The sequence below is a fragment of the Sceloporus occidentalis genome, unplaced genomic scaffold, assembly GCF_023333645.1.
Source record: "Sceloporus occidentalis isolate IW3139 unplaced genomic scaffold, rSceOcc1.0.p SCAF_5, whole genome shotgun sequence".
NCBI classification, from domain to species: Eukaryota; Metazoa; Chordata; class Lepidosauria; order Squamata; family Phrynosomatidae; genus Sceloporus; species Sceloporus occidentalis.
The window spans coordinates 75,012,659-75,153,302 of NW_028316985.1; the positions used below are offsets into that span (position 1 = coordinate 75,012,659).

Genomic DNA, 140,644 nt, shown 5'->3' on the forward strand with positions numbered 1-140,644 from the left:
CTTTGTAACAAACCTGTTGATATGTGATAACCTGAACATTCTTAGCATTCAATGTTTACATAGCTCCTGAAGCTACAGCAAATACAGTACATAGGATATTGCCTGAGAAGCTGAAACTAGTCAAGCCACATTCTTCCAAGACTTTAGGTTGTATAAGGTATCTTCATTTTGAGCATATCTCCAGGCCAAAGCTATTATCTCAAAGTCCCTCGACCATTAAGCCCAAACAGAGCTTTGCAAGCCATTTCCAGTTTCCATGCTTCACTGCTCTTCAACTTAGCCTTTTCATGTCCAGGCTTTTAGCCATTTTCTTAAACTAAGGCTTGCTGGAATTCACTGCCACACCTCTGTTATGTTTCTTCTTTCATTCATATGGAGTAAAGATCAGAACCCCAACATCTGCTTTTACCACACAGCCAACGCTGTTGGGATACCTAGCCCGTCTTCCCCTCTCACTTGAAATAGCAAATCTTTGTTTTGTATAACATGCTGTAATTAGAAGTCCTTTCTGTTTCAACAGCAAATTCCTTATTTTGCATCAGGATCCATTATTTGAAAAGCAGAAATCTGAAGTCCCTTAGCTTTGTTGGAATCACAGGCAAAATTCTATCACATGTAAAACATCAGAGGGCATCAAATTAGGATCAGGTATTTTTCCAGAGTACAAATAAAACATTTACAGCAGGCCCTTGGTATCTACTGGCATTTGATTCCAGGACCCCCCTGTGGATACCAAAAACTGTGGATGTTCACGTCCCATTAAATATAGTGGATAAAAAGATGGTGACCCTTATATAAAATGGCAAAATCAAGGTTTGCTTTTTGGACATCCCCCCAACACACATATATAGAATATTTTCAAGTGGTGGATGCTTGAATCCAAGGATATGGAGTGCTGACTGTACAAGCATCAGCTGACACCACTCTTGATTTCTGAAACATTTTCTGTTCATTAGATCACCAAGGAAGTTTTCTGTGGGATGAACAATCTAATTTTTGGTGGGATGGTGGACAAGGGCCTTTTCTGCTGTTGCTCCCAGATTCTGGAACTCCATTTCTAGAGACTAGGATGGCTCCTCCTTTGTTGGCTTTTTCTTCTGCAGGTGAAGGCCTTTTTATTCCAGCAGACTATTGGGATTTGACTGTTTACAAGAAAAAGGTTTTTTAGCGTGCCGTCCTGCTTTTCTTTGTTTTACATTATTTTAAATGGTTTAATTTTTTTAGTTTAATAGTGTTTTGATTACACGTTTGCATTTTTAATCATCTATGCCTTTATTTGTAACATTCCCTTTTGAGTCCTGGTTCGAGGAAAAGTTGATGGAGGAATTGATGGATTTTACAGATATTGTATCAATTTGCTGTTACAACTCCTCTTAAGAATCAAGTCTGAAAAGCAGAGTATATTTTTAAATAGATAATATATGGTAATAACAGTGCCGATCTTCATACAGTCAATCTGGCATCATACACACAAGAGGAAAGTGTTAGACTTGGGAAAATCTGGACTGAAGAACTAAAATATTAAGATGGAGGAGAATCCTAACCATCCAATGAGCATGCTAGGACGTAAAGCACAGAATGGAACGGGGAAAGGGAAAATGATTTTAAGATGAATATAAGAGAGAAATAGCTGGTCTGAAAATCTGTAAAATTTATCTGCAACGTATCATTTTGTTGAAGATCCTAACTGGTAAAAATATCTTTCATCCTGATGGTGATATACAAATTATGTATCAATTCCTCTAAATATATGCAAAATGGCATTCATAACAATTTTCTGCACTATATTTCTACACATTACTGTCAGAAATATATATGAAAGAGTGAAAGATATATTAGCGAATCTATAGCACCCCTGTATTTTGGACTCATGACCAATTAAAAATAATTTATGGCAATAGGAAGCAAAATAAAGAGATGATTGGCTTCCATTCATATATACTTTCCTCCTTCTAAGTTTGCAAACTGAAATATTTACAGATTTACAGATTGATCATCTCATGTGCACAACCTTGAACAACTTAAGGGTAGGATCTAAAAAGTAAAATAATGTGAAATCCAAAGTGAAATACTGGACAGCAATTTTTGCATTTTGAAGTAGCTGCCATACTAATACAGTCATCTTCACACCTGTATGGCTCTGATATAGAACTAAAATACACATATGCACATGCAGTAGACATCTGTTAATTCCATCAATTTATTAATATAAAAAAGACATTTTAATGTGAACATGGTAAAAGTTATTTATTTATTTATTTTAATGAACAGAGTAATGGTTTCCACATCTGTGCAAATTTATGTAGTATTTGGAAGATCCCTTCCAGAATAAAGTGCAAGACTTAAAGCATAATTAAAAACATTCATGTGGTATTTATTGTCAAAATTAGACAATTAAAGTGAACTGTTTTACAGGCAACAGACATATCATTTCTATCATTTGCCCTGAGTGCTTTTTATTTAAATCTGTATGTAACACCGTAAAAAGCCAGAAGACCTACTAAAAATAAAACTTACTATGAATAATGAAAAGTGAAAAAAAAATCTTTATTTGCAGATATTTTTTTGCACCACTTATCATCTCCCAATCATAATCAACCAACCACACTGATTTTCTAACTAAACAATCTATATATTCATTATGAAGGCAGAAAGGACATATCTGGTCAGAGTAACACCACAAATGAACATAAGATATCTTGAAGGTACATCATACTTACTTTAACCTAGTACTAAACTGCAACTACACTAACCCTATAACTGACCCATTAAAATAGTGACATCTTGTTTTACACTTCTGAATTATGAGGCACTGAGTAATTACCATGAAGGTACATTCTGAGCTGGTTGAAAAGACAGGAGGAATCTATCCAGTGTGTGGCACCCAATCACCACCCAGAAACACACAGGAAAGTCATGTGTCTTGAAGATGGTTGGTCACCTAGCACAGCTATCTTGGTATAACAATTCACAACCTAGTTATAGAAACAGCCTACAGAAAGAAGGTTTAGATATAAAGGAAGTCCCAAATAATCTCATCCTCCACCATAAATGGGATCTTCAAAGTAGTCACAGCGGGAGAACATGGATTCTTAAACTCTACCAGTCCAGAATCCAGCCTATGTTTTGTCTTCTGGGCTGGCAAAAGGAGAAACTGAAACATAGTGGAACTTAACGTAGGCGTCACTGTGCCTAAAGGATGGGAATGGTTGCTTATACTTAGCAATCATTTCCAGGATGACAGGGCTGCAAAAGGCAACCTTAGGGCTGAAACAGACGGCTGTAAAGGGACAACTCTGTGCTGTCCCTTTGAATGCTGGATTGGGGCCATGGCAACTGCACGCTGTGGCCCCAATCCGGCATTCTTCCACCACAAAAAGCTGCAAAATGCCGCTCTTATTTAAGGTGGATAAAACGTGCCCTTTCCGTCGTGGTGGCGATTTTTCAGAATTTCTGCAGCATGGCGTGTGTAAATGCTGCACTGCAGAAACGCCATGACATCGCCCGTTGTGTACTCAGTGGGGCAGCATGACGCCAGCTTGGGGGTGGCATCAGGGCATGCGTCATGCTTATGCCACACACCCATGAAACCGGTGTTTTTTTCCGGTCTGTTTTGGCCCTTAGCAGATTTAAATTTGTCTATTTTACAATGTCTGATTAATGTCATTGGCGTGTTCTGGATTGCTGCTCTTCAAATTTCCAAAAATAAGACATTAGAGCAGAAAGTATTTGAAACAGTAGCTCTGGCAGAATGAGCTATAATGTTAGTTAAGCTAAAAATGTTGTAAGCTAATATTGGCCTTTGATCTATTAAGTCAAACTGATCTTAAAACCCTTATGCCCCAGAAACACTGGATGAAAGGAGACACAAAGGCAAGTCTCACTGTCAAAAGTGTTTTGTTCTGGAAATATAAACCTTTAAAGAGCAGCAAACACATAGATTATGTCAAAGCTGTTCTGATGGGCAAGATAACCTAGGACAAAGAAGGGCAAAATTAATTCTTGAGACACATGAAAAGAATAAAAACAATCTTTAGGGAGTAAAGAAGTATTGAGGTGAAGTGCAATGAAGTCTTTGTGAAAGGTGCTGCATCTGCTCTCTAATAGTGCTGACAACTTGGAAATTGGCTGTGCAGTAGTGACTGCCACTAAAAAGGAAAAGTATTTAACAATAGTAGGTGAAGTGAATTTTTCCCAAGTGTTTTAAATAGTGGTTTGGGAAGAATTGGAACCAAAGTCCAAGATGGAAACAAATATACCATAGGAGAGAAATCATTTAAATACCTCAGAAGAATCCTTAAAAATGAGGGTGAGATGAGAGGCAGGCCAGGTTTCAAGAATACTGACAACAGTGCAGCCACAGGTCTCTTCAATTTTTAGGTTTCAGCCCACGATAAAGATGCAGACACTGAGATAGCAATGCTACTCAACAATTTATTGAGCTGAACTTATACTAGTTGGTGAATATTTTCATATCACCTTGTACATCCTGGTGATAGAACACACAGTCATAGGAGTTGGAAGTGTCCTCATGGGTCATTGAGTCCAACCCCCTGCTTAGCACCAAGAAAAGGGTAGAAATCTGAGCAGTCTCCGCCTGTCAAGACCTGATGCTTAGCCTCCAGATGGCTAACTGTTGCCCAATTGCATTGGCATGGAAAACTTGACCAAGGACAGAAGGGTTGGCATCATGAAGGAAAAATCAGCCATCCTCAAAGCCATCCTGCTGAACCAACTCTAGAACAATAGTCTCTTGGTCTAGTGGGAATACCATGTCTGCTCTTTCTTTTCTAATCTGAGTCCTCCAGACTGAAGAAATACACACAGCATGCACATCAACCTTGGGGAATCACACCTTTTTTGCTTCTTGGGCTAATTTTAGTCTTCTATTCTCAAAGAGAAATATTATCCTTGTATATATTGATCAGTGCTACTACACAGATTATGACATCAAAAAGGTCTAAGTGGCTCTTGAGATTTACCCAAAAGTCATGAAAGTGCACCCATAATTTACAGAAGCTGAGAAAGCTTACAGTAAGGAAGATTTTCTGAGTAATGTCTTCTTAGACTTTGGATCTGCTAGATTTCTGTACTATAGGTTGGGCCTAGGACAAAATGGGCAGAACCTTTATTTTCTGGATAGAAATAGGCTTCAGATGAAATATCTTTTAATAGTTGTAGGAAACAATCCAGGAGGCACTTGTCTGCTTATTATGCAGAACAGTAATGAAGCTGCTGGGGATACCAACAAGAGGAGTTCCCAGACCCTGCTGCCAGCTTGTGTAACCATCAGCTTGAGAGGGGGAAAAATCAGCTGGAAAAAGAAGATGTGAACTTGTTCTACCTTTAAGGACTGAACTATGGCTGCTGCTGAGGCTAATATAAATTGTCTTGATTCTGTGGCTACACACTTCTGAAAGGCATAATTCAATCACAACAATATCTGTTCCAGTCCTCGTCGCAATGACAGGTAAACACACAGAAGAAATGCGGCAAAAAATGGCAGGTGATTCATATGAGATACGTTGGGAAGGTGTACTGGGGTGATTTGACAGGTAATTCCTTTTTTGTGCCCTGGTTTATTTCACCAAGTTCTTGGATATCTTGGTGTTCCAAGAGAGATGAGATATTGTATGGTAAGATGAGTTCAGTGTTCAATTGTCCAAAAGGCTGTCTACTGCATCATCCTCACTAGCACAGTCCACATGGACTAGAATCACTGTTGAGCTCTGCCCTCCTGAGAGCTCCAGCACAGGCACAGAAACAGTGGCTTGAGGAGCTAACTGGGAAAGCTCTTTCAGAATGTCTGTAGAGTCTATTTCAGGGGCTTTGTCAGAATAGTTTGGACTATATTCTTCTTCCTCTCTAAAGGAATGCCACGTTTGTCTCCCAGTCAAATCAGGTAAGCAGAAAAAGAAAATGGGAGAAAAAAGAAGGCAAGAAATCCTTTAAAAAGCTAAGACAGTGCACAAAAGAAAAGGTAACTGACTCAAGCTAAAACAGAGGAGTAAAGACAAGGAAGAGGAGCTGGCCACACATACAGTATCAATCAGATTTCAGGTTCAAGGCACATAATTTCCCTGCCTGTCTCAGAGCAATGATGGAGGAAACACATAGCAATGGAGGAATGTGTGAATTCCTCCTCTGCAATCTAGAGAATAATTACATTTTTGAAGTTTCTGACTGAGATAGATACACACTAAGCATGCTACTTTTTCAATGTTCAAATGCTATTCAAATATGATTGTGCAATTGTGATGAGAACAAAAAGCTTTCTTGAGGTAGTGAAGTTGAAAAATAAGAAATAATCTGCTTGAGAAGATGCAGGTGTGAAAACACACAAAATCTGAATGTGGAAGACCTTGTTTAAATACTAAGGGATTCTCCACATTTTGACAAAACATTCCATTTGGGAGAAATATAGTTTAAAATTGCACAATGTTATCATATACCATATTTAGCTAGGCTTGCACATTATGGCTTATTGTAAGCACCCGAATGCTCCCGCTGCAAGAACAGCTAAACGTACCACACACATGTTCATAGTTTGTTTACTGTCCTCTGTAAACCTAGTACTATGGTTTACAGCTAATTTCTCTGGCCTGTCAGGGTCAAAACATGTCAGAGTGCCAGGTTTAGACAATAAGCAGTACTTGGCTGATCCCACACAGACAGGAACCGATTGGGCAAGAAAAATCATCAAACTGATCACCCACAGCCTGTAAAAGGACAGAAGTGGGACAGTGTGATTTCGTTACTTCAAATATTCAGCAATTAACTGGTGTCACTAACAGTGAATATCCCTTGGGAAGGAGGATTGCACTAGCTGTTCCAGATCCAGTGAAATGCATTGCATGCACAAATGCAGAAGCATGGATTCAGCCCTGAACCACAAGCAGAGGATCCACTTGCATGTTTACTTCCCAACCTAACTAGAGAAGATTTGAGGGACACATGCTTCTTTATACTCATGATTCTATCTGAAAATGATCATACATACTGCAGTGAACCTGAAACTTTTTTTTTCCTTAACTGCTTCCATTCTTTTTTGGAATGCACATTATTGCTATCTCTGCCTCAATGACAATGTCTCTAAAACATGATATAAACATAAAGGTTCAGAATAAATGAACTACATATTTAAATGAAACACAGCTTCAAATAAGCAATGGCGCATTTAAAGTCACCCCCACTGAGAGAGAATCAAAATATCCCTGCATAAGAAAAGTTTTATAAACATTAGCCAGAAGTACTATTGATTCATTTTCAGACAAAAATACATCCAACAACTGGTTTTCTATTTTTGTCTTCAAAAACACAGATTTTGTTTGGATAGTTCACAGAAAATTGTGCATAAAAATATAAAATCACTTTGTGCACGATGGTAAGAAAATTAAAATTTGGCCTCTCTCCGAGACAGCCGATTGTCATTTCTGATAAAATGGACATGGCTCTGATGAGACTGTGAATACATCCAAATAATCTGTTTGAGATCTAATAGCACTTCTGTTGTGCCTTGCTGCACTCTCCACTAGTGAGAAGTTCAAGACCTCTTCGTGGAAAATACTACCAAGGCAGTTACGATGATCATGTAACACAGAGTCCTGAAGCCCAGAGTGGAGGTTTACTGCTATATGGCACTCTTCTCTGCGTTGTTGAACTGCAGGCAGCAGCAGCACCAACAGCATCTTCTTCTTCAGTTTCTCCAGTTACCTCACTGTAACATTCTGTGTCTTCATATGGCTTTTCTAAGAGTTTCAAGACTTTCTCAACCTGCGAAAGAGGGAGAAAAACACATTCCAGCAAACACTGAATTTTATTTTTCTTAATTACTATGTATTTTTATATTATGATTTGGCCTCTGGGGCTGTCAAGTTTTATTTTAATTTGTTTATCAGATTTACTTCGTATGATTGAGCAGCACTATTTACCTCCGTGAAGTCACCGTTTTCTGCTGCCTCTATTGCATTTTGAGCAATGTAGTTTCTTAAAATATATTTTGGATTGTTTGAATTCATAATTTTCACATGTTCGGCATGCCAGCTATCAACACTGCTAACATTTTCCATTTCTTTTTCTAGCCGAGCTCTGAAAACAAAAGCAGAAGTAAAATGAGGGTGCCTAATCTGATGGAAGATGCTTTTATTTTTTAAAAGCACCTTTAAAATCAGGTTTCTGAAACACAATAATACTTTTGTTTAGACAAAGGAGCTTGAGAACAACATTAGCACCCTACTGTGATATCCAATATTAAATATTAAGATTTCATCCTTGAAAACTTATTTTTATTGCTGTGTGCCTTCATGTCATTTCTGACTTATAGCGACCCTAAGGAGACATTAGCTTATTAAGAAAAACACTTCGATATGACTATTTAAATAAAATACCTTACTTGAACTAAACCATGGTAATAAATGCTGTAGTATAAAATATAAAGTTTTATATATAATTATAGCAGTAAATATTAATAAAAGAACACCTGCATTTTACAGTACAGAGATAAAGGAATACATGGTGTACTAATATTTTTTATTTATTTATTTTAAAAAAGATTCACTAATTCTGCTGAAATAAGTGGAATGTATTAAGTCATACTCACCTGTATTTCTGCAACCAGTCTTTCCAGTGTCCTTTATTTCTACTTAGTATGTCAGATGTTGTTAACTGCTGCAGTTTAGAGAACTGTTCTATGCGTTCCAATTCTTTATTTATATTGGATTTTGTTCCAATTAAAGCAAATAGTTGTGGATTAGACTGTGCTAACATCAGCATCATTGAAAGTTGTCTAGAAAAGGAGGAAGAAATTACACTGTCAGAAATTAATGACCATAGTTAGAGATTGCAAGTTTGATAGATTTATTCAATATACTGCATACTGAAATAGTATACTTTGGCAGCATAGATGTTTCTAACCTCAAAACGTATTTTTAACAGAAGCAAGCCGACATGTAGATTTTAACTGTGACAAATGCCTGAGTCTAACTTTGCTGTTATCCTGTTACATCCAAAATGAGAGCCAACTTTCACTTTTGAATCTTAACTTCAAAGTAATCACTAAAATGGCTTAAATTTTAAAACAGGGACCATTATTATCCACCTTCTTAAGACATTTTGCCCAATCGCCTCAATTCTCCTTCCTCTTTAGTTACTGAACCAGCTGAAAATTAATATGGAGAAATATCTCATTATATTTCTATTTGTATATTCAAAATACTGCTTTTCTCCTTTACAAAGAAGTTGCTAAAATTTGACAAAATTTGAAAAGACATCCTTACCAGAAAAACCCCATTACTCTATAACCAGAATAGAAAACAAATTAAGGAGCTGTTATTGCTATGTTCACAACTTAGCTTGTGCAACACATACCTTTTTCCCACCCAGGAGAATAAACAAATTTAAAACCTGAAAACAAAGCACCCCCTACTCATGCCACAGGATCACAGTTCAATATACCTGGGATCCATTTGAGGTCTGTAAGCAACTTTAAGTTCTTCTAAAGATGCACATTGTTTTGAAATCTTATCTAAGAAGTCTTCTACTTTTAAAGGATCTGACTCTGTTGGGAAAGAACTCAGCAAGCGGAAAGTATTTGTAAAATCTGCACCTGTGAAATAGATTTAATAAAAACTTTATATTCAGTCACACAAGAGTGTGCATCAGATTTTGATTCAATTTTTAACAACATATTGGATTGTACAATCAACACTAACCTGTAACATGCATAGTTTCTAAGAAGTCAGAAACCAATTTATCATCATCATCTAACTGAAGCTGAATGAATCCTAGCTTCTTTCTCATAATCTGCAAATAATGTTTCTCAAATTCTGCATCATATTCTTCTTCCAGAATGGGTGCACTGATCTCCATTGGAAGTTCTGGGACTAGGGCTTCAGCAAGTTTGCCTAGATTCCATTTACAAATGTCTGGTTGTTTATTATAAGCATAGCGTCCTGTGTTGTCAGATCCATTGCAAATATGTTCAGGATCGTATCTACAAAGAGAAACATTCAGCACAAGGTTTGGCTTATAATAATGATACAACAATCACTAAATAGACACATAAGAAACCACAGATTGAGTATCCATTATCCAAAATGCTAGGCCCAGAAGTGATTTGGATTTCAGATTTTTTTGGATTTTGAAATATTTGCATATACATAATAAGGTATCTTGGAGATGGGCTAAACATGAAATTCATTTATGTTTCATATATACCTTATACACATAGCCTGAAGGTAATCTTATACAATATTTTTAATAATTTTGTGCATGAAATTAAGTCTGTGTACACTGAACTATCAGAAAGCAGAGGTATCTCAGACACTCACGGGGAAAAAGGGATTTTGGAGCATTCTGGATTTCTACTTTTTGGATAAGGGATTGTTTGTGAGCTGCCTTGGGTCCCTTCTGGGAGAAAGACAGCATACAAATGAAATAAATAAATAAATAAATAAATAAATAAATAAATAAATAAAAACCTGCATTTGAAAAGCGTGTATTTTAGGATTACTATATTCCACAAAGCACGGTTCTGCAATTCTATGCAATAATTTGACCTGAGATCAGTTAATCAAATATAAATTTAAGTCAAAAGGCTAGATGACACGCATAAATTCGTGATATTTGACAAGTTTGGTAAGATTAATGCTGCAACAAAAAGCTGAATTATTCCAAATTCTATTATTTTCAATATTTAAATATTACAGGAAAATATTTAGGAGTCCATCATAAAATATATTACTAATAAATAAAACATTGAAAAAAGATTGTGTGCTATTTTGCATAGTCAATACAAACATTTATATGTTTTAACCAACAAGCTACACTAACCTGTCCATACATCCAAAAGGTCCATAGTCAATTGTGAGTCCGACTATGCTCATATTATCAGTGTTGAGCACACCATGGCAAAATCCAACACACTGCCACTCAGCAACCATCCTTGCTGTCCGTCTTGTTACCTTAATTTAAAAAAGTTTTCAAGCTACTATCTATTTGTCGTCTTACACACTGCATAACTATATTTTAAAGACTAAACAGTTACAAAAATTGAGCATCTTTCATGTACATATATTCAAGTATGGTATTACCTATGGTTCCATCATTTCAATGGCTAATAAAGTCTCTCTTTTTTAGTGGTTACCCTTGTACAGGGGTGGCACTATGAACTGCTTTTTCGAACTCTGTGTTTGGTTGGTTGTTTTGGTCACTAAACATCTGACTTGTTTACAGTGGTGATCCTTTTTTAAAAGGACTGTATAACAAATTCATACATTATTAAGATCAGACAACCCAAGACTACACTAGTTTTTGACTAAGAAATACACGTGAAGTATGGTTAAAAAAAAGTCATTTACTCAATTATACTTTTATTAGGTGAATAAAACTTTTAAAACCAGACCGCTGCCTGCATTACAGGGAGCTGCAGAAGCCTTAAATCCAGTAAGAACACACCAAGAGGTCTACTACTGCTGAGCCACAAGAGCCTTCAGCTATATAATGAGCAAAAGCAGTTTAGAAAACCTGAAGCACACATCCATCCCAGAACTGCATGACACAAATCTGGAATGAAAAAATGAATCTCAGGAACATTCATCTTTAAAAATCCAAAGCAAAATGAAAATCTCTTTTTTTAAAAAAAAACAGTAAGTTGCCCTTCATATACAACAAATCAGAAAATTAATGCTATTCAGACATTCATATAGGAGTTGAGAGCCAGCATGGTGCAGTACCTCTATCAACAGGTTTGAGTGTGGGTGACCTAGGTGAAGTATTAAGGCAAGAACGTCCCTTGGGAGGAGTGTCCAACTCTTAACCATAATAACCAACAAGAGAATTTGGATAAAAAGGAAGATACAAACCTACAAAACATTTAAATTATCAGATAGTGGCTATCTTACCTCCCGGAAGAAAGCAGCATTCCTCTGAACATTATTATCTGAGTGCATTTCCAGAATCTCTGGATAAAAAGTACTGATCACATAATCAAGCATTTGTATTCGGATGTCATTTCTATTGACGCTGGGTCCTTTACGTCCTGTATATTCATCGGCAGGTTTAAAAATTTCAAATGATCCAAACCTGTTTAAAATAAAAGAATTGTTCGTTGTGTTATGGCAACCGCATGAATTTCACAGGCCTTTTTAGGCAAGGAATATTCACAATATCACACTACACTTTTATAGCGCTATTATTCCACTTTTAACTGCTACGGCTGCTTCCTGTGGAATCCTGGGATTTGCAGTTCATTAAACGTGGAATAATAGTACTGTAACAGTGTAGTATGATATTGTCCTCAGAGATGGTTTTGCCAGTTCCTGTCTCTGAAATACAGCTTACATCTCCTGATATTCATTGGGAGTCTTCCATCTACGTAATAACCAGGGCTGAATCTGCTTAGTGTTCAAGACCAGACAGGATCTGGGGCTTTTAGGGTATTTAGGGCCCTTGCTACTGAACTCAGTTCTTAGGATATCAATATTTGTTTTTTCCTTATCAAATTTCATTAAGATTTTCCCCCTTTTATTTTAATTTTGCCCCAACTAAAACAGGAAACAAATTCCCTTTTGACAGCATCTACGACAGAGACAGGGTCTAAGGGACCCACTGAGCCCTGCAAATATCTCTGCCTCCCCGAGATAAATACCAAAACAGAAAATGGCCAGAGGTTCATTTATATCTTTCTAAAAACAGGGTTTTAAACACACTTGCTAAAAATGTAGTGGGAGGGGTTACATTTCCTTTAGAGGAAAAACCCTGAAGCAATAGCAATTAGTCTTTCTTTGCTAGATTTCTTTCTTTTGCAAGGGAGGTGGGTGGGAAGCAAAAATGGCCTTTGTCGCCTTGTGATTCTCATATCTGATTTTCAGAATTAATATGCAATACTACAGCAGCTTTCTCCAAGCCGATTCCTGCAGATGCGCTGGCCTACAACTGTCATCATGTCTAGCTAGCTTGCTGTCTTTGGATGACAGGAGCTGTATCTTATCACAAGGTGGTACTATAGTAACATTTTAACAGAATAATATATCTGCAAGCCTAATCATCATGTTCACTGCATTTAAAATATGCGCTTTGTAAGTACAGTGGACTCTTGTTATACACTGGGGTTTGGTTCCAAGATCCCCCGTGGATAACAAAATCCGTGGATGATCACGTCCCATTAGATATGACATAGCAAAACGGTGTCTCATATAAAAAATGGAAAATCAAGGTTTGATATTTGAAATTTATACTTGTTTTGAACATTTTCAAACCGTGGATGCTTGAATCCGTGTATAAAAAAATCTGTGTATAAGGAGGGCCGACTGTACAGGAATACATCAGTTAACAAAGCCTGTGACAAAGAAACTTTTTATTACAATCTAGCTTAATCTCCACCTCTTTTTCTTATCTTCTGGCTACCAGAAAGTATTTTGAAGCACTGGCACTGGGAACATGGTGAAGGAGAGCTGGAAAAAGACAGACTTTCAGTGTTGAGTTGCAGCAGTATGTCTGCAGTAAACAATGCAATGAAGTTTAACCATTTCGCATGTATACAGTATTAGTTTTGAATAAAAAGTTTACTGAAACATGCTGGGATTGCTGTTCTTTTTTGTGGCGTAGGAAACTGTCCCAAGACCATGTTATTTCCACCTCTAGTACAAAGGTTTCTGTTAAAGTAAAGCCTAGGAACACATCTGCTTTGTTAACTGAATTATACCTGTATCGTATCAATCAACAATTATACAAGTAATTGAATGGTGTTTCAAGAGTCAAACTGCAAGCTAGACATCTTTGATGTTTTAGTCTTACACAGGAAAAGAAAAATTCTCTGAAATTTAAGATTTGACCCAGGAGAGCATTACAAACAGAAACCAGTTAATCTGTATAAAGTCATTACAGTTTAATGAACACATTTTCTCACTGCTTGCACTTGGAAGTTAGAAAGCTCCAAAGCTAAATATTTACAATCAGAACAAACACTCCAGGTATACGAAGCATATACTGTACTCTTTGTTGTTGTGTGCCTTCAAGCCATTTCCGACTTATGGCGACCCATCGCAGGGTTTTCTTGGCATGTTTCTTCAAAGGGGGGGTTGCCATTGCCATCCTCTGAAGCTGAGAGAATATGACTGCTCAAAGTGTACTTAGTTGGTTTCATTGGCTGACCAGGGATTTGAATCCTGTTTTCCAGTTACAGTCCAGTGCTCAAACTGCTACTGGTTGACTATCTAGAACACACTTAAGACACACAGAATATCTGATTTAAACCCAACTGGCCTGTTTACCTAATAAACGTTGGGGCTATTCTCAGGACAACTGTACACTTTTCTTTCTTTGGATTTCCATCATAAAAAACGTCCCGGACAACTTCTGAATCGGACGTTACACAGGTCCCGGCTCTGGTTGTGGGTATCCCAAGGTGAAACATGGCTTCGCTGCAAAGGAATTCTCTTATGCTCGATCGCAAAACTTTACGGCCGTCTGCCTGTCTGAAATTCATAAAAGACAAGAGATACAAGTGAGCATTGCTTAGTCACAGGTCCTTCACCCCCCCCCCCCCTCCATATGAGAAGGAAGAAATTTTCCATGCATCAAATATCAAACAACTGTTATGTATTTCAATCAAAAGTCCTGAACAGCAAGTTATTTAAGTGATGAAGTACTTCACTGTAGGAGAAATAAAACAGGGAATAAACAATATCTAGTTGTTTTATAGTAAAGTCCTACACAGATTGTCTCAAAAGTAAATTCCACTGAATTAGTGGCAAACTACTGCTATTTGATAAGTTAACTTTAAATATGCCCTTTACCAACAGATATACAACATAGTATAGTATAACCAAAAACAATAACAAATTGTAACCTTTCACATAGAACTTAGGAATTAATTTTGTGCAAAGAGAGGATAGCATGGAGTATGGGCTATTTATGTTCAGTATTAGTGCAATGTAGAACCCCATGCTTCAACTAAATGTAACTTTTCTAATTGATCCACACTGCCATAACTCAAAGTACTAATCCTCCATACGTAAGAATCCCTTGCTGGGATCCTGCCCTTTAAATTGTTCAATAATTTTAGATAAACAGCCTCTGGAGCAATTGTGAAGCATAAAATAACCCTCAGGACAGGGTTCACAGCAAGATGTTTTGGACTTTTATGAGATGTATATCCCACCTTTCTCCCCAAATGGGACATGAACTCCCAGAAGCCCCAGTCAAGCACTGCCCATATCAGGCAATTATGGGAGATGTGATCTAAAATATCATGAAGACAAACTTTCCTAAGATGGTTTGCTTAATAAGAGAAGGCTTGCATAAATCACAAAGGCTGCATCCCGTCTGACACCACTTTAGCCGCCCTGGCTCAATGCCAGGGAATCCTGGGATCGGTAGCTTTGCATGCCGTTTTGCCTTCTCTGTCAGAGAGCTCTGGTGACACCATGACAGTTAAAGTGGCGTCAAACTGTGTTAATTCCGCAGTGCAGATTCAGCCTTGGCTGACTTTAGGAGAAAAGGCAGGAGAGGAAAACCTGCAGAATAAGTCCAAATAACAGCTCATAACAGCTGAGTTGGCTTCTCAAAGCGAAAGGGGCTTATTATCGTTTTGCATTGTTATCGCCGCTCCCGAAATAAATGCCAAAACAGAAAATGGCCAGAGGTTCATTTATATCTTTCCATCATATATAGCTTTGTATTATTATTATTATTATTATTATTATTATGCATTATACATTATTACACATTATTACTACTTTGCATTATATATTATTAATCATTCTTATTTTGCATTATACATGATGATGATGTGTTGTTAATATTACCTTGCCTCATACGTCATTATCAATTATTGCTTTGCATTATACATTGTAATGCATTATTATTATTATTACTTTACATTATACGTTATTATCGTTGCTGTTTTGCATCCTGACTCCCTATCATTATTATTATTATTATTATTGTTGTTGTTGTTACTATTCTTCCCCCTGCCTTCCCTTCCAGCGCTGTTCCTCCTTCTCTCTCTCTCTCTCTCTCACCGGGAGAAGGGGGTGAGCCCGGCGCCCTTGAGCTGGAGCTCCCATCGCTCTCCGCGGGGGCCGAGCACTTCTCCCAGGTAGATGGCGGCGCCGTCGCCCAGCTGCCCGGCGAAGCTCCCGAACTGGTGCCCGCAGTAGCAGTGGGCGGCGGGGTCGGCGCCGGGGAGGAGACGGTTCCCGCTGAAGTACAGCGCCGCCGCCTCCTTCTCCTCCTCCGCCTCCGGCTCCCTCAGGCCCAGCAGGGACAGCGCAGGCAGGGACATGGCCACCAGCCTCGGGTGGGTCACCGGCGTCGGACGCACCCGAGAGAAACAGGCGCCCGGCACCGGCCGCGGCACGTTCTCCTCGCTCGGGTCCAGCGGCAGCGCCCTCAGCGCCCGGTTGTCGAAGCGGAGCGCCCCCAGCCACTTCGGGGCCTCGCCCGCCTCGCAAGGAGGAGGAGAAGGACTCCGGCTCGGGCCGGCCGCCATTTTGTCAAAGGAACGCGAAGCCACTGCGGAGACGCAGCGTCTGTTCCTAAGCAGAGCCCTCACGGCCTCCGTCGCCGCCGCCATTTGCGGCCTTATCTCTGACTTCCAACCGCTGCCGAGAAACGCCTCGCGCCCGGCCACGCCCCCTCCCTTCGGATTGGTCCACCTGATCTCGCGCCTCCTAGTTACACCCCCTCCCCTCCCTCTGGTTAGCCAATAGCAGGCCAAGGCATAGGAGTCTTAAGACCTTTAACCCATAGATTATAAACTTAGTAAATATAGAGAGGCCCGCTCCCCCCCCCCGTCTTTGCTGCTCCAGCGAGTTTCCGGGTTTATCCTTACCTAGGAAATTCATCAAAATCTCAGTTGAGTTGGCACCATGTCTTTAAGGGCGTTCTATATCACCTTTCTTGATCTATGCCAGTGGTTCCCCCACACTGTGCTCTTTTAAAGGGAAGTTTGGACTCCAGCTCCCAGAATCCCAGGCTATTGCCCAGCATGGCTGAGGCTCCTGGGAGCTGAAGTCCAAAGTCTCTTAAAGGGCACAGTTTGGGGACCACTGCTCTAAAGACTGTACTTTGTTGTTGCCCCAGAGCCCTCATGAGAGAGAAGGCGAATTCCCTCACAGCATTTCCTAGCCTTCAGCCATTCAGTGGTTCCCCCAAACTGTGCCCTTTAAAGACTTTTGGACTCCAGCTCCCAGAATCCCAGGCTATTGCCCAACGTGGCTGAGGCTCCTGGGAGCTTAAAGGGCCCAGTTTGGGGACCACTATGTAGTCGAAGGCTTTGCTATATAGTCTATATAAAGGACATGCTCGTTTTCTTCTGGGATTGTTCAGTGTTTTGTATGTCAGCAATGTGGGCCCCAGTGCCTCTTCCTTTCCTGAACCTGGCTTGCGCCTCTGAGATTCCTCTCTTATGGAATTTATCACACGGAGAAAATTGCAAGGACCCATTATTAACTCGCAATCACACAAATGGTTTTCACACGCAAAGCGCTGTTATCCCGTGCAGAATCCAAGATTAACCGGCACTTGTGTGCAAATGCGTGGATGGTTTTCGCACAACGGGACCAAATACGCCTCCATCCCGATAATGACAAAAGCACGCGCATCCTGGAAAAGCGATCAGATGCACAAATGATTTTCACACGCAACAGACCTGTGTGTGTGTTTGTGTGTCCCTGCCTTCCCTCAGCAGCTGTTCATTTTTTAAGAGCCCTGGCTATTGGGAAAGGCTGAAGCAGGAGACAGAGAGACACACACAGGTTCATTTTAACTAACAGAACTAGTTTTACATCTGTTTTTTCTCTTAATACTTTGTAAGCATCTGTAACAAGGTTATTTTTATATTGAGATTTTGATATAATATTATATCTCAGTATATATCTCAGTAGCTGTTTCTTTAAGAGCTCTGGCTTGGATGGAAGACTGAAGTGATCCCCTTTATGGGATTTTGGACTTCAGCTCCCAGAAGCCTCAGCCATGTTGGGCAATAGCCTGGGATTCTGGGAGCTGAAGTCCAAAATCCTTTCAAGGGGACAATTTGGGGATCGCTCATCAGCTGTTTGTTTTAAGAGCTCTGGCTGCAAAGGAGGGTGGGTACTTATTGTACTCATTTTACTTATTCCACAGCACTGGAAGTAAACTCTCCCCAAAGAACCATGGGAAATCTGGCAACAAACACAAAAACATGGAGGATCCCATGAATGAACCACAACAAGTAGCTTTCACACTAACACAATTGGCCCTCACCAACCAACCCCTTCAAGAAAGCGAATTCGTGAATGAAATGGAAATGAATTTCCAATACTTTCCCGAAAATGCTTATTTCCTGGTTCATGTCACTTTCCTGTTGGATTCTAAGCGGTATGTGCTCAACGTCATGTGAAAACCATAACTGTCAACCTCCAAACCGAGACAAATGTAAAAAAATGTTTCTTATTCATGCTCAAAATGGAGGACATTTTGGCATTATTCCTAGACAGAAGGCAGAAATGTACTTCCCTTTCTGGCCAAACACCTTCCCCCCCCCCCCCCCCCCAATTCCAAAACACACACAACAGCACATTTGGGCATTGAACATGGCTTTATTTAACATGGCCTCTTGCATATTTCAGAGGCTTATTGCATAACCAAACCCTTTGGGTTTCACACTTAACATGGGTTAACAGGGCTATTCATATCGAACATGTCAAGGTGGTTTAACAAGAAGTGGATTTGCCTTCGGTTTCGACTGTACTTCTTACAAGTGTCTACTTGGTCAAGGCACTTTGTTTTTTCTTCACTGTGCATGAGTTTGTAAAAATCAGAGCAACTTACATTGGTCATGCCTCAGAGAGTATCAATATCACCATCATCATCACCATCATCATTGACAAAACAAGTCAGACTTGTTAGCATTAAAAGCAAAAAAACACACACAGAAAATGCACTTTGGAAAGTCACACTCTCTCAGCTTCAGAAAGAGTGGGCACATGCTTCAGAAGCTTGCTGATATCAATATCATCATCATCACCATCATCATTGTCAAAACATAGCAGACCTGTTAGCATTAAAAGCACAAAAACTACACAAAAACACACTTTGGAAAGTCACACTCTCTCGGCTTCAGGAAGAGTGAGCACATGCTTCAGAAGCTTGCTGATATCAATATCATTATCATCATCACCATCATCATTGTCAAAACAAGGCAGACTTGTTAGCATTAAAAGCACAAAAACTACACAAAAAAACACACTTTGGAAAGTCATGCTTTCAGCTTCAGAAAGTGTGGGCACATGCTTCAGAAGCTTGCTGATATCAATATCATCATCATCATTATCATTGTCAAAACAAGGCAGACTTGTTAGCATTAAAAGCACAAAAAATACACAAAAAACAGACTTTGGAAAGTCACACTCTCTCGGCTTCAGAAAGAGTGGGTGCTGGCAGGATATGGCATCCCTAACCACGACAGATCTCTCTCTCTCTCTCTGTGTGTGTGTGTGTGTGTGTGTGTGTGTGTATCCCTGCCTTCCCTCAGTAGCTGCTTTTTAAGAGCTCTGGCTATGGAGGAAGGCTGAAACAGGAGACAGGCAGACATACACAGGAAAGAGCGAGTGAGAACTCAGCCTTTTCTCTATCTCGCTTGCTCTCTCCTTGTCTTTGCCTCAGTAGCTGTTTCTTTATTATTATTATCATTATTATTATGCAAAAAGACATTGCAAACATGTAACATACATAAAACATAAAAAAACATTCTTCTTGGCTTTACTTTGCGAACAAAGATTCAGGAAGGATTAATCCGTGCTTTCTACAAGTGCGCTGATGACGCTGGATGTATCATTAAATCATCAATCATTCTTGCATATCACATCATGCGTACTCAAGGAACTTTTTTCCTGATCAAAACCCTGGAGACTTCCCTTTTAAAAAAAGTTATAAAGAGAGATTTCAAATTCTCAGATGTATCTTAGGTCTTAAACATACCCTAAATGTAATATCATTTAACACCAATAAAAAAAGCTTTAAATAGTACCCTATTTACCAACAATTGTATAGTTTAATAGGCACCCATAAGCAGATTATCCTGAAGTAAATCTTCAGAGATCCTTCTTATATTATATGATTATATATTATAAGCACCATTGTATTTGCTCCTGAGATTGTGATGTGGTTTCCACCTTTCCCAACCACTGCCACCAAATGTGTGGACCTCTGCAAACCCCACCTTTGCCACCAATTGTGGGAGCTTCCACATATCCCACAATTATGGCATCAAGTGTGGGGACCTTCTGGATACCCTTGTGATACCAGTGTGAAACTATATTCAGCTAATCGCCCCATCAAACATCAGCACCCTTGCTGCCATCACAGATACCCAGCAGAATGGAAAAATAAGATTAGAGAACAATGAACACTGATTTGCTGTGGAAACAGACAATTACAAATGTTAAATCTATGTATAGCAAAAATGTTTTGTATATGAATGGATTCCTCCTCTGAAGAACTGAAATTTTCTACCTCTATAAGTTATGCATGTCTTGGGTAACTAAAAGCTTTATCACACTAGCAAGATCCCATGAGAAAACAGGAGTTAAATGAGAGTTAAGTTAAATTCGAATTTAAACAGAACTTGCAAATTCGGGAAGTTTATCACACTGCTAAAATGAAATAATGCAAAGTTATTTAAAATTCTGTTTGTTCTTAATTTAAAAAGCTGCTGGTTTTCTCCACTTTAATTGCAGATTAACTTCACGTTATTTCATGTTAACTGTGACATCATGTGATAAACTTCGGGCATTTACAGGTTATCTTTGCACTATATCACATTTAACTCCTATTTTCCTATGGGATCTTGCTAGTGTGATAAACTTGTTACAAGTGATGCATAATTTTAACCCCCAGTTATTTTTGTTTCCATGGCTGTTACAGAACAAACACTTTTACGAAAGGATGGGATTTACATTTATCTTGAATTCTTACCACAGTAATTTGACCATCTGAAGGTATTACAGAAACAGTACCTAAGACTAAAATTAAAGAACAGCCAAAATAAAGGCAGTTTAATAACACTGAGATGCATTTGCTTTGTCTAATCTTGCATTGTGGCATCTTTTAAGAATCTGAGTTTAGTTCTTGCTACAAATACAACCATATAAAATGATTTAAACAGGAAATAGTGACCACCTACAAGTTTCAAGGTGGCCATCCCACATATAGGCTCTATCTGCACCACACAATTACAAAGGTTTGATTTCAATGTAATTGCTCTGATTCCATCCTATTATATCCTGGGAGTTGTAGTTTGGTAAGGTTCTTAAAATACATCAGTGCCCTCCTTTGAAAAACAGCATTAGAGCTCTCTGACAGAATAACAGAAATTCCCCCCACAAATGATAACTGAAGTTTGCTCCAATTTAACAATTATTATTTTTAATCTCACTCCATAAATTTTTATAATTGTTTTCAAATAATTTGTCAGTTTTCTTAGTAATCTGAACTCCTAAATATTTAGTCTTCTTCTCCATTTTAATCCCTGCTTTGTCACGTAGCTTGTTTCCCTCATCTGTTTTCAATTTTTTTGAATGATAACCAATTTAATTTTTATTAATTTTACATTCTGTTACATTTCCAGAAGCATTCACTGTTTTTATTAAAATTTAAATATTTTCTAATGGATCTTCTATATTCATTGCTAAGTCATCTGCGAAAGCTCTGATTTTGTAATTAAATTTTTAATTTTTTTATTCCTTGTCATGAGGGCCTTCCCAACTCAGGGCACTTTTACTACAGAAACATCCGAAGACTCCTCATGATTGACACTGGCCCAACCTCCACCCTTGATACCTTTCCTAAATATTTAAGGGTTAGGGCCCCCAGTGTCCTTCTCCTATAAATCTTTACATCTGTTTGGTACCATGCTTCCTGTGCTGTTATTGTGATTAATACATTCAGTCAGATGCTTGTCTTGAAATAAATAAAACTCAACTGTATTTACAAGCGTGCAGTAAGAATATAGCTTATTTAGGTGCGTTACAGACCGCCTAAAAGCAGCGGTCTGCCGCTACTGCCATTTGCGACACGGGGGAGTCTCAGCGGCTAAACCGCGAGGCTCCCTTGTGCCGCAAAAAAGAAGCATCAAAATGGTGCTTCTTTTTGTGCCCTGGAAGTGGCACGATGAGGCGCTAGTCGCGCACTCGTGGCGTCACTTCCGCCGTGCGGCGTGCAGACGCTACGTGTCCGCTATGTCAAAATGGCAGCACCCGTGTGGGATGGGCACCGCCATTTTGTATGTACCCAGTACGTACTAGGGTTAGGGGCGTCAGGAAGTGACACTTCTTCCTAACCCTAGTACGTCCTGCGGACGTACTTTACGCCCGTCTGGAACGGACCTTTGTATAGTTTCATAGATAGTATGTTAGAATAGTGACACTAAATCATCAGTTACAAATCTTTCTCTATTCAGTTGCTTTTTACTCTTAACTCTCTAAATTTGAATTGTTCCCTTCTTCCTCTCTAATCTAAGAAATTATTAGAAAAAGGACTGGAAATTCCACTTTTAGTTTGTACTTTTAAAAATTTGTTGTTGGGAAGAATAATGAACAGAGTGGATGCGATTGTTTACTGAATGGAATTCCGTAACGCACTTCATTGACAAAATGTTCACAGTTACTTTTAATCAAATGATAGTCTATTTTGTCTCCAACCTTTTCAAGTGCACATCTAACTATTTCTTGTGCAGGTTTGGGTGTATAGGTCTTGTCACTCAAGTTATTGATTTGAAACTTGTCATTTCCTACTACATCCAAAAGAAGTTCTTTCTTCACTACAGACTTTTCTCTTCCCAAGTCCCCTGGAGGGAAAAAAAAGGCAGGGGGAGAAATTCAGAAAGTGTGATTGTTTGGCACAAATGCAATGAAAGCATTTCAGCAAGAACTGTTTCAAAAACATAACAAGCTGTTTTCTAAATCTTGACTTCCAGCTCTAGAAGAAGCCATCAATATGAGTTAGGTCCAACTTGTATTTTTAAAAAAACTTTTCAGCTGAGTGACTATGGTCCTGAACCGCCTGCATGCAGGGTTGGGTCTGCGGCTTCCAGTGCATCTTTACACCTGCCGTTTCATCCCTCACCTATCGCTACAGGGCTTTTTCAGAAGTTGGATGTATCCTTCGAGCCTGTGCAATGAATTTTTCTGGTGGAGCGCAGCGTGCACAGAACTGGCCTCACCCTTTAAACCAGAGGTTCGTCTGCTGAGGCCTTGACAAGCATGGACGGTGGCAGCGAGGTTCTCGGGTTGTAGGTTTGATTAGAGTTTCCTTCTCTTAGATGGTTGACCTTACAGGATTAGACGAGCACCATCTGCCCAGGTTTGGGATTAGAGTTTTTCTTCTCCTAGGATGGTTGCCATAAGGCTAGAGAGCCCATCCTGTCCTTTGGCGCTCTTGGTCAGACCCTTCGGTTGTGACCTGTCTGGCATGGGAAGCCCTACTGGTGGCTATTATACCACCGCCAGTGTAGCTCACAACTTCATTAGGGTACTCAAGCCTCTCCCCCACGACAAGAGGGCGTCAAAGTGGATGCTTGAATCCACAGATAAAGAATCTGTGGATGAGGAGGGCTGACTGTATTCTGGAATCTAGGTCTTGGAACCAGTAGAAACAGGTAAAAGACCCCCTGCTTTAGAAAGTTACCAAAAAGCCTTCTTGCTGCTCCCTTGTGCTAATTAATTAATCCCCCCCCATAAAAATTAATTTGGAGCAGTTTAGGTAATATCAGGAGAACAAAAAGGTAAAAAGATTTATAGACCAAGTCTTCAGTGGTCACAATTACAATAGTGGGCCCGCAGTTGGTTTTAAGTTTTGTTTTGTTTTAAAAAAAACAGGGAACTGCTGTGCATTTATCATATGCCTTTATACTGAAACATCTTTTCAAGGCATAGAATCATTCTTCACCTGCTCCAGGTGTTCTTGTCCATCATTCCCACAGCTATTAGCCCTGTGGTATATTTTGTTCTACACTTCTGTCTTCACTGTGGTATAAATAATATTGGATAGTAAAAACAATTACTGATTTAAATGTGTGCACTGCTAAAAACCAGGGGCAGAGCTAAGGAACAGGAAATATAAGGATTCATTCTCCAATATAAATATTTTCACTTCTGATGCCCTGAGTAAGGGAGAGATGAACTCTTGAGGGTCCAATTTTGGACACGAAGCGAGGAAACTGCGCAATGTGAGCTAGTATGAAATCTGTTCCATTTGAGATATTCCCCCCCTCTCATTCAATCTCTATTTTCTTTCTCTAATAGTGTACCTGTTGAAGCTAAGTGGACCACAAATCCATGGGATACGTATAGAGCCCAGTGCTGATAAACACAATATGGAATTTTAACACGCCGTGGAATTTCAATGAGGTCTCCAGCTTTTGGTACCACCTGCAAGAACAAAACAATGAAGCTGATACTACCTAAAACCTACACAAAATGAGCACGACATTTTTTTAAATGAATAGTGACTGCTGTTATTTGCTATGAACAGAGCTGTAAAAAGTTGCCTTTTTGGATTACAGCTCACAGAATACTCCTTCCAACATGACCACTTGGCCATGGAAACCCATTAGGTGACATTCTCTCAGTCTCAGAGGAAGGCAAAGGCAAACCCCTCTGAACAAATCTTACCAAGGAAACTCCCAGCATGCTTTACCTTTGACTCTGATGACTGGGTCTAGAGACCACTAGCTTCTTCCAAAAGAGCACCTATGTTAAACCCATTGGTTCAATGTGTCTAATCTAACTGGAGCTAACGACTGGATTAATCACTCAGGCTCAGGTTTCGATGGGAGTTGTAGTTCCCCATCTGTTGGATCAAAGGGTTTTCTCTGTAATACCATATTCCCATATAAACCAGAAACCTAAGACCTTCAGGGGAGGGCTTTCTTTGAGTCCCAGCACCACCACCAGATCACTTGTTGAAGACATGAAAAAGAGCCTTCTCAGTGACTGCTCCCACCTGCAAAGACCTTATTGTTTAAGTAGGCTTTTCATGGGTAACAGTGAAAGTTTTTATTTAGATCTGTTTTTCTTTTTCTTTTTTTTTAAATCTTTGGGATGGCTTTAAAATAATTTTGCATCATATAATGTGTGATTTTAAAATTGTTTTTAAATTTTAATTTAGGCTGACTCTCTTTGCAGGCCACTTTACATACCACTCTGGGAGAAAGCAGGCATAAAATGGAGTAAATAAATAAATAATAAAACCTCTCCAGCCCTTATTTCAGCTAGGCACTTGCAAGAGGTCTTCCAGTTTTTTGTATTTTTTGCTGGAGGTAGATCGTTTATAAAGTTCATACCCGTTACCTTCCCATTTCAGATTCAGTTAATTCAATATAACTTGCCTTACAAAGTTGTATTACAACAGGCAGACCTCACAGCAATATATTGATGCTGGAAAAAAATCCTTTCCCCACAGCTACCTTGAGGATTGCAGCTAAATTCAAAAGAAACAATAACAGAAGCAGAGTGAGTGAGTAGGTGGCAATGGCGCCATTGCTGCTATTATATACCTTCTATATTTTTCTACCTCTGGTATTAAAGTTTCTGTAAAGGAAATAAAGCCCAGGAACACATCTACTTTGTTAACTGAGGTATACCTGCACAGGATTTTTGGTGTTTCATTCAGTATACTTAAAGTACAAGCTATCCAAATCTTCAAGGAATGTGCTTTATTTTTGTCCCACTGGTAAAAGAAAAGGTGCTTCACACATGCTCAGAGGAGCTACTGTGGATGAGACATCAGGAGTTCTTATATCTCTGTCGGGGTTATCTCTTCCTCCACCATCGTAGTTATAGGAGAGGGCTATAATTCTATAAAACACTCTGCTATCTTTTGCACCAAAAACTCTTGGGAATTAATAGTAGTTTTTGTCAACCACAGTAGGAGATCTTAAAAATCAAGCTAAATTTCTAATATGTTTATAAATTCTGACTAGAAAAGGAGCGCTCTTCAGCTCCCCAAACTCCTCTACCTCACAACAAGTGACACCCATGAAGCAGGTGCCAAATTCATAGCTCCCTCATCGTGAAACCAAAATCCTGTATGTTTAATAAACAGTGATGAGATTTCGTCACATCCCTAGTCAAAGGCCTATATTCTGTCTCAGATGTTATTGTTAGTTAAGATGATTTGGATTTGAACATTGCCCCAAATGTTACCTTAGATACATGAAGACAGTCAGCGGTACATACCTTTTTGTTATCTATAATTTCAAACAGCAGAGTGGTGATAAAATTCTTGCTAGTGTTACTGAAGTCACAGTAATCTATCTCCTCTCCTATCATTGCATTTGCATCAATGATGATCTGTTGTACAGGTTTGCGCCTGTGGGTCTTGTCATCCATCTCCATGGTAAGGTATGGGCTATCTCCCACTAATGTGTGAAGAGGTTCATTTTTCACCAAAGCCTTTTTTGAGTCCCCTTGAGAAGAAAATAACAACAAAGAAATACAAAAAGAAAATGTCAGCCTTGGAAGCACTCAAATCTCTATGCTATTTTGAACCAAGGTTTTTCTAGTGAAAACATTTTATTCTTCTTTTCTTATAAACCAAAATCACAACAACATTTTGAATACTGATTTAAGAGCCCTAGTAACATACCAAGTGACAGTTTTGCAAAATTCAGGTACTCAAGGAGGCTCCTCAAACCCTTGTGGCATAGAAAGCTTTGAACCCTCCTCCGAAAAGGAGGTAGACCTCCTTAGGCTGCCTTTCCAAGCCTATCCACTCTCCCAGGCCCCAAACCTTATAAGGTTGGTTGCTGTTTGCAGGTGCTAAACCCTAATTTCAGGCCTCAGACGGTGCTAGGTCAAGCATCAGCTCATGCTCCATTATCCCTCCTGTATGGGGAAGAGGAAGCAAATGTATTTGCATGTGCTGTCTAAAAGAAATTTTCTCTCCTTTCCGCTTTGTGGAGTATGGGGTAGGTGAATGAAGCTACAACCCTCACCAAAGCTACAGGTGGAGAGAGGTTCCACCTACCACTTTGGCTAGGGACATTATGAAGTCATTTTTTCAATATTTAGAAATGAAATTGTCTTCTAGATACAAATAAAGTTTTTTAAAAAACAATGCTTAATAACAACAACAACAAAGAATCATTCCTGAATACCTAATTACATGGTTCTCTGGATCACCCATATTTTTGTTTCAGCCACAAAGTAAGGCACTGATGCTGTATGTCCTCTAACTCTTCATTCTGTGTATTGTGGGATGTGTATTGGATAGCGGTGTTCCTCACATCTGGCACCATCTCACTCTTAAACCCTATAGTGTTGGCTGCATGGGCCCAAAAACCCCACAACACCCCCCCCCCACCTTGCATCATCTAAGTTAGATGACATAAGCCAAATCCCTTACGGCATGGTCAGGCTCGATCCTGCCTATCCAGACAGATCCAGAGGATTTCACCTGACCCCAGGATAAAGAGCCTTTATCCCAGCATAATTAACCCCTGCTTTTGTGCAGAGTTTTTTTAGAAACTCCATCACAAAACCAGGCTGTTCAAAGGCCCTGCTGTGCTCCTTACCTTGCTGCCCATTGATCTGACTGAGAAGCCCCCCAGTCGCCACATCCAATGTGGAAACAGGGCACCAGGCCATGTGGGTATAGCAGGGCACCCCATTTCTGTATCAGAATTGGCAGCTGGCGGGCTTCTCAGATCAACGGCTTGCAAGGTAAGGACTGGTGCATCGGTCCTGGGTCCAGGAACAGTATGGAGACAGGTGTGTGAATACCCACCTTTCCCTGTGCTGACCCTGGGACAAAACCAGCTGAGCAGCGGGGTCAGAAAATGATGGGCTTGGCTCATGCTTTCTTGACCCATCTACCTTCCTCTCCTAATGGACACAAAACACTGACTTCTTTTCCTTAGTACACTCTTGTCTTCCCAGCTTTTAAGATAATATTCTAGCAGTGTTATATTTAAGCACAAACAAATTTAATTAAAGTTTACGACCAGATTTCATTTTTAAAAAGCTAAATGTAATGGTTTACATATTAATTAGACTCCTAAATATTCTTGGGGCAATGCTTTGCAGCCTTGTAAACCTAACATCACTTAGGCCCTCAGCATGTCTTAATCTAGACCTTTCTTTTAGGGTAGGATCCCTAAGGAAAAGGCTGGGGATCCAGTATGGATGTTTTGTTTACTTTTGTTTGCCTAGCTATTAGGAGGTATGATGCATTCTTTTCTGGGCATATGTACATTCTTCACGTGTAATGTCATGTACCAGACTAATCTGAATATGTGCAGTGCTGTGGTTCAGTGAGGGAGTTGGAAGATAGGAAACAACTAGGAGCCTATGCCATGTGTAGAAATGTGGCTTTCAGTATGCTCCCATATTTTCAAATGAACATGCTTTGAATATGCTTCCGTATGTTTATTGTAAGAAGAAGAAGATATACAAGGCCATAGGAGTTCTGCTGATAAATTTGGGCCAAAATGAAAACTGCTTTATTTCACATGTTGGGAAAACTTCTGTTGTTTGTGTTATGCTCTCCCAAATAAAGAAGTCTTACTTGAGATTGTCAGGTGAACTCCCGATCCATCACCTATGTTGACAACCAAATGTTTGCCATCTTGCTTGAAAACCTCAATCACATCTCCAGGTTCTCCAAACACCTGTAAGAACACAAAGAAGCAATGAAAAGGGGTTGACTTCTGAGAAAAACTTAACAGTTGACACCAGATGTCAACTAGGGCTCTGTGTGGGCATCTACAGTTCAGTTTGGAGCCTAATTCATTGTTTGGATCTGGGCTTGATTTAATCTCAGTCAGTCTGGATCCAGTCTGTTGCAACCTGAATCCTAAACCCAAATCAGTGTTTGTGATTTAGAATTCACTGTCCTCCACCAGTCACTTCTATTGGAACACTTTGTTTTCTGTCTCTCACATATCAACATCTGGATACATCTGGTGGCGCAGTGGTTAAATGCCTGCACTGCAGCCACTCACTCAAAACCACAAGGTTGCAAGTTCAAGACCAGCTAAAGGGCTCAAGCTTGACTCAGGCTTGTATCCTTCCGAGGAGGTGGCTAAAATGAGTACCCAGATTGTTGGGGGCAAATTAGCTTACAGTTTAAACCGCTTAGACAGTGCTTAGGTGGTATGAAGCGGTATATAAATTAAGCTTGTTTGTTTTGTTTACATGATAAACTTTACAGAGGGAATTAATGTAACTGAACCCAGTTTGACTCAGGTATCTCTTGGATTATTGTACTACATAGCCTTAAAATCTGCAGTTAAAAAAAAAAAAAGAACTTCTTTTTATATATGCCACAAAAACATTAAAAATAAATATCAAAGGACAACAAATATTTATAAGATAAAATATACATAACATCACATAAAATCATTTTAATCTCTGTCCATTGTCTAGGCTCTAGGGCCTGTACATACTAAGATATTTGACTGCAAAAGTGTTTCATTTGCTGACAAAAATGTGAAGTAGCCCAAGTTGTTTTTTTATGTCAGCAGATGGTCAGAGGGGGAAATGGGGAGTTAAATAGCATTCAAGAACATATTAATGCATCTGAGCCGAGTACCATCAAAGGGCTCTGAGAGAATATATAGGATGAGGAGGAGATCCAGATCCTAATTTAGTCCCCTAGGAGCCAAAGATTTTAATTTTAAAACTTGTCCATTCCATACCTTCTGAGATTCATTTTGAGATGAAGCACTTCTTGCCTCTGAGGTCTCCATAATTTCAAGGCAATTGTTCATCTCCATTCAAAGAAGGGAACTAAAAAGAAAAGCCTGGTAAAGGCATTTCTTCCTTCTGTTCTTTGTCTTTATTTTGGGAGAGGCTTGCTTCTTCCTCTCAGGTAGGGCAGGTCAGATGGCTGGATATATATGAAAGATAGGTAGGGTGATGGTGGTGGTCCCTGTCTGATGTCTCTCACTTCAACCTCAAGTGATAGGAATGCTTTAGCCACACCTGAAAACAAAGACATTGGTTTAACCCAAATGCACAGTGTTAAAAGTCTCAAATCAAGTTTCAAGTCTGGGAGCCAACTTTAATAGAAAAAAAAAGTACATTTCTGGGGGGGGGAGGTAACAAAATTTACACAACACGAATTGAGTTGAGTCAGTCATTTATTGCCGAGTTGAATCCACGTTGAGTCATTGAAGTGACTTGAATCCGATTTGAGTCTGAGTCAAGCAACTCGAGTCAACATCACTGTCCAATGTACCCAGATATCTGAACATCAAGCCCATAACCTCTCTAACTGAGCAGTGAAACAGACCACCCCAAAGCAAATTGCTGTTCCTTTTTGAACCGGCAAAAAGCCAGCTATTCCCTCCCTGCCGCAACTTTACGACGCTCCTGCGGCATGTGGCATGTAAATGGCATTTGCGTCAGAGTGCACTAAAACTAGCCCATATGTGGGTGGGCAGGTGGCATGATGCTGGCTTCCAGGCAGCTTCACAACTTAGCGTCAAAATGCTGTGCTCTGAAGTCGCCCAGAAGCCGGTGCAAAGGGGCGATCTGTTTTGCCCCTCAGTGATATGGCAACATGTTCAGAGACAATGAAAAACAAAATACAGTGGGACCTGCACATTTTCTGGAGTTGGGGCACATGACCCCTATGAAAATGGGGGGAAATGCAAATAAATAAAAGGCACTGGGGTTTTTTAAAATCTGAAAGAACACCTCTTTAGAAATCAGTAGGCCCTCTGATGCAACACTATGATCAACATCAGCCAGATGTTGACCACAGAATTGCACTGAAGGACCTACAAATGCATAGAGATGTGTTTTCTCTAGGAATCTCTAAGTCATCCATCCCAGCAGAGTCATGCTGGAGGATTCCTAGACAGAACATATCAAATCCACAAATAATCAAATCTCTATAAGTCAAAAGCTGAAAATCACATTAGAAATTCTGACAAACAAGAAAAGATCAAAAGATAAAAGAGGTAAAAATTAAAGGATCAGAGTTTAAAACTCGGGCATTTGCAGATGATCTTGTCATATCTTTAAGTGATCCAATAAATGATATCTCCAAATTACTGGTTAAACTTGAACATTTTAGAAAAATCTCAGAATTGAAAATTAACAAAGAAGACAACAATTTTAACAAAAAATACAGATCGCCAAGCAAGTTGAATATTAGAAAGACAATTTTGATTTACTATAATTAAAAAAAATACCTGGGCATTTTGATTACTAATAAAAATTCAGGTTTATTTGCAAATAACTATAAGAAAATTTGGGGGGAAATAAGGGAAGAACTTTAAAAATGGAATGATTTAAGGAATAATTACCATGATCAAAATGAGTACATTGCCTAAAATGTTATGTCTATTTCAAACCCTTCTGATTATCAGGAATGTCATGTCATTTGAAGGATGGCAGTGGGATTTGGCATCTTTTATTTGGAATAGCAAAAATCCAAACATAAAATTAAAATATTAGACGATGCAAATGAAAGAGAAGGCCTTTCATTACCAAATATCAAATTATACTATGAGGCCTCCAGTCTGATATGAGAAAAAGTATGGATGCTAGGCAACTAAAAAATGAAAAGTTATTAAAATTAGAGGTCGCTGATCTGAGATTTGGCTTCCATGCCTACATGTTCTACGATAAAGAAAAAGCAAATAAAGATTGTAATAATTATTATGTAAGAAATTCTTTATTATGACATTTGGAAAAAGAATGCAGAAAACGAATTTGTTCAAAATTGCCATTGTCGGCTTCACTACATGAAGTGTTACTTAGAAATGATCCTTGGCAAAACAAACATTGGATTACTTATGAAAACGTATTGGTTCAACAAAACAATACACTGAGATTAAAAACACTAGAATGTAATATAATCCACCCCGCACACTCAGAACAACCGGGAAGAACTTGTTGGAAATTCCACCTTCTAAATATGTTATTACTTCCCAGAGGGCCTTCTCAGTAGCGGCCCCACAAATCTGGAATAGTCTTCCCAATGAGCTCCGTCTTATCACCCCCCTGGAAACATTTAAAAAGAGGCTTAAAACCTTCTTCTTGTGTCAAGCCTTCCCCCCTGGAAAATGAAGTCATGTACTCTGATCCCATTGACTCTCTACCTCACCCTATTGATTGATTGAATGATTGTTTTTAGATTGTATATTGTATTTAGTGTTCTTGGTTTTATCTATTTTATGATGTTTTTGTAATTGGTTTTAAACTCTATGTAAACCGCTTTGATCTTTTTGGAAAAGCGGTATATAAATAAAATGTATTATTATTATTATTATTATTATTATTATTATTATTATTATTATTAAAAAAGAAGGAATACAAGGTAATTTATTCCTGTATAGACAGATAGACAGTAAGCAAGAAGGAGTAGAAGTAGTTATTTTAGAAATAGAAAAGATATATGTTACATTATATAATATGTTCAGTGCTATGGAATTCTGGGAATTGTAATTTTGCGAGACATTTAGCCTTCTCTATCAGAAGAACCAAAAGTTTAACTTGAAACCAAAAATATTTTGGTTAAACTAAGCCATGGCAGTTAAAGTGGTGCCAAGCTGGTTTATTTCTGCAATGCAGTTGCAGCCTAAGATACACCATGTGCCAGGAATGTAAAGAAAACTATTGTAAGTTTTACCTTAGATAGTAATTAACACCTGAAAAGCTATGTAACATTTATGGCAGTTGTAATAAATGTTGGAAGTGTGCCAAAGAAAAGGGAACTCTCTTTCATATGTGGTAGAAATTATAAAAGTAAGAAAATTCTGGTGAAAAATACACCATATAATAAATGAAATCCTACAAGAAAAGATACATTTTAAAGCAAAAGTATTTTTGTTAAATATGATACAAATCTTTAGCAAAAAAGCATGGGAGAATTTTATTTTACATTCTGTCTCATGCAAGAATGGTCTCTGCCTGAGTGTGAAAACCAAAAAAAATATACCACAAGTAGAAGATTGACTTCTACTGTAGACGTAATAGAAATGGATAAGTTGACAACATATCTACATAACCAACATACAAACACATCAAAGACTAGAAAAATGTCATTAATTATTTGACTCAGGAATGGGGAAAGTTAATTTTACTGGATTTAAATACATGACAAAGTTATATAAAAAGTATGCAAGAAATTAACCACAAATTAATCACAGATACCACAAAATGAATGTACCTTCAGGTGGAGGACACAGGGCATGTGATTTAATCCACAGTCAAATTGTACAGTGTAGGGGGGAATACCCACGGCCGCTGACATTCTCGGAAGAAGGTTATTTACCATTCAGCATTGTCCTTAAGCTTATCCGGGGAGGCACAAGGGTAGCCCATGTCCACCCAGACAGTCAGCTACCCCTTTTTTTGCCAGTCCTGTTATCCCCATAGATCCCATGCCATTATTTTATCTCGTGCCCAATGACCCACCACCATCCAGTTGTGGTAGTTGTGATGAAGCACCAAATTATTAGGGTTCAGTGTGCATGCACTTAGTAAACTGGCAACAAAGTGACACTGCAAGAATCACAAAGATAACACCATTACACATTACATCACATAAATAAACCTCCAAAAAAATTTCCAATACCTCTTGGGAGGGCAAAAGCTCATGCTCCAATAACATGCAAAAATTTCTTCCTGTCTCCTGGAGGCAACCAGCTGTAGTCTGGGAATATGGCAAAAGGATCAGTGTGAAACGAGGATGGGTGAGTTGGAAGCCTGGCTCAAAATGGCAGGATTGACATCTGCAGGCCTATATATATATGCCGGAAATCTCATGAGTTCAAGTCCATGTGATCTGGGGTGAGATTTTGCTTCAGATCTCACCGAAAGTCTCGTGATGGCCAACCGGCACTGCAAGACTTGGCCACGTGACATGCCCCACCCTGAGTGGCTGGAGCCTGGTGCCAGCCCCATGGAGGCCCAGCGCAACAAAGAAACCTCCAAGAGGTGTCAGGGTAGGACTAAAACGTTTTCAGGAGTAAACTGCAACCAGATGTTGAGGTCCGGTTTGCAATGCCAAATAAAACAACCTTACCCTATTTGCATGACAATTAGACAACGAACGCAAAAGCCAATCACACAGTCTGGATGAACAAACATATATTACCCCTTAGAATATTCACCTTTGCTCTGGAACTGGTTGAAACGCTGGGTGAATACAACAAGCTGCACTGTACTGCCTTCAACCGCTTCCACAGAATTTAATGCGTTAGCCACTGACGTCCGAACAAGCCCTGCCCTGCCACGTAATCAACTTTGGGTGTCTTGTCCTGATCTCAGAGCAATTTATAGTGATGGTGGTGGTAGTGGTCAGCACTACAGTAGGACACATATGCAAGCAGCTGCTCAACATCACAACAGAGTGCCCACGGTAACAGGGGAATTTTGCAGCAGATCATTTTGGTTAGATTGCAACATGTAAGGAACTGAACTGGAAAACTGGTCCCAGCTTATCTTCCCCGTATCCTCCTAATAAACTATGCTGAGGTATCTTTCCCCTCCCCTGTTTCAGTTTTAGGGTTGACAAATTTTAATCCTGTCATTTGCAAAACAACACACAATGTGAACATCTCATTGTCAATATACTAAGAACATGCTTCCATACTGCTAGTCCTTTCCAACTTAAAGATAGTTGTTTGTTGTTTGGATATGTATAATGTTTATGTTGATATGTGTTTTAATCAAGCATTGAATAAAAAATTATTTTATTAGCAAAGGTAGTGGTTTGTTGTTGTATGCCTTCAAGTCGCGTCTGACTTATGATGACACTAAGGCAAATCTATCATGGGATTTTCTCAGCAAGATCTGTTCAGAGGAGGTTTGCCATTGCCTTCCTCTGAGGCTGAAAGAGTGTGATTTGCCTAAGGTCACAGAGGTTTCACTTCTGAGCTGAGAATCAACCTTGGTCTTTAGAGTTGTAGTCCAATACTCAAACCACTACGCCATGCCGGCTCCAATAAAAAGATTGAGAACTAATAACATTTCAGTATTTTTTTTAAAAAAGAAATTCAGTGTTCTCAGTAAAAAGATTGAGAACATTGGATTTCTTTGTTTAAAAATTGAAACTTAATTATTGAAATCAAGGATAGATACATACCAACACAGAAAGGGGAAAACGGACCAAAGAAATATCCAATTGCTACTTATAACTTCAGATATTAATAAACCCGTACTAACATGCACATAGTAAATGTTCTAATAATAAGCACAATAAAAGACTTCCAACTTTCTTCTGCTGCAGTTGTTAAATGAAGCTTCTACATTTCCTCTTATCATATAAGGCTAAGCAATTGAACAAGAACACTGAATTTCAAATGGAAGTGCCCACCAGTTACTTCATTTGCAAGTAAATCATCTGAAAATTGTCACACCTGGTCAATCTGATGGCAAATTTCTCAGTTTGCAAATAGAATTTTAAAAGGGCTGAGAAAACAAAAATCCTTTAAAAAAAAGAAGCAAACTGAATGAATTATCATCACATCCTGAGGTAGCAAAATAAAGATTCATAAATTTGATTTTTTGCTGATATTTTAAGTTATTAATTTGTTTGTTTTATGGATGAGGGACGTCATGGTATGAAAGAAATGAAAAGAAATAGTTTTCTCGTACTTTTGCATGATCTATTATTATTCAAAATATATTTTGGAGAGGGGGATTATATGTGTATATGTAGACACTTGCGCACACACACACATACTGGTTGTTATTAAAATGTATCTTGGAGGTACCTTAGTTTGTACCATTTTGGGGGCAATATCAGCTAAGAGGAGTGAGAGTGAATACTTGGCCCAGACCTTTCTGCTTGTATCTCTGTGGTGCAAAGCACTCCTTAAGGTGCCTGCCAAAATTTTTCAGCTTACCTTTATATCCAAGGTTTCTCCTCCACTGTTCGCACTTCCATTTGCTCTAGATGTTGGGCTGCTTGTTTCAGCCACATCTTTCCACAATCATCAGGGAAGGAAAATTGCCCAATTGTTTGAAGACACAGAACTTAGTTTCCAGTTGTATATTGTAGGTCAGTGATGGAGAATCTTTTAGAGACTGAGTGCCCAAACTGCAACCCAAACCCCACTTATTTATCGCAAAGTGCTACGTCTCTCTGGATTTCTAGTAACAAACTCTTTGTTGGAACGATGGTGCATGTGCCTACAGAGAGGGCTCTGAGTGCTACCCCTGGCACACATGCCATAGGTTCGCCACCACTGTTGTAGGTTCTGGTCAATCTCCATTATGTAGCGTAGGTCCTGTTTGCATGGCATAGCTTCCAAGCACATTGTACAGATTCCGAATCTGCAGCATGTTTTTCTGAGATGCATTCTGGTGAAGAAAAGATTGTTGCTCCATTAGCCATTGACCAAATCATCCCTTTAAAGAAGCCAAACAAATAAGAATGTTCCTGAACCCAAGCCCACATCCATTGCCTTCTCCACTGCCCAGCCACCATCCTTAGAGCACATGATGTTATTAACAGAAATAACCAGATTTCTGTTGTCTAAAATAGAAGTGGAGTGAAACTAGGTGGAGTTAGAGAGTATCCTTTGTTCCAGATTATATTGATATCAGTTTTCCTGAACACTTTTCCTGTAGTATTGTATTGTCTCATTTCCTCTCTGGGAAATGTTTTGAAAGCTATAGTTCAAAACAACATACTGTATCTTCAAGGTGCTATCCCTTAGTGGTAGGAACCAAACACCTAATTCCATACGATTTCCAAAATATAATTTCAAATTTCAAAATATAAATAAAAACCATGAAATAACAATTTAAAAAATTAAGCCTAAAAGAACCTAGACAGTTGCTTTTGAAAAGTTTTTTGTGTGTGTTACTTTCCATATAGTTTTAAACAAATGACTTCTGCTACTGATTAGCAATGTATTATATTATTAGTACAGGGGAAGTAGTATTGGGTGCCTACTTTTCATCAAACAAAAAGTGACAGGTACCGCTGCCCCTTTTGGGGGGTATCCTTTTAGTCCCACCCCCCTGATATTGGAGCTCCCTTTGAGGGATTTTTGGGGGGTTCCACTCCTGGTCTCCCTTGGATTTTCAGGACTCTGGGGGTCCTTTGGGCTCCTCCCATGAATCTGTGGGACCCCTTCCTAAACCTTAAATCCCCCCAAGAAAGGTCATCTTTTCCACCATTTTGAAGCTTTTACTTTCCTAATTTTGGGGGCTCTCTTTTGGGGTGTCCCCTGTCAATTTGCCTAGGCTCTGAGGATTCTGGGACTTTCCTGAGAATATCTCACAAGTCTGCAGGTCACCTTTCTGTAGCTTAAATCCCCCCAAAAGTCCGGTCACCTTTGTTGTGCAAAACTTGTGTTTGTGATGTGGAGTGTGGCCTCCACTAGTTGCTAGTTGTTTATGTCATAACCATTACCATTACGTTCAGTGATATATGGGAATTATGATTTATGAGTAACATTAGTATAAAAAACATTACCAAGGATTCAGTATGGTGTGGTATGGGAAAAGGTCAACGGTGAGTTACCGCACCAGGTGACACCAAACCTAGTGATAACAGTTCTTAATGTGAGATCTTGCAGACTGCAGAATGGTAGTTAATCACAAGGAACATTTGGGATAGAGAGGGAGAGAGAGAAGAGGTAGAGGGACACCTGAAGGAGCAACACAATCAAGTTACTGGAATCGATGAAGATATTCATCCCAGCGCTTACCGTGGGGTAAGGATTGGTAAAACACCGGTAAAACATTTAGGAAACACACGTGTCTGAAAGCCTGACACACTTCCTAAACATCAAGGAATGGTCCCCTCACCCCCAACGTCCCTGAATCATTCAGGGAGCAGCCATTTCCCATTAATGCAAAGTTTCCATTAATGGGAAATGGCTGCTTCCCGAATGATTCAGGGATGCTGTGGATGAGGGGATGATTCCCTGATGTTTAGGAAGTGTGTCAGGCTTTCAGACACATACACTTCCTAAATGTTTTATCAGCATTTTATCAGCATTTTACTATGAAAATCTTTATTTTCATAATATTAATCAAAGGTATCCTAAGATCTGTTTTCTGGCTGGTCCATGCTTGTTCAGAGTTCATCAATGTAGTTAGAGCCTTTTGCCTCAATGTGCATCACTTTAAGCTTCGCAATGGACATTCTCCCTCACCCACTCTTTTGACCATTTTGGAGAGAACGTTTTGGGAATTCTCCATAGTCCATTTTGTATTCATTGTTCTGAATTAGTGTTGACAACAAGCTTGGTTCTATCATGATTCACACTTCGTTTCGTATAATTTATGGGTTAGTTAAATAGAACTAGTTTCCAACGCAGCTCCTTGTTTCGTTTTTACCAGGATGACTAGTTTTCAAACCTCAAAACTAGCAGAAGTTCCCTGTCACTCCTGTATGTTCCAGAAGAAAACCAATATGTACAACATGCAGTATTTTAAAGAATCTATGAGGTTTAAAGATTAATGTTTTGCTCTTTTCCTCAGAAAGAGTCAGTGTGGTCCAGTAATACAAGTACAGGACTGAGAATTGGGAGATATGGGTTCTAGTCCTCAGATAGCCATGAAACTCTACCTTGAGCTATTCATTCTCTCCTAGTATGTTGCTTTGAGAGCACTGGTGGAAACACAGGTAATATAATAAATAAGATTGGTAGCTATAAGTATTGACTCACTTGACCAAACAGCATATCTAGGGCGGGATACAAACCGCCATATAGTACGTTTTCTATACGCACTAGGGTTAGAAAGGGGCGGTGCTTCCGCACCCCCCTAACCGTAGTACGTATAGAATACGTACAAGATGGCGGCGCCCCTTCCACATGGGCGCCGCCATCTTTACGTACTGGATGCATAGCGTCCAGACGTGTCACGGCGCCTATGACGTCGCGAATGCGCCAGCGGCGCCTCGCGACGTCATCAGTGCGCTGCGGAAAGAAGCTCCGAAATGGAGCTTCTTTTTTGCTCCGCGCGGGAGCCGCGCGGTTTGGCTGCTGCAGCTCTCGCACAGAGCAAATGGCACCAGTGGGAGACCGCCGCAAAGCGGTGGTTTGTATCCCGCCTTCGTGATTTATTATGGTATATCCAGTACAATGCTCTTGTTCCACTGCTTTTGGCAGCAGGATCAGAAGAGAGCATCCACAAACTCAGCCTTGGATAAACCCCCTGGAGCATATTTTCAGGTCACATAGGGTCAAGAGAAAAGTCGATCATTTTGTGTTTTTCGGGCTATGTGGCCATGTTCTAGAAGAGTTTATTCCTGCCAGCCATGAAAGTCTTCGATTTCACAGTAGTTTCACTGTTTATTTAATCAAAAGGACAGAATTTTACAATTTACAATACTTTACCATTTCTTCTGAATAAATTAGAGTCCAATTGCTCGATGGGGATTAGCATTTTATGCAGAGTAAAACACTTGTGATTTTTTAAAGTTCAGTTTGTTCACCCACAGAATTGTACGCGGTTCAATTTGTGATGTAAAAATGAGAAATTAAGACTTTTTAATCTTCGGATGTGATATTCGTTTTGTAGGGGGGTGCGAACATTAACCAAACATTTCCTATGGGTGTGGGGCATAGAAAAGGTTGGGGACCACTGCTTTACCTCAATGATGCATACTCTTCTCCTAATCATTTAACAGTAGCAATATTTTCTTTATATACGATGACCTTTAAAACTCTATATGGCTCGAGTCCAAGATATTTGGCAGACTGTATCTCCCTCTATGAGCCGGATGGGGCTTTGGGATCCTCAGGGGAGGCCCTTGTCTCCATCCCACCACAACCACAAACATGATGGTGGGGACATGAGAGAGGGCCTTTTCTGTAGCTGTCCCTAGACTCTGGAACTCCCTGCCCAGGGAGACCAGAATGGCCTTTTCTTTGATGGCCTTCTGCCAATAGGCGAAAACCTTCCTTTTCAAACAGGCATTCAAACCAGGAAACTTTTAAAGAACGCCCTGGGATGCTATATTGTTTTAATGTAATTAATTTTACTGTATGTATGTCTTGCTCATGTGGATAAAAAAAAATGTTACATGATGGCTGACAAACTTACATTTTAATCTTTTATTTTATTGTAGTCGTTTAATATTATTTTAATGTATTATTATTGTACCTTTTTAATTGTACTGTTTTTAATGTTGTAAACTGACCTGAGTCCTGGTCCTGGGAGAAGGGCAGGATATAAATAAATGTAATAAATAAATATGGGAAGAGAACAATACTGATCAGTAGGTAAAGACAAGCCCAGAATTTATTCTGCCTGCTTGCTCTTCTGGGCTCTGCCTTTATTAACTGGTCAGTACTGTTCTCCTGTTTGCATTATTTGCATATATGAAGTACAACATCCAAGCTTGGTTAGTTTTTCTTTTTTTCTCTTTATTTTGCAGGTGTTTTCTTATAATTTAAATACTGTGCTAATTACATGTTTGTTTGTTTGTTTTTACGTTATTCTAACACTGGGTTATTTATGAAGTAGCTTTGCTTGTGGTAATATTGCTCCTGTTAAGAGATTAGGGGAGATTTATGTATCATTGATATATTCGTTTGCTCTTAGAACTGGTTGCTGAAAATATTTTCTGTACTCTGAAGACAACCCTTTTGGTTGAAACATACTATCCAGAAATCCATTGCATTGTATATTTGTTTTGACTATACAGTATTATTCTATATATTAGGTATATGTTTTGTATGTTCTATATTGTATATATGTTTTGATTATAATATTCTATACATTGTATATGATTTGAATACATTATTCTGGTATACAATCCTGCATGTTTTTGTTTTTGGTACCTTTGGTACTTTCTCTATTGCAATTCCTCACCAAGACCTGACTTTTTTCTGTGTTTCTGTGTAGGACCTCTGACACAGGTAATAAATAATGATGATGATGATGATGTTTATATCCTGCCTCTCCAAAGGTAGCTATGTGTATCATAGCTAATCATATTGAGTACCACTGACTACAGATTTATATGCTAATTTCTAAATGGTGGCATTTTCTCACTGTATCCTACGCTATATAAAGTGATATGTATTTCATCTTTAAGTTCACTGAACTTTGCATAGTTAGTAATTATGGACAAAAGCAGATGAATTTTATAGAAAATTATAAAAGTTTCTTGCAAATATTGTTTGCTTGCTTGTTATTGCCTTGATTTTGCTTTCTCTTTTTCACATACTCCACCATTATAGATCACCATTCTTCCGGAGATTCAGTAAGATGAGACTGTGGTCTAGTTCATTCAATTTTGGCAGAATCTGTACTGAAGAAGTAATGTAGCATAGCAGTTAAAGTGGTCACAAAATTTATTATTTCTGCAGTGCAGTTTCATCCTTTAAGCTAGAACATGGTGTAGTGGTTTGAGTGTTGGACTTGTTGATAGCTGCCTTCAAGTTGACCTCGACTCATGGCGATCCTGTGAATGAGACATCCCCAAGACCCCCTATCTGCTCAGGTCTTGTAGGCTCACGCCTGTGGTCTCCATGGTCTCCATGATCCATCTGGTCTGTGGTCTTCCTCTTTTTCTACTGCCTTCTACCTTCCCACCAGCATTGTCTTTTCTAATGAGTTGTGCCTTCTCATGATGTGGCTCAAGTATGACAAACTCAGTTTAGTCATAGAATCATAGAGTTGGAAGAGACCGCAAGGGCCATCCAGTCCAACCCCCTGCCATGCAGGAAATCCAAATCAAAGCATCCCCAACAGATGGCCATCCAGCCTCTGCTTAAAGACCTCCAAGGAAGGAGACTCCACTACACTCCGAGGGAGTGTGTTCCACTGTCGAACAGCCCTTGCTGTCAGGAAGTTCCTCCTAATGTTGAGGTGGAATCTCTTGGCTTCCAAGAGAGTTCAGGCTATTTATCTTTTTGGTCATCTACAATATCCTCAGCACTCTTCTTCAGCACACCATCTCAAATGAATAAATTGTCTTCCTATCTGCTTTCTTCTCTGCCCAGCTCTCACATTCATACATGGCTTGGACAATTCTAACTTTAGTGCTCATTTGTATATGTTTACACTTTAGGATCTTGTCTAGTTCTTTCATAGCTGTCCTTCCCAATCCTAATCTTCTGATTTGACTGCAGTCTCCAATCTGATCGATGTTTCATCCAAAGTATGGGAAATCCTTTATTTTGATTTCCTCATTACCTAGGTTCATGCATGAGGATTACTCTTAATCTGAGCATATCGTCATATGTATTTTTGCAGTGCATTGTGATCCAGAGGCACACCTTACACACTTTTGGGGAAAAAACAACACAGAGACCATTGGAAAAGATGAAATGCCTGCATGTAGCTATTTTATTATTGTCCTTTTTTGGCATGTGGAAATACACAGAGCACAATTGTACTTTCCGTCCCTCATTTAACATTAGTCCATTCAAGTTTAAGGCTCACTTATTTGCTATTTGCCTTTTAATCCCCTGTAGAATTTACCCAAGTATTAATACTTTAAAGCAAACATAATCTACTCAAAGGTACAAGATAGAAATTAATTAACAGGTTTGTGATATGTTTTGGTAAGATATTAAGTTTGATAGCCTCACTATCCCATGGCTAAATTTATACTCAAGGATATAAGGGGGTTTAAAGGAGTAAAGCACTGATCTATTTTTTAACTCTTAGGCCCAAGATCAAACTGAGTAGTTGAAAGCAGATCCAGGAAGATGAGATCATTTCCCTACATACACACACACACCCCTCTGGAGAGCTAAGCGACTATCCAGAGCAATTTTCTGTAGGACAGAAGAAGATGATTCCTGGATCCCTTGGTGGAAGTCAGATTCTGTTAGCATAAGAACAAAAATAAATTCTGACCTAGAGATTTAGTAAGGAGAGACTCTACCAGTTTAATTTTTTTAAAAGATAAATCTGTTGGGTAATTCCCAACTACTAAAGAATTGTTTACATATGGTCCTTTACTCCCCCTTTGCATCTTGGGTGGAATTTTACCATGAAAAACTGACCCTCTGTCATCACGTCATAAGTGAGCAAGCAGGTAACCTAGTTTGCCATCGACTATATGTGTAAATGTATTTTCCCGCACAGGATTTGCAGTTACTCTACCACTTCAAAAACATATTAATGTCATTCGGTGACTAGAATTCCAGAGGAGACTCAAAATGTTATTAAATGGCAACACCAGGTCCCCCCTCCAAAGATCTAACTTCAGCACACTCAAACCACAGTATGTCAGGGTGCACAGTCCATTCAGCCTTGGTGGGATGAAATAGTCACTACAACTAATTTGAAATAGCTGTCAATAAATTTTTGACTGGAATCCATCATATGTCCCATTCAGATCATTACTTGGAACTTTCCTAAGCTATGTTACTGCATTATTACCAGTATGAGATCAAATCTACCACCTCTTTAAAGGTAAGAACCAAAACCAGATACAATCTGCAGGTTTTTCAGTGGGAACCAAGGGTACTTACTTGTACTAGACTGTTCCTAGCAATTTAAAAAACAAAACAAAACGTGCACATGAGCATTTCAAATGACACTGTCATGGCATTTATCTTTTGCACAATGGCTTTGGAACATCTACTGCTCCACTAATGGTTAAATATGCATTCAGGCTGTGGATCTTACTGAGATCAGTGCCCATATTGCATCTTCCTGAAGGAAGAGTAGGGAAAAGAAGATTAAGGTTAGAAATTGCATTTTCTTCAGGCAATGTGCGTTTGTATAAAAAATACAGTAGCAGGCAAGATACTTTTACAGAATGGTGTAAACGTCATGATTTTTATGATATTGGTATTTGGTAGGCATGGCATCAAGTAATACACACTCGAAAGCAACTGTAAGGGTATATAAATGTCTACAAAAGATACAAGACAAAACGTTTTTTAAAAATAAATGTAGATGTTTTAAAAAGTTGGAACAATTGTAAAATAATGCTACACACAAAAAATCCAGAAGGTTTAAAAATAATAACTGATTTCTGTTAGAGTAACATTCCACTTATTTTTAAATCAGTATTTTATTACATTCAACTAGAACTGTGATAAATAGCTCACATGGCATCCAAGAAATTAAGGGTAAATACTACATTTTGCATCAGTTCCATATTTATTTTCCCCCAAAGAAGAGGAGTCAAAAGATCTACAGCAGCCTTCTACAACTTGGTGTCTTTCAGATGTAGTGAACCTGGATTTCCAATAAAACCAGTAAGCATAGCTGCTATGGCAATGGGAGTTGCAGTCCAACACCTCTGGAGAACACCAGGCTGAAAGAAGAGCTAGCCTTTCAATAATTTTCTGGTACTAAACTTCCTGCCAATAGGAATTGGCTTAACAATTTGAACACAATTAATTCAAGGAACTGTGTGTTCTGTAAACATAATTACCCAGCAGCAATGGAAAAGAAAATAGAAAAGGAGAGAGATTGCAGCTGAACTTCTTAAGGAGGCCTTTTAAGGAGGCCAGAAAACCAAATGGAATGACCCAGCCACGATAAAACAGTTTTGAATGAAAGGGATAGGCTTTCCATCAAAATGGATGATTAGGGTGTTTAAGCAAGGCTGGATCATATCCACTGGGTCCAGTGGAAAAGGCAACTTCTTTATTTTGTAGTCAATAAGGCTTGAAAGAGATAGAGGTTGATCAACAATAGCTAGCACATTTGATATTTCAAAAGCATCTGCAGTTATTATTGTATTGTTTTTGTTTTGTTTTACAAAAAAAGCCACTATGTATAAAAGTCTTCCAGTAAGAAGAGGTCCTCCTAAGTAATTTTATAGGTGCTTGGCACCAGGAAGGATAGCTTGCTATTATTTATACTGAAAACACACATAGCTTTGGGAGCCACTGTGCTTTCTAATAGGAACACAACTACCATATTGCTCCTCTTCACCAGAGCTTGAAAAGTAATTTTTGAACCACAAGTTCCAGAATCTTCCAATGTGCCTGACCACTAGCCATGCTAGCTGGGGGATTCTATAAGTTGTAGTCCAAAATAGGCTACATTTCCAAGCTCTGCTCTGGACCCAATTCACAAGCAAGTTTTCTTTTGTGCAAGCTTCAGTGAACTGAAGAACAGCAGCCTCTTAACAAGTTTGATTCCTTTCAATGGCACTTGCATAATAGAAGTCTCCAGTGGATCATGCCCGAGATTCCATGTTGATTGTGTACACTATCATAATTTTTATAAATATGCTATATACACATAATTGTATAATATATATGTGTACATACCTTAGGTACCTTATACTGGCATAAATTTTTATGCCATACCTTTAATCAGGTTGGTCGGTGAATGCTCATTCAGTTAGGTTGTAGCTGGTGTAGCCTTTACTGTCAATCCATTGGTTATGCGGTAACACAGCATCAGGTGAGACCATGGGACACAAACACAGCCATTCCCCCCACCCCCGCCTGCTTTTATCCATGTTGCATTTTGCCCCAATACACTGGAGAATCTTCCAATTCAAGGCTGAGGTTTTATATCTGCCAGTTTCTGAAGATAGTTCTGTGCGATGGGCAGAGAGAGAATAAACCGAACTGTCCTTTGTCCCACCTGATAGCAGCCATAACCCACTAGTCCAAATAGAGTACCCTTTATAACAAGCTTGATGATCTTGCTGGTAGCTGATGGAGGAGGCACACTGAAATAAGGAAGAGGGAAAAAGAAGTTTACCACCCAACAGTGATAAGAGATATACAGTCAGCCCTCCACATTCACTGGTGTCATTTTGCCCCATTTTGACACTCAATAGCACCATATTGGTATTATTAGGTAATCTTGGTAGCACAGCCTTGGCACAATGTCTATCCAGAATTAAGACCCACTGAGTTTAAGGTAATTTGCATCCTTAATTACTGTACATGGAAAAATGATACAGATTGGGATATGAATTAACAATTCATTTGTTATATATCGTAGGATTTATATTTATAATGGATTCAATTTTTGAAATTTTATTCTAGAGAGTTTTTGATTTAAGAAAAGGAATTTGGAAGTATTTCAGCTTGGTTTATTCTCCAATATCCAATATCTGCGAGCCAGAATGGTGTGGTAGTTTGAGCACTGAACTATGACTCTGGAGACCAAGGTTTGGATCCCCACTCAACCATGGAAACCCACTGGGCGACCTTGGACATGTCACATTTCATTCATCCTCAGAGGAAGGTAAAAAAAAGGCTTTTCTGAACAAAGGCTTTTCTGTGATAGGTTCATCTTAAGTTTGCCATAAACTGGAAGTGACTTGAAGGCATACAACAACAATCTCTGAATATGAACTTTTTTTCTTTCCACCATTCATATTATAATATTCAATAATGATTTTACACACACACACACACACACACACACACACACACACACACTTGTAAACAGACAGTTTACATATCTTTATAATTTTGAAATAGGATGGTTAATATTTATGAATATTTTCACTATTTTCCTGATTCAGTGTTATGTATCCCCCTCACCCCACTTTGCATTATGCATTTGTACAGCCAAACGAAAATAAAAAAAATCTCCAGATCTCTGTTCATGTAATCACTGCTTCCTGTCATATGTTTCATGTTGATAATGCTACAATAAGTTTTCCTCTATATATTCATTTCCTAGAAAATACAGTTGGCCCTCCATTTTAGCGGGGGATCTGTTTCGGACCTCCGGCAAAAACAGAGGCTCACACATATTCAAGCCCCATAAGCTTGAATAGAGTGCACCCCTGTGTGTGCGGCCCCCATGTGTGCACCATTGAAAATAGCAAAGGTTGCCCCTCCAAGGATATTCAGATATCTCAGATCCTTGAGTTAGGAGGGGCGACTGTACTTTCACTTTAACAAAGACTATTTTAGAATCACTAGAGCCTAGCTCTGTACCTCTCCATTAGTTTTTTCTTCTGCCCTCTAGGTTATGTGCAGACATTATAGCTTATAACTGAAATAATAAACCTACCATAGAGATAATTACCTCATTATTTCCTGGATGTTCAAGTCAGTGTTCCAGTTCTTTTCTATCCCAGGCACGTGGCCCATTCCAACCACTCCAACCACAACAGAAGGGACACATCTTCTAGGTTCAGCTAAAATAGGGAAGCCAAAGCATGCAAGACCATGTTATCTATTTAGTTACTGTATACAGTCAGCCCTTCTTATACATGGATTTTTTATACACGGATTCAAGCATCCACGGTTTGAAAACGTTAAAAAAAAAGTATAAATTTCAAATATCAAGCCTTGATTTTCCATTTTTTTTTATAAGGGACACCATTTTGCTATGTCATTATATTTAATGGGACTTGAGAATCCATGGATTTTGTTATCCATGGAGGATCTTGGAACCAAACCCCAGTTTATAACAAGGGTCCACTGTATTCTTAGGGCACCTTTTGGCAAGGGCTCTCAGTGGAAGAGCATATTAAACAAAAAGGACTCATTAAATCTTTAATACTTGAAATCACAGGAGACTAAAAGTGATGTAAATGAATGGCTAGAACCTTACCAAATAATAATTAAAAAAAACCTCTGAACCTGTAAGTTCTAAAACACACTAACTAGAGCAGGGGTGGACAAACTACAGTCTGTGGCCTGCATTTGCCCCCATAGTTGTTTCTGTGGCCCTTGGGCACTCCAAGGGTAAAATGTTGTTTGCACCAAAATGCCCCAAAATGACTTGTGTGGAAGGCAATTCCATCATGTTTGGGTAATGTGGTTCCCTAGCCCTCCCATAGCTGCCCACCTCTGAACTAAAGAGTAAGCTCCACTGGCCACAGTGCACTAAATCCAACTGCTAGCCCCCACTAAATAGGCCCCTTGAACCAAGGAGACTATGGTGGTATTACCTTAGTAAAGCCTCAATGATTCAAGAGCTCTGCTCTAATTAGAACCTACAACTGTATTTAGCCCAAATGTATCTTATTTCTGAGGAAACATACATAGGATTGCAGCATAAAGCCTAATGACAAAACCGCAAAAACAAAACCCCCAAAACCCTAGAGAGCATGCCTGGTGAGCCCTTTTGGGATGCGAGTTCCAAAGATGTGATTATCATAACCAAAAAAGCTTTCAAGTTTTTAAAAGCTGTCACCAAGATCCTTCACTTTGCCATCTGTTGCTTCACTCTTTGTTTTCTTTTTTATTCTTTTTAAGGTTTAAACTAACATCTTTATTCTAGTTACACAATGCGTGACAGTTTTTCACTGCAGAATGTGTACATAAACAACCATACCTCTAGTTATCTAAAGATTTCCTGAGAGGCAAGAGAGTTGAGAAGCGTATGCTCTGATCATACACACTGACATACCTTCAGAAGCACGAGGTAGTTCTGTTCGCTTTGCTGCTTGCTTCAGCATATAGGTCAAGTAGATATCTCTTTCAGAAACAATTGTTCGATGGAGGTCGGGAAATTCTCCAATCATCTCTGCCATCATTTGCTCCAGTAAATCCTTTTGTTTACATTTCTCTACATCATCTTTACTGGGTGAAAAAGTGACAATGTCAATACTCTGTTTGCCAAGATGAAAGGAAGTATAAAAACACTGGGGACCTAGCTATTTGAATCTTTAAAAAATAATAAATGATCAAGTAATTTTTTTCTAATTAAATATAAGACATAGGGGAAAGTGTGTCAGTTTTGGGCAGGGCAGCTCACAGGGTACAGAGAAGAGGGGAAAGTTTACAACAGCTAGATTTCTGTACCACCATATATCCCCATAGCAACTAATATTATGAAGAAATGTCCACAGAACTGGTACAAGACTTTTTCCTAATGCTATGTGCTACACTGGAGACAAAAGGGAAAAATGCATATTGGAATTTTGTCACTCACTACTCATTGGAAATCTGTCTTTCTTTCCCCAAAGATTCTTACAATTTAAGATAGCATGCAATACAACAAGTCATGAAGGTTATAGGCAAGAAAATATTCTTTAACTATGGCATGAATGCACAGTAATAAACATTGAATTTGTTGAGCACTTCCGTGCATGGTTAGCACTCCAAAGTTTGCAAAAAGAGCGCTCACAAGAGAAACAGCAGGAAGAGGAAAAACAAACAGAAGATTTTAAAAACTGTATGCACTAAAGGTGCTGTGTGCATTCCATACATTTAGTGGTTTGGAAATCTATCTTCCAAGGAATTCAATTTTCTTCCATTTGTAGTTTTAAAAATATAGTCAGATGTGTCTGTAGCTGCTTGAAGAAACATAGCTATAAATGAACTTGGCAGACATTTCTGTTACCAAGCGCAAATGGAAGAAAAATAAACCAGTTTGTTATATTGCTATATGCAAACAGTGAGTGGGATGTGTGGATGAGTAAAAACCATAGAAAATTAATTCTAATTATAACATTTTGTTTCCTTGGGGAGAGGTTTGCCTTGGCTTTGCTGTTATGGCTGTGTTGCACTTGCTGCAATTCAGTTCTTAATGCTGCCAAAATATGCAGCAGCACAAGAAGCACATTTCCTTAATAAGTCAACTAGGCTTCGTTTTACAAACTGTTCTACTACCAGCTATATAACACTCTGATCCGACTCATTACTGACACACACAATCCTATCAGCATGCACCTGGTTTGCTTACCTAAGATAATGATCAAGAAACAAGAAAAAGCCAATTGTAAAATTCACCAGGGCTGCAGCCAGAAATGCAGTAGGGGCCAAGTCACATATTCATATTTGTCACTTTCACAACAGCTGAAGACAGAACTCTATAGCACTCAGAGACATGATTTACACTTTGCAACAAATATTCAGCTCTAATTTTAATTGGTCTATTTTGTACAACTAAATCTATATCCAAAGCAATGCCTCTGTGGTAGCCTTTAAATTCAGACTGACTCCCTGAAACATTATTTTGCTGCATTACTTCATATTAGGAATGGACTAGTATTTATCTATTCTACACAGTCTATGCACTTGAACATGTTTTGCAATCTGTTACTAAATCTGCTGCCTATACTTTTGTTACTACATTTTGTTGTAGCCTAAATGCCATCACTGGCATTAAAAATGCATGCCGACACATTTAGCAAATACACCCCAGGGCTCAGAGATGCCACAGGTTTGAACGTCCCATATTGCCAAAGATCTGCCCATTTCTAACCTGATTGGATCAGAGAGAAAACAGAGGCCCCAGGCAAGCTTGACTTTTTGCCAGAAAGAAAGTGCAGCAATGGCTCTCTTGAAGGTGACTGGGATTGGTCTGTCCCCAAGATGAAACTTGCAAAAAGGTACTCGGCTAGCCTGTAAGAGAATATGCCCATTATCCATTAATGAGTGTTACATACAACAAAAAAGTAAGAGCCTATATGTCGTGGTATATACACAATATTTTCATTTTCTATTGCAGTTATCAGTAAAGATATGCTTCTTGTGTTTTAATTCTTAAAAATAGCTTCTATAGAAGACTCATGAGAAATCATAAACCATTTCAATAACTTGAAGGAAACTTACTACTCTCAACTTACTCAGCGATGGTTACCTCCTCTCCATCTGTTTCTACTTTTATATGGTTTAAAATAAATACTCTTAAGATAGTTATAACATAGTTTTGGTACACTAAATGCTTTCTTTGTTTATTCTGTTAATTTAAAATCACTCTATTTTATGTTTGTGCATCTTTAAGTGTGTGGTGGAGAGGAGAAGAACAATAGGAATCAATCAAGGATGCAATTTTGTTTCTGCCAATCATGCTGTGGCTAATTTATGCATCCTATTCTCTCTACAAGCCTACCCTCCCAATTCCGTCTGAGACTATCTCCCCCCCGTTGTCTTGATAAATAGTAATTCATGGTTTAATCGTTTATTATGTGTTATAATATGTTTTTAATCTTGTTTCAATTCACTTCTTTTAATATGTATTTAGATGTGGATATTTAATTGTTCTTAATGTTTGTTTTTAACGATATTGTACACTGCTTTGATCATAGGAAAAGCGGTTAACAAAAAAATTAAACAATTTATAAACAAGTAAAGGTTCTGTTTTTCTTTTTTTTTAAAAAAGCAACAAACTTCAAAAGAGCTTTTGGGAGAGAGGTATACTGCTTTGCTCTGCCATTCTGAAGGTTTCCCTAATTCCACGTTTCAAAGAAGTCTCCACTTTGCCCGCAAAGGGGATTTCAATGATTAGCAAGGTCAGAATGGGACATTAAGTAGACACCGGTATTTCTTTTTTTAGTATGCACTGGACAAGCATTTCCTGCTCTCTGTTCAGCAGACATAGACTGCATCTGCACAGTCTATGCTGTGCACAGCAGAAATAATCTACCACCATTTTAAGTGATATGGTGCAATGCTATGGAATCCTAGAATTTGTAGTGAAATCAAAGCTCTTTGACAGAGAAGGCTAAGTATCTCACAAAACTACAAACCCCAGAATTCTACAGCACTTAGCTATGGCAGTTAAAGTGATATCAAACTGCATTATTTCTACAGTGCAGAAGGAGCCACAGAACCTCTGAAAACTCTTTATACAGCTCGTATCTAACAAAGTCACATGCTGTGTGTGTATGTGCCCTCAAGTTGTCTGTTGACTTACAGTGACCCCATGAATTTCTTAGGCAAGGAATACTCAGAGGTGGTTTTGCCAGTCCCTTTCTTCAAAATATAACCTAAAACATCTGGTAATCGTTGGCAGTCTCCCATCCACGTATTAACCAAGGCTGACCTGCTTAGTCACCAAAATCAGATAGGATCTAGTGCTTTTAGGGTACATGCTATTTTTATTATATTGGCAAAGAGAATCCTTAAGGCACTTCTCAGGAAACACTGTAACCCACTGCTAGAATATTATGAATGCAGCAGCAGCCGCTGCCACCATTGCTAGAACTTCACTCTTCCATCACTCTAGAAAGGAGGCAACCTCACTCCAAAGAAATCGCAAATAGTCAGTCACCTACTATATTCCTTCCTCAGATACTAATCTAAAAGAAACTCTTCATCTTGTATCATGGAAGTCGCCTCTCACTTCCTTTTATTTTGTGATATGTTTTTCACTCAAATTGATAACTGCCTCGATATATCACATACCTTCCAGTATTTGACAGGTCAGAACAGGGACATATATGGCCAAGCAACATCACAGTGTGGTCAAAATGGCAAAAGTTATTAACAAGGAAGAACACAAAAGTTAGGATAACCTGCAGTGGTTTGCTTTTGTCTAAGACTCTAAGCCTATTGGAAAGGGCAAGACTCCACTCCTCTCCTCCCATTGTGTTAAGTGATCACAAATTACTTTTGTATTTTGAACTCAGTTTGCAGCACTTAAAGTAAGCTGTGGACAAAAAGGTAAAGTGAGAGGAGAAGAGAGAAACTGGGATATTTTTAAAGCAGAAAACGTGGTGCAGTGGATGATTACTGATTGTCCCTGCCAAACTGGGACAGTTGGAGAGTATAAAATCAGCCTCTGTTCTCCTGTACTCAACACCAGCATTTTTCTGCTGTTCAGATCTGTCCCAAGTAATGAGTTTGGGGTTACTACCAGCTTCTGATTCTCCTAGGATCACCACCAGTTTTGAACTGCAGACAGAGTACTCTTTCACTTTTCTCAATCCTACTGCACCTATTCCTCTTATTTGTGTCACAGCTATGAATCAAAGACATGCCACCATCAGTTCATCCCTTTCTGCTTGCCACAATTGTTTTCTCTGTATCTTTTGAAAGCAATTTATTTCCTTTGCATTTCATTTCACAAACTAGTAAGACAATCTTCATTGGAATGACATCAGCCTCTTCTTTGGTATACAGCTAAGACTGCATTGGGAAGGGTTGGGAAAGAATACATTGGGGAAGTGGCTTGGTGTACCATTTGAATAGATTTTGCTGAGGTTTTTAGCAGTTTTGAGTTATAACTATAGTACAGTAACAACTATCTCCCCTAAGTGTAACAACAACAAATCTATTCTAGTAGGAGTCAAGACATGTGATATATCAAATACTTCATTAAAACAGAAAAACCACAACACAGAGACTAAAGCAACAGAAACTACAAGGAATAAAGAAATGCTGACTTTTTAAATACTGCATCACTATCTTTTGTTAAGAAAACTGTCTCTTTTATCTGTTTCTTGGGTTCTACTGATTCAGCTTCTTGTCTTTTTGTATTTGGGGTGTGGGTGTACATGCATGCATTTATACACATTGTGATTACCTGCTCCTTTGTGGTTGTGCTTAAACAAATTTCTTATCTGTCTGAAGTCACCATAGTGGTTACAAAAGACATGTCTTACTGTGATTAGTTAATATCTGAAAGTTGAAGAAGGGAGTTCCAATTTTTTTAAAAAAAATCAATTATTTATTTTTTATTAATTATTTATTTATGCTATTTATATCCCGCCCTTCTTTTTCTACTTTTCTTTGACAGTAGAAATTGGCATAAAGAATATGAAGGAGTGAAGTACCATGCCAGGCTCTTTAGTTATTTGGTTTCTCCATTTCACTTAGCATTTCTAACTCAAGAAAACATGTAGAAATGATTTTTTAAAACCCTCACCTCTTTGAAAGCCTCTCTGAACTCCCCTCCAGGAGCCATCCCAAGTTGTTCTGTGATATGTGCAGAGACCTTCAGCAGGAGCATTTGCATCAATCCAGACATAATCCCATTCTGGGAGGGAGAGAGGGAAACGCATGGAGAAACATCAGTTATTGTGGCAAAGAGAAAACACCAACACTGTCTTTTGTGACTGACCTATTGCTCAACATAATTCCCATTATTTCAATATGTATATACAGTATGGTTCTAAAAAGCCTCTTAGGCATCTGCTAATTTGTCTTCTTGAAAAGGAGAGGAAAAAACAGTCCAAAATTAATCTGTCTGGTTTTGGCATACTAATGTTTACTGTTTCTAACAGCCCCCCTCCTGAGAATGTCAAGAGTAATTCCTAATAAATTTGGTAATTAAACTAGACCAAGCCTATCACAGGCACTTTATTTCTAAAATAAAAAGGGTATGTATTGAAAACATGATGTATTTATGTATTTGCACAACTTGGAAGCATTTATGCACACACATAAAGTGCAAGTATTTAGAAACTCAACAAACCCTTAACAAATGAAAAGCAGGTAAGGAATCTAGCAGCATCATTAAGACTCAAGTAATTTATTTCACTATGATCTTACAGGGATTTCAACTGACTTCCTCAGATGCACTGATGGAGTAATACTAAATCCACAGGTATTTAAGTACAGGCACACAGTTGTGGGAATAGGATAGGGTTAATAGGATACAGGAAGATGCAAATTGTGACTGTAGCCATAATCTTTCAAAGAGATGTGTGAAACAATACAGGTTTGTCAAGCAGCTGGTCTGATTTGTGAAAGGAGTAAGATCTGCTTACTCAAATGCCTAGTCCCTTGTTACATGTGTAACTGATCTAAGTCCATATATTCATGTATGTAGTGTGCCAATAAGCCCTTTTCTTTCTTCCTACCTCTACTAATGGGTTGGGATTTGTGAATATATCCAGTTGTTGTTTCTTGTTCCAATATTCCTTTGAATTGTTTTATTCTGACTTGTAAATCAGAAATTGAGTGTCCGGAAAGGCTAAAATTCTCTGTTTGTCCAATGTAGAGAGGCATTGGATGAGCACAGCCTTGATAGTGTGGGTGACAAGATTAGTACCTGTAATTTTGCTGCCAGTATAGATGCAGGGATAAAGTTGGTCTTGCCCCTGTATTTCCATCATTGTTATATGTCCTGCTGCAGGTCCTGTGAGAATCTATTTACAGGGGATAGTCTATAGACAAGTAAAGACCTAACACCCAGAGCTTGTGAGATGCAGGGATAAAGTTGGTCTTGCCCCTGTATTTCCATCATTGTTATATATCCTGCTGCAGGTCCTGTGAGAATCTATTTACAGGGGATAGTCTATAGGCAAGTAAAGACCTAACACCCAGAGCTTGTGAGATGCAGGGATAAAGTTGGTCTTGCCCCTGTATTTCCATCATTGTTTTATGTCCTGCTGCAGGTCCTGTGAGAATCTATTTACAGGGGATAGTCTATAGGCAAGTAAAGACCTAACACCCAGAATATTATTGTCCAGAATTGGTTATAATGAATTTGAGTATTTTCAGCTGGTAGCTGTAGATGAAAACTAATTTATCTGTCATTTTCTGTTACTGGTCTGTCTTACAGTAGATTGTGTCGAGGTATCAGTTCTAATTGTTCACTTGTTTCTCAGTGAGTGACTGTTAAAAGCTTGCTGCAAAACTATGGACTTTGAATCTCTGTCTTGTGAGTCTGAGCAACTGCAGTTGTACCAGAGGGCTTGACTGTAAATAATTGATTTGGTAGTGTATTATGGGTGAAAGCTAGAGGCATGTAAGCATGTGTGGCGATCTGGGCTTAAATACTTGTTACTTTATTCCATCAATGCACCTGAAAAGATGGATCAAAATCCATAGAATCAAGCTGAAATAAATCCATTAGTCTTAAAGGTGTTGCTGCAATCCTTCTCTCCCACTCCTTTTCCTTTTTATGTTGCAACAGACTCACATGACTATTTCTTTAAAACTGAATAACTGTTGTTATTAAAATCTGACATGACGGAACAATGGAATTGTGAATGACAACTTCAGAAAGTATGTATATATTAGTGGCTTATCACAAGAAAGAAATCCAAGACAAGGAAGTCTAGTTTTATTTAAATGTTTTATATTATGTTAGTGCGCTTGTCTATGCTTGGTAGTCTTTAGTGTAATGGGGTGGTGGGAAATATATGCAAGTTTCCATGGTTTATGTTTAATGTTTAGTTTTTATGTCTGTCTTAACAATGTTATATGTATGCTGTTCTTAACTTGATTCAATAAAAAATTATTTTAAAAAACAAAACAAACTGAACAATGCTTCATATGATCTGCCTGGAGATACTAATACATGGAGATAATGGCAAGAATTGGCAGTAGTCACTTCAGAGTTTCCCCAATAGTCACTTGCAATGATGGATGGGATAACATGGACCACAGAACCAGGCTGACTAGCTAGTTTAGGAAGTGCAGGGAACACAGCCTTTGGCCTAATCTCATAAGGCACTTAATCTAATTTGAAAAGTTCAGTGCAAATGATCAGTTCGTTACTATGCAAGAACAAACTGTTTCTTCTTCAACAACCTGTGAGGTGAGGAGGTAAGGAGGGGGAGAGACGAGAGACTGACAGGGAGAAAGTGAAAAGGCCTGGGCTTCATTTTTTTATTCTGCCCCTGCCCACGAGAGCCCCAACCACTGGCACATGTCATCCCCTCAAAAGATTATGTGTGCATGTGTCTTCAAGTTGCCTGTCAATTTATTGATTTCATAGGGTTTTCTTAGGCATGGAATACTCAGAGCTGGTTTTGCCAGTTCTTTCTTCTGAAATGTAGCCTACAGCAACTGGTAGTCTCTTATCCAAGTACTAATAAGGGCTGACCCAACGTAGTTTGCAACATCATATGGGATCTGGTGCCTTTTGGGTATTTAGGCTTCCCCTAACAATTTACCCTGAAGGAATTTAGCCTTTCAAAGGGATAAATTGCAGAGGTGATGAAGAATTCTGATGTGTGATGCTTCATGTTCAGTTTTATTACTTTATGTATTATCATCTTAATGCTGTACATTTGTTTTTATTTTTTTACCCATTTTTGTATCTTGAACCTGTGGTATAAATTTTTATGATCAGTTTTATAACTATGTCTCATTTTTAGGTACTGTACTTCTAATGTACTTATAAATGGCCTAAGGGCTAATCAATAAACACACAGCCTTTCAATTAAATTAAATTAAATTAAAAGGTTCCCCCATCCAGAGCTAGGCAGCTTGGTTCATGCAAAGTTCTCTTATCCTGATTTCAGTGAGTACTTAATATAGCAAACAGTATCCCACATCTTTTTGGAAAGGGGCTGTACGGACTGCCCCAAGGGGCAGCCTGCAGCGGCAACTACATGCTGTGGCCCTGATCTTGCCTTTTTGCACCCCGGAAAGGGCGCCATAGCTGCTGGCGCCGCAGCTTTTTGGCGTTCCTTTGGCCCTGTGTCATGTAGATGCAGTGCCAGAGGAGCGCTGTGACGCTGCGCACTGTGTGGTGTGGCACATGGCATTACGCCAGCCTGGGGGAAGAATCGGGCCGTGCATCGTGTGGATGCTCCGTCCCCTGGCCGGCCTTAATGGCCAGTAGGTACACCCCCTTCGTTAAGCAGGCCTTCATTGATCTATTGCAGTATAACTGCTAGGTTGAAAGTATGTAAACTCTTCCCATTCCTAGGCCAAGGATCAATCCAAAGAGAGGGTTCAGAGAGAATAGAATCAGAGTTGGAAGAGACCATCTTAGTTGCTTAGTTTTGTCAAGGAAGGGCCACTTCACTCTCCCATTGACATTTGTCTTGTCTAACATCCAAATTTATCTCTTTATCAAATGATCAACAATGAGTCTTCAGATACTATTATTCCCATCACATTCTCCACTCTTTTATCTCTCTAGTGTGCACATTTGCTGTTAACGACTAACTTGATACCCTCTGGAAACTTACGAAAGGGACTTAACTTTTTCATACCACCATCCAAAATGAAATAAGACCCAAGGCCTTATTCAGTCAAGTCATTTTTCTTTTCCTAATTTATATCTAATTCTTCTGGGCATTAGGTACTATGCAGTCAGTCATTCTGCTAATGCTGACTCACTGAAATTCCTAAATGATTCTTTATGAGTACATAAAGCTTTGCTGTTTCATTTTCTCCTACAATCATCATTTTCTGCCTTTGTATAACTTGGCACAGGTGTATCTATTCTCATCAAAAAGTCTTTAGACCATCCGTTTTAGTCCTTCAAAAATATTACTTGCACCTTGAGCTTGTTTGGAGGTTCTAGCAGGGGAGCGCAGCTATCATATATCCTTGACCGAAGAACAGTGCACTCCTATCTGGGATGGTCGTCCTCTTTCACCGAGTGCATAGCTTTGGGAGGGACGCACATGGAGCGGTGAGGGAGGAAGGGGACACCCGCCTAGTCAGCCAGATCAGCTGAATCAACCCTGGCCATCAATGGGGTGACAGATGTCGCAGCCAGATCGCCCTCACATCCAACAGTCTTAATAATAACAAGAGTCTTAAGTGGATCCTTTTAACCTGCAACATACATTGGGTGATAAGCAGGGATTTTATCCAAACTACATCAGCCAGAGCCAAAATGGCATGGGGGTCTTGAGCAGTCTTGGGAATCTGATAAGTACCTGACTATATCACACCCTAGGCCCACTACTGTGGTCCTTAACTGTGAAAACTGAGTTTGAGGTAAAAACACTGGGCACTTATATGAACAGTGCTTTCAGTACTCCAAATTTATTGTAGAGTACGCTAAAGATTTGTTGTAGACTGTTATGGGCTGTATTTTCCTTTGAACAAATTTGTAAAAAAGAGCCTAGTTCAAAGACATCACTATGAATACTGATTATAGAACTTTCAGTTATTTTCTATGAACATGATAAAATAGTATGTAAAAATGGAAACGTAACCTAATCAATATTATTCTGCAAGTGCTGAGTATCATGAACGTCCTGTCTCTGTCTCTCTCAGCCTTGCCTCTTTAAGTACAACAATAGAGAAGACCAGAGACATAATAGAGAAGACCAGTGACATTCAGATGATGCACACCCTGAATGTGGCTGGAAGCCAACCCGTGAATAGCTCTTTCCCAGAAAACCAGCCCAAAAAGGAGCGGTAAATTATAGCTCCTTTTGGGCGCCTGGTTCAGGACCGCAGTGGCGGCCTGAATTAAGGCTGGGTGCATATGGCTGCTGTGATCCTGGGGCGAATGGCGGCAGCACGATCCCAGTGTGGCTCTTATGCGCTGTATGGTTCTCCCCATAGTAAATCTGAACGAAAAGGAGAAGTCTAGATATAAAAGCAAAAGAACCATATGCTGAAAGCTGCGCGGAGAGAAGGGGCGGTGCGTCCCACAGGGAACAAAGGGGTGTGCGCCCATGGTGTGCGCGCACTTCTGCGGTGTTGCACCACTGCGTGCACAAGCCCCATTCATTTAAATGGGGCTCGAGCATAGATGGAATTTGCTTTACGCAGGGAAGTCCGGAACGGATCACCTGTGAAAAGTAAGGGTGCACTGTACTTTCTAAAGAAACCCTACTCAAGGGATCCCCAAATATAAACATGAAGGCTCATCTGAAGAGCTATATTGTGTAGTCACACAAGCCTCAATTGGGGCAGATTATAAAAACTGGAAAATATTTCAGACTGTTTGTGATGAATTGCCTCATACACACAAGGGGATGGGTTTTGTCACTGCTGAACTCATACCTGCTTTATAGCCTGCTGAAGTTTCTCCAGATTGATTTCTTTGGCTTCTTTTAGTAACGTCCTTTCATCCATTTTTAACATAGAAACTCTATACTGGCACAGTTCAACCACGACCACATCAGGCTGTACCTCTTGTATTGTCTGAAAAAGATTCGGTCACAGGATTGCCAACAAGATTGAAAAGCAATGCACTATTGATTCTTCTAAAAGTATGTATAAGAAGTTGTTCAATTTCTACCCACACCTCTAGTCATTCTATATCCGTCTGCAAAGAGAGTTAAAATATAGAATACATATCCCATTTGTCCCTTCTAAATTCTGTAATTCCCATATCAGATCTCAAGGGGGGGGGTGAATCCATAACACTCCCTATATGTGTTCACACACATACATATTTAGAAAATGTATAGGATGAAGATATGCTCACAGAATGACATCAGGGAATGAAATATCTATCACAAAATACTGTATACACCAGAAAGGCTGCATGGTAAATTGGTTTCGTATAAACTATACTCTCAACCTTAACTACATTATAACATGTTTCTTTTAAACACTAAAAAATAATGGTTTTCACAGAAGAAATGTACTACAGGTTTAAATTTACCTTTACTACATCTCTTTTGCTGCTGTCACTGAAGTGGGCAGTGCCAACAACATAGACTTTGGAGCCCTCTTCCGTGGCAAGTTCTGTCACAGTGCTTGGAAGGCTGGGCTTCTTCTGTCTCTTCTTCATCTTCATCTCCAAAAGTATTTTTAAAGCATCTGCATCAGCTTCATAGATTTAAATAGAAAAATATTACTTTAACATATTATTCAACATTCTGTAAAAGCCCAGTGAAGTGAATATGAACAGGCTAGAATATCTGTATTACATAGAAGTTGATTTCTTTCCCTCAATGAACATTTTAAGGACACAGATGGGTTTGATGGTGGGTATGTTTGAGAAATATGCCATGAGATTCCTATCTTGTGTCTTTTTGTGCCCTGTTCACCACCCATTTGCCTGCATTTCTCCCAGAAGTGCAGCTTCACTATTTAAAAAACAAAGAAGAGCTTATTAACATGGGAATTCCAGCCAAACAGTTAATCACAGAGGCTGAGTATTGATGACACATAACCCATCAGATTTAACTATCCCACAATATCACTGAACCAAAGGGAAGACAATGCTTGCTTTTGAACCAGCTCAGAATTGTTATCATGTTTATCATCCTCTTCCTTCTCTCTCTGTGGAGCTGCACTTTTCAGAGACAATTTTGTAAAACCATTCCCCTTTTGGCAGTGCCATAGCTTACAGAAACATAAAGCTAAGAAATTAAAGCATTAAGGAACACTAACACTGATTACAGATTAACGTTGATTACAGATTAACGTCCTTGGCATTCTTATTTAAGATAAGTCTATTTCTGTGTTCAGTGGGCCTTACTTCCTCATAAGTATTTTGAACAGCTGTATTCTTTGCTATTCCTTCCTTACTGCCAGACTCATTCAACTTTGTATTTTAGGCTGAATCCACACTAATAATCCAGGTAGACGCCAGTTTAACTGCCATGACTCAATGCTATAGAATTCTGAAAATTATAGTTTGTTGTGGCACCACAGCTCTCTGAGAGAAAAAGCTAAATGTCTCACAAAACTGCAATTCCCAGAATTCCATAGCACTGAGCCATGGCAGTTAAAGTGCTGTCAACCTGGATTATTTCTGCAGTGTGGATGCAGCTTTACTCATGTTTTGAGTGACTAGCTGGAGTTAAAGGGACCTGTAGTCAAAAGCTTAAAGAGAGTATCATGTTGTAGAAAACTGCACTTTCAGACTCTGTTGGACTGCAAGTGTCTTCATCTGTCACCACTGGGTAGGACTGCTGGAAGTTGCAATCCTACAATATCAGAAGGGACCCAATCCAATCTACACAGTCAGCAGAACACAGCAGTAGTCTGTGGTCACCTTGCTGTAAGAACAAATGAATAAGATCTACAAATATAAAAAAAGAGTTCCCAATGTGATGTACTAGCTTTCTACCTGCATTCAGAACATAACCACTGCTACTCTAAACAGACTTAAAATCCAAAGTGATACAGTCCATCGGACTACCTAAGGTTCACCATTTCAAGTTACTGCACACGTAGACCAGACCCAGCTTTCCTTCTCAATCCCTAGTTTTAATAATAGCCATTAACTGTTTCAAAATAAGGTGAACATGTGAAATAAAAAGGTGCTACTGACTATAACATACAAATATTTGGTGTAATGTCTGAATCGTCTTTCGGGTCATCTCCTTGTGCATCAGGCGAAGGTGCTGGTTCTGCAGCAGCCTGGTTTGAATAAAAAAAGAAGAAAGGGAAAGGGTGAATAGGTAGATGTTAATCAAAGGTTTTCACTCTTTTTCACACTAGCTGGCATATGAACTCACTTCTATAACAAATGTTCCATAACAGTACTAAAAGGCAAAGTTATTCTTAGGTATTACTGCAATAATTTTCTTTCTTTAGAATGGCCTGGCCTGTGATCTCAAGACATCAGCACTTCCAACTATGACTGTGGGATTTGTTGAATCCTCATTTGTCTCTTGAAATCTTGCTGGGTAGAAAGTAGATACTACCCTCTCCACAGAAGAGAATGGGTGAAAGCCCCTTTCTGTCTGATGGGGTATATTACAGGTATTTATAAAGTAACCATACAATTTTTTAAAAAGAGAAAAAAGCACAGTGTCATCTGCCCTCAACCAATTCATAGGTATATCACATAAGATTATGAATATTGAACTGTAATTTATAGGTACCGTATATACTCATGTATAAGTTTAGAAATTTTAGTGAAAAAATTGACCACAAAAACCTGGGTTGACTTATCCACAGATCAATGTAAGTACTGTATCTTAACTCTTATCAAAAAAAGGGAACCGCCTCTTTCTTTAAATTGTGTAGTGAAAGGTGACAGCTTAGTCCATTCTAGGAAAACCTAAAAGAAACACCAACTCCCTGTATCTTCTCTGCTTTTGGAATTCCTGGATGGAAAAATAGTCACAATAGTGGTAACTCTTGGGCACTTATATATAGTGGGGCAGGCAAAATATAAACACATGCAGCCTCTAATGCTGTTTTTGTGACCTTAGCCCTTCTGCTTCTCTTGGACACCCTTTTGCAGGACAAATAAAAGTGTAATGTTCCTATCCTGGCAGTCACTGGGGGTAGCAAGTCACCTTTTAAATAGGCTGCACACACCCGTTTCAGATTTAAACTCATTTCTCAAAACTGGAAGTGTCCTTAGAAATCTGGGCAACCCTGGAGATTCCCACTGGCTGGATATTGGCCCTCAGATCCATGCAGTTGTCCACCATCATTTAAAGCATGTATTACCCTGCTTTTCAGCTGGAAAGACTTTCAAAGCATTAGGTATTTTCAGAAAAGCTTACGTATAGATAAAAACAAGCCAAGACAATCTGCATGTTCAGGCTTAAAGTCTGAAAACACACAAAGGTTGGGGGTGGGTAGGAGAAAATGATGACCAAGATGCAGTTCAGCACTGGCAGAATGAAAAGCCCCACCTTCGACCTCTGTAGTTCAAGCAGACCAATATGGAAAAAGGTAAAAGACTTCTAGCTGGTTCAGCAAATGGTGCTGGTATCCAGTGGCAGCTCATGGAGTGAGGTAATAATGTACTTAGGTGTTTGGTTTGCTGGTCCTGTTGTTTTACTCAGGATCCTGCCACACTGCACAATTGTAATGCTGTTATCTATTGCAGTTGCTATAATACTGTCTGAAGGTTTTATGGGATTTGCAACTTTGGGAGCGGTATTTAGAATTCTCACCCAGAAAGCTCTCATCAAATGATGAAAATGTATACATGCCAAAAAGAGTGTAAGGCAAGAGTTACAGTATTTACTTTTATCAAAAAACGAATAATCTCCTTCTCTGAGGAGGGTGGCAAAAAACGAGAGATTAGTCCACCCTGGGAGAACCTAAAAGATGCACAGACACCCCTCTAGGAAGCACCAAAATGTAGTTATGGTTAAAATGGCGAGATGACTGGCAGCATGGGGCAAAAGCCTGTCTTGGCTGACCATTTCACCCACTGCAAACCAGCAACTACACCGGGATGTGCGGGTCACCCACACCAGAAAAGGTGTAGGAGAAGCAGGGGCTTGTCAGGGGGCTTCTTGGTTGGTTTCCCCAAACCTCCCAAATCAAGAAAGGATGAAGGAGGAAGCATGAGAAAGGTGAAGAGCAGCTGCTGTGGTGTTTTGGTAGCCCTTAGAGGTACTGGCTTTGCCAACAACTTTGTTTTAATGTATAAGAAAGAATTTAAAACAGAACTTTCAACTTTACAAACTTACAAGAACACTCTCAATAGCTGGAGGCTCCTTGAAAGAGACAGACAGAGAAAAAATAGGGACCGTGATATTATTTGAAGAAAGGCTCAGAGGAGTAATTTCAGTTTGAGTTTGTTTTGGAGAGGGAGTGGCGGGCTGGCTAGACAAATTAAGAGCTTTTGTGGGTGACATGGTAATGATATTAGAGGATCCATTAAAAGGAACAGACCAATTACTAGAAGAGATGAAAAGTTTTGGAAAATATTCAGGGTTTAAATTAAATAAAGAAAAAACATGGATATTAACCAAAAATATGTCAAAAGAAGAAGAAAAGCTAACAAGCAAATCTAGATGTAAGATAGGAATTTTATTTTAGTTATTTAGGTATTCAGTTAACAAACAAAAATATCAATCTTTATGAGAATAATTATGAAGAGACATGGAAAGAAACTAACAAAGATGGAATAAACAGAATGGCGAGAATCTCTGTAATAAAAAAGAATGTTCTCCCAAAAATTATGTTTCTGCTATTTAACTTTCCAATTATTACAAATGAAAAAATATTTTCAGAATGGAACAAGGAATTAAAAAATTTATCTGGAGAGTAAAAAACAAGAATAAAATGGGGAACATTAAAAGAAAGTAAAGAGAGAGGAGGATGTGCCCTACCAGATTTAAAACTATATTTTTGGCCCTGTGGTCTAGTGTGGATACAGGAATGGGTGAAGTTAAACAACAAGAATTTATTGAATCTAGAAGGACCAAATTTAAGATACGGTTGGCAGGCGTATATATAGTACAACAAAGTCACTGTCAGATATTTTAATAACCATACAATCAGAAAAGCATTATTAAAGATATGGATGCAGGTAAAGAAATATTCTATGTAAAAACAGCCTCATGGATACAAAAAAGGCATTTTTCAGAAGATGAGAACAAAAACAAGTTTGGATAATGTATAAAGATCTAATAAAGATAACCAAGGAAATATTGAAATAAAATCTAAAGAATAAATGAATAAAGGAAATATAAATATACAATGGTTTAACTACCTACAAATTAAGAGGAAATTTCAAGAGGGTATGAGAAATATGGGGACTAAAAAAACCCAAAATAAATTGGACAAAGCTTTGTGGGAAGCAGCTTTAAAAAAAGATATAAAAAATCTATAAAATATTAAAGATCAGAGAAATGGAGCAACATACTATCAAAAACTATATGATAAAGTGGGGACAGGACATGGGCCATGTACTATAATTCCATTAGACAAATGGGAGAATGCATGGGAAAAACCCAGAAGGTTCACATTCTTTCAAGACTTAATAAATGTTGGAGATGTCATTAAGAAATTGATTTGTTATACCGTATGTGGTGGTCATGTACAAAAATAAAAAATTACTGGGCTAAGGTCCATATGGCAATTCAAAAAATATTTAAGATACACTTTCTGATGGATCCAGAGCTCTATCTGCTTAATATGACCTCCACCTTAAGAAAATAAGGTGAGAACAAACATTGGTGAGTACTACTCTACTTAATTAGGCTAGGCTAACCATAGCAAAAAAATGGAAATTAGCAGATCTTTCACGCAATTTCATATTGTATCCAATGGAACAAATACTGAAAAATTAGAGCATCACTTGAAATTCCGGACTTGGTTTATAAGACAATAAAAAAAGAATGTAGTAGAGGGGATTATAGAGTACGAGGAAGAAGTTTTATAGAAGAAAGAACAGAATTGAAGTTTAAGAAGGAAAATGTATAATGTAATAAGAGCAATGGAAACATATGCAATGTAAGCAGCTATTATAATTTTATTTTCGTAAAAGCAATAATATATATATTTTAAAAAAATAACTCAGTTTGAACATTGTTATGTGTCTAAGGGGTTATTCAGTCAATGAAAATAATCTGGGTTGAATCTTTGTTGTTCACCTCCATCCCGAATGCACCAGAATGTTTTTCAGGCTTTCCTTTTTAAGTGGGGAGAGCACTGCCAACCCCCCCCCCCACTTTACTTGGGATAATTGATACCAGGTTCCCCCCCCCCCCCCCCCCGGTTTTCCAAGATATTCACATCATCAACAGTGTAACTATGTGAATAGACCTGGGATTGAACCCTGCATGTCTGGCTGCATCTTTCTCCTCTGATAAAGGGAGAGGAGGATCCCATTGTCTATTGGCAGCCAGAGGCTCCAAGGAACAGTAGGCAATGTTGCCGGCCGCTGCTGCCTTGAGACATCTGGCCAGGGGCAGTTTCTCACAGTGGTCACCAGCACCCTTGAGGGGGAGGCACAGGGCTGGCAAGCACGTCTGAGCAACAGAACATGAAGAGATGCGAAGAGATGCTGTTCAGGTGGAAAAATAGTGTGGATAACAAACCCAGAGTGCATGAGTTGGCTTATTCGAATCATTGCACTACAAAAAATGACATCTGAATAACCCCTGAAACTAAGAGCCTGAAGTTGTTAACTCATCATCTATTCTACAGGATATAATAAACTAAGTTCATCTGCTTGTTAATTGGTTAGTTCTGACTCAAACTTGTCCAATACTGAGGTCACCTGGATGCCTTGGACCCAAATCCAAAAAGGGATTCTAAAGGGAGACTGAAGGATAAGATGAAAATGGCAGGGTGTCAAGATTAGGAACCGTGAGGCCAGCCTTGAATGGACCAATGTCACACCAGATTTACCTCCTGCTGTTGCTCGTCCATCACTGGAATGTTCTTTAAGCTTCAACAATTAAGATCTGCAAAACAATAGAGAGATTCAGGAGATATAATTAGCAAAGCCTAGAGTACTTCTCAAAAAGATTGGGTTAAAATATTGTTTAACATTTTGCAATAAAAGAAGCCACCCCATCTGCCCAGGCAAATCTGTAAAAAACAACAACAACCATATGACAAATCACACTACTAAAGATACTGAAAGGTGGTGATGAGCTTTGCCATCTGTTGCTGGTTTGACTGTTGTTCAAGCAAACTCTAGCAAAAACATCGCTTATTTGTTCATCAAAAAAGATGGGGGGAAAAGAGACATACAGGGAAGTCCATAGTTGTATATCCTACAGAGGCACTTAAGCAGCCCATTAAATTTGGTCAAACATCCTCAAGCAAGTTCTCCATTACTTTCTTTCCTCCTTCCTCTTCCTGAAAGGACTACTTTATCAGAAACACAGAGTGCAAAGAGCTGTGACCTCAAAACAGCATGGGATGGTTCAAATCTATTTCCTTCCAAAAGATGGCACAAGTCATGCAAACAATGAAGGGCGATTCAGACCTCAATACTTTATACCACAAAGATGTCACCACATCATATGGCTAGTCTTCCAGAATTTATCACAACTATGAAACATTAGAAGAAACCATCATGTGCATCAAAAGAATATTTTAAACCCAAACTATTCACCAGCTTGCCACAGGCAGGAGTTCTAGCAGCCTTGGACTGAAGCAAAATGATGGGTCAGCCAAACTATAACTTCAGACTAGTATTTCTACCTCTCTCTTCTGCCCAGCAATTTCCAATATTCCAGCTGAGGGAACAAAAGGTAAAAAGTATTCTGCAGTGTGCTACACAATCTAGTGCTGTGGTCAGACTGTTGGACTGGGGCATGGGAGATCCAGATTCAAGTCCTTACTGAGCTGTGAAACTTAGTAGATGACCTTGGGTCAGTCACTCCCTCTCTAGGGTTGTTGTGAAAGTGAAGGAGGAGAGCCACGTACAACACCTTCAGCAAATTATATAAAGACACGATACAAATGTAACTAATAAATAAAAGCACATGCAGGAAGAGCATATGTACCTTATATCAGATTAAAGTGATGTAAACTAATTCTTTGATCTTTTTATATGCTTGCCAGACGTTCTAGCTACTGTTGGTCAAATAAAAAATACAGTAGATACTAAAACAGACAAAAATGTCACCGTGTGTTATGAACACTGGAAAAAGTACCCTTCAAACATGGTATCTAAAACATTTTTGTAACAAAACCATATATAAGCAACATTTTCCAAGGTTTAACATTTCTTATAAAGTTTGCTGTTAGCACTAATTGCATGTGATGAATTTAAACAATATAAAGAGAATTAATTGCACATCAAACACTTGCCATCCTCGAAAGGAAGAAAAACAAAAACAGAGTTCAAAGGGAAACAGCTGAACAAGAATTCATCAGAAAGATCAATTCTATCTCCTGTGGCTTGAATAAAGTGAAAGGATACTTATCTGACTGCATACCTTAACAATCTTATCTATGTTGTTTGGTTGTAGCCTCCTCAACTTTTGTTCGTTTTTATGGCCAAGATTGAAAAAATGTTCTCCGTTAATAATTTTTTTCCATTTCTATTCACTTTGGCCTTGCTGAGAGCTTAAGCTTTCTCTCTTTTACACTTGTTTTGGTGAAAGATTATTCATCACCACATATAGGATAATCTGCTTATCTACACTAGGATGATTCTCAATGACGATTTAAATTACAGTCCTCACTCCATATTCTCTGGGGTTGCCCAGGGAGAGGAAGGGTCTCAGAGAGGCCAAGGAGCCTCTCTTGCCTTTGCCTCCCCAATCTCTCCCTAGTTTGCCCAAGGATCGATCAGGCAGGAAAGGGAGGAGGAATGCCCACATTAGTGGTTTTGACCTCACGAATAATCGAAACCACTGAGTCTCAAGTCCGTGGATATGGAGGGCCAACTGTAGTGTGAAAGATCACTTGCCAGTAGCTTTGTCATTTTCATTTCCACAAATGTCTGCACACACATACTCTGCCCTTGACAGCATGTGTATAAACATCTGACAAACACACTCCATGTATCTGACAAAGTGAGAGCCCATGAAAACCCATGCTAAATACATTGGTTTGTCTTTATGGTGCCACAAGACTTTGCAACTCCAAACAGGTCCCAATAGGTACATGACAGAGGATGCGCCATGCAGTGAGAACAGATCTATTAAAATTATACAGGAATAAAACTAATTTCTTTATGGCAGACCAACTCTGAAGATAATTCTTTTCTGACTTAATTTTGCCATACTTCGGTATTTGAAAGAAAAACTACCTCAAGATCTTTCTGCTACGCTTCCATGTGACCAGTGTTTATTGGACAGCATTATGAGAACATTGAGCTGAATCACCAAATTTCGGATAATCACATCTCTGCTTTCACAACTGTGTTTCATCTGAAATTTAAGCAATAAGCCTTAAAAATAAAATAAAAATCCAATGTAGAATCAGAAATCAGTATGCTTTTCAGATTGTGATTTGCCTATATATTTCACAGCACAGAAATCATGAAGGAATTTTATCAGTTCTAACCATGGATGACCAAGTATGAATATTACCCTGATCTTATAAATGTTTATTCAGAAGCAAGTCCTATGCGAGTTTACTGAACATGTCCCACACGAACAATCATATGTACGGTATGACTGCAATCTAGGACAAGGAGGATTCTAGTGAACCCAATAACTTAAGTGCACATCTATTGAACTTTAACAATGTTAGAGAAACCTTGGACCTTTAGTGTTACAGAGAGAAATGGGGAGAGGGATAACATGAAGTATTATCTCTGTGTGCCTATACCTGAAGTTGCAACCTGCCAATTCTCATTTGAGCACTGTCTACATTTTGTTCAGGTGTGCCAGTTGGTTTTTTAAAGCAGAGTGAAGACAAGCAAGGTGCTTTCCTAGGATATGTGGTCCACAAGACTGGTTTTGCTTACCAGGGACATTTTTTCTGGGAAACCAAGATAAACCCTATCCTGGAAATCTTGTTTTTACAATCTATATGACTTTTGAAGGCCCCTGGACTGAAGTTACCAAACCCTTAAGTGGAGCATTGGTGCCAGCAGTAAAAGCTGACTGGCACCAATGCTCCACTTAAGGGTTTGGTAACTTCAGTGGGTCCAGGGGCCTTCAAAAGTAAGTGCAGCTATTTTAAATTACAAGGCCCAGCGATCAGAAGAAAGAGAGAGAAAAAGATATATTGAAGAAAAAACAAAATCTGATCAGGAGTTTCCCATATTCACCATCTTAGAAGTTACAGCAGAAAAAAGAGGTTTCAAGTTTTTAACAACTGTTCATAATCAGATATAGGTCCAATTCACACTCCAGAAATAATCCAGTTTGAGACTGCAAACTGCCCTGGCTCAGTGTTAGGGAATCCTGGGAATTATAGTTTGTTTTGGCACCCGAGCTCTCTAACAGAGAAGGCTAAGTCTCTCACAAAACTACAGTTCCCAGAATTGCCCAGCATTGAGTCAGCAGTAGTTAAAGCAGTCTCAAACTGCAGTGTGGACTGGTCCATAGATTATAATCTTAATACTCAGTCTTAAAATCAGAAACTATCTTGGCATTATCAAATACTAAGCAGACCAGTAAAGGGAAATAGAGACAGATTGTCTCAGCATGCACTAAGCAATTGCACAGCCAGTAGGTATGGCAAGAACATCAGGCTAAGTTTCTAACTTTGTTTTCAATACTTTCAGAACCCATCAAACAACACAGTGTGAAACTGCCCAGAAGGACTCGTGGGTGCCTTGAGGCTTGATGAAAATGAGCCTGAACACGTTCCCCTCTGAATACCAGTCACAGAGTAAGATAAGAGGCAGGTGCTATAGTGCTCCAGTTATCATTTGTGAGCTTTACATAAGGCATCCAGTTCTCACTCATCTCCAGGATGTTCAAACCATTTATACTGAAGATGCCTGGCCACAGTGACACCTGCCTTGGTTACATCCCATCTGGATTGATGTACAGTACTGCACTCTGCATGGGGCTGCCTTTGAAGAGTGTTCAGAAACATCACTTGGCACAAAGAACTGCAACCACAGTATTAACTGGGACTGTATTCAAGGATCATACAACTCTCCAACGCCAACAGGCTGCTAGTCTGTTTTTGAGTATAATCCAAACTGCTGGTTATGGCCTACAAAGGCTTATATGGCTTAGGTCCAGCCTATCTGACAGATCATACCTCCCTATAGGAGCCTGTCCAGGCCCCTGGTTCCTCAGGAGAGACCCTTCTTTCAGCCCTACAATCTTCACAGTTACCTTTGGTGGGGACACCAGATAAGACCTTCTTGAAGGCTGCCCCAAGGCTCTGGGATTCCCTTCATTCTAGGGACGCTAGAATGGCCTACTCCTTGACACCCTTCTGCAGGAAAGTGAGGAATTAAAAAAAAATCCTGGAAGGCTTTTAGAAATGAAAGCTTTAAAGGAAATGGTTTTTAAGAACTGCATTGCTTTAAACTGTACTGTTTTTAAATTGTCTTAATACCATTAATAATTTAATGGTATTTTAACGTTGTTGTTTTTCTAAATTTTAAATACAGTGTAATAATTTTTATTCGTAAGCTGCCTTGAGTCCCTATCATGAGAAAAAGGCAGAATGTAAATAAAGCTAGTAATAGTGCTATTTTTCTTCTTCTGAAAGCTTTATTTAGCACTGCAACTCAGACAGTCTGTTGGTACATTTTGGATGAATAATTTATTTGCATTCTAACTTCAGCATTTTGTTGCAGCATACCTAGTTATATGTGGCCATTCATCAGTGGTTTCCCATGACAATCTATAAAAACACTGTGGGTACTTCTGTATTGTTTTTGTTTACGCTATGAATAGTATATACTCTAGGCTACATAGTCTACAAGGAAACTGGAGTTTCTATGGATGGGACCCATTAAATGCAAGATGAGCTACTTATGTATATCTGAAATTCTGCTTGGGGAGGTTCTAAGTGTGAATAATACTGAGGGATTACTACTTAATCTTCTTCTCTCTGTTCTTCAGTTCAAGAAATACTCTCATCGCTCTTCTCATGTAGTCTATTCAATCCTGAGCATATCTGAGCAGATCTTTTCAGGTAGACACAATGGAATCATTTGAATTTACAGTGGACCCTTGTTATACGCTGGGGTTTGGTTCCAAGATCCCCCAGTGGATCCCCCATGGATAACAAAATCCGTGGATGCTCAAGTCCCATTAAATATAATGACATAGCAAAATGGTGTCCATAGGCAGCCTTCAAGAAGGAAAATTAAGGTTTGATATTTGAAATTTATACTTTTTTGAATATTTTCAATCCATGGATGCTTGAATCCATGTATAAAAAATCTGTGTATAAGAAGGGCCAACTGTACATTCATTATAGCTGATCAAAGTCTGATCATAGAACATTTATTCTGGCCCAGTGCAGTGGCTGCTAATATAATTCTTGTCCTAATTCAAAGTGCCAGTTTGTGGGTTGGTTTTTTTTAAACCTGTGAAGCCTTACACAGCTTGGGACTCCAATATTTGAAGGCACACCTCTACTGTCTCCACCTGCACCCTGATATATTCATTAGAGGCTTTCCTTCAACTATCACCTCCAAAAGAGGGTCAGAGTGTGGAGACAAGGTAGAGGGCCTTTACAGTTGTGCCCCTCTGATCCTGCAGTGATCCTCTCAAGAAAAACCCAAACATTATTTTTTTTAGAACCAGAATAAGACATTTCTCTGCTCTCAGGTATTTGATAGAATGTTGAAGTATCAACCTTAGCCCTACTGATTATCTCTATAATTTGATATGGGGGTGGGTGGGTTGTTGCTTGGTATTATATGCTGTTCGTAATGTTTTGTGGGCCCTTCTGCTGGGGTTTGGTTCCAGGACCCCCTGTGGATAACAAAATCCGTGGATGCTCAAGTCCCATTAAATACAATTGCATAGCAAAATGGTCCCCCTTATATAAAATGGCAAAATCAAGGCTTGCTATTTTGAATTTAGACTTTTTTGAGTATTTTCAAGCTGTGCATGCTTGAATCTGCAGATTTTTTTAAACAAAAAGTGTTTACAAAATGAAATAATGAAATCAGGATCCAAAATTACATATTATTATCCATAAAGAGGAATGAACTAAAGTGCAGTTAATTTCAAAAGAAGAATAGTCACAGACTTAACCTCCAGAGACAGCTTTTGGTTAAAAGGAAAGGTGTAGGTAGAAAAATGTCTCTTCTGGCCCAAATCACAAAGGATGAGTATTGATTTGCTTTATTCAGAACTGGGCACAAGCAGAAAGAAAACCTAACCTTACTCACATTTATACAACTTTTAAAGTCCACAGAGGGGAAAATGTCTTTAAATGCTGAGTAGTAAGCAGCACTATAAAATTCATGTTTATGTGTAATATTTTCAACCATTTATTTCAATACATTTGTTTTAGCAACAACAACATATCAACCAAACTTGACTGTGAAGCAATGAAGTACAGTGATTATCTTTCATTGTAGGTCTCTCCCTTTCCCCATTTACTTTCATTTGAATGGCCCCAGTCCATGCATTCACATTTACCAATAGAGGGTAGCTGTATGCCTTTGCATACTTGAGTATCACATGCATAAGCACAATTAGGATTACCAGAAAGTGAACAGTTGATCCCCATTGTATTCTCTCAATGGATATTAACAGTTACAGTGTAAGCACTGGGACAATTGGAGGAGTCAATCCAACATAGTTTGTGAAAAGTTGCTGGAGCTGCAACATTTTCTAAAAAGCTAAAATCTTACCAATCAGCGGTTTTGTATGAATCAATAGGGGGTGGCAAAAGACAAGAGCTGTCTGTCCTAGGAGCACCTAAAAGAAGCACCGACCCCTTCTACTCTCTGTGATGGTGCCACTTCTGACTTTTTGAATGCCTGGGTGGAAAAATGGTGGCAGTGGCAGCTTTTAGATGCTTCCCCACAAAGGAGCACCAAGAGGAATTGGGCTCTGAATGATTTGAATAAGACAGCTGTGGACGTTTGTCAGGTTTTCTGGGTTAAAATCAGGCAAAGTAATCATATCAAAATTAAAGGCTATAATCGCTATTGAGGAGCAAAACAGATCACCCCTTTGGAGCGGTGTCCTGCTGGCCTTTTGCCTCTCTGCATCGGGGCTACGGCAACCGCATATTATGGCCCCGATCCAGCACTTTGCTGGCACTAAAAAGAAAGGCAAAATGCCACTCCTTTTAGCACCAACAAAAAGGTACCCTTGCCACTGTGGCGGTGGCTTTTTGGCACTCTTTTGGTGCAGCGTGTCTAAACGCTGCGCCAATGGAGTGCCATAACACCCCTGCCATGTGGTTGGGCTCATGGCATCAAAATGCTGTGCCTCCACACTGGCGCTTTAAGCTGGTCTGTTTAGCCCCTAAGTTGCTATTTGCTTTGCCTTGCCTTTTCATCCTTTTTAACATCCGTATGCTTTCTTAGCTCTGCCTGTGGTTGGTCGTCTCTTGCACACATTACACAGCCAAAGTTTACAGTAGTTCCCTCCTCATCCATCTAGCCTTTAGGGGAGCACAGTTATGACTGCCAGAATTTTCTAAGTTTGTTTTCCTTTGTTTTGTCTTTTACATCCTTTGTTACATGCCCCTAAGTTTTACCCACAACGTATCCACAGGTCATATCAAAATCCCTAATTTTGGCCCCCAAATCTACTTTCCTGAGGTTGTCTTACAGTCACATATACATGGTATCTGGATAGGGTTGCCATATCCTGCCTGGGGGCAAGACTTTCCCGGGTTGGGGTGGGTCCGCAAGATCCCGCCCCGGTTTGGCCTTTGTCCCGGGACCCCACCCCCCTGCGATGGAGGCTGCGGCTGTCTGCAGCCACGGGGAGGGAAAGAAGGGGGCAGGGGTCCTCCTACCCCTTCTCTCCCTGGCCTGGCCCCCTCCGTCGCACACGGAGGGGGCCAGGCCGGGGAGAAGGAGCCTGGCCTCAGCGAGGCCCCTTCCCTTCTCCCCGGCCTGGCCGCCTCCATGGCTGACGGAGAGGGCCAGGCTGGGGAGAAGGAGTCTGGCCTAAGCGAGGCTCCTTTTCAAATGTAGGACACACACAAAAAATTGTGTCCTACATTTGAAATTTTTGTCCTACATTTGTCCCAGTTTGGAGGTCCTGGCTTATGGCAACCCTATATCTGGAGGACCCCAATAGCCTACACTGGAGGGCCTTGGGGTGGTAAATATGGGGCCTTCCAGATGTTGGATTACAACTCCCATCAGCTCCAGCGAATGCTGCCAATGGTGAAAGATGATGGAATGGGAACAGTTACCCACTTTTGGTGTATGGCATCCTGAGCACTTGGTGAAGGGACAGTGTAAAAAGAAGAAAAGAAAAGAAAACCTCTAAGAAATACGAAATGTGATATGGAAACCTCAAGACCTTTAGATCCTTCTCATAGTTTTCTGTTCAACACTCTGCACAGATAGCATCCGCTTTTTGCAATGCCAGTGTTTCAGATTATTTTTTCTCATAGAAAACAAGACTGTAAAAAGATTAGTGTTCAAAAACATTACGATCCTTTTGTTGAATGTATAGTAATAATTATGATCTATTTCCAGCACCATATTTTTGCAACTACTGATTAGTAAATAACAGAACTTAATAGCTAAATTCTACACTTTAACTATTCATCTGTAGAAGATTAAGCATTCAGGGTTTTAATGGCTCTAATTTCTCTGCAGATAGGGGACAGTATGCAGAGTATTGTGAACAACACTTTGAGCTCATTTAATCATATATTCCTTAATGTGTTCTTGTTTTACTTTACATTTTAAAAACAAAAGTAACATTTAGATAATATCTTATTGTAGCACACAATGATTAATTCAGTAAGGGTAATTAAATTTGAAATTAATCAAAGCATTGAAATTGTAAGGTACACATTGTATTTGATAATGTTGTATTTCTAGTTTTGAAATGTGAAGTTGCTCCAGTGCCTGGTTTTTCCACCACCAATCTCACCTGTGACCATGATACAGGCTTATGAAGTTTCTATAATGGATTCATTTGTAATACATGTGAAATATTTCTTTTATCAACTGCTACTTAGCCCTACATTGGAAGCCTTCAAGAAGGCATTGAAAACCTATCTCTTCTGGGAAGCATACCCTCCTGACTCGTTGGAGAGAAAGTATTCCCTAATAGATCAAGATCATCTGATGGCCCGACTGTTTTAATATGTTGTTTTAAATTTTTTAATTGTATTATTTGTAATTGCTGACATATGTGAACCGCTTTGATCTGGAGGAAAAGCGGTATACAAATAAGTTTTATTATTATATTATTTATTAAGTGGTTTGGATTCCACCACCACTGGAATAAGGGAGAGGTTATTTGGTATTTAGACTTCAAGGGTTTTTAGAACAAATTAATGTATGAACACAAGAAGTCTATCTAGTCCAGCATTCTGTCCACACAATGTCCAACTAGATGCCTAAGAGAAGCAGGACATAAATATATTCCATACCCATGTTCTGGGGTAACTGGCATTCAGAAACAGGCATATTCCAGTACTGGAGATAATATATGGACATCATGACTAATCATATCGAACACATTTTCCTCCTTAAAAATGTGTGGAACTGCAGAGCACACGTTCATATGCAAAACAGATGAGAAACGTTTTGCCACCTGCCTTAGAGTACCCATCCTGAAAACAGATTTTTGGCTCTTTTACAAAAACACAACATGAAATGTACCAGGCAAGCACAGCTTACTACATATTTACTTCATTTTTATTTAAAAACAAATCAGTATAATATTAGTGTCTTCTCTTCTCTCTTGCTATACAATCGGGCAGACATGTTTCCATGCTCTTAAAAATTCATTAAGCATGAACATTTGACCTTTAAATTCATTTTCTGAGACACTAAATCACCTGGAGCCACAAACTAGATTTAGCTGTTGCACCAGCCACACTGGTTTTGAGACAGTGAGCAGGTCAAGTACTTGACAAGCACTAATGTAAACCAGAGACAAATCAGATGCTGGAATTACCATCCCATCAATCTGGCTTCCCATCAAACTAACTCTTCCCAGGACTCTTAGCTGATGTAATCAGTTTTATGTTATTTCCTGTCACTGTAGAACCTGCTGGACTAGAATTCATCATCATCTGAAGAAGATCATGCTTAAGAAACAAAACAAAGGCTGATCTCACATTAAATCTGTCAGGGGCACAACAAGTAAATCAAGGAACCTGCATAATTGTGCAAGAGGAATGAACACATATGGTGTCAACATATGGAGAGATACTGGGGTCAACTGTGGTACTCCACAGAAAGAACAAAAGTACAGCTGGATCAGATAACAGGCCCCGATAGCAGTTCAGCACTGTGCTCACAGAGTAGGCCAACCAGCTCCCTATGGGAAGTCTGCCAGCAAGACATGTGTGGTATGCAAATGAACACTCCATCTTGCATTTCCCGATGTACAAAAGTGTACTACCTCTGATAAACAAAGGCTAAGATTGCTGGTTTTTCTTCACAGCAAGTAAGGACAGTTCTCCTGCTTGCTAGGCCAACTCAAAACTGGCCAAGACACATGAGGCAGGCCAATGCAAGTCCTGCCTCAAGTTTCATTTTCTTCAGGTGCCTGGGCCTCAAGATCTAAGAGCAGGAATTCTGGGCACCAGTCAGACTTGCAAGACTCTGTAGCATTTGGTTTGCAATTTCAGGCCTTCTGCTGCATAACAAATGGTCAGAACTGGTCTGTTGTGAACATAACGGCCCCCCATTTTTCCTGCTCTCACTGGGTTGAAAAAGCAAGATTTGTGGTGTCCCGTATTGCTCCCAGAGGGGACAAGATTTTCAATCCCTGAATATGAGATGCCCCATACGTGGAAACCATAACAGAGGCTGACAACATATACTTTAAAATACTTCCAGATCAAAATCACAAATAATTTAAACAAGATAAAGACATAATAAACAAGACAACAGTTAAACGAAGTTTAAAAGCTACAATAATTTAAAACCATGTATATATTTCAAAATAAATTAGTCCCCAAAGGCCATGTTTTTGGTTTGGCATCAGAAAGAAACCAACTAGCTGGATCTGGAGAGGGCATTCCACTTTTGGGGTGCTACAACTTAGAAGGCCCTCTCCCATATGCTCCCACTGATAGGACACAAATCCTAGTTCTTGGGCAGATATATATATATATATCTAGGGAGATATGCTCCTTCAAGTATGGCATTCCCAAGATATTTACAGCCTTAAATGCAAGGTCTCAAGCACCTTGAATTCAGATTGACTGAATCTGAATTGGTATCCATCTGAATTGGTATCCATTAAGATAGGTGTTATATGTAGTTTATACTGTATGGTATTCCAGTGAACAATGACTAACAGTGCACCTGATAAAACTGCAATAAATGCCTCCATGAGTCAGTTTGATGTAGTGGTTTCAGTGTTGGACTACAACTCAGGAGACCAGGGTTTGAATCCCCACTTAAGGTCTGTATCCACACTGAAGAAATAATCCAGTTTAACACTGCTTTAAGTGCCATGTCTCAATGCTATGGAATTCTGGGAACTGTAGTTTTGTGAGACATCTAGCCATCGCTGTAACTCTGGTGCCACAACAGATTACAATTCCCAGAATTCTACAGCACTGAACAATGGCAGTTAAAGTGGTTTGAACCTAGATTATTTGTGCAATATGGGTGCATCCAAGGCAGTGGGTGGGCACGGGGGTGAAGATAGCACTGGGTGACACCAGGTATGCGCCTCCACCTCCCTGCCTCATGCCACAGGACATGGCACCATGAAATGTCTGCCTCTATGTTTGATCCTGCAGCTGTTTTGGACATCAGCACCCAGAAGCCTTTGCTAGTATGGCCAATGATGAGGGAATCTGGGAGATGAAGTTAAAAACATCTGGAGGGCCAGAGGTTGAGAACCACTGCATATGGTGACTTTAATGTTTAATGGCACACATCAGACATTTTTCTTTGCACTGTCAGAGACTTTGCAAGCATCTACCCATTCACCTATAGTGTGAAGGGCAATCTGTCCCACAATCCAGAACAGTAACTGATACATCCCAGAATGACAACTGTAACATCAACCAAAATATTGTTACCCTGCATGCCACGATCTTGGCCTAAATGATAATGTAATCAACTTTCATGAACTACAACTCACTTTGTCTGAGTGGAGTGGAGTTTATGAAGCTTATGTCATAAAAAAGGCTGTTAGTCTTGGAAGCTGCACCAATTTTATTTTATTTTTGCAACTGACTAACATGGCTACCCCATAAAATGACACATTAACAGCCAAGAAAATTACAGTAATAGCCACATGGTGGCTGTAATATACAATATAAGTTTTATTTTAAACATAGCATAAGCTGGAGAAGTCATGTCCTGGATTTTGTATGCACGACATTCCCTTCTACTTACTACACTTCCACACTACTTGATAGCCAAGTTATTTAGCTAGTGTAACAGTAACAGGTTTCAACCAAAACTTAAACTTTGATTAAAGACAGCAGGAACAAGGTGCTATACAAGACTTTCTGGAAACAGGATTCCACAGATGGGATGCCATTGCTGAAAAACTCCTCTCTGCCTGCCTACTTCATCTGGTGCGGGCATCTAGAAGAGAACCTTATATTAGTAGCTATGGGAGGAGACACTCCTTCAGGTAAACTGTCTGCAATCTGTGACAGCTTTACCACTTAAAAACAGCATTATCTAACCAATGAGTCACTCTGTATTTTGCTTTAATCACCACATGTTTACCACAACATTATTGTGGCAGGCTACATTCATAAAGTGCTACGGGATCCTCTCCCACCAATAACAGAAGCCAATATTGTGGACTATTATCCTGTCACTGAGTCCATAAACCCAACTTTTTGTTTGACTCGAGGATGTAAGTATGATACTACACTGGCAGGCTTATCCCACAGTCAGAGGCTTTAGGTTTTCTGTAACGTGGCTTCAGTAAAATGATTCATTTACATTATCTATATTATATGGCTTATAAGGAGAAAAAGAAAAGTTTATTGAAAACTTTTTGGAAAGGGTACTTATTGCAGGGAGAAGGAATATAAAACCTGAGCTGCCTCTTGAAAGCTTCTCTCGGATTTTCATTCAAAGTCGAGTCCATCCAAAAGGCAAACCATGGCCAGGGCTGCATTGCAACTTTGCTCTTAAAGGAATGGCTCGGGGATGGCAAAAAAGTAAACTGAAGTGCACCCTGTAAATGGCTGGGAGAAGTCAATGGACACTATGCACCTTGTTCTCCCTGTGATAATGGCAGAAGCACTGTGTGCCCATTTAACTGCTACAAGCTGTACCAACTACCCTCCAGGTTCCTGGCAGAAATAATACTAGTTGGGAGGAAGTGCCAGGGTGGGAAGTGAGAAGAGACATCCACTAGATGAGATCACATTATCTTCACTTTTGTTAACTCACTTTCAAAATCAGTAGCCAAAGGGATATTGCAGTACCTCTGAGACTAAAAGAAATTGTTAGCATGAGCTTTCCTAGACTTGAGCCTACTTCCTCAGATGCATTTGGTGGAGTGGAAAGCGCTAGTATTTCCACTCCAAACACATCTGAGAAGCAGGCTTAAGTCTAGGACAGCTCATGTTAAGTAGGCTCAAGTCTAGGAAAGCTACCAACTTCTATCTTTCAGTTAGTCTCAAAGGGGCTGCAAGATCCCTTTGCATACTGATTTTCCAGTCTAAGAGAACGATGTCTTTTATTTCTATCACTTTTAAAAAGATCCCTTTGCATACTGATTTTCCAGTCTAAGAGAACGATGTCTTTTATTTCTATCACTTTTAAGCCTGGTGTACTTCTTCTGCCTCCAGTTTCTTTCAGTTCACTTCTTTAAATCGTCCTGATTTATGGACCCACTCTATCAGTGGTTCCCAACCTTTTTTATGCCTCACACCCCTATGAAATGGTTGATTAATGTCCGCGCTCCCCTACAAAAGTAATTATCACATTTGAATTCAAAGACACAGCTGTGTTAGTCTGGAAAATAAGTAAGCAAAGGGATCTTGCAGCACCTTTGAGACTAACTGAAAGAAAGGAGCCGATAGCATGAGCTTTCATAGACCTGAGCCTACTTCCTCCGATGCATTTGGTGGAATGGAAAGCCTAGGGCAAGTTCATGCTACCAGTTAGTCTCAAAGGGGCTAAAGATCCTTTTGCAAGCTCATTTTCTAGATTAACATAGCTTAGTCTTTCAACTCAGGTGCGATACTACTTTTGTAGCGGGGATGCAAGTATCAACCAAACATTTCTTAGGGGTGTGGGGAATAGAAAAGGTTGGGAACCACTGACAGAGTGGATCCATAAATCAGGACCAAAAGAAAGGAATTAAAGACGTGAACTGAACTGAACAGAACTGGAGACAGAAGCAGACCAGGCTACATTTTGTAAAGTGATAGAAATAAAGACCTAGCTGTGTAAGTCTGGAAATTCTGTATGCAAAGGGATCTTCTTACAGCACCTTTGACTCACTGAAAGAAAGAAGTTGGTAGCATGAGCTTTGGTAGACCTGCACTTACTTAGCATGAGCTAAGCTTTGGTAGACTTGAACCTACTTAGCTTGAGCTTTGGTAGACTTGAGCCTACTTAGCATGAGCTGATCTTTGGTAGACTTGAACCTACTTCGCATGAGCTTTGGTAGACTTGAGCCTACTTAGCATGAGCTGAGCTTTGGCAGACCTGAACATACAGTACTTAACATGAGCTTTGGCAGACTTGAACCTACTTCTCATGAGCTTTGATAGACCTGAATCTCCTTCGCATGATCTTTTGATAGACTTGAAACTACTTTGCATGAGCTTTAGTAGGCAAAAACCTACTTTGCATGAACTTTGGTAGACCTGAGCCTACTTAGCATGAGCTGAGCTTTGATAGATTTGAACCTACTTCGAAAGAGCTTTGGTAGACCTGAACCCACTTCCCATGAGCTTTGGTAGACTTGACCCTTCTTCCTCAGATATATTTAGTGGAGGGGGAACCCTAGGGCTTTCCAGTGCACCAAATGCATCTGAGGAAGTAGGCTCAAGCCTACCAAAAAAGCTCACACTCCCAACTTCTTCCTTTTAAGAGTCTCAAAAGGATCCAGAACACACTGCAGAAACAATCCAGTTCCAGACTGCTTTAACCGCCCCTGGCTCAATGCTAGGGGATTCTGGGAAACTGTAGTTTTGTGTGTGAGAGAGCTCTAGTGGCAGAATAAACTACAATTCCCAGGATCCCCTAGCACTGAGGCCCAGAAAAGTTTCAAAGGCTGCATCCAGACTGTCTGGTTCTCTGCTATGGAATTCTGGGAGTTGGAGTTTGTTGTGGGGCCCACAACAAACTCCAACTCCCAGAATTCCATAGCCCTTGAGCCACAGAAGAGTTAAAGCGGCACCAAACCGGGTTATTTCTCCAGTCTGGATGCCTCCCTGAAACCATATGCCTCCAAAGGAAGAAAAACAACAGCAACCCACAAAAATAAACTTACTTCCTTCTAAAGGACCCAGAACTCCAGTCAAAGCAGCTTCCAGACTGAAGAAAGCAATGGCAAAAGGGAGGGGAAAGACACGCGTCGGAGGAGGGTTCAGACGTGCCTCGCTTCGGAGTCAGAACGCGCCCGGAACTCGGAAGCAGAGGCACCGCGGGTCCAGAGGGGCCGAATAGAGCCGCCCTCCCGAGCCTCGCCGCTCATGAGAGTGACAACACGTTGTGGGTTAGTCATTCATATAGGGAAGGCTGGGGAAGAGCACGCCGCCTTGCATTCTGGGAGTCGTAGTTTCTCCCCCCTCGCTTCCTGCTCCGGCCTTCAAACAGCAAAGGAGGATATCCGACTACATCTCCCAGGGTGCAAAGCGACGCGCATGCGCGCCTTCGCGCAACTCGCCTCCTTTTCTCTAGAGGTCGGATCGGTTTTGTGGTCTCCTTTGCTATTCCGGCTTCTCTACGAAGGCTCCCCGACACACCCTTCCAAACATACCACCTGAAACTGCGATAAAGTGCCCCTCAGCCATCAGTCCCAGACACTAACCCTCTTTGCATATTCATCTACCCCCTGAGAGGCCTTTGCCATTCAACAACAGAGTTTGGAGTTGGTTGTGGAGTCTGTGAAAGGGATTTAGGAGGAGTCCCAAATAGACCACAAGTTGAACATGAGTCCACACTGTGATGCAGCAGCTAATAAGGCCAATGCGATTTTAGGCTGCATCAATAGAAGTATAGTGTCAACATCAAGGGAAGCAATACTGTACACTCATCCTTCCATATTTGCGGCTTTGATTATTCACGGATTCGATTAATTGTGCTTTATTTATATAGCACTGTATATTTGCACAGCGCTGTGCATACAAACAATGAGATAGATAAGAGTAAACCTGCCCATGGCTTAATTTAAACTTAAATCCCCTTCCCCCCAAAAAAATGGCTCCTCTAGGGATTATAAGGGCTGTGCTGCTTGTTCAGCCTGATCCCTTGATGGCCAGCTCTTCCACACTGCAGAAATAAAGTGGTTTGGCACTACTTTAACTGTCATGGCTCCATCCTGTGTAATCCTGGGATTTGTAGTTTGTGGAGGCATTCGGCCTGGACTGTCAGAGAGCTCTGGTGCCTGCCTCCCCAGACTATAAATCCCAGGTTTCTGTGGGATGAAGTCATGGTGGTTAAAGTGGTGTCAGACTCCTTTATTTCTGCAGTGTGGATGCACCAGCTTTGGGTTTGTTAGTATTATAATGACAGAGAGGGAAAGCTGGGTGGATGACTGCAGTCCTACAACTTTTATCTCCATTGAACTCAGTCTTTTGACCCACCTGGGGCTTAGTTTGTGGAAAGACAGGATCTTATAACTTATCTTATAACTTATATTTGTATGATTCCTTTTCTCTGGTGAGCTCCAAGTAGCATAAATACCTCCACTCCTTCCCATTTTGGCCTTACAACAATCCTGTGCTCAAGAGGAGTGTGCTTGTGTAATTGCCCCAAGATCATCCACACTGCAGAAAAAATTCAGCTTTGCACCACTTTGAACTGCCATGGCTCTATATTATAGCATTCTTCTTATAGTTTATTGTGGCACCAGAGCTCTCTGACAGAGAAGGCTAAACAGTTTCACAAAACTACAAATCCCAGAATTCCATTGAGCCAAGGCAGTTAAAGTGGCATCAGACTGGTTTATTTCTGCAGTACGGGTGCAGCCTCAATGCGTTTTATGGTTTAGTGGGAAGTCAGACCTCTCTTTAGAACAGCTAACACTCGACTTCCTACTGCCAACTCTGCACTTATTTATAAGCAAAAACAAATTCTAGTCTTCAATTAGACAAAGTAATGTTCAGTTCTGGGCACCTGATTTTAAGAAGGATATAGACAAGTTGGAGCAGGTTGAGAGAAGGGTAATGAGGATAAATAACAGGAATGAAAAACAAAACTTATGAGTAAAGGTTGAAGGAACTGGGCACATTCAGCTTGGTGAACAGAAGACTGAGGGGTGACATGATTTGCGCTCTTTCAATACCTCAAGGGCTGTTACAGACAGGAGAGGGCAGGCCTGTTCTCTGTCCCAGAGGGTGGGACCAAGCCTAATGGCTTTAACCACTTCTAAAAATAATTTAAGAGTGAGTTGACAATGGAAGCAATTGCCAAGAGAAGCAGTGTCATCTCCTTCTCTGGACATCTTCAAAAAGATGCTGGTAAGATACCTGTTGCAGATGCTTTAGCTGGAGATCCTGCAGGGGTTGGAGTCATGACCCATGAAGCCCCTTCCAATTCTATAAGATTCTATGTATAGAATCATAGAATCATACCGTTGGAAGAGACCACAAGGGCCAACCAGTTCAATCCTCTGCCATCCAGGAAATCACAATCAAAACATTCCCAACAGATAGGAGTTTATCAAACGGGAGGAATTTCTCTTAAATTCAAATGAAAAGAAAGTGGGGCCAGAACGCATTCACTTAGTTGCTAGTTTGGTGCAGTTACATGAATGTGCATTGCGTTCGAACTGGCTTCCCATTGCCTGAAAATAGCTTGCCATTGCCCGAATTTGCGTGTGGCAGTCTATCACGCAATAACGTGAAACCACCTGATTGCGTTCGGACTGATTCCCATTGCCCAAATTTGCATGTAGTGGGTTATCATGCAATAACATTAAACCCCATGATTGCGTTCAGATTGCCATTGGATTATACTTCCAATTTCTCTTGTCTGATAAATTCCATAGCCATTCAGCCTCAGTTTAAAGACCTCCAAGGAAGGAGACTCCTTCACTCTACAAAGGAGAGTGTTCCACTCTCGAACAGCCCTTACTGTCAGGAAGTTCTTCCTAATGTGGAGGTGGAATCTCTTTTCCTGGAGCTTGCATCCATTGCTCCGGATCCTGTTCTTTGGAGCAGCAGAAACGTTTGCTCCATCCTCAATGTGATATCCTTTCAAATACTTAAACAGGGCTATCATACCACCCCTTAACCATCTCTTCTCCAGGGTAAACATCCCCAGCTCCTTACGTCTCTCCTCATAAGGCATGGTTTCCAGACCCTTCACCATTTTGGTTGCCCTCCTCTAGACACACTCTAAACATGTCAACATCCTTTTTGAATTGTGGTGTCCAGAACTGGACACAATATTCCAGGTGGGGCTTGACCAGAGCAGAATAGAGTGGCACTATTACTTCCCTTGATCTAAACACTATACTTCTATTGATACAGCCTAAAATCGCACTGGCCTTGTTAGCTGCCTCATCACATTGTTGTTCAACTTGTGGACTCCTAGGACTTCTAGATCCCTTTCACACGTAGTCTCATTCAGCCAGGTGTCCCCCATCCCATATCTATGCATTTCTCCATGTTGAAATTCATTTTGTTAGCTTTGGCCTAGCTTTCTAATATACTAAGATCATCTTGAACTTTGATCCTCTCCTCTGAGGTATTAGCAGCTCCTCCTAATTTGGTGTCATCTGCAGATTCGATAAGCATGTTCCTTAATCTTTCATTAAAGTCGTTGATAAAGATGTTGTTGAATAGCACTTGGCCCAGGACAGAGGCCAGTGGCAGCCCACTGGTCCCTTCTCTCCAGGATGAGGAGGAGCCAGTGCTGAGCATATTTTGGGTTTGGCCGGTCAACTAATTACAAGTCCACCTAAGATAGAGATCTCTTTCACAAAATCAGTGAAATAAAACAGAGAAGGCTAAATGCCTCACAAAACTACAAATCTCAGGATTCCATAGCAATGAGCTATGGAAGTTAAAGCACTGTCAAACTGCATTCATTCTGCAGCGTAGATGCAGCCAAGGTCTAGTGATGCCTGTCAAGCTGATTGGTTTTATAAGGGGATATATTTGTGAAGGAGAGGCCATCAGTGGTTACTATTCAGTGTGGCTATGGGTTACTTTAAGTGTATCATTTGCTGGGGAACATGAGATGGAGGATGCAGTTGCACACATCCTATGGTGCGTTTCCTGTGGACAATGGCTGTATGAACAGAATGTATGTAGGCTTTTGCTCTGTAGCTCTTTTTCTGTTGTTAGGAACAGGAACACTCCTGTTGTTTGGGAAGCTACATAGCAACACTTTGTTGCAGGTACCATCTGTTAACCTTCTGCTAGCAATCACAACTTAACACTTCCACTTTCTGGTTTGCGGAGTGTTATGCTTTACTTCCATAATTCAATCAGTCTCGTTTCCCTGCTTGAATCACATCCTAATTCAGAACATTAGCAAGACTGCCCCCAAGTGGAGATACATTTAAGATCCAATAGAGTAGTTTTCAAAGAAGTAGCCATGCTAGTCCCTTGCAGCATAAAAAGCTGGAAGGGGAGGGGAGGGGAGGGGAAAAAAGAATGTGGCAACAACTTTAAGACTTTTTTTTTTAATTTTAGCATGAGCTTTCATGAATATATAGTTCTTCAGATGAAGTATAGGTTGGTATGAAAACCTCATGTATAGAGCATATTTATACAGTTGTGGGAGTGAGATAGAATGTAATGGAAGCTAGAAAGATGCAAATCATATCCCTTGCACTCATTTTTCAAATGCCTGAGTGAGATGATGGAGGTCTTTCACAACTTTACGGTAGTCAGTCAGTGCTGATGTGTGAAAACAATAAATTTGCTTATCAAAAGTCAGTTCCCCTGGATTCAAAACTCTCTGAGAAGATTCCATTTGTTATTATGTGCAGTAGTGAGGACTCTTGTATTAATGGATGTGGTGTGCCATAAAGCCCTGTTTTGTTCATACCTCTGCTAATGGATTGGAATTTGCGAATATAATTTAATTCAGCTATTTCTCTTTCTACTCTTCCTTTGCAATTTCCTTGTTCAAGGGCTGTGAACTGTAAATCTCTCACTGTATATCCTGGAAGGCTGAAGTGTACTGCAACTCGTTTGGGTGCATTGCCATTGCTAATGTCAGATTTGTGTCCATTTATCCTTTGTGTAGAGGTGAGAGAGGCATTGCTGACATAGGATGGCATCTATCACATCGGAGGGGGAGCAAATAAATGCACATCTAATGTTGGGGGTGATATTATTGACTCCTATAACATTGTTCCCACAATAGATGTGGGGCAGATTTTCCATTTGGGTTTGGGCCAAGGCCTTGTCCCTGAATTACCATCCCTGTTACGTTTCCTGTTGTAAGTGAGTAGTTGTTTAAGACTGTGTTTTTAAAAGTCATTTGGTTTAAACCATGATTTAAATGAGCCAGCCCTGCTTTGAGAAAAGATTGCATTAATAAAAGTTTCTTACCTCACATTTTAAAAGCTATTGTTGTTGTTGTTGTTGTTGTTGTGTGCCTTCAGCTTGACACTGACTTACTGCAACCCCATCACAGGGCTTTCATTACAAGAGTTACTGTATTTAGACCCAGATCATATAGTGAGTCTTAAAAGAGCTGACCAGCAAACACAAACTGCTAACAGTCTTGTGTTGAAACCCAGTGATCAGAGAAGGAAATGATGGAAGGAGAGAAAGATCTACTGGAAATAAAATATTAGGGAGAAGGAGAGATAAATAGAACTGGGCTGCTGGTAGGACTAATGGGTTTTAAAGGTGGGTGAAGTTGGGTACTTTTGCTAGATATTTTAGATTTTTAACGGGCAGCTTGACTGTACTGTGAAAGATCTGGGCATTTCTCTATTTCTTTTCAATACAATGTACAACCAAAGACTAAATAACACTCTTCAATAGTTGTTGAGCAGTAAATCACATACAGTACATCTACCTGTAACATGCAGATGAGACAGATCATATTATAATATACCTGTGTATGTTTGGCTCCACGTTCTTCCGTCCTTGGAATGAACTGATAGGTACATGTTTCCCCCAAACACTACAAACATGTGCATCTTAAATATCATGTTTGGTTGTTTTGGAAGTTTATCTTTTAAATAAAAAAGTTGTTTTCCTTCATTAAGTTGTTGCTATTTTAAATGAAACTACAATTGGATTTTTATACCCAAGTACATTTTCTATCTGACATGCCTTTTTGTCAAGGTTTATGATTCCTTTATCAGAAAACCTTTAAATACTATGTTGGAAGTAACTCCAGTCTTCAGTATCTCTGAAGTCATCTGCTCCTGACTGATGCTGAATATTTTGCTTCTCACTCCTGATGATGATTTTGTTTGTTTGTTTGTTTGTTTATATGACCCACAATAAGGAAAGTTAAGGTTGTTATTGGAAGCTACACCTACACATTGTTGTTGTTGCTGTTGTTGTGTGCCTCCTAGTCACTTTTTGACATATGGCAACCCTAAGGCGAACCTAGATTTCTGTCTTCAGAAGATGATGATTTCTCAGAGAGTGGAAGAAGTAGGGAAAGAGCCATGTTCTGCAACCTGAAGCTTAACAAACAGGGAGATCAGAGATGGCTGAAACTGAAGGTATAATGTTGACTGGATATGAGGATTTGTACAGGTTGGACAGATCTGGAACTTCTTACGGCCTGGATAAAGTATTTTGTTTGGCGGTTAAAGCAGCCATTGTATGTCAATCATTAAACCATGCAAATTTCTTCTCTAGAAATAGCACAAATTGCTGATCTTCAATGTAGATTGCTATTTTTTCCCCAGGAAGCTTTCTATTACTTTGTGTGTATGTGCCTTCAAGTCATCTGTCAACTTATGGCGATACCATGAATTTCATAGGGTTTTTCTTAGGCAAGGAATACTCAGAGGTGGTTTTGCCAGTTCCTCCTTCTGAAACATAGCCCACAACACGATATTCATTGGCAGTCTCTCATTCTAGCACTAACCAGAGCTGACCCTGCTTAGCTTCCAAGATCAGATGGGATCTCTGGTGCATTTGGGGGTAATTTAAGGTTTGTGTGTTTATATAGAACTAGACAGTATCTCATTCTTTTATTATTACTAGTGGTGCAGTGGTGGGAATACAAAATTCAGTAAAAAACACACACTGTAAAAGCAAGTCAAATTAACCAGTTCATGATTGCAGCTGTGAGATGTTTCCAATGAATACAAAACATGGCATCTCTATTTTGTGTTAACATAGCAACACATAAAGACAAGATTTCAGATTTTGAATGAACACATGGTGTTGCTTAAACTAGCATTCTCATTTTCAGATTAATGTGGTTTTTAATATGTTTTTTAATATGTTTTTTTTATCCCTAATCCAAAAATGTTCTAAACTTGTTTTCATGAGTGGCTGAGATAGTGATTGCTTTCTGATGGTTCAGTATACTCAAGCTTTGTTTCATGCACAAACATATTTAAAATATTGTATAAAGTTATCTTCTGTCTACATATATAAGGTGGATATGAAACATAAATCAATTTAATGTTTAGATTTGGGTCCCATCTCCAAGATATCTCTATATGTAAATAGTCCAAAATTTGGGGAGGGGGAATCTGAAACTCTTCTGGTCCTGAGCATTTTAGATGATACTCATCCCGTATTAATTATAGCTCACTTTACTGATTGTTAGGAGTCTCGGATGGATTAATAGATTAGACCAAGTTAGATGGATCACTGGGGCTGCATTTGCACTGCAGAAATAATCCAGTTTGACACCACTTTAACTGCCATTGCTCAGTGCTATACAATTCTGGGAACTAATTTGTTGTGGCACTAGAACTCTCTAACAGATAAGGCTTAATGTCTCACAATACTACAATTTCCAGAATTCCATACCATTGATCCATGGCAGTTAAAGTGGTGTCAGACTGGATTATTTCTGCAGTGCAGATGCAGCCTAGATGAGATGGACAAAGTGTAGCCTATGGATTGATTGTGGTCACCCTAGAGTCATCTTTGTGGCCTCCAGAGGCCACATTTTGGAGCACTTCTTTCGCTCCAAATGCCCCAAAATGATCTCTAGCAGATGTAGAGGGCATTTCTGCATTTTTGAAGTCCCCCTTGGATCTCCCAGGAGTCAAAACAAAAATCCCAAAATACCCGCTAGGTGCCTGGGAACGTCCAAAAGCATGCCCCAATGCAGAATAGTAGTTAGTAAAGAGTCAGATAACCTGTCTGTGGTGGCTCTTATAAAAGCAAACCTTGCCTTGGGCAAGTGGATTTTAATACATTGGTGGGAAAGCTCGGCACTATTAGGTTATCTGCTATAAAATAAAAAAGATTTGCTAGTTTTAAACATTGTCTTCCTGACCAGTCTTCTGTATGTTGATACAGAAACTGCAAATAGAAAATATACTGTGTCCAAAACTAATCTTGTGCTGCCAGCTGCAGAATCCTTTCATTTTATGACTTCCAGTTCAAAGCAAACAGCAAATAATTGATCCTTTAGACAGCTCTCTATTTATTAAGCCTTAAATCAATCAAATGGAAATCTAAACTGTCTATTTATGTCACCATCCTGGAATCCCACATTGTTCGCTATGTATGAAAGTCAGCACAGGAGCAAAAAGGGTGGGCATTCAGCTCAGAAATCCTCATTATCTCCACACAGTTGTCTGGTTTCCTGGAGGAATTTTTTCTTTCATAGATAAATGTATGGTTTAGTGGGAGGAAAAACCCTTTAAGAACAGAAATGTGACTTTCCTTCATTTCCATAACGTGGCATGATATTGTCCGTCATCCTGTATCCCAGAGGCTCTCCTGTATTTGAAAATGCTGCAGTTCCATAGCATTATTCATCATGGAACACTATAACTGCATAATATTCTCTCCTTAATGTTTTATTCTTACATCCCTTATCTGTGGGAGTTTCCAACTGTGGGTGTTCCTAGCACTAACAGTCAAAAGACTAACTAGTTTATCTCTCCCTGTTTTTTGGAGAAAAGGAAAACAACAACTACAGAAGAAGCAGTGTGGAAACACGGCAAAATTACATGTGGAAAACAATGTTGTCTGAACCTCTCATACAGTTCAGTCAATGAGGCAGGACAATTGCATGACAGAAGTCATGCGGAAGAAGACCCAGTTCATCTGGAAGTACCCTATCCTGCAAATTCCTGGCATCTTCTGCACTAAGAAATACATGTCATCTGCTTGAAACTCTGGAATGGGAACTTCTAGCATGTTTTAGCGCTGGCTGGGAAAGACTGGAAAATGTGGCAATCTTCAACTTGGGGTGGGGAGAGCATTATGTTTAAAAAGAACCCATATCTCTAGACATGGGAAGTATCAGAAAGAACAAACAGCTGTGGAGGGAAATCGGTTCTCTGTGGCAATTAAGTGCAAAGCAATCTTTGAGCGATAAAATCTTGCTAGAAGAAGCGAGAAGGCAGAGACCATGACGAGTGAATTAGCAGCTGGTATACCAAGGTGGGGCATGCAACTCGAGAAGCAACGACTGAAGGAAACTCTGGAATGGGAAGAGAAAAGACAACCCTCATCTCCCAATGAGAGTCTCTGGTGTGCCGAGACAGCATGTACTTCAAGCCCAGCACTGGTCCAAGACAACAATTTCACTGGAGAGACAGTCCAACTGGTGTGTGATCTTCCTGACAGTCCAACCTGTTACTCTGCTGGAAGCCCAGCCACTGATGAGTCAGCCTATAAAGAAAAAGGGATTTATAACTGCTTTTGACAAGTGAAGCAAGCAGAGAACAGAGAGATCCACAGTTCCTGTCTGTGGCAGCTGCCCTGGAAACCCTGCAATAATATTCACCAGCACAGAACAGCTCCAAAGACCACCACAACCACCACCACCATCATCATCATCATCTATCAAAAGCAACCTGAGGAAGTACTCCACATTTCTCAGAAACCCCCAGTGAAAGCAACAACTACCACACAGCTTGTAAGGTAAAGAGTAACCTCTTGATGTGGCACCCAGGAACATTGATTAGAAGCATCTAAGCATCACGTCTTCTTCCAAATCAGTCACCATCACTGAAGAAATTGATTTTGATCACCATAAAGGTACCATGGTGGCTTTGCTTAAGCTTTTTCTCATGGCTTTCAGCTTTGTCTTTTGGGCAGCAGGTCTAACGATGCTTACCATTGGTATCTGGGCTAAACTTTCACTGGAGACCTACTTAGTGTTGTCCACCAAGGAGTACCCTAACACCCCCTTCATTTTGTTGGTTACTGGAACTGCTGTCATCATCTGGAGCTTTCTGGGTTGCTTCAGTGCTGCCACTGAACATCGCTGCCTCTTACGCACTTATGGGAGCTTCCAGCTGGCTGTGCTAGTGGCTGGCTTAGTCGTGGGGCTCTCCAGTTTGTTTTATCGCAAGGATATCGCAGAAAGTTTCCAGAATGGGCTGCAGGAAGCCATACAATCCTACACAGAGGATGAGGAGAAGGCGGAGGCTCTGGATTCTATCCAGCGTTCCTTGGACTGCTGTGGGGTTGAGAGTTACCATGACTGGTTTTCCTCACCCTGGTCGATGGAACAACAGACACCAAATAGCTCAGTGCCCATGAGTTGTTGCAGGGCACGCAAAGGTTGTCTGCACAGTCCTCTCCCATCAGACGCCCTGGGTATTTACCGTGATGGATGCTTCAGCAAGGTCCATGACTTTGTCAATGATAATATGTTCTACATTGCCACAGCTGCACTTGGGCTGGCAGTCATGCAAGTGGTAGGCATTGTCTTGGCTTGTCTACTGGCTGCTCAAATTCCATCACATGCCAGGCCACCAGGGGGTGCTCTTCCACACTAAAGGCTTTTTTATTGCACAGCTTAAAAAAGCAACTTACTGCTGCCGAATTGAATTCTACTTTGGGCTGCACCTGGATACTGTCGCACGCATTTTTACTCCTGACACTGCTGGCCGGGTGCAGCCCGAGTAATTTCCAGCTAGAATGCGAGCTCAGCTGGCCGATTTGCAAAGCCTGGAAGCTCTACCCGACCGGTGGCATTGGCAGCAAAAATGTGTGTGATAGTATCTGGATGAAGCTCAAATTAGAATTCAGTTCGGCAGAGGTAAGTCACTTTTTTAAGCTGTGCAATAAAGTCCTAAACCTGGAGCATACTAGGGCACACAGCACTGAGATCTTTCCTTTTCCAGTCACTCTTCCAAAGGTATTGTGGGTGCTTTCCATCCCTTGAACAATTTTGTCATCACCTTCACCTCCATGGCACAGGACCAAACCTTTCAACCACACATGCCTCACATGCACTGCCACCATAGTCTTTGCAGTCACTTCCACTGCAAATCCCTTCTAGGAGGTGCCTGGTCCTTTGTTGCCTCATTGCTTTTCTTCACCTTTTGATTTGTGTCTCTGTGCCGGAGAACCTCCTCAGCATCTTTCCTATTATTATTATTATTATTATTATTATTATTATTATTATTATTTTTGCAAGAGAGAGAAAACACTTGCATTTTTTTGTTTCTCTTGCAATGTTCCTTGGCTTACCCTCAGCTTCCCTTTTAACTGCTTCAAGACAACTGGATTGGCAGCAAGGCTATAAATTCTGCCTGCGGGTTTTTTGTTCTTTTCACTGAATGAAGGCGAAATAATTTCCACCTGCAAAGCTGTTCTCAGTTTGGATGCTACTTAAAGCCATTTTCTTGTATCAACAGGGGAGAGAAGAACAAGCCACTCTCTTTTCTTGGGGCAGCTGGTGAAACGTTTTGTTATAACATGTCACTATTTTCAGTGCATGCAAAGGAGTGGGGAGAGCATAGGGCAAACAGACATTTATGTGGTTAAATATGGATTATGTGATGAAAGCCTTTCTTAACTTTTCTGAGGGAGAAGGGGAGGGAAATTAAGGGCCATAAGTGTCAAAGTAAAGAAATCTTAAAGAAAAGAGCCAGTGTTTTTAGCAATCAGCTAGTTGGCCATGAAAGCCGAAATGAAGTAAGGTATATTTCCTTATGATGTAAGATGGCTTTGATGTTTCATGAAGGAGCTTATCTCGAAAAATAATTGGCAATTGCAGCTTTCAGGCTGGAGAGAGAGAATCTCAAAGGAGCCTTTGTAAGTTTTTTAATGTGATAGAAAACTTAATTCTTGGCCAAAGTCCGTGAAAATTTGTACTACACAGAAGAATGTTGACTGCTATCAAAAACATTATCCATCGATTTGCACTCTTGAAGGAGCAATGTCTAATTACAAATACCTCTGTGTGTCCCTTCCCCTCCCCCAGCTATGTATTTTTATCTTTTTAAATAGGGGAAAGCCTTATATAGTTTACAAAACTCTTCCATAGTTTTCCAGTTGCAATCAATAAACTAGCAGTCAGATTTTCAGCTGAAGCCAAGGGCAAAAATGCTGTGGAACAACAGGCACTCAATGGCCTGTGCCAAATAATGTGGAAAAGATGAAGCTATACTTAAAAAAATTCCAGAGAGAGAGAGAGAGAGAGAGAGAGAGAGAGAGAGAGAGAGAGAGAGAGAATGGATTAGAGTTGACTGGCTGGGAAACTGGAAGGATATGTGATTCCTGAAAGCCAGCATGGTATATAGTGGTTTAAGTGTTGGACTATAGATCTGGAGACCAGTGTCCAAATCCCCACTCAGCCATGAAAACTCTCTGGGTGATTTTAGGCAAGTCACAGCCTCAGAGGAAGGCAAAGGCAAGCCTGCCTCTGAATAAATCTTGCCCAGAAAACTCTATGATAGGGTCACCATAAGTCATAAATTACTTGAAAGCACGCAATAACCATCACAACAAATGTGATTCCTACAGTGGAAATTATCACATATTCTATAGGGAAAGAACTCTTCATCTCTTACATTTTCTAGCCATGGCCTAGGTTGATAAAATGATTTCCCCACAATTTTACCATTTCATTTATCCCTGGTTTGTGTCTTTTTCAGAATATGAGATATTCTATTAAATCTTCAAGCTGTGAGAACTGAAATAGTGTGCAAGTAAAGCGATATAGAATATTTATTCTTTTTTTGATCAGCCTAACCACTAGAAAAGAGGATTCAGCAGAAGACTTGGACTACATGAAAACATTTTAATTTTCAAAGCTTTTGTGTCTGCTATCTATTTAGCAAGGCAGTACCTTCTGGATACACAAGAAAAAGTAAGAGGTTAATAATTTCAAGCTTGAAAGAAGTTTATAATAGGGAAGAAATATCACAACAAAACAGGAACAACACGGGAATTTTATAGCCTAGTGTTTCAAGTTAAGCTAGGAAGAGTAAACACTGGTATTTGATCATAATTATTATTTTCATTTGCTGCTTGCCCCAACTAGAGTAGACCCACTGAGCCAGTTTCTGAATGGTAAGCCAATATTTATGTAAGTTTCACTGATTCACCTGAACCATTCTATTCAATTCTAATTGAGACTAGTAATTGGATTTAGCCCTATAACTGATATCCTGTAACACTTACCAAGTGAAATTCCCTTTGAAGTATGGGGCCTTCATCTGAGTAAAGAGCCAACATAGTGTAATGGTTTGAGTGTTGGACTAAAACTCCATGACACCAGGATTTAAATCCCAGCTCAGCCATGGAAAGGGACTGACTTCAGGTGTGTAACATACTCTCAGTTTGAGAGGATTATCATGGCAAAATCCCCTGATCAGTCTTGTCAAGAAAACCCTATGACAGAGTTGCCATAGTTCATAGTTCAGCTGAAGACACATAACAACAGCAAGACAGGCCTAAGATTGTGTTACACAGGATAGTGAGATAGTGGTTTCAGCACTGGACTATGGCTCTGGAGACAAGGGTATGAATCCCAGCTTGGCCATGGAAACCCACTGGATGATTTTGGGCAAGTCACACTTTCTCAGCCTCAGAGAAAAGCAAAGGGAAAAACTCTCTGAAGCAAAAAAAAAGGGGATGGAGAAAGGAACGGGGGTGGGGAAAAGAAGAAAAAAAGAAAAAGAAACGTGGCAGCACCATTAAGACTAACTGGCTTTTATTTTCTCTTGAGCTTTCATGGGTCTGCATCCACAAAAGATGGTGCAAAAATAACAACCAATTAGTACCATAGAATATAATTTGTCATGGACTATATTACTGAACCTTTTAGATTATCCTAGAACTTTGTAGAGAAGTGTGAATTCATCATTTCTGTTTCTTTATTGAATGTGCACCTAATGCTTGACTATGTGTGGCTTGTTTTTTTTTTTTTAAAAAAATCTATATTTAAAGAATGTTTTTATCTGTTGTGTTCGCTTCCTCAGGAGGCTTAGTGGGTTGAGAGGTGATCAATAAATACTTTTAATAAATGATAAATAGTTGTAGCCATGTTTATTACGAATGTCCAATTAAAATAAAACAGGATGGCATTCTACGAGTGTTATAATGTTGTAAGCCATAAAGTTATAATTTTAATTTTGTTAGTTATTTATGTCACAACTATTACCATGATGTTCAGTGATATATGGGAATCACGATTTATGAGTAACTTTAGTTCAATTTTATTTTTTACTAAGAATTCGGTATGGTATGGTATGGTATGGTATGGTATGGTATGGTATGGTATGGTATGGGAGGAAGTCAATGGGTGTGTGTGTAAGTAGGGCACTGGGTGATGCCAACCCTACTGAAGCCACTGCATCAAACCTCCTCACATGCACTTTTGCTCATCCAGATGCATTTCCAGATGAGGTCTCTAGCCCTTAAAAGCCACTTTTGCAACTCTTCTATTTTCCCCTCCTTTAACAGATTTTCTAAGGTAAGCAAAAAAAGGCAGGAAAGGGGGTAGAAAAATCACGGAGGGCCAATAGTAGAATATTGCACTGTGTAAAACGCCTGCAAAATCCCCCAAATTAGGCTGGGCAACTCCATGATATAAGTCTTGTCTGAAAAGCACATGAAAAATCAGGCTGGAGTTTGTCTACCAGTCTGGCACCCTCTTTCGCCTAGGCTTTGTTGCTGAAAGAATTAATGAATACTTCCTTCATTGGCATTTCTTCAGGGTTAGATATAAAATTCATAGCAGGAAGTGTTTGGGGATCTTTGGTGTAATTGATTTAATTAGCTGAGAAACATATGGCCTTGAAGACGGCGTCAGACACAAATACCTACTCTCACTCTCTCTCTGTGTATGTGTGTGCACGCACATGTGCATGCACACACGTGTATGTTTGCATTTTAATTTCAGAGATAAATAAAACATAGTATAGGGACCCTGTAGCTTGGAAAGTTTCCAAAGTGGTGCATATGAGTAACATATGGCGCTAAACATGGGTGTCTTCAAGAACTCAACTGGGGGATAAAAACAGCACTGAGTTGTTCCATATGTTTATAACTACTCCTTCACACATTCATTCTTTTTAAAACCAGAATCAGTTATACTTTTTAAAATCTAGCAGCTACTGGCAGTGGCTAGCATTCTGCCTCTGTCCTCAGTTATCAAGTCAAATGGAATCAGATATAGCAAAATGCAAAAACTCACAGCTAATTCAGTTCCAGCTGCCTATTGAAGACAATTACCTCACTGTCCTAGGTCATTATGCAACCTGTTTTCTTAGATATCTTTATTTTCTGAGATGGATACATGGACAGGTTATGAGCATTTTAGACCTAAAGAAAAAGGCATTATCAAGGCTTTGAATTTTCATGAACTTTGCATGACATTGGGCTGGAGTAATTGGCAGTTTGTTAGATGGCCTCAGAAAGGTCACAGAGTGTGAAAAGCAGCTCTGCTGCAACACAAAAAAGAAAGGAAATGTCACCGAAGTTCTCTGGTATTTATGGTTATTGTCTCTTTGTATCTCCCAGTGTGCATTAGAGTCTGAGGGAAAATCTGCAAAAGGTCTTTAATCTTGCAGGCAAGAGTGGAAAGCCTCTAATGAGAGGCTGGACTTGGGAATTTACATGGGCAAAACTAAAAGGGGCAAAATAATACTTTTAATATTGTGTGTAAGCATGCTTTTGCTATCTCATCTCACTTCCAGAATATAGTTTCTTCTAAAAATTACTCAAAATCTTCCTCCCTGGAAACCCCACTCCTTTTTTTAGTTGTAGGTCTGCTCTTGCAACATAGAATAGGTCTGATCTATCTTCTGAATGGCAACCTTAAAGATATTTGAAGAAGGCTACCATGTCTCCCTTTGATCTTCTCTTCTGAAGGTAATCTTCTCTATCAGCCATTCTTCATGAGATCTGGAGCCTGTCACACTACACTGTTATTAAGGCACATGCTGAATTTAAAAATCATTTTATTAGAAAGCTTCTCCTACAAGTTTGGATTTTTTTTACTAAAATAATATTAGCCACCTCACCACAGGAAGCTTTCTTTCAAGGAGAGAATGGGTTACAAATTGGAGATGGTTGCTTTATGATGAGCTTTTGTATTTTGAACAAGACAGTTGGAAGTTTAAATCAAGAGAGATGATTCTTAAAGGCAAAGTTCTTAAATGGTTTGCTTATATGCAACTTAAGGACAGATTTAATCAAGGCAAGAGAAAGGCAGCCATAAAGATTAGAGAAAATGAATTTTATTTAGAATTGCATAAAGATGGTGACCGTGTAATTGAAAAGTGTATAAATGGCTTTGGAAAATAGAGACAGATGAGTTTGTAAAAGCTCAAAATGTGGGGCATAAAGTTCAGGAAAAGTAGAGGCACTAGAGATCACATTGCAAACATACACTAGAGACCACTAGAGATCACCAGCGTATAACAAGGATCCACTGTAGTTAAAGATTACTTGTACCTTGGATTAAACATGGTTCAGAATGGAAACTGCAGCCAAACGAAAATAAGAACCCTAAGAACGGGAAGGACAGGCATGAAAGAGCTAGAAAAGACCCTAAAGAGTAAAGATAAACAAATGAGCACACAAGTTAGAATTGTCCAAGCTATGGTATTCATCATCATTATGCATAACAATTTAACAAGCATGTGTAATGAGTGAATCCACCAGCAGCAATATATGGTTCGATTTAAAAGTGAAAATTGACAAAATGGTATTTCCCACTGCAGCAATGCTTCTTAATTTTTGGTTGTCTAGATGTTTTGGACTTCTGCTCTCAGAAATCCCAAATAATATGGCCAATGGTCAAGACTTGTGGGGGTTGAAGTCCCAAATGCCTGGAGGACCAAAGCCTGAGAATGACTGCACTGGAGGAAACTATTCTCTACTCTGTTTCTCTTTGACAATTATCAGACAATTCCCTTGTCTGATAAATTGGAAGTATAATCCAATGGCAATCTGAACACAATCATGGGGTTTAACGTTATTGCATGATAACCCACTACACGCAAATTCGGGCAATAGGAAGTCAGTCCAAGCACAATCATGGGGTTTCATGTCATTGCGTGATAGACTACCACACGTAAATTCAGGCAATAGCATGCTATTTTCGGGCAATGAGAAGTCAGTTCGAACGCAATGCGCATTCATGTAACTGCGCTAAACTAGCGACTTTAAGTTAATGTGTTCTGGTCCCACTTTCTTTTCATTTGAAATTAAGAGAAATTCCTCCCGTGTGATAAAGTCCAGTATAGAATGTTTTTGTTATATTGTGCATATTTTCTCTAAATGCCACATTACATTTCTATGTGTCGTGAACTGTCTTGTTTCTCTTTTCCTCTTGCTCTCTTTCTTTTTAACACACAGCTCTAACACTTATCCTCTGCTGAAGGAAATGTTAATCTTTGTTTCTTTTTGTATCAGTCTTACTGGACTTCTCCAAAGCTTTTCTGCAGATTTCTCTCCTGGGACAAAAGCTTTGCTCTGCTTTACTCTTTGCATTATTTTCCTTGCTTCTCATTTATATTTCAACGTCCCTATCAATTTTAACTGTGGGATATTAACTTTTATCACTTTAACTGCTCTACTGATCAACCGACCCATTTATTTCTTTCAGCCAAAGTTGTATTCTCAGTGCATTTCACATTTTATTACTGTCATGCTGCTTTGCCTGCATTTTTAATTACAAGATTGTAGAACAGACAACAAAAAACTAGTTGGTGTGCCGTTCGTCATTTGTCCAACAATTTCACTTCTTTCTTTCCAACTTTTCTTGTCTTATTGATCATTTTTACCACAGAATTACACATCTTCATAGTTGTGCTGTTCTGCCTTAAGCCAAACAGCATTTTTTTAAAAAAAGGTGAGATATAATATATCCTCCAGCATTTCACAGATTAAAACCAAGACACATGTGGCAAAACAACATCAGAGTGTGGTTAAGATGGCAAGTTATTAAGTTTAAGTTATTAAAAAGGAAGAAAAAGCAAGTTATGAGAGGCTGCAGAGGCTTGTTTTTGCCTGAGGCTACTGGGAAGGGCAAAATTCACACACACACAAACACCCATCCTGTGTTGCTACTTTTAAAACCTGACACTACTAGAAAAGGTTCATAATCTTTGATAGCTTCATTAACATTATGATTAAAACCCAGGGCAAATTCACCTCTCCAGTGACATCCGAGCCACCAGATATATCTGTCCTCAATCACAAAGTTTGTGATACCTTGGACTCTAGGGTCATTTCACATGAAGTACTCGTCCTTAGGCTCACAGATCTTGGTTTCTTTTGCTTCAGCTCATTTTTTAAAATTTCCTGCTTCTTGCCACTTGCAGTTTACCAAAGAGATAAAAACAGAAATCAAAAGAGCCATTTCATTGTCTGTATAGGCTGCTTCTGAGTTTGGATCACAGAAGTCATTTTTAAAGGTCCTCCAGGATGAATGAAAGGTGTCCACAGAATTTAATGGGGGCAGGATCCAAGATGTCAGTTTGGCCACCACAAACAAAAGCGAGGGGTTTCTATTCTTTCTAATTCAGGTCTTTCGTCCAACGAAACATCTAATTATGTCGAATTTGCAAACATCTAAAACCAGCCTTGACCGTGCAAATCTCAATGGCAATATTTTAATTCATTTTAAGTGTCCCATTGTTTTGTGTCTTCAAATATACTCAAATTTTTGGGAAACCAGTATGTAGCGAGAACTTGTAGCACCTTTGAGACTAACTGAAATAAAGAAAGGGAGAGGGAATTTCCTCTGAATGTAAAGTTTCCGTTGAGAGGAAAATCCCTCTCCCTGAATGAATCAGTGATTCTAGAGGGAGCTGACAATCCCTAATGATGAGGAAGCACACCAGGCTTTCACACACACACACTCTTCCTCAATATTTGAGAGCCAACTGAGAGATGGTACGCACTGGTGTGATAATCTTTTTAGTTGTGATGCTGCTTCTGACCTTTCTGAATGTCTGGGTGGAAAAATGGCAGTGGCAGCAGCAGCTCTTTGGGAGCTTCCCCTCAAAGGAGTACCAAGAGGAATTGGGCTCTGAACAGGGACGTAGACAGGATTTTAGGAAGGGGGGGGGGTTTCCAGACTAAGTGCCACCATTATATTGGGGCTTGGGTGCAGCAGCGCAGCAGCACGCACCATTCATTTTTCTAATGGAAGGGGGGGTCCGGACCCCAAGAAACCCCCCTTGGCTACATCCCTGCTCTGAAGGATTTGAATGAGGCATTTGTTGCTGTGCCACATGTAGGTGTGTGAATATATAAACTGAGCAAAACGTTTTGGATTCTGACTTCTTCACTTGCAGCAGATGAAACTGAGCTGCATCTAAGGAGACAGTTTAGAACACTCTGTTCACAGCAGTCTTCTATATATGATGATATATAGGCCCTAGGCTCTGGAACAGCCTGCCGGATGAGATCCGTCAATTAACATCTTTGGACAGCTTCAAAAAGGCTGTCAAGACGGATCTCTTCAGGCAGGCCTTCCCAGACTGAAATATCCCGGCCTCAGGATCTCAGGATTTCCCCGTCCTCAGTAATGTCTCCAAAGCCCCCTTTTCTTTAGAACTGAAGTTGCAGTGGTTTATTGGTTGGTATTATTTTGTTTAATTTATTGTTATTTTAACTAGTTATTGTGGTTTTAAATTAGATATGTTGTTTAATAACTTTTTAAGGGGGGAGGGAAATATATTGTTTTTATGCTGTATGTTATTTTAATGTTGTAAACCGCCCGGATTGGTTCGCCACAGGGCGGTATATAAATAAATATTTATTATTATTATTATTATTATTATTATTATTATAGATATTATCCTGTAGGATGAAACCATGTGCTTTTAGGCTCTTAAATCTATGAATCCAGCAATTCTCTCTTTTGTCCAAGATGTCTGAAGGAGATGGCACTTCAGTAGCAAACAGAGACAAATCTGAGAGGCTGTGATGTTTTGAACTGAAATATCAGACCACTGATTGCACCAGCTTCACAGCAAAGATGGCAGATTTGTGATTCCTGAAATACATAGGTAGGTCTGTGGTTATTTCCCCCAAACACTGCAGATGACATCCTGCATGTTGTATTCAATCACACAAATAAGATTGCAGGACCAATGAGTGAAGTGTTATTTAATATAGTAGGTCCTGCCAACCACTGTGCTCAGAGAAGTGCTGTTGGTTTGCTTTGTAATCACACACACACACACACACACACACACACACACACACACACTCTTTTCTAAGATATGAAAAACCTTCTGCATAACTGCTAGTTGTTTGGAGAATGCTGAAGTGACAAAAGCATCATGCCTCTCAAGAGGCCGCTGTTGTGTAAATGATTATTCTAAATTCTCCTTCACACATGAATGAAATTAGTCTTTGGTTTTGTTCATTATGAAAAGCTTCTGCATCAAGCTTTGAAGGTTGTATCACTAAATCATCCTCATTAAACAATACACCCTTCTATGAGATTAGCCCACACTGTGCATTGCTTTGTGGGGCAGGAACCCAAAGACTCTTCCTAAGGCAGGAAGTACTATGGTGCCTTGAGCTGAAAGACACAGGTAGCTGTGTCTGTAGTTGTTTTTTTTAACTTGAGAGTTATTCAAGACACAAAGAGAACTGAAAAGAGAATTAATGCATATTTGCATATTCATGATGCTCTGGTGCAGTCTTGGCATTCTAATTGTTCCCTCTTTTGAATTATGCTGTCAGTTGTGTGACTTCAAATCATTTCTGGTTTATGGTGGCCCTAAGATGAATTTGTCATGGGCGTTTTCTTGGAAAGATTTGTTCAGAGGAATTTACCTTCCTCTGAGGCAGAGAGAGAATGACCTGCACAAAGTCAACAGTGGGTTTCCATGCCTAAACAAGAATTTGAACTCTGATCTTCCAAACTCCTAGTCTAATACTCAAACAACTATGCTATGCTGGCTCTCAGGCTGGCTGTCAGAATGAAATCCACTTCAGAAGTGAAGGTAACAGTGTAATCACTGTTCGAGGAGTTATAATTATTCCTTCCTATAATAGCAAACATCGAGGGGCAATGGGATTATAGTCTGTTTTTTAAAACAACAAACAACAGGTTTTTTTTAAAAAATGTAGAGTTTGATACATATTCAGCACACATTACTTTCCCCATGTTGCTGATGGGTAATCATGATTGAGAAGGAGGGGTCTCCCAAAATCAAGGATGGGAAATCTCTTTTCACCCAAAGGTTGGATTCAATTTGAGAAAGATACTCTGGGGAATGTATTCCAATGATAGGATAAGACTCAAAATACTGTCACATTTTAGTTACATTTTTTACTGCCCATGCATGAAGGGAATCTGAGTTGTCCTAAATTACTGTGATGGAGCCTCTATGGTGTAAAAATCACCATAGATATTTCTGTTTTTCTTAGGTCCAAAACACATTGCAGAAACAATCCAGTCTGAGACCATTTTAACTACCCTGATTTAATGCTAGGGAATTCTGGGAATTGTTGTTTTGTGAGACATTTAGCCTTCTCTGCCAAGATTTCCTAGCACTGAGCCAGGGCACTTAAAGCGGTCTGACACTGGATTATTTCTATAGTGTGTTTTGGACCTAACTCTTTTGCTGCTTGCAGCATTTAACAATACCCCTATTCAATTTTCAGATTCTTCTTTTTTGTTTGCCAGAGAGTCTCCCCACTGAATTCAGTGGAAGAGATTAGTAAGCTCTTGGAAACCAGAAACTACCATGCCCCTCTTTATTACGTTCTGCCAAGAAAAGAGAGAGAGAGAGAGAGAAATCATCAGAACAGTTCAGAACATTATTACTGAAGCAAATAATGAGTGGGACAAAATAGTGGGATGCCTCTCAAAAGGATGATTTACGAGACAAATAGCCCTAGTTCTGACATAACCACCCAATTCAGCTCCAGAGCCACTTATAAGCACTCTTATGCAATATGTGATTTCACTGTCTCATTGTTCTTTGTGTACCCTTTTTATCCATACAGCCATCACTGTACACTAAAAATATATAATTACTGTCTTCTTATTTTCAGAATCAACAGCAATGTAAATCTGATATCAGTATAATTTGGGCGAGGAGAGAGAACATGGCAAAAAAAACAAATAATTGTTTTCCCACCTCTTCCTAATCCTTTTAATCTTGAAAGAAATACTTCAATGTTTTTGGTACATGGACCCTTGAATGACATTTTTATTTGTCAGGAGGTCAAATTTGTAGGCACTAGGTGCACACGGAAAGTGAAGATGGAAAAATAGCTCCTTTTTAGAATTTAGTGCTCCTGCCCCAACCATAGCTTCACAAAACACAGCAATCACATGTCATTGCACTAAAGAGCTTATTAATTAATTGCAACGGAATTGGGACTGGACCTCAGGGCGAAAAATCTGGTTCAAGTGTATGCCAATCAACACCACAATCCCATGTGTGCTTACTTGAAAGCAAGTAGCCCTGAATTCTATGCAGATTACTCCTAGATAAGTGTGCATATGTTTCCACCCAAAAAAGAATTTGCGGACTGAACTGTTCATCAGTAGAAAGGACACATCACATCAACAAGCAGAGACAGGGCTGGCCTGAGACATTTTGCTGCCTGGATTAGAGTACCAAATGGTGTCCTCCCACCCCATCCCTGACTCATCCAACTCAAGATGCATAGCACTCAAAGCCATGATATTTTGTCACAGTTGGAAAGAAAATCCTATAACGCTTTTCACATGATGGACAATTCCTGCAGTACAAAAATATAACAAGCGCCAAGTAAAAAGCCTGCAATTTCTTACAGTTTCATGACATGGAAATGGGTGCCTCCCTCTGCCCAATATAAGGGATGTCCCTGTGTGGAGAATACCTTGTATTCGGATGCATTCTTAGTATTCTGGATTCACTTGTCCCTAAGTAATTGTTTAGTCATCCCTGTTTGAAAATATTATATTGTTTCAGAGTCTGTGTTTGTGTGCACATACACAGGTGCAGAGAGGCTTAATTGACTTCTTCCTCCTATTTAAAAGCCCATGCATTACAAAGCTAGTAGTTTAGGGACAAAAACTTCTAACATAGCCTTCTTGTAAAAATCCTAGAACTCACTCCTTCCCTGCCATACAATGGAAGTAGGACATGTTGAGTGTCTTATGCACAGTTCACCATCCAAGACACATGGGAATACTCAATGTCAGAAATGCAATTAAATCTCCTGTCTTTAAAAACATTTACATGGGGGAAAGATCCATTGAACTCAGCAGGACTTATTGTTGGGAAAAGTGAGAGGTAGTAGTGGATTTTTCAAGCAGTGATCACATTGGCTCCAGAGAAGCTGAACAACAACCAGTCCCATGTCCATCCCCTCATAAACAGTGTCTAGGAAAGGAAAGGGAGAAAAAAGCTTATTCTTCTTTGTAAAACATAAAAAGAAGTTTTACTTAGAAATTAGTTGTCCATAATCAAATACTTGCTTTAATGGAGGAGAGAGATGAAAACAAGGGGGGATAGGTGCCGATTTAGTTATCTAAGAAGAAAGTGGGTGCAGAAAAGCTCCAAACAGGAAGTCAGCAAACATATAAAGTAGTAAACAGTGATATAATTTGAAGTAATTAGTGAGCATAAGTATGCAAAGGTTGATAACACCAACACTTACTTTAGAGCAAGCGCATAGAAGGATGTACTATATAAAGACAGTTAGTATCAATCATGGTCATTATAATTTTATAGTAGAAATTTTGAATATATTTCTAGAGGATGTAATCTGTTTCAGCAAAACCCACAAAATGTCTTGTGGCACCTTGAAGAGTAACAAGTTTTATTCAGTATGAGATGTTGTGGACAGCAGCCCATTTGGTCAGCTTCATAGTAGATTTGGATATATGTATGTCCACAAGAGGTCAGGATTCACTGTTTTAGAATGAATAAATTGCATGCAAATTGACATTGCTGTCAAATGAGTGAAAAGCTGACCCACAAGGTTTTCTTTTAAAGCCGTGAAAGGCGTCGAAGAGCACAAAAATGTCTCCTGAAATGAAATTACTGGTTGAATCTCTTTTATTCAGAATTGTGAAATCCAAATTCAAATCCAAATTATTTCAAAACCCAAAACTTTTTTTCATGGGTGGCTGAGATAGGGACACCTTTGCTTTCTGATGGTTCAGATGCACACAAACTTTGTTTTATACGCAAAATTATTAAAAATATTGTATAAAATTACCTTCAGGCTATGTGTATAAGGTGTATAAATTAATTGTGTGTTTATACTTTGGCCCCAATTCCAAGATCTCTTATTACGCATGCATATGCAAATACAGGTATTCCAAAATTCACCCACCCCCACCCCCCTGCCCAATCCAAAACATTTCTGGTCCCAAACGTTTTGGATAAGGGAGACTCAACCTGCATTATGTTTAAAGAACACATCACAGCACAGAATGGTTACCTTTTTGGGCTACAGCCACTATTAACCCCTAGGATATATAACCAGTGTCCATTCTGCTAGGGAAAGTCTGGGAACTGTAATCCAAAAAAGTAACTTTACTATGTTTTGAATGATACATTCCCATAAGGATGGTGCCAAAAACAGTCTGCAACAGCCCCTCAGTCTGCAAAACGCTATGTCACAAATTCTTTCCTTTAGTTAATTTTTATACAATATTGTCAAAATCCGACCATATCTCTCCGCCTCCACTGCCAAGATCCTGGTCCATGCCCTAGTGGTCTCATGACTTGATTATTGTAAGGTCCTCTTGGCTGGGCTTCCTCTTTCTCACCTCTGTCCTTTAATTTCTGTCCAGCATTCAGCTACATGCATTATCACATCCGCCCACCGCTCTGACCATATCTCTCCTTTGTTGGCATCCCTTCACTGGCTCCCCCTCCCTTTCCGCATTCAGTATAAGCTCCTGCTGTCGACGTTTAAAGCCCTCCATGGGCTGGCCCCTCCTTACTTATCTGACCTTATTTCTCCTCGCCTTCCCACTCGGGCCCTCCGTTCTGGTAGTCAAGGTTGGCTGTCCCAGCCCAGGATTTCCTCTGCCCCATCTTGAATTCGCCTCTTTTCACTTGCTGCCCCTCACTCCTGGAACCTTCTTCCCCCACGAACAAGAGCCATCACTTCTTTAACCAGCTTCAAAACGGAGTTGAAGACAATCCTGTTCAGAGAAGCATTCCCAGGCATTGCATAATTGTCATTTGCTATTTGATGTTGTTTTGTTGCCTGTTTTATTGAATCATTTCCTGTATTGTTATGTATTTTATATGTATTATCCTACTAGAGAGTCAGGCTAGCTCCAACAGGCCTCCCTGAAAGAAGATTAACCATCCATTAAGAAGCCAAGCCCTCACTCCAGTCCATCTCTCCTGATCCAGGCCTTGGAAGTAGAGAAGAACTGCTGGCCCTCATCCCCTTCCCCTCCACCACTCCCATCTCCTTTTGTGTTTTGTCTTTTTAGATTGTAAGCCTGAGGGCAGGGAACCGTCTAATTAAAAGACTGTATGTACAGCGCTGTGTAAATTTACAGCGCTTTATAAATAAAGGTTAATAATAATAATAATAATAATAATTTTCAGTTGCAAAGCAGTTTTTTTGGGATCATTTTAGGTTGGAATGTGAGAGAGGAAGGCCTGCTCTTGTGTTTCAATCTGAATTGTATAGGGTTGTAAACGTTCTGGATGAGAAAAAAATTACAGAGTGTATTTGTTCATGTATATGCTGTTAAGGAGGGACATGTTTGGAACTCGTGTTTTATTTGCAGCCTTTCTTCAGAGAACTCAAGCTAAGCAGCATGGTTTCCGTTCCCATGTCTTCATAACAACCTTGGGTCTAATCTGCATGATGAAACACTGCTGTTTGACACCTCTTTAACTGCCATGGCTCAATGCTATGGAATTCTGGGATTTGCAGTTTTGTAAGCTATTTAGCCTTCTCTGTCAGGGAGCTCTTGTGCCACAACAAACTACAAATCCCACAATTCGATAGCATTGAGCCATGGCAGTTAAAGTGATGTCAAACTAGATTATTTCTGCAGCATGTTTTGGACCTTTAACTGCCACATCTCCATGCTGTGGGATTCTGGGAATGGTGGTTTGTTGCAGCACAAGAGCAGAGCTTCCCAGAATTCCATAGCACTGAGCATCCGATTTGGAAAAAAATGGCTGCCAAAGCGTCTTATGAGGTCTGAATTCAACACTGTAGGCAATGGGAAGCTGTTTTGAGGGAAACATGTGATAAAATCAGCATAACTTCCGAATTTGGTTCAAATTTGGAAGAGATGAGTCAGGCACCAGAAGCAGTTTGATAAAGTCCTAAGACAAATATCTTGACAAGCAGTATGTTCTCCCAAATTTGCTAGATACCAGGGGAAAAATGGGAAGCAGATGTCCTCACCCTATCCAAATGTCATCCCTAGTGAAGGATACCAAGTTCTTAATAATCTTTTCTGCTCATTTCTGTAAGTGCTGGCACAAACATGTTCTTGTCTGAGGCCCTATATATTAAAATACAATCAATACTGTGGTTTCACAAAGTGCATTTCATTGTCATTATACAGAAATGCTGCAATTATAAAACAGCGTCCTTTCATTTTTAATGTGTTTTGATAAAAGCATTTCACTGACATTTTGTGGAGACTGGTGGTTCACAATGTTCTCAGTTTTACTTCCCAAATGCCCCCTGTTTTCCTTCTCTTCTGAGAAACCTGAACATGGAAGACCAAACTGGACAATGAGATACATTTTCACTCCAAAGCTGTTATTTCATGAGTGGATTTCAAGCCAGTTTCAGGGACTGGGTTTTTGTTACTAATTCGTCCAGTGTCCAGCACTGTCTTACACAACTGAGAGAAATAACCATACTAATGTTTCTAAAAATGACCATTTAAATTATAAAACAGTAAACATGAACAGTATTGAGAATATTTATTTGCTTTCAGTGCTATTTTCAATAAATACTGGTGTCATATTTATATCTGAGGTAAAATAAATTAAACATATTCAAGAATAAACTTGTGCAATGTTGCTTTTTTCATACCATCATACAGAAATGTTTTGTTACCCCCAGAGGAATGTTCGCTTTTTCTTTCATATTACTTTAATTGAAAAGGAAACAAAACCAAACCCTCCTTCCAAGGAAAATTTATCCAAAACAGTTATTGCGTGCTACGTTTTCAGTGTGTCCTGTGAAAACTCCTAGAGATCTAGGAAACTCGCACATTAAAGTTATAGGAAGAAACAAGCTGGAAGATGCACTTTGGGCCAAGCAGTATTATGAAAATGACAGTACACAGCGTACATTCATTATCCTCATAGATCCTGGAATAGCTAACAAGCATGTTGTTTTATCTTTAAACGTGCATCCCATTGGCTTTCAATGCGGCTACACGTATGTTTAAAGCTCGTCAAGTACTTAAATGCTCTGCTACATAAGGCTTTTCCACAGTACTAGTTTACCACAGATGAACACTGAATGGGAAATGGTTTCCCCGGAAATTGATCTTCAGCCTCTCCACATGGAATCGAAATGTCTGGAAATTGGGAGAAGCGGCCCTGCCCCAACAAGCAGCAATGGCCCCTATTAACATTTTCTTTCAATAAATCAAACATAAATACTCCTTAAAAACCTTAAGGTAACCGTACGTGGAAACCCATTGGGTGACCCTGCGCAAGTCACACTTCCCCAGTGGTGGAGGTTGCACAGTTGCTTCTCTTTAACAAACGACAACAGCCCCTATTAACATTTCTTTAAATAAATCAAACATAAAAACTGTAGACAGAATTCTACACACTGTTTATTTGTGGCCTGAGATAATTTGCACCATAATTCTATTATACTTTTGCCCTGCTGCCTTAGACTCGGTCCATATTTATCTCTATTACGGGGCATCCCATACTAAAAGTCCTACCTGCCTATGTTGACTCCCATAATAAAGGAGAATAAAGGCCAAAACCAACACATATTGTTTTAACAGGTTTTCTAGAGTTCCCCTCAGAAATCAAAGGACAAAACACCTCTTGTTAGAAGAGCCAAGTCATTGGAAGGTGTGGGGGAATAGATCCCCATGGATGGTTTTCTTTATGCATCTTCAAGTCATCTCTGACATATGGTTACCCTATCATGGTGTTTTGGCAAGACTTATACAGAGATTTGCCACTGCTTTCCTCCACCACTGAGAGAATGTGACTTGCCCAGGGTCACCAAGTGGGTTTCCTCGTATGGTTATCTTAAGGTTTTAAGGAGTATTTTCAGTCAGTATTTGACATTTTTAGGCATTTGTGGAAAGGGAGGTTTCGTATCACCTCCTTCTTCTCAAATGGAATTATGAACATAGAACTACTCATTGAAGAGGCTTGTTCTTCTCTCTCTCTCTTGCTCTGTTTGCTCATATTTGCACCTTTGTGCACACATATATCTCAGTACTAGTGAATGAGCTTGACTGACTGAGCCCAAAGGGTGCACACCAATGGTTCCTTTTCACCCTGGAGAGAAGTGACCAGTGGGGTGCCACAAGGTTCTGTCCTGGGCCCAGTGCTATTCAACATCTTTATGAGTGGCTTGGATAATGAAATAGAGGGCATGCTTATCACATTTGCAAATGACACTAAATTAGGAGGGGTACCTAAGGGGAACGGATCAGAATTCAAAATGACTTTAACAGATTAGAAAGCTGGGCCAAAACTAACAAACGAATTTCAAAAGGGAGAAATGTTGGTATTACACTTGAGTAGTAAAAATGAAATGAACAGATATAGGATTGGTGACACCTGGCTTGATGGCAGTCCACGCAAAAGGGATCAACGAGTCTTAGTGGATCACAAGCTGAACATGAGTCAGCAATGTGATGAGAAGCTAAGAAAGCCATTGCAATTCTAGGCTGCATCAGTAGGAGTATAGTGTCTAGATTGAAAGAAGTGATAGTAGCACTCTATTCTGCTTTGGTCAAGCCTAACCTAGAATATTGTGTACAGTTCTGGGCACCACAATTCAAGAAGGTTGTGGACAAGCTGGAGTGTGTCCAAAGGAAGGCAACCAAAATAATGAAAGGTCTGGAAACCATGAACAATGAGGGGTGGCTTAAGGCAGTATGTTTAGCCTGGAGAAGAGAAGGTTATGGGGTGACATAATAGCCATGTTTAAATATTTGAAAGGATGTTGTACTGAGGATGGAACAAGCTTGTTTTCTGTTGCTCCAGTAACTAGGACATGGAACAATGGATTCAAGTTACAGGAAAAAAGATTTCACCTAAAACATTAGGAAGAACTTTTTGATAGTAAGAGCTGTTTGAAAGTGCAACATGCTGTCTCGGAGATTGGTGGAGTTCCCTTCTTTGGAGATTTTTAAACAGAGACTGGATGGCCATCTGTTAGGAGTGTTTTGATTGTGTATTCCTGCATGTCAGGGGGTTGGACTAGATGGCCCTTATGCTCTGTTCTATGGTTCTAATTGCAATCAAGAATGGGATTGTATGTGTCAATATTCACATCAGCTATGTAAAAATATAACTGTAATGGAATTTGGTGTTGTTTTTGAAGTCAGATTCCAATGTGTAGAAACACCTCATGGTACAGAAATACCTCATCCATCCATCCACCCGTCCACCCACCCATTCCTGCCTGCCATCTTGGTCTGTGCCACCTCAGACCATGGGGAAGAATTTGCATTATTGAAAAGCACTCATGCTTGGGGTAAGGTATCATACGAGGCAAGGGTAGTATTCTTTGTGTAGTCATGCAAATTTTTCATATTTTTTTTAAAAAGCATGATCATCATTTCAACATGTGATCCCCTTGCTTCAAATGATGCAGTTATGGGTTACCTATCTAGAGCTGGATACAGATGCCTTCTCCAAAATGCTCCACCTTTTTGTAAGCAGGTAAATGATGGTGGCACAGAGAGGAGACTCTATAGGATTGAATTTCCATTAGCAATAATAGCAGCAGCAGCACTGTTGGCAGCCCACCTGCCATTTTGCATCCTCCACAATGCCCCTGAGCTTGTACTATAGGGAACTATGGGCAAGAAATGGAAACTACCACAGAAAAATAATGGTGTATATTTGAAGAAAATTCTGCAAAATTGTCTATTTTTTTTTCTAGAGGGCTGAGAAAAATGTCTAATATATTTTCTCAGAAAAGTAATCCCCTTTTCTGTGTTACATTGTGTTTTTGCACACTGGAATTAGCTCTTGTTCAGAAGAAAATTTTGCAGCACAAGAGCATTACAAACTGGAGGAATCAACACTGTCTTACTTGTGGCAAACTGTAGTGTAGACAAATCCTAAAAAACAATTCAAGTAATAATCCTCTACAGCTCCATGCCATTGGGTCAATTAGCTCATATTGGGTATTTTAGCAGCACTGGAATATTCTTCACATCAGTGAAGCAACCTAGGAAGTTTCTAGCCTGATTTGCAGACTTCAGCTTATTAACAAAAATAAACAGCTATAGGACCACCCCCTCTCTACTATTTACTAAAAGATAACTTCATATTCAATTAACTCTCCTGTTCACAATAAAATAGACATTACAAAAATAAACTCTTCATTTTCATCATCTATCACAGCACATATAAACATATTAAAGGGCAGGGTGTAGCTCTTGATTTCCTCATATGTAAGTGCAGCAAGCTAACAGGTTTCAATTATTAGTATGTATGCTGGTGAGTGTCTCGGCCCTTAGAATTAGTTGGCGAGTCCAATACCTGTGAACCAACATATATTTTACATGGAAACTATTATCTAAAGCCAATCTCAGATAGAGAAGACCTACTGAATTTATGACATTTACATAAGTGTCGACTTATTTGCAATTAATTCAATGGGTGGGACCAGCAATTGGATTTTGGTCTTTGTCATTTTCTAAAATAATTAAAAAAACTTTTTTAAACTTGAGAAACAAACACAATTTTACATTCTTTTTTTAAATGGAAGAATAAATATTGTATATGTCTATGTGCTTCATTACTTTATATAGTGAGCTGGAGCCTATAAGTGCTTTGTTTAAGAAACACTGTGTGACATGCGCTTAAGCACTTTAAATATTTGGATAGTTTTAGTAACCCACACTGAATTCATGAAGCTACAGCTAAATGTCTTTGTGCTTTGTTTCTTGGTAACTCCAAGCATAGAATAATTTGGCCGGCATTATCATTAGATTCTGCAAGCTACTGATAGCAGATACGACACTACCCTGAACAACTGATCTGGAGTAATAGTGAAACCTATAAACGGTGTTTCAACACTCCAAGCTCATGCGGTGGGTGGCATTTGTGGCACAGCATGGTTCACATTACAGTGGTACTGGGAGGCAGGCCATCAGATTCAAGCAACAGCTTTGGACCATCAGTACTCCACGGAGTTCACTATTGCCAATGGTTCATCAAAGGTTGCTAACATAATTTGCTTTGTGGAAGGTATGGAAATGATATCCCCTGCTTCAGTTGGCGAGTGAATCGTATTGTCTAAAGAATCAGCTATAAGGTCCGTCACGTCTTCTTCATGGTCTTCATACAGAGTGCTGATGTGCAGTAGAGGGTGTGTGGGGTTACAAATTAGGGCAGACACTGGCTCTGCTTGGCTGGCTTGGGGCACAGTGAGCTTTGCTGTAGCACCAGAAGTTGCTATATGCTTGTGATTACAGGTGAGAAAAGCCCCAGTCGCAGGCACAGTCCTACATGTGTCATGTGAGTAAAGGGTATCCTTCCCAGGAATGGAAGAGTCTGAAAGAGAAACAAAACACATAATAAATTATCCACTAGTTTCTCCACTTCTCATACGGCCATGAGATCAGCTCCTGCACCTAACATTTCATGTTTCTGGGCTCATCTACACTTTTCAGAATACTCCAGATTGTCCCTTGAGTATTTTGGCTCCAGACTGACCCTTTACCTTGCTCTCTTCTCCCAGCAACTACATTATCTCTACAGTGTAGATGCACCCATAACCATTGGCTGTGTTGGATGGGGGGGATCAGGGAGTTATGATAAAAATAAGTAAATAATCTACTTAAAATGGCTATTTTTAATACGATCTCTACACTTGTTAATAAAAACAACAGGAACATGAACTAGTAAATAAATTTGAAAAAACAATACTCCAATACTGGCAGACTGAGTTGCTCAAAAGATTATCAACTACTATTAAACAAACAGAACAATACAATTGCCTGGTATCTGAAACATAATAGTACCAAAGGCTCAAAGTAAATACACCTAGGGAAAGAATATCACAATTTGGGTTTTAAAAGTTCTGTCCAGAAGGAAATGAAAACCTGAATGTATTGGAAGTACAGTTTATGTGTGTTTTTGTTGTTGTTATTGTTATTGTTGATAGAGAGTACTCGATAGGATGGGGGAATGGGGCTGTTTGAATTTATGTAGATTGTATTGTATGTTTATTTGTGTATACTTGTTTCTAATAGTTATAATTTTTTAAATAATAAAAATGTATATATTTTAAAAGATCCTGTTCAGTAGCCCTCTACCTAACTTCAGAAATACAGGAGCTAATGTGTCTGCTAGCCCAGAGTACAATGACTGTGGGAAGATCCCACAACTGTGGTGGCAAACCCAAGGCATGTGTGCCCTCTCTGGCATGCAAAGCAATCCCTGTGGGCATGCACACCTGTTCCTCCTTTCCCCCCACCTGTTCCTCCTCTTTCTTATGACCCCACCCCACATAGTGACATATCACTATGATCATATACCATATTTATTCTGGTTTGGCTCAAATTCTGAGTTTCATGCCCTTTGAAATGAAGCAAATACCAAAAGTACATCAATTCCCAGTGACTTCCCAAAGGCACCATGTGATTTTGCAAGAGGTCAGCATGAGTCCAAATTGGGTGACCAGAGTAGGTGGACCAACTAATTCTCCCTCTGGAAAACACAGTTATAATATACAGTTAAAATTTAATAATAAGCAGCTTGCATGACTGGCTAATCCCAAATATATGATCATGATCCTTAACAAGCATATTCTAAGAAAACCTGTTGACAAATCTCAGACTTGATTCATACATACCCCTGCAGTGAGGTTGCCACTTCTGTGTGGTCAGAATCCCATGACGCAGCAGTAACATCTTCCCATGCTACCTCCGCCAGTCTGACACACATGGTCTCCAATACAGAAGCTACTGCTGTGGTGTGAGATTCCAACCAGGTGGAAACAGCAACCAGTGACATCTGAGTAATTGCAGGAAAAACTCCAACGTAAGTAGCAATTTTGAAATCTACTGTTTTGCATTTGGTTTCAACACAATTTAAATAATAACTGAAATATCACTGTACCTTTGAGAGAAGAGGTGACATGCACTATGACTTTCTCTTCTTGGCTTAAAAATCCACTCCCTTGGCTTTTGGATGTGGCCATAGAGGTAATTGGTTGAATCTCCGGCTTGGGTTTCTTGCTACTAAGTATATATGGGTGAACATCTAATGAAAAGTGCCGTGTATGTTTTTTCTCACTACCTGTGCCAGAGAGGGTGCTAGTGTCAGTTTTTTGGGATGAAGATGGCTGAGAGCTTTTTAAGTTGGACTCAAGCAGAGGGGCAACCAGGCTGTCTGTTGCAGTTTTCCGACGCACTGGTTTTGGCTTGTCAGGCTTGTTGTTTTCTACTTTCATAATTGCTAACTGCTCTTTAAATGGCTGAGGAAGAGGATTTGTACTTGGCATCCATTTCATTTTCTTCCGAGGCCGTTTAATGACTAGTGGCTCACTTGGATCGATGTCTGTGGGATCAATGTTGGGATCTATGGTTTGTATGCCAGACTCCCGCACAGTTGGGGTGACATCATGATTAGACTGGGCTAATGCCGCAAGCAGCTGGCGCACCACATTGTCATACATCAGATCGCTTTCGTTAGTAATGAAATCCAAGCGATTCAGTGACTTGATGTGGTCCCGATTTTCGTTGCAAAACATAGCCAGGATATTGATGTCACAGAACTGAGACTTCTGCCACTGCTTTTTAGTCTTTATGCCAACCTTGTTCAGTTTGTCAAAGATGAAGTTGGATTTCCGGACAATGAAAAGGTGGATTAAATTGATGAGAATAATCAAGTTCATGAAAGAGAGGAGGACAATGTCTACCCCAGCAATTATTCGTTGTAGCTGGACAGACGGCAGTTTGCAGTTCACCCGGATGAGTAATTTAGAACTGCTTGTTTTGTCAGGCGGTTCTCCAAGAGCACAAGTAAACTCATTTTGTTTCTGGGTAGCATAATATGTGGACAAGTAAGTGATTGGGATGATGCTTAAAAAGATGATGAACAAGTGCCGTGCAAGATAAAGCTTAGCTAAAAAGTTACTGCGCCCTCTCCGTTCCAGGTATTTTTCAAACAGATTTTGCTCTGGACTCTTTTCTTTTTCAGCATTCTCAATGATCTCTCGTTTCTCTCTCTCTGTAATTCCAGGACCTTTGGACTGGATTTGTTTCTCAATTTTTGGTGCACGACCTTCAGCAGCTCGATGGTAGCAGTTATCTATCTCCTGGAGCAAAAAGTTAAGTTCAGACGTCAGTCTGGTAGAGGCCAGGAATTCCCAGCCAAGTGCTGGAATGTACATAATGCCAGCGAAAGCCAGCAGGGCATATGGAAGGAACTTATGCTCAAACAAGGAGGGCCAATGGCTGGCATTGACTCCTGGCAAGGCATCTCTTAGTTCTGTCCAACAGTATCCTCGGGCATACAGGGCTTGGTCACGAGTGAAGTTGTGTGGTGTATAACAGTATATTGGCTCCTCTGTATAACAGAGAGAAAAGTCACTGCAGTGCATTTTAACCTACAAAAAGAACTCTGCAAAATAAATGTTTCATAAGCTATATCAATTTTCGCCTACAGTATATTTAAAATAGCATATAAATACACAGAGATGCACCATTCCTACAGGGTTAAAAAGCTGCTGTTCCTAAATTATGATATACAGGGAAATGTTTGCAGCTTAAAAATGCTATGATGAAGCTCAAGTAAGAATAATGTATAAGTACTTACACAATTTCTCTTGAAGATCATTCCCCATGCAAATCATAATAAGTTCTGGAAAGCAAATGAATAGAATAGCACTTTTGTATACTAAATGAGGGTTCACCTCCAGTGACATAAGCATCTATGCTATGTGTCTCTGGGCACACAGCTGTACAGATTATCATTCAAAATAATGACTTTTAAAAAAAACATGACCAAATTTGTTTATCATATTGCTTGCTTCTTTAGAGATCTGAAGCAGGGCAAAATTCATTTGGGACAGTTTCTCCTGATTGCACCATCTAATAGTATAAGGGCCAAAACAGACAGCTTGAAAAGGGTGGATTGGGACAGTCCCAGAGCTGGTCGCCCCAGGGCTGTGACAACTACACGCCATGGTCCCAATCTGCCATGATGCTGGCCCAAATAGGAGCAGAAAAGGTCCGCTCTTATTTGGGGTGGTAAAGAGCCGTCTTTGGTGGCCCCAACTCAGCCCTAGGATGGCTTCTGGACACTATGGTGGCATGTGGTGTGTAAACATCATGCCCCCAGAGTGTCTTGAGGCTGTCCCCAGGTAATCAGCCAAGGTGGCTTCCAGAAATCTTGGGGGCATACGGCATGTAAACACCATGCCCCAAAGCCGCCCAGAAGGCGGCTTTACCAAGCCATCTGTTTCATCCCTAAGCCTCCAAACTGACTTCATCATAGCTCTAACAGAATCTTTGAGACCATAGCAACCACATTTTATTTCAGTTAATTTATTTGATTATATCCCGCCCTTCCTCACAAAGGCCTAGGGCATTTTTAATGGATTTGGATGCTCTACACTGAGCAATATTTGCAAGTCCCACATCCGCTTTGCTGTGCCAGATTCCTCTAATTATAATTAATTCTGCTACTTGTAATGAACCAGGGAAAGATAGTTTACAATTATCCAACAACTGGGACTGTAGCAGCTGCTTGTATATTTGGAGCTTTGTAAAACCAGCTGCAAAGAGGTTCAGGTCCAAACGCAACAGACAGATGCACTCTAACCATTACATTTTCTACAGAAGTGACAAAATCCCTCACAACATGGTTCAGTGATAATATACCACATTGGATTTAAGTCATATCTCAGTTTTAATTGGTCTGGCCAGACTGGATTCTAAATCATAGCTCAGTGGGAAAAGGCAGGGCCTGGAAAAGTTATTTTCCTTTGCAATAGATTTGGCTCTAAATCATATCTCAAAAGGGCAGAATTTTAGTGAGCATGGCCACTGAGAAATTCTGGAAGTTGTAGTTCAAAAGTAATTTTCCCAAGTTCTCTTTACGCCATCTTGTCAAATACTATTCCCACACTGTGAATCTACAACAAAAGCGTACCACTGTGAATTTATAGACGTAGGGCTAAAACATGTACTAGAAACAAACAAACCAACAAAAAACATGTGGAATAATGAAACAGAACAAACAGCTGTTTGCTGCTATAGAATACCAGACTGGTAGGTGATAACTGACAGGTTTACTTCCCACTGTATTTCTGTCACTACACAAAATGGCTGAAGTCTAAGAATCCATGTAACTGACTGCCAATAATGCTGTCTTGCCATTTGTATCCCTAAGGCTTTTGGTGTAAAACAGTATATAGATAGAAGCACAGCAGACTGGTTTTGCAAAATCATAACAGCATCAACCTGACACAAAATATATTTCTAGGAACAGATGAAGGTAATCTGCCACGTACATCTTCCTGGAACCAGATTAAAGTATAGATTTTAGAATGTAATAGCACACTTAGTACATAATACAAAATGATGTATGAGGAAAAGTGAATGTGAGCCCAAGTACATTTTTAAAAGTTAGAAGTGGCTTAGAGGACCTGGGCTGCATCTGGGATGGACCCAGGTGGTGATTCAGCAGTGATTTATGTGTGATAGGAACTGGTTCCCTCCCAAATTAGCATTGAATTCAGGAAAGGCAAGCCACTCTTTTAACCCCATGCGATAAGGTCCTAAGATACAAACTACACACTGTGGATATCCATTAACTATACCAGCATCTTAAACTATGATTTGAAACTGGATTGGTTCTACTAGTCATCATTAAGACTAAAAGTACTTGCCCAGCACTGGATAACTTCCTGTGATGAATATTTATAATACTTATAATGCTGAAACATGGTTTAACATTACATGAGAATTCAGAAAAAGTTTGTCTGGAAATGTAGTGATTCGGAATCTGGACACTTTTGTGGGATTAATATGTATTTATTTCTTTATGAAAATCCTATCAAATCAGAGAATTCTGGCTCTACTAAAATAAAACTTACTAATATAACATAATATAATACACATATATAACAATTAAACGTAATGACATCCTCAAAAAGACCAGCAATCTAGCAGAGATGCCAAATATTAATTTATGTCACTCTGGGGACATTAAAGAAATGACCTCGAGATGTTACTATTCCAAGCCATATTTCCAAAAAGGGCCATGTGCAGTACAGTCTGTAGATCTTTACTGGCCTATCTGGATAGAAACATGCTCAAATCCTGATTTCTGGGGCCATGGACAGCATACAGGTTTGGTTCCACCCTGGACTACATTCAGACAAGGCCTTTATATTGCTCCCATGCCTGTATGTGAGTGATATTCATTCTATAGAAAAGTGTAAAGTACTGCAGTACTACAGGATGCTTTTGTGAACCAGCCAAATACCTGTCATGCTCTGTGGCTGAACTTCAACTAACAGGAATGCTGAAAGGCAAGATACACAAGGCACCCAGTTAATAATTCTTGCAATACACCAGCCTCCACCCCACCTAGCATGACAATGGGCATTTTGCATGATGAATTTAGCTACTTGGGATGGGATGCATTTGTTTCTCAAAATGCATTTGTTTCCTTTGTGGCTATAATTAATTGATTTCAACAGGACTGCACTTCAATTTATATCAAATGTGACCTTTGCACTACCAAAGTTTTTTTTTAAATGAATATTTATCACTAAAAATTTTACATGTTCTTTATAGAGAAATTTACTACTAAATGACATGCATTGACAAGACAATAGTAGGAAACCAAATAGCTGTTTGGATGAGTCTGTTCTGTATTCCTTAAAGAGTTTATGGATGTTCCTTTACTAAGTGTGGGAGGTGGCCTGTTATTTGTAGTGCTCTGACACATACCACCTAAACTAAACGTGTTAGCATTTTCCTTTGAGGAAGCATACTGAAAACACTAGGATTTTCACATTTATATGGATTATCATCACATTTGATGACTCAGGCTAGATTAAGTAACAAGGCTGTAAGAAGTATATGCCCATTTAAAAGACTATGCTTCAGCTGGAAACAGCTAGGAAGACTGAGTCACATTATACAATTTCCAGTAATAAATGGCTCCACATGCATAAAGATATGAGCTTGCTTATAATGATCAGTAAATCTTGAAGAATTCTGGAGATACTCCTCAAGTGAAGCATTTATCTCAACGCCTATTGGGGTGAACTGGTGTGGTGGGACTTGAGAGATCCAGCTTCTTTTCTCCACTAAGCCATGATTTTCAGCACCTTGCTCCCTCAGCCTGACCTACCTCACAAGGTTCTTGTGTGGACAAACTGGAGGAGCAGAAGAAAGCCATGTGCACTGCCCTGAACATACTGCAGAAAAGGCAGGATATAAGTGTTATTAAGTAATGATTTTCAATGATGCAATCACTTCTAAAATGTTAAACAATAAAATAAAAATAATGCTTAATCCTTGAAGCAGCACAAACTTTCAACACCGGCATTCTGTCTGTCAAATGCATTACATGTTGCAGGACATGCTTAATGGTTTGGATCCAGACGCAAGAGTAGCTTAGGCTCAGAGTAGGTACAACAAAAACTAATTAACTTCTCCCATTAATTTCAACAGCTCTCCTCTAAGCATGAGTAAGTCTTAGCCAAACCCTATGTATAGAACATTACAGTGAACTTCTTTAAACCACATCATTCCATCACAAAATTAGTTTTCAAATGTTCAAATATTTGTTCATTTGATCAAATTATTTGACCATTTTCTCCCATGGTACATCTTATCTTATTACTGTTACAATTCACCCAGTATAAATGAAGTTTAGTCTTAATGCAGTTCATGCAATGGCAAACTTGTCCTTTAAGACAAATTAAAAGTTTAAAGAGCTGGTTATGCCAGATAAAAATATGTTTGGTAAAAGTATCTCTTTAAACAGCAGGTACCACTCCCTAGCCAAAATTACTTGTCACAGAGATGTTTCACATCTGTGAAACAGATGCCCCAAGCAACAATACTTGCACAAAACTAATTATACATTGTTGTTTTTTAAAAATTCTCACTCATGTCTGCTGTATTTAGTGGACTTGGATGCCAAGGCAATAAAGTAATCATTCTTGATTTCATTATTTACTTCAAATATTGACTATTGATTATTTACCTTGAAAAACTAAAAGAAGTTATAGTGTGCTAAATAGTTTAAATGTATAATCTGTTTCAATTACGGTTAAATGTAAAAGAAGCAGGAAAGATGAAACATGCTTCTTTTACATTTAACCTTAACTGTAATTGAACCAGATTATACATTTCAATATCCTGTTTACTTCTGATTTCACTGTACATCCTCTGTGTGTGCACCTGTATTTATCAATGACAAGGGACACTCCAGGCCAAACTACACGTTAAAGAGGTGGCAGCCCCATTTTTGAAAACTGCGAAGAATGTTCTAACTTTTTGCCATCTGCTCCAGTGTCAATCCAGATTGGGACAACAGCTGTGGGTGGGAGGAATAAAATTCCACTACCTTCCATGTTGGTGTCAATACTTGGATTGAGTTCTTTACACATTCTTTCCAATAAAAAGGGGGAAACGTAGCTGCTAGCTCTCCCCCCCCCCCCCAAAAAAAGTAAAAATGTTAGCGTATACTTAAGCCTTTATTCTACTGCTGAGATGACTCAACTCACAATGTGCTGTAATGTCTTACTCTTCAAAACGCCACAGGACTCCTCACTGTTTTCCACACCTAACTATTATTCTGTAAAAAGCTAAATATAGATGGCGGGGGGGGGGGGGGGGAAGAGCTTGAGTTATTATGAAGTACTTTGTGAATAACAAATTCCATCCTCAGAATGTGTTAGACAACATGTTAGTTATGTCCCTCCAGACATAACTCCTGCAAGATAATTTCCTTCTGTTTTTCCTCACAAATGTATAATATTATGGTTTATGTGGGCAGGGTCCATAGTAAGCAGGCATTTATTACTCAGGCCTTAGCTAATACTGAATGACTGGAACTTTGAACTTTGCAACAATTTAAGGGGTGGGTAGGAAGCAAGACCCAATAGATTCAGCTGAAAGAGAGGCCTATTGTATATGAATAACAGGCCTGATACATGACAAAAAGAATGGAATGAATGATGCATATAATTTTCAGTCCACCCAAAGCTTGCACATAAAACCCACTGGAACAAATGAAACCTGTTCAAGAACACAAACCTGTTCAATATACCATAATATTATATTAGTGTGAACAGAAACCAGTGTTTTGGCCCACTCACACAGCTCATGAATAAAAATACAACACAACATGTGGATTATTTGATTTTACTTTTTTATTGAATAAAAAATAAGCATTCCATTTTTCCTGTGAATAGGTCTAAAATAATAAATACATAAAGCCATGGATCCTCTTCTTTCTGGAAAATAAATTATAAATATGTTAAATTAGTTTAAATAGATCGTACATTCATTTGCCACAATATAACTGTACTAACTCTGTCAAAATTTTCTGGGATTTTTCCCTCCAACTTTTTTTTAACAAACCAATCCATTCTTACACTCGAAATGACAGGATGGCCAAGAATAATGAAGTAATTAGGGATGTGAAAAATCTGTCAAAGCTTTTTGCTGTAGTTCTCAGAATTCTACCAGCATTCTGGTCTTAAATTCTCTTCTGGGTTGTGAGATCTTTCTTCCCTTTCTGAAAAGAATTTTGTGCTTATTTTGGTGTGCCTTTTTCCTAATGTAAAGATTTGTATGCATTTTTCATAGTGCATACAATTTCCCAACTGGTTAAAGCATTTTTTAAAACATGCACACTTTTATTCATACATATTTATGGGTATGAATATGTATGGGTGGGATCTGATACTTGTGGTTTTCATTGTGCTGAGAAACTATAAAGTACAATATAGTTTCATTAACAGTTTTGGAGAAAGCAGACCATGGATTGGACAAATTCATTAAAAACCCTGTTTAATGTGATTTTTTTTCCTGTCCCTCACACATGAATAGTTGAACTGACAAATGGCATACAATGTTTAGGGACCATTCCTTGCCGACAGAGCAAATCATGTGGCTCATCTAAACTGGCCAGAATACTCCAGGCTAATCCTGGAGTATTCTGGCCCCAGAGTTGCCCCAGATTCCTCCTGTTATCTCTGAACTCTGTAGTGACGTCAGGTGGCTGTCTAAACACACATCCTGCTGTGCTGCCTGACACTGCCGCCACTGGCATGACTCACTCCCACTGACGTTAGAAACGAGGCACCCAGTTTCAATCACATGGTTGGGTGCCTCATTGTGACCTTAGAGGGAGAGACTCACACCAGCAGTGGTAGCGCCATCACTAGAATGTTCCAGATTTTCCTGAAAAATCTGGAACAAAAGGTGCGTTTTAAAAATCTGATTTAGGCAGAGATCAGTGGCGTCCCACATCGGGGTGTCACCCAGTGTGTGTGTGGGCTTTGACGTGGGGCTTCAGGGTGTGGGACCAAAGGAGAGTGCCCCCACCTCCTTGCCTGGCACAGCTTTACTCACAAGTAAAGCCATGCCAGACAGAGAGGAAGAGGTGCCTTGGGCTCTCTTTCTCTGCCCAGCATGACTTTACATGCAAGTAAAGCCATTTCAGGCAGGGAGGAAGGGGTGGCCTGGGCCTCTCCCTCCCTGCCATGTACCAAGGAGTATGACAGAAAGGCATGTGAGGGCTGCTCAGCTGGTTGTCACTCCTCTTTTGGGGTGTCACTCAATGAGGTCCGCATCCCCTGCACCCTCCTAGTGTCGCCACTGGCAGGGATAGGGCCGGATCGGTGTGGAACTGGCCTTCCATCATGAAGACAGTTTGCACTTGAACTGGGGATCTGGCCCTGCATTGGGTAGACAGGTTACAGTGGGAGTAGAGGGAAAGCAGTTTAAATGGCCTGTGTAGACATGCCCCTGGTCAGAGAAGCCATAGTCCAAGAAACACAATTAGGACAGCAATTCTATACGTGAGATATATTCAGTGCTGTATCAAATAAAGGAAAATTCACTTGTTTACAGTTCTACAGTACTGAAAACACATATTTCCGAAAGCACACAGGCAGTATATAAATACACTAAGTATTACAAAACCTTTAGGGGAAAAAATCTCAAATGGAAATTGGCATTACTATTAATTTTATATTTAAATTTAATTCTCCTCTTGCTTAGCAAAAGTATTATATGCCTTTACCTATGAACGGACCCTTTAATAATAAACACAACTTTCCTCTGATTTCCACACACACCCACAGCTAAGTACAGATCTCCCAGTTCTTTGATTCTAAACAGTTCAGGGAAACCAATTCTCTGAAATCGATTGGCAGTAAATATCAATATTTGTTGTTTAGTGTTCTTAGTTCTGATAGAAAAAAATACAATTTCTTCAAATGTTAGAACAGCCCATTGGGATGTTATTGTTGCAATATAACTACACTGATGGCAGCAAAGTAGAACAGTGGCCAACTCCCTAAGGCCAAGAAGAAGCCCTCCTGTGTGTAAGCAAGCTTGACAAAACCTCTACATGAAAGCACTGCATGGTATCTGTCAAACTTCCAGTCTTAACATGGCTGATTATTATGCTCAGTTTAACAGATCAGGTGAACCTCTGAAACACATTTTGAATACAGCATGCAGCCTGGATGGCATGAATGAATAATTTCAGCAGACACAGGGCACAAAAAACTGACTTTCCTAGATTATAACTTCCATGGTAATGGCTGCAGTATTCTGGGAGTTGCAGCTCAAGAAAGTCACTTGTCCAAGCTCTAGTTGGGTTGCACCTCATGTTGCTGATTTCTCTGTATCATTCCCTTTCAGGGTAACCCACCTCGTATCAAAATATACAAGCACCATGGAAAGAAAGGGCTTTGTTAACATAAGGTTTGCATGCAAGGCGGTAGGCTTGTGGCAGTCATTAATTGTCCCATGTGTTTCTTTTCTTATATTAATGGAAGGACTAGTCTGACATGCGTTTACAGGTATCAGAATAAGAATGCACGTCTGGATTTCTTCTATCCTATATCAACACCAAATTCTACCCTACACTGACCTCTAGCCAGTCTTAAAAACCCAAAGCAACAACAAATGTGTATGTAGTCATAGCTGTCAAAGAAAATGCTTATTAGAACCCTATGGCTGGAATCCAAAGAGCTACTTTAACCATGTTAAAAAGCTTGTGTGTTTCCAATGGTTTTTTGTTTTGTTTTTTTGTTATCTAACCAGCAAAGTCTTCTGGTGCTCTTTCAGAATAATTTCCTTTGGAAGGTCCACTCAATTTCAAATATAGTTTTTCATGCATCATGAAAGCCTGGACATTAAGACTCCAAAGGTGAAAAAGCAGAATTGTTACACCATTGTGTCCCAGACAAGGGTCCAAAACACACTGCAGAAATAATGCAGTTTGAGACTACTTTAACTGTCCTGGCATAGTGCTAGGGAATCATGGGAGTTATAGTGGCAACAGAGATCTCTGACAGAGAAGGCTAAATGTCTCATAAGACTACAGTTCCCAGAATTCCCTAGCACTGAGCCAGGGCACTTGAAGTGGTCTCAAACTGGACTATTTCTGCAGTGTGTTTTGGACCTTTGATTTACAACATGAAAATACATACACACTATTTATATGGCCATACTAGGCTTATATAAAGATCAATGCATCATTAGTTAAAGGAACATGAAACACAGGAATTCAGTATTTTAAGCAGTATTCAAATTACCTGGTTGTTTTTTTCTTGACCTTCTCTAGGCAGAAATAAAAAGAGATTTCATGCTCTTTTAAAAAATTATTAGTTGTACAGATTCAGACTCTAATTTTAGCACGTATCAGAGCCACAGCTCTCATTTGGAATGGCAGAGACCTAGTTCTGACTTTCTGTGATCACCTTTCACAGATGACTTTCTTCCAGTCAAAAATTATTATTTTGAAATTTCTTGACACTTTGCACTGTTAACCACATTCCTCAGAGAAATCTTCTTTCAAAATAAAACTGATGAAAGCAGTAGCACAATACTGAAAGATATTTTAGGAATAAGTATGAATTACTAGACCCCCATGAGGCAGATATAACCTACACTGGGTTAACACATTATCTATTTTCAGAACTCTGGAGTCCAGGAATAACAACATAACCAAAATAGAATTGTACTGAAATTCCACAGGAGTAATACACACAAACTATTAAAAGAACTACCCAATCAATTTTATGTGTAACATGTTATTTTAGAAAAGATAGCATTTGCATGTTGTTGTTGTTGCTGCTGTTGTTGTGTGCCTTTAAGTAATTTCTGACCTATGACTCTAAAGTGAATCTATTGCAGAGATTTCTTAGCAGAATTTGTTCAGAGGGAGTTTGCGCCTTTCTCTGAGGATGAGAGAGTGTGATTTGCCCAACATCACTCACTGGGTTTCCATGGCTGAGTGGGTTTGAACCCTGGTTTCCCAGTGTCCTAGTCCAATACTCAAACCTCTATACTACACTGGCTCTCACATTCCTATATATATATCTATGTATATGTGTGTGTGTCCACACACACACACACACACACACACACACACACACACACACAGAGAGCGCCCTTGGGGTTGGCTGTGGATATTAAAATCCATGGATGCTCAAGTCCAATGGGGAAGTAAAATGATGTCCCGTATATAAAATAGCAAAATCAAGGTTTGCCCTTTGGAATTTATATATTTTAAAAATATTTTCAAGTTGTGGATGGTTGAATCCATAGACACAGAACCTGTGGATAGGGAGGGCTGACTGTATATACCACAGTTAAGTTTAACTTGTTATCTCAATGGAAATGGGCAACCTATAAGGATATTAAGAAATGCATATGGAGTGTTAAATCTAGACTCACATGTTCAAATAAAATCTCTCTCAGACAACAATCGCACACTCTGTTTTAAGTACATGGTTCAGGTGAACGCCTGACCTGGAGTTCTCCAACAAAATCAGCTAATATACACTTTAATATATGACATTATCCTGCAATGCATAAAGAGATGACTCCATCCAAATAAGCATACTGCTTAGTGAATACATAATTATGCAAGACATGACAATGAAGATTATCGCATATCGTTCTCAGAACGTTACGAGATGGAACGTTCTGGGAACGTTCTGGGAACAGGTATTATCACATTCAAGAAAGTTGAACGTGATGAGAACGTTATGGGGACACATTTTAACCTGTAAAAAAAAAAGTGTCATTCAGTGTTAAGACTTTCAAGGTAATTCTTCCAGAGGGGTAAGGGAATTACTGAGAACCAGCAAGTTGTAGTGGTTTAAATGTTAGACTATGGAGACCAGGTTTTGATTTCCCACTCCAGCATAAAAATCCACTGGGTGACTTTGGGAAAGTCACACCCAGCCTCAGGGGATGACAGTGGCAAACCCCCTCTGGAGAAACTTGCCAAGAAAACCCTACAATAGGTTCACTTTAGGGTCACCATAAGTCAAATGACTTGGAGGTCCACAACAACAAGAGAAATGCTGGTTTTAACTGGGGCTATTCCGGACCAAGACAAATGCAGTTAGCTCACCACTAGCCAAAAGAGCATTGCCCTGAGGTGAAAGCCAGAGTGTGGCTGTAAAGCGTGGGATTTTAAATGTCTCTCTCCAAAACTTTTAAAACCAGCTTGAATACAAAAACAAAACAACCACACTAAATATACTTCCATCTGCTTCAACAGCTTGAAAGTGGAAGAGGGAGGGACTGAAAACCCAATTATATTCCCAGTTAGAAGTATCTGAAGTACGTTACCTCCAGAGTGTTATGCACAGGGTGAAAAGTTCACTGACCTCATTGTGTTCTCTCTGATAGATAAGCTTTTTCTGAACAGTTTATACAAATTGAGTATCTTTTATCTGGAATTCCAAAATCCAAAATGCTCCAAAATCCAAAATTGTCCACATGGGTCACTGAAATAGTGACACCTTTGCTTTCTGAAAGTTCAGTGCACGCCAACTTTGTTTCATGCACAAAATTATCAAAAATATCGTTATAAAATTACTTTCAGGCTATGTGTTTAAAGTGTATATGAAGCGTAAATGAATTTTGTGTTTAGAATTGGGTCCCATCTCTAAGATACCTCATTATGTATCTTATTCCAAAATCAGAAATCTAAAAACACTTGTGGTTCCACACATTTCATATAAGGGATACTCAACGTGTACACTACGTTTTTTTTGTGACACTTTCTTATGATGACTTCCTAGTGCATCATTATTCCATTAAAGTTATCAGAAATCTCCAGCTTCAAGTGGTAAAATGCTAGAGGATAGTTAAAGGTGAAATGTAGAAAAAATATTCTGAATATTAAATACAATTATGTAATATTATTTCCCCATCGTAACCTTTGCCTATTGCCTGGCCACTATTACCAGTTAACATTGGTAAAGAAGCAGAGAAACTAAACCCAGTAGGGATCCTGGTGCCAAGAGTATCTTAGGAAGTGTGTCAGAAGGGCAGGGATACGGGAAGTGCAGACTGGTCCACACTCATTCCCTTGGGTCATTTTTGTGGTCTCCAGGGCTTCTGATTTTTGTCCCCAAATGGCTCACTTTCTATTGAAATAAAAAAGACCTTTCCTGGTCCTAAAGTGACCAAAACCATTTTCTTAGGATCAGGAGAGGTCTTTTTCTCAAGGCCTCAAGGAGGTGATCCATTTGGGGGCAAATAAATTGTGCTCACCAGCTATAAACAGGACTGCAGTCACTGTGTATAAGATTATAACCCAGTGTAACCATGGGGTGAAACAGTTCGGCAGCTTGGAGCTGCCTCTGGCCACTCTAGCCCTGGTCAGTCCCTAATCAGCAAGGGACCATAGCAAGTGGACACCATAGTCCCAGAACCAGCTGCTGCTGCTGAAGCCCTCAATGAGCCATAGGCAAGGAGGGCTTTTTCTGCGCTCCTTTTTTGGCTGGCTTTGAGTCGACTTAGGCGGCTGAAAAGCAGCCTCTAGCTTCTCCGGGGGCATATATCATCTGCTCACCCTGCGCCCAAAGTGGCCAGAAGCCACTCTTTCCTACCCAACTCTTTCCTACCCATCTGTTTCAGGACTCTGTGGGTTTACTTTGGAGTTGACACACATAGAATTCGTGATATTTACTGCATAAGAAATTGAACATTTCCAAGTAAACATGTCTAGGACAGAGTTGTTTTATTCTAATGTGAAGTCGAAGGCTTTCATGGCCGGCATCCATAGTTTTTTGTGGATTTTTCGGGCTATGTGGCCATGTTCTAGAGGAGTTTCTTCTTGACGTTTCGCCAGCATCTGTGGCTGGCATCTTCAGAGAATGCTTGCCTGGAGAAAATTGGGTTTTATTCTACTTTGGAATATAGGCTGTGAATGGTCAAGGACGGTTATTACTGTTTTACAATATTACTGTTTAAGCACCTTTACTAGTACAATCCTTTCCAGGTCTACTCAACAGAGGTCCTGCTGTGGGAGTTACTGTCTAGAAAACACATATGTGGCAGCTAGTTAATTGACTTTAACTAGTGAATTATGCTTATCACCACTTTCTAATTTACATCAATGCAAATTTTAGATCTTTTAAATCAGGCTTCCCTACCCTTTGAGGACCTTTGTGGCTGTAATGATAGACATGAGCATCACCACCACCCCACAAAACCAACTCTCCCCCCAAAAATATGTACCAGAAGGAAAACAGGTATGTGTGGGTGAATAAAAGAAATGCAACTTAGCTAAGAGTACAAATGAGGCTGAATTTCAAGACCCAAAAGCATTCTTTTGAACCAACAGCTTTCTGCCCCAACACTCCTTTCAGACAAAGCAAACTGATGATAGTTAGAGACAACTAACTTGTTCAAAAAACTGAGTACAAGGCTGAAGTGGATACTCATTTTACAGAAGGCAAACTGATGATGTTCAGAGAGAACATTCACCCACACCAGTAACACACCCAGGCAAACCACATACTTCCTCACAGACCAATCAACTAGCATACTCTCTGTCTCACATACCATACCAAAAGAACCAGGAAGCCACCCTTGGTGATTTTTTTTGCCCACCCCAAATGCTCACAACTGCTGCAAAATGTACCTGGTTGTGCTGGGTGTACCAGTATAGCCTACTGGAAGGAGGAGATTGGCCCTCAACCCTCCACAGCTGCCCAACCCTGTTTTATAGCATGTCGAGTCCTGTTAACTAAAAACAAACAAACAAACAAATAAATCCAAAAATGAATAGGGACAGAGGGTGGGCGCCAAGGAGGTATCCATGGACATATATTTGTACAAAAGCTGTAATTTGGCAAAAACTTTGTGGTAACTGGGGTAACTATTTAGCATTGCTGAGCTGGACCATTTTCCATACACAGATTATGTTTGATGGATTAGAGCACCAGTTTCAGGTCACTTGTTGTCATGTTAAACTTAATAAGCCCCCCAAACCCTTGAGTCTGATCATACGCCCCCTCAGTGGAAAATGTCCTGTGTCAAGAAAATGTAATAGAACTTGTTATCTATTATTAGAATATTATTAGAGCTGCTTACACTGATTTAAGGTGTATCCTTTGAAGTTATTTCACATTCTTTCAAACCCAGAAGCTTGCCTTTTATTACCCTAGTGGAAATCAGTATCACAGAAGGGTCTCACATGGTACCTTTTTGCTACTTTGCTTTCCTCCACCTATAGCAATAATATACCAAGGAGCTAATGTGAGTAATTTAATGGCTTCACTGAAAACTGAAATGATTTTATCAGATGGATAGACTTCAATGAGTAACATGATTCACATTCTAAAGGGCTCTGCAAGGCATGATTTGGGCAATGAAGCTGAAAACACAATGCTTTTAAATGCCTCAGTAGAGATTCATGTAACATCAATAGTTGTTGTCACAGAGACGATTTTGCCATCTTTGTCCCCAAACACAGGAAAACTCAGTTCTAAATGCTGCCCTCCTATAAATCCATAAATATCTGAACTTTGAGAACCTACTTTTAAGCACCATGTTAAAAAAGAGAATGTGTTTTCAATAGATAGAATTGTTTCCTTGACAGAAACCCATCAGGAGATCATAATACTTCGCATTTGTTCAGTGCTTCAGGTACATTATATGTTATGTTGTGATCCCTGTGAATCAGGTCTGTATCATCATCATCCCCACAATGCATAAGGAAGGATGAAACTGGCCTGCCTAACGTCATGTGAGTTCACCAGATGAACAGAGTTGCATTCAACTAGTACTTACATAAAAATACATCCATTCTGATGACATTGTAAGTGATGACATTATAAACAATTATAAAATAAATCTCTATAAACCAGTGTTGTAATGGAGACAGAGTTTGCAGGATTCAGGCAAATATGACAGTGGTGCCTGCTGGCTTCTGTGTCAGTGGGACACTGAAGCAGCCCTGGGTTATAGTATGAGCTCTAACGTTGCCATCTGAAGTGCTGAACTCTATCCCTCAAATAAGTTCAGCAATATGGATAATTCATTTAAAGTTCAAACTAAAATGTAGAGCAGATTTACCACATCACCTAAATGCAGGCTATCAGCTGCTGCTGGGTAATTATTCCATCTGTCCTTCTTCCCTTTCTGTTTGCTTTTAGCCTCAAAAGTTCATAGTTTATTGCTATCATAGACCAGCATGAGAAGGACAAAATACAATTAAAAAACACAGATCTTTACCTGTACTATTAAAACTTCTGGGATACACTATCCATTCACTGCCCTATCTTTTGTTACAAATACAGCCAACTTGAAAAGGTGGCATTTTCAAATAACAGGAGATATTATGGCAATTATGTCCAGGTGCAGTGAAGATAACTGCTAAAAAGCTGTACAGTATTGGCCTTGAAGAGAAAATCATGGAGAAGCAAAAAGACTCCTAAAATTCCACAGAAAAAGCCCGAATTCCTCCAAATTGCATGTGGAGAGATCACATTCTATTTGAATAGAATGATGAGTATTTTAACAATGTAGAGAAGTCCCAGGACATTAGGAGCTTAAATATGCTACACCTAGAAGTTCAAACCTGAGATACCTGGGGTAAGAAAGTTGATTAGAGCTAACCCATGAAGGCTAGGAGAAAAGAAAGATTATTTGGAGCACTAACAGAAGTACTGTTTTGTGAGCATGTGGGATCCAGAATGACCCCTCTGAGGAGAATGGCACCTGTCACATGGTTACAGTGAAAATCTGGCCACAGGCTGCAGAAAAAGAGCAGCTCAAGACAGCAGGCACTACAATGTCAATGGGGCAGTGAATTCACTCCTGTCTAGAGTCAGAAGCTATGTAAGTGGCTGAACCTTTTTGGGGATCAGATTCAGCATCATGGAGAGTGCCTTTAGAGTCACACAGACTCACTGTCCCACTTACACTGCAGCCTCTACTGGATCAAGACTGGGGAAACTGGGGCTCTCCAGATATTGGTGATCTATATACTCCATTCAGCTGGGATTAGGTTGACAGGGGCCAATGAGAACTGGAATCTAACAACATCTGTATGGCTAGAGGTTTCCTAGTCCTGGGGCAGAGAAGGAGCACGTTGTGTGCCAGTTTGCTCCTTCATGAATCTAGAAAGATAGCACAAGACTCAAGGGAGCAGTGGAGGCTCTGGGACTAAAAGTTCTAATCTACATCATCTCATCCATGATAGCACCACCAAAATTAAGAGTCATGCTAAACCCTGGCCTCTATTGACTTCAGTTCTACAAGAACTACCACAACAAAATCTATGCCTTCCCTTCAAGTCTGCTTAGTCAACCGTCTATTGACAACCTTTGCTATTGCTCTGAACATACCTTTTTTGATGTGCAAAACTAAATAAAAAAAAATAAAGAATGTATATAAGCCTTTAGTGTTCAGAGTACTTTGTAATCCTTATAACAGTACTGGATGACTTGTGGCTCTCTCGCTCAGAGCTTAGAAAAGTTACATTCTCTAGAGCTTATCTCCAGATATGCCTCTACCTAGCATATCAACTCTAGCCTCCAGAGCTGATAATGAAATATTATGGGAACTATATCCAACAAGACCTGGGGGCTAGTTATTTATTTATTTATTTATTTATTCATTGATTCAATTTATTCTCAGCCTTTCTCATGCTCAAGGACCTAAAACAGATTACAAAATTAAAGACTGGTTAGCTAAACTGTTACGTACAAAAGTTATGAGTTGGTCACATCTATTCTTTCTGGTAGTGAGTGTGCCCCTGTACTGGTAACTAACACATTTCTGGAAGAACTGAAGTTCAGTGAAGGAGGAACTCAAGGCCACTGAGCCCTACATTAAAAGATCAAAATCATACAACCTCCCAGTTTTTGTTGGCCTGTAAGTCCCCATCACTCTTGGCCAGGGTAGGTAATGGTGAGGGATGCTGGACTTCCAACTGGAAGGCCCCATGACTCCCATCCCTAACATGCCTACACCCCTGTAGTCCCCTATAGTGCCATTTTCCATGTCTGACAATGCTTCTTTCATTTCAAAAACGGCTACATCCCACCCTCCGCCTTACTTCTCTAAAGGGAGACGGGCGTTTTAACCATTTCCCTGACTCTTCTCCACCTTCCACCACCCACTGGCCTTTCAATTAGAGGTCCCAACATCCTGCATTGTTGACTATCCTGGCCAAGGGTAGTGAGGACTTGGAGGCCCATAGGGTTCCTGAGTATTAACAGCTGCCTGGCAAGCTGGGTTTCAACAGGTGAAGCCCTTCCTGCTCTTGAGATGCCATGCGGCGAACTTCACTGATGGCTTCCAATTGGCAAAAGGGTCAGGCAAGGCTGCATCTCAGAAAGTAGACTCAAGTCTACGAAAGCTCATGCTGCCAACGTTTTTCTTTCAGTTAGTCTCAAAGGTGCTACAAGAGCTTTCTACATACTATTATCCTACTTCAAAGATATAGCCATGTTAGACTCAGTATGTAGAGAGATCTTGTAGCACCTTTGAGACGCACTAAAGAAAGTTGTTGGGAGCAGAAGCTTTTGTAGTCTTAAGTCTACTTCCTCAGATGCATTTGGGCATCTCAAGTCTAGGAAAGCTCATGCTGCCAACTTTTTTTCTTACAGTTAGTCTCAAAGGTGCTACAAGATCTCTCTTTGCAGTACCACCTTACTTATTCAACTTGTATAGAGTTAGTTCCTGAAGCTATGAATATTGGTTACTGTAAAAGTATAATGAACAGAAATGGGATTCTCCATTTGTGATCTGGATAAACCCTAACTACAACAAACCTGAAGATCCAATATGCTTATTCACAGTAGGTAGGCAAAACGGTGTTTATGTGGGTATCTACCATTTAAAGATACATTCCACATTTTCCATAATTTAATGGAAATATGTGCAGCAATAACAACTTTAGCGACCCTGTGCTTGCAGAAATGAGTGGGTTTTTTTTAGTTGTTACACTATATGTGAATCTGTCAACCAATGCGTTTATCACATGAAGGAGATGGGTAGTTTATCCCGTTAATATCCTGGAAAGATCGGGTAATTATGCAAAACGATTTCACATGACGTTGCACAAAACCCACCATTAAAGTGGTGGCAAAGAAGCATTAACACACCTCTTTTTTACTTTCAGGATTTCAGCGACAATATGTTTATTTGAGCAATTGCGTGTGATAATCATTTGTGCAATGCCTTGCCATTTCCGCTTCATTTGCAGGATGCTTTAAATGCACTTTAATCTCTCTTTAATGTCGAAATTGGCTCTGGTGTGATAAACTTCCAAGTGGATTTGTCAACCTTCTCCTGAGTCTGAACCTGCTCTTCCATACAAGTTGAAACAAATACGGGGATAATATGTAGCCTTGCCTGGGTTGCAAATCGGTTTGAACCAGTTCAAATCACCCTGGTTCCCACTTGAATTGATTCGCTGAAGCGATTCGGAGGGGGGGATGAGATCCGTTTGACCTGCATCTTTTTAACACTCCCTCAATGGACAGTGGTGGAGTCTCCTTCCTCTTGGAGGTCTTTAAGCAGAGGCTGGTTGGGGATGCTTTGATGGAGAGTTCCTGCATGGCACAATGGGGTTGGTCTGGATGGCCCTTGGGGTCTCTTCCAACTCTATGATTCTATGATTCTAATCAAAGACATGCATCATGGACATGACTACATCATGGACTTGGGACAATGGCTGAGGAAGGTCAAGGTGGAGAGTGTAAAGGGCAAGGTAAAGAAAGCCCCCCAAAGCCCCAATGGCCAGGGCTGGGGACCTGTGCCTTACCTGCGAAGTTCTTGGTGAAGACGAGGGTGACCAGGAGGATGGGGATGAGGACGGTGCCGATGGTGACCACTCGGTCGAAGGGCAGCTCGAGCTTGAGCTGGAGGAGCAGGGCTGCCAGGGAGCCCCCGGCCTTCTCCTCCTGCTGCCCGGGAAGGATCAGCTCCTTCAGTTTCTCCCCCGCCAGCAGCGCAGTGGCCATGTCCGGGTGGGTCTCCAGCAGGTGTTGCATAAGCAGAGCAGGCAAGGATGCTCAGGGGATGCTGATGCTGCGGATGCTGGTGCTTGGTGGTCCCTGGCTGATGGTCCTCCTGAGTGGTTCAGCCCAAAGCGGAGAGGAGGTGGGGGCTTGGCAAGGGCATCCCCCCAGGAACCATCCTCTGCAGGCTGCCAGTCCCCCTCCAGCCGCAAGGTTGCCTTCCTCCTCTGGAGATGGTGCAGCCACACAGCCAAAGGAGGAGGAGGAGGAGGAAGAGGTTGCTTCGGGACAAGGAGGCGGGGGCTCCTGGGAGGCGACGCTGCTGCTGCCGCCTTCCTCCTCCTCCTCCTCCTCTTGGGCTGAAGGCGGCTGCAGAGGAAGGGCGGGATCCGGAGGAGGAGGAAGGACAGGATGAGGAAGATGCTGCAGCTTCATTCAGCCTGGCTGCAGCGCTGCAGCTTGCATAAAAAGGCCACCAGCATAAAAAGGAGGAAGATAGATGATGACCACATTTTTTACTATTTTCTACTATCATCATCATCATCATCATCATCATCATCATCATCATCCAGTCTGGTTGCAACGCCACACCAGCACAACAACAACAGCAACAAAACATTAATAACAATGTTGGTGATGGTGATGATGATATTGCAGCTTTACTCAGTCTGGTTGCAACACAACAGCTTGTGTGCAAATTCACAACACAACAACATTAATAAGAATGGTGATGGTGATGATGATGATGTCAAAGCTTTCAGTCTGGTTGCAACGCTACAGCTTGTGTGGAAATGAATAACATAACAACATTAATAACAGTAGTGATGATAATGATGATATAGCTTAACTCAGTCTGGTTGCGACCCTACAACAATAATGAGAGTACTAGTGATGCAGGTGCCCAGCTGTCCTAACCGCCAAGGAGGACCTTCAAGAAAAAATGGGACTATAAAAGCTAAAAACACTCATCTAAATATAAACCCTTAGTCCTTAGGGCTGAATATAAATGCTTAGTCCTGCTCCAAATGGAATCTATTTTGAAATTCCTCCCGGACAGAAGGCTGAAATGGAGGATACGTCCTGGAAAAGGAGGGCCTCTGGTCACCCTGATAGTGATGATGATGATGATGATGATGATGAGAGGCAGCAGCAGCAACTTTGCTTCGTCTGGTTGCACAACAGTGGCTGTGTGAAAGTGCCACTGGCATAATAATAATAATAATAATAATGGTGATGATGCAGATTTGCTCTGGTTGATAATAATAATAATAATAATAATAATAATAATAATGGTGATGGTGCAGCTTTACTCTGGTTGCAGTGCTACAACTTGTGTAAAAATACCACCAGAAATAATAATAGTATTAATAATGATGATGCAGCTTTACTCTGGTTGCAAAGCTACAACTTGTGTATAAATACCACCGGGAATAATAATAATAATAACCATAATAATAATAATAATAGTTAAACGTAACTAGAGAAATCCTTCCAGGCGGGAAAGAAAAAAGAAAGCAAGAAAGCAAGCAAGGAAGGAAGAGAAAGGCAGAGTGTGTGGGAAGCATTAGTCCTCTTTTGTTACCTTGGTAAAGAGATTCAGGATATTTATTATTTGAAGGCTGTTATAAGGCTGAAGAGAGAGGTAGACACCAAAAGGGCCCCTTGCAGGCCTGAAAACCCTGCCCCTTCCCACCCATCCAGATGTGCCACAGACTCCCTGAGGGAGTTTCTCCTCCTCCTCCTCTTCTTTCCTCGCCTGGAGGAGGAATGGAGGCGTTATGAGGGGCTTTGAAGGCGAGGGAAGCAGAGGCTGGGGCCCAGAAGGTGCAGAAGCACTACCAGACCCCACAACCTGGGGTTGTTTCTGCTCCTTTCCCACCAGGAAAGCCAGGCCAGCCCACCTCAAAGTGCCTCAATTTAGGAGAAAAACTGGGTCTGGGCAGGGTGGCCAGGGGTCCTCACCACCAAGGAGGACAGGGCACCACAAAATGGAAGGCATCCCAGAAAAACATTAAGTACCCTCATCAAATATCTCTTATCAGGACTGTTCTCAATCACTATCCCAGCCTGGCATTCCGGCATTCCTCCTTTTGAGTAAATGCAGACATCTAGGGGCAATAAACAGGCCTTGAACGCCACAAAGAGGCCTCTCTGACCTGTTTTGTTATCTATCACACAAACAGTCCTGTTCTCTTGCTCATCCAGAAGCTTATCACACTAGCAAAATCCTGCTGAAAAACGGGATTTAAATTTTTAAAAACCCCGCAAATGTGGGAAGTTTATCACACCAAATTCCTGCAAAGGTGAAATAACACAAAGTTAAAGCAAAGGTAAAAGGGAGAAAAAAACGACAGCTTTTTACTTTCGGGAAGTTCTGAAAATAAAAAGCTGCCGTTTTTCTCCCTTTTGCCTTCACTTTAATTTCATGTTATTTCACTTTAACAGTGATGTGTCTGATAAACTTCCCGCATTTGTGTTTTTTTTTTTCTAAATCCCATTTCTCAGCAGGGTCTCACTGGTGTGATAAACTCCTACTTTCTGTTAGGCATCCTAGGTGTAAGGCAATTGGGACATCCGGCGGTAAACTTTGTTCCTAGCTCCATCACGTTCCCAGAATGCCCCTTTTTAGAACACAACGGACCCGTTCAAGGGCCCGTGTGGATAGCTAATGCCCCAGACTACAGGATCAGAATTCAAAATGACCGTAATAGATTAAAAAGCTGGACCAAAACTAACAAAATACTGGAATACATTGCCACAGTGAGTGGTGGAGTCTCCTTCTTTGGAGGTTTTTAATCAGAGGCTGGATGGCTCTAGATGGCGTATTTCTGCATGGCAGTAGGTTGGATTGGATGGCCCTTGCAGTCTCTTCCATGATTCTACCACGGGGAGCCCCAGTTACAGCTAATCCGTTATTAGCACTGTGCAATCTGCAAGGGAAAGGAGCAAATCAGAGAGTTCCTTGCAAAAATACTGGCTGGATAAATAAAAAAATAAAATATGATGTGAAATAAAAATGAATAAAATAAAATAATGTAAAATAATATAATAAAAGAAATAAAATAAAACGTGAAGTAAAATAATAAAATAAATTGTTGATGTTCCTTCCTCCCATCTTCAGTCTTCTTTAGTCTAAACCTGTACTTCGTATATTTTCTGCTTATAGGTTGAATAAATAGGGTGAAAGTATGCAGCCTCGCATGACTCCACTGCCAACTGGGAACCATTCTATTTCTCCATATTCTGTTCTAACAGTAGCATCTTGTCCTAAGTACAGATTTCTCATTAGAGGTATCAGATGTCTTTGCACTGCCGTGTCTTTAAGAGCATTCCATAGCTTTTCATGATCTATGCAGTCAAAGGCTTTGCTATAGTCCAGAAAGCACATGCTGATTTTCTTCTGGAATTCCTTGATGTGCTCCATTAACCATTGTATGTTTGCTATATTATCCCTACTGCCTCTTCCTTTCCTGAACACTCTGGGATGTCTCTCTCCATGAATGATTGGAGTCTATGCTGCAAAATTATGAGCATGATTTTGCTTGCATGGGGAATTAATGCTATAGATCTATAAATGCTGCAGTCTTGTGTGTCTCCTTTCTTGTGAATGGGGAGGTATATTCAGTTTCTGTTCTGTTGGCCACATTTTGTTTTCCATATTTGTTGGCATATTTTAGTTAACACTAGAGAGGATTTTGTCTACATGGACTGTAGCAATTGAATTGGAATATCATCTGTTCCTGTGATTTATTCTTCTCCATTTTTCTTATTGCAGTTTCCACTTCACTCTTTAGAATGTTGCTTTATTTTCATATGGTTGTTCATTGCATGTGTCATTCACCCCCCTCCCCCAATTTTATATGATCCTTCTGTGTATTGCTTCCATCTTTTTATTTCTTCTTGCTATTGATTTCTTCTTCAGATCATAGAGTATCCCTGTCCTTGGTTTGAACTTTCCTTTTGAGTTCTCAGATCTTATGGAAGAGGTCTCTCCTTCTTCCTTTTTTGTTGTTGTTGTCTTCTGTTTCTCTGCATTGACTATTGCAGTTTACATTATCATTGAACACTAGATCTTGAACAATTGCATTCAGTCTAAGCTAAATACTTATTTCTGTTAATGACTCATATTCAATAATTTGTGTGTGTCATATAAATTATTGTTCCTTTTGACATCACCTAGCATTGTTTTTTATTTGTACTATTGTCAAGATGTCTGTATATCCGTGAGTTGCAAAGTTCAAGACACATACAAAGGGCAGATACAACTACAAGATACAGATAATTTGACAGTTAAATAGTTAAACATCAGGACACATAGGCGGGTTACAAACCGCCAAAAAATACGTATGGAATACATATTATGGTTAGGAAGGGGTGTTGCTTCCGCACCCTCCTAACCCTAGTACGTATTCCATACGTACAACATGGCGGTGCCCCTTCCACATGGGGGCCGCCATGTTTACGTATCGGACGCTGTGCGTCCACACGTGTCGCGGCGTCTATGACGTCGCGAGTCTGCCCCTGGCGCCTCGCGACGTCATAGAGGCGCCGCTTAAAGAAGCTCCATTTTGGAGCTTCTTTTTTGCTCCGCAAGGGAGCCACGCGGTGTGGCTGTGGCGGCTCCCTTACGGAGCAAACGGCGGCGGCGGCAGACTGCCTCAAAGCGGCGGTCTATAATCCGCCATAGTTTCCTGGACAGAAAAACAAGTATTTTGTCCAGAGAACACGTTTCCTACATAGGAAACAGCATCTGCATAAAAATCATATGCATTTTTGTGCAGAATAACTCCTTGAAAGACTTTGCAAAGGGTGAAGCGTCTTTGCTGCTGCTCTGTTCTCAGCAGGGATTTCTTGAGCATTGGAAAATCCATTAGTTTGTCAAAAAACAAATAGGAATATTTTTCAGTCTAGATCAGGTTCCAACATCTCTGTATCTGAAAAACCAAGATGAGAAGCCATACAGCAGTATAAAGACAGATACTCTGTTTAAGAGTACATTAATGTGTGGATTAGTGAAGTGAGATCTGTGTACAAAACCAGTAAGAGGCCATGGCTTCTTTTTCTGCATGCTCTCTTTACAGCTCTCTGTAAAAGCTACAACAAAACATCTGCAGCAGATAGCTCAGTATAATTTTAAACAGAAGGTATAAGTCTCCTGAGTCACCAGATGACGCAGAT

At 39.8% G+C, this 140,644-nt stretch overlaps 4 protein-coding genes and 1 pseudogene across 6 annotated transcripts; 1 reads left to right on the top strand and 4 right to left on the bottom strand.

The window, feature by feature from the left end:
* Positions 1-2,186: 2,186 nt before the first annotated feature.
* SELENOO (selenoprotein O) lies at positions 2,187-16,603 on the bottom strand. Its single transcript, XM_089524420.1, has 9 exons — positions 16,023-16,603; positions 14,271-14,474; positions 11,901-12,081; positions 10,831-10,961; positions 9,711-9,991; positions 9,454-9,604; positions 8,600-8,785; positions 7,932-8,088; positions 2,187-7,773 (listed from the first exon to the last, which is right to left on the bottom strand). Exons 1-9 carry the CDS (start codon positions 16,574-16,576, stop codon positions 7,579-7,581), a joined length of 2,040 nt encoding a protein of 679 aa, XP_089380546.1. The 5' UTR covers positions 16,577-16,603; the 3' UTR covers positions 2,187-7,578.
* A 1,968-nt stretch (positions 16,604-18,571) lies between these two features.
* Positions 18,572-36,147, bottom strand: LOC149312336 (uncharacterized). Its single transcript, XM_089526850.1, has 7 exons — positions 35,849-36,147; positions 29,681-29,966; positions 28,549-28,651; positions 26,220-26,449; positions 24,290-24,410; positions 22,683-22,828; positions 18,572-19,898 (listed from the first exon to the last, which is right to left on the bottom strand). Exons 2-7 carry the CDS (start codon positions 29,756-29,758, stop codon positions 19,827-19,829), a joined length of 750 nt encoding a protein of 249 aa, XP_089382976.1. The 5' UTR covers positions 29,759-29,966; positions 35,849-36,147; the 3' UTR covers positions 18,572-19,826.
* Positions 36,148-42,253: 6,106 nt separating this feature from the next.
* Positions 42,254-81,972, bottom strand: TRABD (TraB domain containing). Its single transcript, XM_089524421.1, has 10 exons — positions 81,784-81,972; positions 66,203-66,258; positions 61,432-61,510; positions 59,802-59,968; positions 59,195-59,335; positions 53,409-53,519; positions 50,022-50,161; positions 48,222-48,394; positions 46,890-47,001; positions 42,254-45,570 (listed from the first exon to the last, which is right to left on the bottom strand). The coding sequence occupies exons 2-10, from the start codon at positions 66,221-66,223 to the stop codon at positions 45,393-45,395; spliced, it is 1,122 nt and encodes a 373-aa protein (XP_089380547.1). The 5' UTR covers positions 66,224-66,258; positions 81,784-81,972; the 3' UTR covers positions 42,254-45,392.
* Positions 81,973-91,629: 9,657 nt separating this feature from the next.
* Positions 91,630-92,370, top strand: LOC149312338 (tetraspanin-7 pseudogene; annotated as a pseudogene).
* A 16,396-nt stretch (positions 92,371-108,766) lies between these two features.
* Positions 108,767-135,693, bottom strand: PANX2 (pannexin 2). Of its 3 annotated transcripts, XM_089524424.1 has the most exons (4): positions 135,271-135,693; positions 115,090-116,541; positions 114,824-114,984; positions 113,438-113,520 (listed from the first exon to the last, which is right to left on the bottom strand). In XM_089524424.1, the coding sequence occupies exons 1-3, from the start codon at positions 135,497-135,499 to the stop codon at positions 114,854-114,856; spliced, it is 1,812 nt and encodes a 603-aa protein (XP_089380550.1). In that variant the 5' UTR covers positions 135,500-135,693; the 3' UTR covers positions 113,438-113,520; positions 114,824-114,853. The 3 variants fall into 3 exon arrangements, with proteins under 3 accessions (XP_089380548.1, XP_089380549.1, XP_089380550.1); XM_089524422.1 differs by lacking the exon at positions 114,824-114,984 and having other exon boundaries at positions 108,767-113,520; XM_089524423.1 differs by lacking the exon at positions 114,824-114,984 and having other exon boundaries at positions 108,767-113,520; positions 115,090-116,595; positions 135,271-135,297.
* Positions 135,694-140,644: the final 4,951 nt, after the last annotated feature.

What these genes read in the sequence shown, in the direction of transcription:
- LOC149312336 (XM_089526850.1), bottom strand. Translation starts at nt 29,758, where the DNA reads ATGGAGATGAACAATTGCCTTGAAATTATGGAGACCTCAGAGGCAAGA. An exon ending in GGTCCACTTAGCTTCAACAG is followed by an intron (nt 22,829 to 24,289) that starts GTACACTATTAG and finishes TTTTCCCTCCAG; the next exon opens with GGGACTTGGGAAGAGAAAAG. An exon ending in TTAGATGTGCACTTGAAAAG is followed by an intron (nt 19,899 to 22,682) that starts GTTGGAGACAAA and finishes TTTTTTTAAAAG; the next exon opens with GGAAGTCTCCAGGGTTTTGA.
- TRABD (XM_089524421.1), bottom strand. Translation starts at nt 66,223, where the DNA reads ATGGACGAGCAACAGCAGGAG. An exon ending in AGACATTACACCAAATATTT is followed by an intron (nt 59,969 to 61,431) that starts GTATGTTATAGT and finishes AAATCTATGAAG; the next exon opens with CTGATGCAGATGCTTTAAAA. An exon ending in TCAGAGAGGCTTTCAAAGAG is followed by an intron (nt 50,162 to 53,408) that starts GTGAGGGTTTTA and finishes ATTCTCTTACAG; the next exon opens with GCTAGCCGAGTACCTTTTTG.
- PANX2 (XM_089524422.1), bottom strand. Translation starts at nt 135,499, where the DNA reads ATGCAACACCTGCTGGAGACCCACCCGGACATGGCCACTGCGCTGCTG. An exon ending in CTTCACCAAGAACTTCGCAG is followed by an intron (nt 116,542 to 135,270) that starts GTAAGGCACAGG and finishes TCTGTTATACAG; the next exon opens with AGGAGCCAATATACTGTTAT. An exon ending in TGTCACCTCTTCTCTCAAAG is followed by an intron (nt 113,521 to 115,089) that starts GTACAGTGATAT and finishes TTTCTCTTTCAG; the next exon opens with ACTCTTCCATTCCTGGGAAG.